Genomic DNA, 140,673 nt, shown 5'->3' with positions numbered 1-140,673 from the left:
GTACTTAATTCCTAATCCTTCCTATAGGTGGACATTAAATCAGTTTAGCTACTCTCATCTTTATATGTTATCACAGTTTGAACTGATTTTTTTATATATATATAAAAAAAAATTGGTAAGACCTGGGATTCTTACAAAATCTTAATTGTTGCCAAAAAAAATATTTCCATAAATGCACTGGAACTCAATTATATATGAGATATACAGTTACATATGCACCCAGTAGCTGGTCCAAAAAGGCAGCTGCAGAGCAGTTTGCTTCCTTTAAACTAAAAAAAGGACATAAAATTTTTCAGTGATTGAGTTGTTTACAGATAAAGAAGCATCACTGAAGAAAAAACACAGGGCTAGTACTTTAATAAATTATATTATATTATACTTTAAAAAAAATTGTATTTGTGAGGTAGGAAAACAAATGCCTTTGGCCTCTGATATCCTTTCCAGTGAACTTTTGTTGTTGTTGTTTAAGAAAGATAAAGTACCATGGGGAACAACACCTGGTATTTCTTTTCAGACAAAGTCATGAAGACGGACCATCGGTAATACAGATCACTGTTCATAATAAAATACATATTTTTCAATTATAGGCTTTTCCTACTTATTGCAGAGAATGACATACAAAAGAAAAAAAAAAGTCTTTCTTCAGAGACGACTCCTGACTTTGTCGGGGGAACCCAGCCTCTCAATCAAGTATGTTCTAGATGAAACGCATGCAGGCTGAGAGCTCAATTCCTAAAGACCATAACGAAACTGAAGCATTCATCTAAAAAGCAAACTGTGGACATGTGGTTAAGTCTTTCAGAACAAAGGGTGCAACAAGTCACACAAGTTTCAGTAAATTAAAAAAGAACAGATAAACCACCTGAACCCACATCTATCACCAGAAACCTGTTTTTTACGTGGGAAGAGAGAGTAAGGATTTAGATGAGTTATGTGAAATGAATCGTTACGGCATCATGGTGCCTGGACTAGGACTAAGCATAACAGACTGAATATGGCTTACCAGTTTGCTACTTGAGGTAGCAAGTAAGGATACTGGAAAGGCACCATACAGCTAAATCCTTGCTTTTGACAAATGTTACAGTACGATTAAAACTACAAATGGTCCGGTGCCACTTAAGTATATGTCATTGATGGATGAATGGACAGGAAAATCATTTTCAGCTTTGTTTACTTTAACTTCTAAACATACAGCAGGGTTTTCTAATACTTAAGTCCAAGAACAGCTATAGTTATTCTCAGGTACTGAGAAATTCAGGCACTAGAAGAAAAAAATAATTTGGAAATTATGTAGTGAACAAGTGTACTGACTAGACTAATACAGGAAATGGTAAAAGAATGTGAAGGCTGCCAGCAAACACAGTGCATGTTTAAACATGCTGCTTCTGCATACTTCAGAACAGCCAAGTACTCTGCAGCAGAAAATCTACATAAAGTACTGGGGACATGAGTTTGAACTTGCTGTTCATTTCTACTGTAAATAGACTGATACATCCTGTATGAACTTAACTAATTCAAAGCAGACAGTGGAAGCCTTTAAGGTTTATTTTTAAGGATTGGCACTTCCGTGCTGGTTATAAATGAAATGAAGTGGTCTTATCTGAAGAGTTCCAATTACTTTGTCAAAATAAATAGATGAGATAGACTACGTTAGGTCTTCACCATAATGTCACAAAATGGCAAGCGATGGAAGATGTATCTCTCAACATCAGTAACTCAAAACTCAAGTGCATTTTTTACATTAAAGGGAAAGGAGATGAACTGTACAGTACTCCTTTAAGTGGTTTTTTTGAACCTTCTGACATCACCCACCATATTCTAACTTTTTAAAGCCACTGGAGATCGTATTTTGCATTGGCAAGTACTTAATAACCATGGTTATTTGTTACCCAGTTATGCCCGTGCTGTTCCTTCATACTGCATTGTTCAAAGAGCATTAATGAGCAGGACTCCTCTACACCACCATGACCCCGGAGCCATTTGTTTCAGCTGCCAAGAGCACCAGGCTTCCCAAGACACAGGTGACGGAGCAAGGAGCAGGTGTGTGTCGGCCACGCCCAGGGCGCTGCTGCTGTATGGTGCGTGCACCGAGGGACTGGATTGCCTACATTCACATTGAAAAACGTGAACTCTTCAGCTTGTTTTTTTCTCCTCTTTCCTCTCAGAAACAACTAGCAAACCCTAGATGTCAAAAATCTTTGCGATGAAAATGTAGCTGAACCAATATAAAATCACATTAGCTGAAAACATTCCGTTCACAGCTAGTGAATAACACACATGCATAGTCTCACTGATGTCGTGTATTATGGACACATTACTACACAAAACCACAAAAGATCTAAGGAACTTATTATGCAGGAAATATATCTATCTTTTTATCTAGGGAGATGAAAAGTAGAAAAACTTTGGTGCTTTCAGAATAATATCCTAATTCTTTTCCTGAAGGCAAGTTCAGCATTTCTTAAATAATACCTGTTTGAGTGGATGAAGAATAGGTGGGAGCCTTCAAACTCTTAGCTGGCTGGCTTATGATTCTGTAACTGGGCAAAATGTGTAAATTGCATTAAATCTTTCTCATCTCATTTTCCAATTCCAAAGTTTAGATTTACCTCTCAGTTTACTGGTCACATAATTCAGACCACAAACTCTTTCAAACACAGGGTATCTATTTATTCTCTGTTTTCACACTGTTGAACACAATTGAATCTTTGTCCATGACCACAGCCCCTATAATACGAAACAACAGTAGTATTAAGACAGGACAATTTCTCTATTGTCAAGAGCCTTATTTTGATGGCACGGCATTCAGAAGACTCACCCCATGAAAGGATTAATCAAGAGTAACATAGCTATAATTTCTGAAGTAAGGGAAAATTATTTTCATATGCAAATAGTTTGGCTCCAGCACCCTCATAAGAAGGGGGACTCATGCTAAGAAAGGAACAGCATCAAGTTCAACAGTGGGAAGGCAGAACTTCAAGGACAGCCCTTTGGAGGCTAAAAACAGACAAGTTAAAATGTGAGCTGGAAAGATTCTGGAATTTTTTTTTCACTCTCATCCAATGGTCCAGGCTCCACACAGTTAAATTAGAGTTGAGAGTTTGTTAAACATTGAACGCCCCTCCCAGGAGGCAATGGGCTCTATAATTACACCACAGCAGGTCAAAAAGCTTTCTTGTTTCTCTGAGTTCAGTAATCACAAGCTGTAAAAGTTCTCTCACTCGGAGGTTGAAGCAATAAAATGACTAGTACAAGGGCTGTAAATTAAAGTGCAAAGAGAAACAGATGAACTTTGGTAACAGCTATTGCTAACTGGAAAAATAAGGGAAACTCATGAACTACACAAAAGCAATTTATTTCAGTGAGAAAAAACCAAAAAACATTCTGTGAGCTATGGAACATCTAGCTCTCTTAACCCCACTCTCTGCTGTCCATTGTGTTACACTAAATGGTGTTTGTGGGGTGCAATTTTTCTGCTCAGCTCATGGGTGTATTTATTCACCTTTGCTTGGGATATGACTACACACACAAGTTGGAGTGAGGTAAGAGTGGGTGGGGATTTCCAGCACATTAGCTGCTCCCTGGAAACTGCCTGTGTGCATGCTGTGACCCTGTTTACGTTGAGGAATAAATGTCTTCTGCTTACTGCCGGGTACAGCTGCGTCCATAGGTTGTTACTGTGGGTTACCTGACATACTGTAAATGCACACCCTAGCTTGCCTTGTAGCCACCTGTATATATATAGACGAGTCTGACACAATTTAACAGCAGACACTTCCAGGTTGTGAGAAAAGTACTTAATGTGCTTTCTGCTAACACCATACTGAGAGACGGGACAACTATCTGTCTGTATAACCATCTGCTTTGGTTCTGCCTACAGCGCAGAGATGTTGTCATGCGATAAAACATGTTAAAAACTATTTAGGACTCTCTCAAACAGTTTTTAGCAAGTGTTTTGACAAAGTTCCATCTGTATGTTCTTTCACAGAGAATGGCTAAAAGGGCAAAAAAAAGTATCTCAGGTGTCAGAATTGAAACAATTCTAGTGTAAATGGAGCTTCCCTTACTACAACTTGCAATCTCGTGTTTTCTTTTGAGCCCTTTCCAAACCGTACTAAACCAGTGAGTGTTCTGAGGGATTGGGCACAGCATGAAATTAATATGCTTGCCTCTCTGCTCCAAAGTAGTCTGGATGAAGAGTTATTAAGTTTTTTACATCTAATGCTGTGCATTTTAAGCAGCTTTGAATGCTGACAATAGATGTTCTAAAAAATGCTGTAGGTATAAGAGCCATGGAGATGCATTTTCAGGTAAGTACAGACAAGGATGACAAGCCTGTTACTGACCCCACCCACTGGAGTTAAGACTAAGCCCTGTCAGAGAGGTGAGGGTGCCACAACATATCAAACAGGTTGGTTTCTATGATCTGCAAAGACGCAAATAGAACATACATTAATTGCATGAGCATTTCTCTCCTGTGGCTACACCCTGTCTAGTTTTATGAACCTCTGAACCAACAGCCCTTTACTTCTTAGTAGATACTCTTACTTTCAGTCAAAGGTCTCCAGGCTGGTAGAGAACCAACCTGTGGGCTTCTGAAGCTGAGGATAGCTTTATGAGTGTTACCACTGCCTCTGAACTACTTTCCATTTCCAGCATGCATGACAATTTTGGCAAAATCCACAAATATAGTTATGTTTATAAACTGTGTTATTAGTCAAGGAAAAAAATGTCGTGACCTAGAAACAGGCCAAAAATAAAAACATGTAAACTAGCTTTTTTACAATGTTCAGAAGTAGTTAGACAGTCTAGCAGAAAGACACAATTGCTCACTTGACCAGCTCCATATGGCCGAAACATTGAAGCTCTCCATGACTCCAAATGTTCTCATTATTCAAATCAAGATAATAATACTTACCTTTTACGTAGTGTTTTTCAAACCTGCAGGAAAAATAAAATATGCAGAAGCACCAGCATACATCGGTCTGTGAAGGCACAGAATCCTCAGAAACGCATCATGGGCAAGATACTATATATAATTTTTCAATATTGTCCTCTTCCTACAGTCCTTTTAAGGCTTCATTCTATGCAGATGGTATAGTCTGCAAAAAAAGTTGAACACAAACATTCTAAAACTGTGCTAATAAAAAGCTCCTGAGCAAGTCTAAAATACAGATAATGTATATAGCAAAGTCTACCCTCCAAAAAAACTTGGCACTTTTGAGCATAAGACTGTTTCTGGTTGTTTCTAACTTTGTCAGCCTTAACCAGTTAAAAGTCACAATGAATTTTCAAAAGTCATTGATTTTGTTGGGAAAACACTAGTAAGACCATGTTTTGCAATTTGGTATAATACATGGCCTATTTTCTAGGGACGAGCCTTTGGTTATCTTCAGAAGGGTGCACCCAAAACTGATCAGGGTCTCAGCCTCTGAAGAATCTCAGTGCTAGATTGCCAGATACTCCAATGGCACTGATCATGCTCTCTCCACTCATCTCTCTGATCTGCTGACCACAATGCATGTCACAGCCCCACCTTGCATGCTTCCTGATACTTCAGGAGTGACTCATACATCCTTGCAACTTCCCCTAAAAGCAGATTTTGTCCTTTTTCTGTGCCTGGGGAGTATCACAAACTCACTTGCCCAGTTTCTAGGGAAGACCTGGAAATGACATCATAAAGACCTAGGCCAGACCCCAGTATCGCACTAATTCTTACTGACTTCAGAAAGAGATGGATTTATCTCCTCAGATCTGATCCACAGCTCACTGAAGTCAACAGAAAACCTCCCACTGGTGGCAGCGGCTCTTGAATACTTTAGTGAACTGTATTCTCCAAACAGATCTGGAGCAGATGTAAATTACAGAGCAAAAGTTGAAAAATACATGAGTTTTCCAAATGTAGGTTTACATATTCTCTAGGGCCTGCTGTTCAAACCATTTTTTTTTTTTTTTTTGGTTTTGCTGTATGATAGAGCCAGTAATGTGCTTGTAGCATATAAATTGTCTGAGCTGTAATTATGCTTTAGTAAGTGTAAACCACAACCAGCCTACACTGCACTGCCTAATCAGCATTCAGCTATTTGATAAGAGGAGGCATCTCCAACAGTTGATAAAATTATCCCGTTTATAACCAATAAGGCAGGCCTTATCTTTAGAGCTGCATGCTGAGGAAAGTTAATATAGAATAGCCATTGAATAAGGTCATGTATTGCAGCACAAAGAGTTATGTATTGCCACAAAAGGTACAAAAAGGACACTGCCTTCCAACCCCCTAGACACCAAGGTACCTGTGTAAAGAAGCTACTTTGGGCCCTTTTATCTTTTTAACCATATGCCTGCTCCAATGGCTTTGATTCTATGGAGAAGCTTCCCTCAAAATGACCTGTGAAGGGGGTAAGATTAACACTTTTGTGAATGGTCCCTTGTTTCCATTGCTTTGCTGGAGAATGACATTGTGTAGAGCAACTCACTCTGCTTCTAAAATACTGAACAACGTTTAAACAAGAATTTATTCAGATTTGAAGACCCGGGGAAATTATAGGTAACGACCTCTTTATTAGCTCCTGCAAACTGGAGCAAAATTAAATGCTATACTACAAAAAGCAACCTGTCTTTGCACCACAGTTATGGTATGGCTTTCTACAGGTGATAACAGTTCAGTGAAAACATAATGTGTCATAGTAAAAACCCAAACCACACTGTAACAGGTTGCTTTAGTCCACACAAATACCCTAAGACCATTCAACCCTTAGACACTAAAGGTTATGGCTATTTTTTGTATACTGACAGCAAAGACCCATCTGGTATTTGGAGGTCATTGAAGAGACAGTGCTACTTTCAGTAGTAGCCACTGTGAGTTTTCAGGATTGCAGACTTGGATTTTTAAAACTAGGCACACAGGTTTACCTACACAGAACAAGGGCCAGGAGAATAGAACAAGGAGGATTAACATGTACTCAGCCTGTTCTGTTCTTCTACATTTACATATTTAAAAAAAGGCAAAAGCCTATCATAAAATTTACTGTTCCTTATTATCAAGGCTTATGTAGTTCAGCTTGGCAATTTGATAATGACAGGGTAACTGTGCTCATCTTGAACAAACCGGTACATTTACACAGAAAATGAGCTTTACAATAAGGCAGGCATTTCTGAGCCTACTGATCCTGCTCATCTTTCTGAAGAATGCCATCATCTGACAGCAGCAACGTGCTAAGTCCATATCTGAGACTTCAAAGCCTTCCCAAGTTTTCATATTGCTAGGATCACGCTTGAGTCTTTGGCCAAGAGTATCAGAAGAGTATTAAGAAGCCACACAAAACCACAAGAAGAATCAAGATAAATGCTGCAAAACTCTTAATTTGGGCTGTACCAGGAGCAGACCCAAAAACCAGTCATTTAACTGGGACCCATCTGAGACAGCACCTACCTGATGCTAGCGGGGCACTGTAGACAACAGGAAATACTAAAACCAAAGGTACAACACAAACACAGCTGCGCACAGAGACAAAATGACAAAGACAGCTAACCCGTGCTTACATTTCAGCCCACGAGAAGGGTTCAAACAGCTTCATTAACTGAACTCTGCATATACAAAAGTGGCAACAAGTTTTTATTGTATAGCAAACATGAACACTGGTAAAAGGAAGTTGCAAGTCTTTGGAAACGCTGTTGATTTCTCATAAATGCAGGAACAGACTTAGAGGGATGTCATCCTGGTTTTCTCATCTACTAAAATGACTTGGTTTTCTAGGACACTAATATATCTTTCAGACAGATCTATGCATATTTTTGGGAACCGAATTAATAAACTCAAAAAAAAGCTTCAGAAAATATTTTCAGTCTACCATACCTATCTTTTGCCTTCTACTTTGGCAAGCCATTTTAAAACCTGCAGCAGGCTTTCCTGTGTTTCCTCCTCGGCAACCTCGCAGGGCTCCGGCACTACCTACTATTTTGTAGGTTCCCACAAAGCTCTGGTGCTCAGAAGAGCACCAGAAGACTACATGTTTTATGAACAAGGAAGCGTGGATGCGGCAGCACCAGAAGCGACTCTTTTCAGAGCAGCACTAAGGTAGAGTGATATAGTGTGTATTTTAGAAAAGGAAAAAAAAAAACAAACAAACAAGATACCAACAAACCAGCAGAAAGATCCTTAATAAATAGCTTATTCTACACAGATAGGTGCTCTGTCTTTTCTTAAGTTAACCGAGAGATTATCAGGATTTATTTTAAACGCCAAGTCCCCACAGGGTAGTTCAAAGGGCACCACCGAATGTGAACAAAACTAACTATAAAGTGTGAATATTTATTACTGGGTCTCAGCTGGCCGAGAGCGGACTGCGGCAGTGATCCGTGGCCGCTTGCCCGCAGAGAAAACACCCCCCCGCCTCTCTCCTGAGGGAAAGGAGACGCCGGGCCCGGCGGCCGCAAGGCCAGGGCAGAGACCTCGGGGCCGGCCACCCCCGGGGCTGCCGGCGGGGGAGGCCTTCCCGCGGTCCCGGCCCTCGGGAGGTCACCGGCGGGGGCGGGAAGCCCCGAGCCCGAGAGAAGGCGGCTTTGCTCCCCCGGCCCGTGCGTCACCGTGCGGGGCGGCCTCCCCGCCCCGCAAAGCAAACACGCCCGGGAGCTCCCCCCGATGACTAACACGGTTTCTCCTCAGCGACGGGGCCGCTCGTTCCCTCGGCTCCCCGACGACGCTCCCTTCCTCACCGCCACGACCCCATCCCGCCACCCCTCCAGCGCGGGCGGGGCGGCTTCACAGCCCCTTCACCGGCACCGACCGCACCTCGGGGCGCCCCCCGCCCCGGGCTAGGCCACTGTGCCCCGCCCGCAGCCCTGCGGAAGAGGCTCGATTTGGGCCAGGAGGGGAGCGGGGACCCGCCCTGCCCCATCCAGTTTCGCCCAGGTGCGGGGGGAGGGGGCGGTGGTTTAACTGCACGCCCGGCTGGCCCGGGAGGAGGAGCCGCCGCCGCCGCCCCCTGCGCGTCCCAGGTGTAACCGGAGCCGGGAGGGCGCGGCGCAGCCACCACCACCTGCAGAACCTGTCCAGCGGCTCACACCGGGCCGCCGCCGCGCACGCACCGCTCCGGCTCCGCTGCCCGCGCCTCAGAGGACTTTTCTTCTTCTCCCCGGTCTCTCCGCGCCCCGCCGCTGGCCCGAGCTATGAAGCCGCTCTGTGGGGCAGCGCTCCTGCTGCTCCTCTGCGCCGCCACCTGCGCCCAGCAGACCCGTGAGTGCCCGCACCCCTCCGTCCGCCCCGCGCCCCCCCCCCCCCCCCCCCCACAACCGCGCTCCCCCGCCCGGTGGCCCCGTCCTGCCGCCCCTCTCGCCCCTGGCCGAGCCGCCCCGCTGGGCGCTCCGCTCCGCGCGGCGCCACAAAATGGCGCCCCCTCTCTGCCGGGGCCGCGGGCGGGGAGGGGCGGCCCCGCGGGCGGGAAGGTGAGGAGCGGGCAGGGGCGCCCGGCCTCCGCGCCTCTTTGTCCCCGGCCGGAGGGGCCCGGCGGGAAGGGCGGCCGGGGAGCCCGAGCGTCGCGAAGGCGGTTCTCGTCCCTCTCTAGGGAAGGGCGGGTGGCGAGGTGGGAAGCGGCGCTACCCCATGCCTGCCCCCCGCCCGGCGAGGGGCGGCTTTTGTTTCTCCTCCCCGCCCGCGGTGGCCGGCTGCCTGCCCCCGGGGCGTCCGCGCTCACAGCCGCGCTTCCCTTCCAGCGTGCAACTGCGAGAAGAACAACCGCGTCAGGAACTGCCGGCTGCTGAACGGCGCCTGCTGGTGCGACTCGCTCGGCTTCGGCGCGTCCGTGAACTGCAGCACCCGTGAGTAAAGCACGCGTGTCGGCTGCGGCTCGGCCTGGGCGCTCTCTGGTACGGGGCGGCAAGGGAAAGGGCCAGCCAAGCTCCAGGGAATACGTGAAAGCGAGCATTGAGATCCCGGCAAATAATGGTAGTGAGGAAGGAGGGCGTCTTCCCGCTCTTCCAGGTCAACTGGCAATGGAGGATAAGCGTTCGGGATTCCTCCTGTGTAACTTGTGTGGATGTGCGTATGCTTATACTGATGCAGGCTCCCCCATCCTCCTCAATATTTGGTCTCTAATGGCAAGGGTTTCTCGAAGATTTAATTTTTAGCTTTCTTCTAAGCATGTATCATGACTTTTCCTACAAATCTAGAGGACCTTACTCTTGGTTCGCGCTCAGCTAAGCCGTAAATGATCCCCTGGCTGAACGAAACTGAAGGTGGCTGGACTTCTTACGCGTTTGGCTTCAGAAGCTGACGTATCCCACTTGTGTTGACTTCCTGCACCACCTATGTGTTAGGCACCCGCTTTTCCTTATTAATGACTTCAAATCTAGTTGCTTCTGATGTAACGTTGTGTTTTTACAGACCAAGAGCTCTGCTTTGAACGTGCTGCATAATACGACTTTCTGGTTATTTTTAGTGACTTCAAAATGCCTGTTGATGAAAGCAGAAGTGATGGGCTCAAAATCAGGTCGTCGTGATAAACCAAAAGATGCAATTGAAGACACTGATGGCCTTTATGATCCCGAGTGTGAAAATACTGGTGTTTTCAAGGCGAAGCAGTGCAATGGAACCACCTGCTGGTGTGTAAATACAGCTGGTGTTAGAAGAACTGACAAACATGATGCAGACTTGAAGTGCGATCGATTAGTCAGAACGACGTAAGTCTTTCAACAGGGTGTGCTGTGACATGAAAACACTCCTGTATTAGGTTTTCCGTTGTAGAGGACTTACCTGTACGAATGATGTGCTGGGGATGAATGAAGATGGAGCAATAAACACTTGATTACGGCTTCCCCCCCCCCCTTTAGAAACAAGGAGACATTGAAAGGTTTTGGAGCGGGCTTGCTTTGTTTTTCTCTCACTGCTCTGTTTTTTTGCCTGGGGTTAGATTTTTAGTATGCTTTGTTATATGCATGTGCTTTAAGAATATTCATTGTATTTACCTATTACTTCAGGTGGATCATCATTGAAATGAAACATGCTGAGAGGAATGCTCCTCTGAACACTGAATCTTTAAAGAAGTAAGTGATGATAGTAAGATGTCATGGCAATGTCTGCATGCACTACTAGATATCTAGTGTATTTTTAAACAGTTGTTTAAAAGCATTGTCAAACCTGTGAACTAATTTCTGAGGCATCTTAGAAGTGACCTACTGATCCTTCATAGAACTGCTTTAATTTTTACTGGAAATAAATTAACTGCTAATGAGATTCACTTCTGTTTAAAATTGATTGCTACTGTTTTTTTAATCAAGTCAATATACTGAAGGAAATCGAAGGTGATAAGGTGAAATTGCCCAAAAAGTAAACTGACAAAGATGGCGGAGGGACTGCATAGAAGCAGCAGGAGAAAAACAACAGTTTAGCTATTTTTTGGCTAAAATAAAATCCTGTTTCTCTCTGTCAGAGGGCATATAGCAAGAAAAATGTGCTTGTAGCTATTAGATTTCCCCTCCCCACCACCACTAGAACAAAAGCTGCTGCTCTCTAGGTCCTCTTCTGAACTCTCAAAACTGTTCAGACTCTTCTCTCTAACACTGCAGTAACGTATGTGTTTATTTTTCAGTAAGTGCCTCTTCACTGTTAGGAATTAACAGAGCTCTAGCATAATTTAATAATGAGTGTGTACTGGGTTTGGTTGGGATGGAGTTAATGTTCTTGGTAGCAGTCAGTATGGTGCTGTGCTTTAGACTGGTGACCAAAACAGTGTTGATAAGTCACCAATGTTTTAGCTTTTGCTGAACAGTGCTTACATAGTGTTGAGGCCTTCTCAGACTCTCACTCTGCTGCCCCAGTGAGCAGGTTGGGGGCGGGGGCCAAGAGGTTGGGAAGGGACACAGCTGAGGTGGCTGACCCAAACTGACTAAACAGATATCCCATATTGTATGATGTCATGCTCAGCAATAAATCTGGGGGAAGCTTTTCCCAAGTAGCCATTGCTCAGAGATTGGCTGGGCATCAATCCGCTAGTGGTGAGTGATTGCTTTTGCATCACTTGGGGTTTTCTATTTTCCCCACCCAACCTTTCCACTTACTAGATCTTGACCCATGAGGGTTTTTTTTCTTGGTTTTGCCCTTCTGGTTCTCTTCCCAATCCTGCTAGGGGGAGGTGAGTGAGAGACTAGGGTGAGGGTTTAGCTGCCAGCTGGGGTCAACCCACCACAGAGAGACTGCAGGAAAAAAAAAAACAATTATACTAATCTTCCCTGCTTCTGAAAATAGATGTGTAAAATAGTACTGTTTTTAACAGCTGTGGCTTTAATATCCTTACAGGTTCTTCAAGGAAACAATTACCAATCGTTACATGCTGGATGGACGCTATATAACTAGTGTTCTGGTAAGAGGCACATAATTTTTAATAAAGTATCAAAACTTATTTTGTTGTGAATAACTTTGAAAACTCTTGTTTGACTAATGCAGTACAGCATGTGTCTTACTAGAAGCCCTCAAAATACTGACACTTACTGAGCAGCTAGCAAATAGCTGTATCTGAACTGAAATACTGAGAAATTACATATTGTTCTCCTTAGTCTGCAGATGAATTCTTAGTTTGCCTCTCTAAAAAAGTGGAATTTGAATCGTACTGTAAACAGTTGGCTTGAGAACAAGTACCATAAACTTGATTCAGGATGCAAGTTCACAAGTTGGATCATAATACTTTGCTGTGCATTTGATAGTTGGATTTAAACTAGCCCCTTCTTAATACCATACTATATTTTTTTGCAGTATGAAAAACCTTACATTACTATTGATTTGAAGCAAAATTCCTCAGACAAATCTTCTGGAGATGTGGATATAGCTGATGTGGCCTACTACTTTGAAAAAGATGTAAGTGTGTCATAGGTAAAGTCTGCCAAAGACTAGATGTTTATATTGCATTGCATTCAGTAGTCTTACGGTGTACTGGCTAAAGCAAGATGAATTACTACACTGCTTAGACGAATGCCTATTACAATGTGAACTAGCAAGTGTCTTTTTTCCTTTCTGTTCTTAGGTAAAAGGTGACTCCATCTTTCATAATAACCAACTAAATGTCAGCATTGATAATGAAATGCTGCGTTTTGAGAAGACAGTGGTCTACTATGTTGATGAAATAGCACCGGAGTTTTCCATGAAGTCTCTGACTCCTGGCCTCATTGCTGTCATTGTAGTAGTAATAATAGCAATAGTTGCTGGAGTTGTTGTTCTGGTAAGTTCTAACAAAGCTGCCAAGCAGAATGGGTAACAGTGCAGTTTGGGAAATAACAACATACCGGGGTAATTGGACTCTGATAGAAACAGTCTTCCTCTGTAAACTGGCTTCTTTTTTGAGACTTGGGAGGTGGGAAAGAGGTGACATACTGTCACTGCTTCAGGTTACGATTGAAGGGTGTTGCACAGAAAATGGAAGTATTAGGAAAAACTCACTGAGGCAAAGAAAGTACCTGTCTTGCCTCCTGGTTTAAAGTAGTTGAGATTGACAGACAGCCTCTCGTGTACCTTGCTTTGGAAGGATGGGGAAGGGACAGCTTCAAGTTTGGAATTTTAAAGTCACAACCAGATAAAGTTATTCATCTAAGTCAAGACTTCAAGAAAATCTTCACAATTATTCTGCCTTTCTCTTACAGGTCTTCACAAGGAGGAGGAAAGGGAAGTACGTGAAAGCAGAGGTAATTAATTTCTGTTTATGGTGTATGTGCGGGGAGGGGGTTGGCCAGAATCTAGAAACTCCTAAGTTTGCTGTAGGTTAAAAGCTTGCTTCAGGTGCTTCAGATGTGTTCAAGGAGACTGAAAGTATTCAAAATTCTGTAACTAGTTTTCATCTCTCTATAGTTCTCCATGTTCTTCTGCACTAGTTTCAAAGGCAACTGGTGATCTGCTGCATTTCCCAGGGGTGGGGGGCAGTGCTGACAGGAAGTACTAATTTTATGTATCTATAGCAAGGACTATACAACCCACAGGAAATACTGATAGTCTTGTTCTGTCATGAAGACCTTTACTTGAGATATTTGCATGGAGCTTGCAGTTGCTATTGAAGAGCTACTTCCTAATGGAATAGTAACAAATGGTGATAGCGCATGGTGTTTCACCCCAAGTGTGTACAGCCTTTTGTAAAGGAATCCAGAGGGTGGTGTAGCTAAATAGTGGAAGTCTGCTCCCTGCGCACACCCCAAAGAGATCTGTGAGGGGTTTTTTTTAATAATAAAGCTGAAGTGTTATAGTGGTCTTGGCATGTTTGATTCTGTTAGTGCTATATCACATCCCTTCGCTAATGAAAATCTGGGTTGTTAAGTCCTATTGACTTCTTGAGTCTGGTGTTGAGAAGTAGCACAAATGTTGATCTCTCTCTACCTCTTCCTCTCCAGGTAAAGGAAATGAATGAAATGCATAGAGGGCTGAATGCGTAGTTAAATCAGCTGAAGACAGAGTAAGATTCAAAGAAGACGACAACAGAAACATTGGAGGCATGGATCTTAACTCTTAAAAGATTCCTCCTTGAAAGGGAGGCGGTTATGCTCACTTAATAATTGTTAAAACTCTTAACAGCCAAGACTGGTTAGCATGCTACGACTTTTACTATTTGTTGAGAGTTAAATCTTAAATGCCCCATCTTACTCAAGTCAAACTTAACTATTGCTCTGTGATTTTATGGGGTTTTTTATGATGATGCAATGAGTTGACAACTGCTGTTACTAGCATTTTGGAGCATACATGCTTAAATGGTTATTTTACCCTTGTGGGCGGTTTTTTGAAAATAATGATTTTTGTAGCCATGTTGTAATGAGACTGTCTCCTGTGTAACAGAACGTAATGTTTTTATGGCTGTTTGTACATATAGAAGTTGCTGTAACTTTTTTATGACTTGAATTAATAAAACTTTTGAAACAGGTTTCGAATTACTCCATGTTGAAATTATGATGATCTGCTAAGTTACCGTGCTTACAAATTCAGCAGTGTAATATTTCCTTAAAGGAAGCAACCTCAGCATAGGTGAAAATATTCTAGAACTCCAATTAACAAAGCTTGTATTAGCCACCTAATATCTCAATAGCTTTTTTTTCTTAAAGCTGTAAAAAGTATGCTTTATCCTATTTTCCACTCTTAATGTGCAACGGGAGTAACATGATAAAATATGGATTGTTTGTATAAAAAAAAACCCATGCTGTGAAAGTAGCAATTTCAGGAATGCATAGGCTGCTCTTTCAAATGCTAGGTAAGTATTCATAATAAAACAAGCCTCTAATCTAAAATATCTCTGGTGTGGGGTTGGGGGTGGGTAGCCTTGGCATCTGACTGGAGCTGGGGAAGAGCTGTTACACCATTGCTGTGACTTGCATAGCAAAGTTGTTGCACAGCTAGAATCTGTTTCTGCTGTTATTACTGTTCACTGTCGTGGAGGCTGACCAAACTTACACAGGCTGTCTACTACCTCCCAGAGCTTTGGATAAAGGAGTTTGTTTTGGCAGTCAGTAATCTGTAATGTATATTGGCTAGCAAGTAAACATGTATAGTCTGTCCAGCATATCTGATTTATAAAGGAAATGCTGTAACTCCTGTTGCCAGAGAAACTATGAGATGCAAGATAAGGAACGGAATGACATTTTATTACTAATGTGGTGGTTGTTTTGACACCCCACCCCCCCGAAACAGGAAAAGTAGGATAAACTATTGAGAGGATATTCTACATGCTGTGTTCATAACATTGTGAAACATACCCCATTAGAGAGCTTCTGCGCATCTGCTAAATACAACAGGGATGTTACTGGCCTGCGTTGAATGTTGGAGGTCACCTGTATACCTTCTGCCTTTGAACAAGGTGGTAGCTGACGTGTTTAACTGGTGGATGTTGAAATGCAGACAGTGCCCGCTCCTGTGGGTCTTCCAATGTCCGGTGCAATGAACTTTGGTGTGTGTGCTGAGCTGCTGCAGCCCCCAGGTTTTACTACACTTCAGTCTACAGTATGTTTCGGGAAGTGGAGGCATGCACATCAATTTATCTCTGTCAAGTTGCTCCTCCAGCTAAGCACAGAAATCCTCAAGTAGGGCATTTACTGGAGTGCTCTGTAGCCTTTCCAGGTGCTTTTCCAGTGACGACTTCTGTACAGCAGTCTCTCCCTCTGCCAGTATATGCCACTCCCTTTCTCCCCAGGTATGCGGGTGGTCTGTTGAGGTATGATGAATTTCATACATTTCTGTAAGCTGTTAAACAAAGTCTAGTTTTTAGTAAGCTTGCCTTTTGGCGAGTCGTGCATTACTGGCTTCCCCAGTTCTTTGCTATCTCCGTATCCTCTACTTTCTTAAATGTCTACAATATGGTATCCTTCTTCTCCCCAAGATAATAATGCTATTGTTTCCTCTCCTCCTCCGCCTCCTCTTCCTACTCTCCCTATCCCCAGTTCATACCTTATTTTTGGCCTGTAGGACGGAAAGAGATGTCATGTGCCGTGGCTGGGCTGGAGCTACACATGTGCTGACTTGACTGGCTGGTATGTACCTGCTGTGTGGCCCGGACCTTGTCCCACTCAGTTTGTTTGAAAATCATTTTCTCTCTACTTTTCCCACAGTAGAGGAAGACAGAGCCTTTTCAATTTTTTCATATTGGATACTTGCACAAGATTTTTGCGTCTAATATGGTCTGCTCCCTTGCCGAATTTGACTGAAACTAGCCAAGGGGTCAGAAAACCACAAAGTTTACAGAAATTAATTAAAAAATAGAAGACAGTTGAACTAAATCCACAATTGAAGAGATTATACTGTATCTGTTTCTAAACTCAGTTACTACAGTACAAGCATGATGCTGCTCATCTCTCAAAATGGTTGGTCAATAATATGTTTTTCCCTAGTTTCCTTTTCTAAATAGTTTTATTGACCTTTATATTGGGTTTTGGTTTGTTCCATTTTGTTTACTAAACACTGCACTTATGCAAAAGTCCAGCTGCATAAAAGTGTGTATTTATGGGGAAATGGAAAGGAATAAGGGGGACAAGAGTTGAGAAACTAGTGTATCAGCATCCTGCAGCTTTATTGTGTTTTATAGTTTTTTATAGCTAGAGGAGACTAATGTGCTGAAATTAAAAAAAAAAAGCCACTATCGGTGCATATGCATGTGATGTTTCTTCTTATATAGAGAGCAGTTTTGAACTGCTGGCAAAAATGATCAGTATTGAAAAATAATATGGTATTAAAAACCAAAATACTGTGTTCTCTATTTTAATACTTTGAAAGCATTCAGTAAAGTTGAAAAGCAAGTTCCCGTAAAACAAACCAACCAATAGAACTTAGTAAGCTTATTAGTCGCTGCATCAATTTTTTACAAGGTAAATATTTTGATGCTTCCATTTGCCTAATTCATTAACTTCCCTCTGTGAAGGAGCATGTTTTTTAAATCTAAAGTTCTACACAAAGTTGTGATATCATGTTCCCCCTCTTTTAATGTAATGTCAATTGTGATGAAGGATATGAAGGGCTGAATAAATGAGATCTTCTGTTTTAGAGAGGGGATGGACACAAACTGTACAAGAAACCCTAGTAATAACATTTATCTTAGTGCCTGTGTACAGCATGGGAAAATAGTGTTTGTATAGGCAAATGCAACTCTATTACTTCCTTATGAATTATTACCCTAGCACATATATTAGTTATTATTACTGCTGAGCAAAATTAAATAAATGTTTATGCAAAGACAATGAGACTTTTTAGAAGAGGATATGCAAATAACATATTTGAGAAAGCATGACCAACGAAGTCTATACAACTTTCTTCCAAAGACCTAAGTAATCCCTAAGCGTAGTTTCCACAACTACAAAATGAAAAGTCAGTGTTGCATATATAGGGTCTGTTGGCAGTAGCATGCTCATTACCCTCCTGAACACTCATAGTAAGTTTGGTAAGAGAAATAACATTGTTTGTGAACCATGTTTGTTTATATCCTCACCTGCTGGACTTTGATTGCTATAATATACAGTGACTTTGGATTACAGGCTGCTTGAAAAAGCCCGGAATATATTCTATGAAATTAAAAATGCCAGCAGCTCCCCTGCCCCAACTTTACAACTGCTAGTTACTGAATTCTAGCAACTCCCAGGAGAGGCTGCAGTCTGGTATTACAAAGGTCCATTGCTGCACTTACGGGCAGTCAGGCATGCTATAGGCATGCCTCATATGTTGGGGACCGTTGGGCCCATCCCCGCAGAGTTTTATGAACTTTGCTAAAATCTTTGTCCTCCTTGTCTTAGCAGTGACATGCAATGGCAGACGTATGCAAGGGAGAGGGTGGTAAATAAAAAGGAGGTGGTGTGTAATGTTAGAGGCAACACTGAGCAGCTTACAGCTTGTAAGAACTTCATACATGTAAAAAGTAGTTTTTTTCTCTACCAACACCTAAATGCACTGCAGAATTCTTACGCGTTCAGGTGCCTGCAAAGTAGAGCATGGCTGTGCCAAGTTTGAGTGAAAAAAGTGCATACAAGAAAGTTAAAAGGTTCTTTACAAGGCAACAGCCACATTTTCTGTTTTCAAACTTACATTAACTAAATATTTTTATCTTGTTAATATTATGTTACATCTCTGCTGCATTATACGTGTGCACACTTATATACACATCAGTCTAATACAAAATTTTCTGGTGACATCCACACCAACTCGAAAGCATTAGAGCTGCCACTGATCACACTTGTATACTAATTAATCTTTGGTGAAAAAGGCTTTATTTTTTCTTTTTTTTTTCTGTAGAATGCTTAAAAGACATCCATTTTCCTAACTGAAAAGCCATTGCAACTTTTCTGTGTATCCTAGTTACGCATAAGGCAGCAACAAAATTAATTAAGGTCTAGATTAGCATCCATTTTCTGCCTGCCACGTGCGTAACAATTGCAGCCATCTTCTCATTCCGGTTGCTCCTGGTAGGCAAGGGAGACAGCAGGAAGCGCTCTGTTAGCAACAGCACGGTGAAGCAACCAAGCCTGGCAACAGGGAGATGGTCCCCATTCAGAGTTAGACCTGTGCGGATCAGCCGGCGCACCAAGCTGCCCTGGAAGAACAGATGGGGCAAAGAAACTGGTAGAAGCTCAGAGGAAAGGTGATCGATCCGGTGATGTTTGTGCAAGAGACGTCACAACATAAACGCTTTTCACGGATTGTGAACACTAAGCGTTAGCGGCTGGTGTGGGTGGTGGCTTTCTGTAAATGGGAGCCTGCAGCAGAGCTGCCTTGAGCAAACTGCTGAATGAAGAGGTGTAACCAGCCCAGAGGAGAGGGAAGGAAGCACTGCAACATGCAGAAATTACAGCTTAGCGGCATTATTTTACCTCTTTTGAAGGTGGTAATGAGGTCCCTGGAGCCCACCTCCTCTCCAGCTGTTTGTACAGGACACTTTTTTCTTTCTTGTCCTATCTTCTGCTTTATCTGTAGTCATGGTATGTACAAAGACAAGCACTCCCAGCTATTCATAATGTATATTTTGGGCTGACCTGGTATTATCACCTCTTGCCTGACATGATGAGTGGCTTCAGAAGATTATGTGTTTGCTAAATGACAATTCTTTAGGCTGAATTTTCCTGTGTGAGTACTGCTGCAAGCAAACACTTTTGGTGGAGGGAAGTATCAGATCAGATAGTTTAGCCATTTCTGAAAATAAGGTTTGGAAAAGTACACTTACTTATACTGAAAATAAATCCAGCTGCCCTGCCAGAGCCATGCCATTCTTACAACTGTTATGGAGATGAGAGGAAGATTTTGGGCAACTACAAAGCTGTCAAAGCTCTAGTGACTTTATGCTTTGCTTCTTCCTTCCTAAGTCAAATGAAGGCAAATTGGACTTTATCTTCTCCACAAGAACCACCTGTGGTCCTTCAGTGAGTGTGTTTGCAAAAGGGCTTTGAAAACTTTTCTGGAAAAGCTGTGTTACCTCAGGGGTACAGGACTGGGGTTTGGGCGGGGAAGGCTGAGGCGGGGACGGGCAGCCCAGCGTGACACTGGGCAGGAATGGGGCAGAGGTGGGGACATCAAAGTGTTCCCTGGGGAGGGACAGCCAGCACATGGCAACACCTTCAGACTGAGGTATCAGGGTGGTCCCAGTGGTAAAAGGATAGTTTAGTGTGAAAACCTGAAGTACTCCTTATGCAGGCCTCTGAGGGCCTTTTGGAAGGCACCTATTGACACCAAAAAAACATTAAAGATGAGCATGTTGATTCACCAAGTGGAAAGATGAGAGAAATCAGGTGACAGATCTAGGGAAAAAGGTCCCAAAAGCATTCCATAGCTGGGACCAGGGGCAGGCCAGGAGGAAGAAAGGAAGAGTGAGAGATGAGTTTGGAGAAGTAAGGTAACATATGGTAAAAAGGAGAGAGAAAGCAATGGGATGCAGACAAGGAGATGTTCTGAAGCAGCACGGTACACAAAACAGAAGAAGGGATAAGCATTTATGCAAGAAATGCTAAGGCATGCAAAACCTAAGACGTATTTTGTCTGTAGGTAGTAGGGTGCAGGCAGCTGAACTGGGGTATAAGAATCATGATTTAGAACTCACTGGATAAAAGGAGTGGTGCGAGACAAAAGAAGCTTCCCAGAAGACTCGATTTAGCTGATGCGACCTGGGATATCCCACTATTCTTAAACAATATTCACTAAATGAAAGGTTGTCAGCTATACCGTTTCTGTTCCTTTGTGTCTTTACAGGAGAAGGAAAAACAAAAAATTAAAAATGCTGAGGACAGCACAAGGAAAAAACAAAAACCTGAAGCGCTCTGGGCATGGGGACCGCCCTGTAGCCAGAGCTCAGGATCCCTCCGAGCACTGCAGGTCAGTCAGTGCCCTTTCTGTCCCTGAGCTGGGTGACCCCAGTGTGTAAATGGGGGCCAGGTCTTTGGGCCATTTGGGGTTGTGGGCCATTTACCATGTTGTTTGTTGTGCTGCCTGGGAGGAGTGATCCCCCCTGTAAGGGTGAGAGTTGCCTTGTCTTTGCTCAAGGGGGCACATGGGCATCTCTGGACACCATTCCCCCCGTAAGCAAAGGAAGGCCCACTACCCCCCAGTCTCCTGCCTCCTGGCAGTCTGAGCAAGATGGCAGCCCTGTACTGCGGCGGTGTTACAGCATTTGCCTTCTGGCAGCCTACAAAGCTCCTCGGCACGCTGAGCCCTGCGGGCCTCTATACTCCTGGTCCACAGGGCACTCTCCTCCTCATGGAGTAAGTGGAGCGACCACCTCAGCATGGCTGCCTGGGGCTCCCTTCCTCTTCTGGGATGACCTTTTGGCGACTGCGTGCCTGCGCGCATGAGGCCTGCGTACTTCGGCTTTGACGTGAGGTTGGACGGAAACACCCAACTCCTACCATCGTGTGGGGCTTCGGCGCTGAGGTTAAGGCAGCACCGGGCGCTGGCACTGTGCCCCCGCCCTTGACCGCCTCACCGGCGCCCACCGGGAGGGCGCAGCCCGCCCCGCGGGGGCCCGGCGGCAGGCAGCCTGTGGGAGGCGGCCATCACCGCGCCAGGCGTTGCCATGGCAGCGTACGGCGCGCGGGAAGGCCCAGCCACCCGCCATGAAGGCGTAGAGGGGCGGGGCGGGCGTGACGCGCCGCGCAGACTCCGCAGCGATTGGGTGCCGCCGCTGGCGCGCCTGCGCCCGCGGGCCGATTCGGCGCGCGCGCGCGCGCGGCGGCCGTTGGCGGGAGGCAGCGGCAGCATCATGGCGGTGGAGCCGCCGCGGGAGGCCCTGTGGCCGGAGGGCGCGGGGGCCGAGGCGGGCTTCGTGCGCGCCGTGCTCTCGCTGCCCGAGAAGCCCGACACCACCGTGCGCTTCTTCGAGCGCGGCGACTACTACACGGCGCACGGGGCGGACGCGCGGCTGGCCGCCCGCGAGCTCTTCCGCACCCGCGCCGTCATCCGCCAGCTGGCGGGGGCACCGGGTGGGTGCGGCGGGGGAGGCCGGGCCCGGGCAGCGGGGGGGCGGCGGGGGGCCAGCGCGGCGGGCGGGCGGCGGGCTGGACTCGCTCCCTCCCCACCCCCGCCCCCCCCCCCGGGCCTCGCTGCGGAGGGGCGGGCGGTGTCGGGCGCCTGGCCCCGGGTGGCCGGGAAGGAGGGGGCGGGCGGGCCGAGGCGGCGGTGGGTGCCGGTGCCGGCAGCCGTCCCTGGTAGCCGTCCTTGTAGCCGGCGCAGCAGTGGCGTGTTCTCAAGGGCAAGGCCTCCCGGCTGTCACTCGGGTCGGGACGCTGTGTGTTTTCGCCTTCCGTCGTGGTATTTCGTGGCTACCCTGGGCCTGAGTTTTCCGTGGCGTCATTTTTCGAGGATAGTGACCTCGTCAGGGCGAGAGAGCGTGAGGTGCTGCTCTTCTCTTCCCGCTCTAGGGCACTGGACCACTACTGGCAGGCACTGGGCTGCTGAAGCCTGCGGCACCCCGGGTGTTGGTGAGAGTGGAGGCAGTGATACGTGCTGCTGTCCTCTCCGCTGATGAATGCGGGAAGGGAGATACTAAGAGGTCTCTGGATTTTAATGTCCGCTCCGATTCATTGCAGCTTGGAAGCAGGCATAACTGAATGCAAATCTTTCTTCTTCAGCCTCTTGCAGCTTTGAAATGATAATTAGCAGCCACTCTGAGTAGGATGCGTGTGACAGATGTAGGTGTACAAACGTAGGAAGGTATCAACAGCAGAAAGCACGGTTCTGAGTATATACTTCTCATCACATAAGCTCATACTATAGGGCTGTCAGATGTGGATAGTTAGTTGAACACAATGTGTTGCGTAGGCTAAGGGCGGTTAATAACGCTTTTCCAGTGCATTGGTAGATTTCCGTTTGTGAAAATGATTGCATGGTATTTTTTGTGATAACTGAGGATGGGGCTCATACAGTTCTATAGTGCAGGTGATAGGTAAACAGTGGTAATGTCACACTTGACTAATGATGGCCTGCAGGAGTAAATAACACTTAATTATGTATTGCATAAGATTTTTCTCCTCCATCCACCCCCTGTTGCTTTTTATTTATCTCTTGGTATAAGACGATGGAGCTTGCAGATGTCGGATGTAAGAGCATTGAGATAAATTATCTTGTCAGAAGAGGCAAACCTTAGCATTATCCTTAATCTTGAGGAACATAATGTTGCAAAGTTATTGGCTCATGCTTCGCAAAATAAACCTGGTTTTTATGTGTGCAATGGCATTAAAAAGAGAATGACATTCTCATATGCTTTTCACTTTCTATTGCAAGTGATGAGCTAATATGTAAAAAAACAAAACAAAAAAACAAAATGAAAAAACCCCAAACCCCCAACCCCTCCCCAAAACCACAAAAAACCCCTCACAAAAAAAACAACTTGTGGAGAAGTCGTAGAGCTTAATAGTTTCAAGTGTAGAACTTGGTATGTCTTCCAGACTAGAAGCACATGTATCAGTATTATTTGTGTATTCCATTCAAAAGTGATCACAAGTGTAAGCCTCTGACTATCAGCTCTGGTTTTAAAACCTTATCTAGCATATCCAACTAAAAGTCAGCATAAAACTACATTTTTTGCTTTCAGGATGATTTCAAAGCACGCTTCAGCTGCCCCCTGCTAGTGTATTATGTAGTCTCAGCTGAAAAAAAAGAAAAATTCTGTTTTGTTGGACAGTTCTGCGCTGGGAAAGATAACTTAATTATGTGGAATTAGTTTTTTTACCTGCTTCCAAAAAAAAGTCTTACTAGAGATTTGAGGAAAAAGGAAAGAAAATGAAAAAATCCTGTTTAAAATAAACCCATAAGTTCTTATGGGTGTGGAAATTTGCTATTTTAACATCTTTCACGTAAAGGGAGGAAGAGCCTCAAAAGTGATGAAGGCATGCTGCTGAAGAGGGATGTGATAATCCCTATCTATTGCTTGTGCTTACTTTATATGTCATCTAGCTCTCATTTATCTGATACCAGTCTGAGTTAATTCCACTTGCTGATCTGGCAGAAAACTTCATGTACCCACCCAAACCCGCGATGTGTTTATTAGTGGAATTATTCTGTGAGTAGGCTGGTGCCAGAGGTAGCATGGGAGGTGGGGAGGTAGAAATGGTATTACTCCTTTTGGCAGCTGTACAGAATTAAATTTGTTCAACTGTATCATCTGCCTGCACCCTTATAGGAACAGAAGCAGGAAGTTTGTCAGTTAGGCACTTTCTAAGTTAGGTTTTAATGTAAACTTACAAACTTCTTTGAGAATATGTTGTTTTTACAGTATATATTGTGATAAAAGGGAAATGTCTTGGCATGTGTGTCTTACCATCTTCTGAATGTGACTAGGGTGACAATCTGTTCTGTCAACAGAAGTGGTTTATCCAGGAAAGAAAAGATGTTATCCAGAAGTCTCCTACCTGTGGGAGTCTCCCACCACTCATTAGATTAAAATGTGTGAACATAAATTAGAAAAAACAAATCAAGAATATTGTAAGGAGAGGGGAAGGGTGAGAGGAATAGATGTCTTTCTGTATATGTACATATATGTTTAGTGAAACTTGTAAATTAACATTTTTATTTGGATATGGAGTATGTTTTCTATGAACAAATTCAGGTGTATCATAAGTTTCTTTTTTCCTTTTCTGTAGGAACTCAGAAGCTTGAGAGTGTTGTGCTTAGTAAAATGAACTTTGAATCTTTTGTGAGAGATCTGCTGCTTGTTCGTCATTACAGAGTTGAAGTTTACAAGAACAAAGCAGGGAGTAAATCTATCAAAGAAAATGACTGGTATTTAGCATACAAGGTACAATTTTCAACCTTTCTTTATAATTGTGAGGTGAAATTAAAAAAAACCAAAAAATAACTCTTTCCTGAGCCCCTCAGCTTGGAGTTTTGGGATTTTCAGGGACTGACATTAGTGGTATGATGGTAAATCGTGCAGTCTGTTATATATCCCTGTGTTTTCTACTGTTTTAAGGCTGGAAAAGCTTGTTCTGTAGCTTTGCCATAGGCTGGGAAATAAAGGAAACATGAAGTAGTTCACTTTTTGTAGATGATATGTAAAATTTTAATGGTTAAAAAAAATAGAACAGCTGCATGTTTTATATTAATGGACTGTTCAGTACTTAGTTTTATCCGTTGTCTTTTTTAAAGAAAAAAAGTATGTGTGTATATACACACTTTTTAAAAGTCTATTTCTTTTCTAAATAGGGTTCTCCAGGAAATCTTGCCCAGTTTGAGGAAGTTCTCTTTGCCAACAATGATATGTCAACGGCCATTGGGGTTGTGGGGATTAAGCTGTCTACTGCTGATGGACAAAGAGTAATAGGAGTGGGGTATGTCGACACTACACTGAGAAAATTGAGTGTCTGTGAGTTTCCAGATAATGATCAGTTCTCAAACCTTGAAGCTCTACTGGTTCAACTAGGACCAAAGGAGTGTGTGCTACCAGGAGGAGAGACTGCAGGAGAGATGGGAAAACTACGACAAGTAAGGGAACTATTGTGGCTTACACTTAGACAAAACTTTATCTAAAAGCTGTATTCTAGTTTATTAGCTAGGCTCCATGGTTTGTGGAAAACTGAAAGAGCAATATGTTGACTTGAAGTTTTGATTTATGCATCCAAAATATATTATTTGTCTGTTGACTCAGTTGCATTTTAATCATCAAAAGTTGTTCTAAAGGTAAGATCTTGTCTGTCATTCTTCTCTCTGCAACCTAGCAGTAAATCAATATCTCTTCAGGACTGCTTCTATGTGATGAACATCTGTCCCCTAAATATTGAAAGTAATTGATATCTGTGTGTGTTTGTGGACAACAGGTCGTTCAGAGGGGAGGAATCCTGATTACAGAGAGGAAGAAGGCGGATTTCACAACAAAAGATATTGTTCAGGATCTCAATCGCTTGTTAAAATCAAAAAAAGAAGAACAAGTGAATAGCGCAGCATTGCCAGAGATGGAAAAACAGGTGAGCACAGAGCAATGTTTAATGTGCTCCTGTTTTTTAGAAGCAGAGTGGTGTGTGCATGTGCTGTGAGCTGATCTCCTCTGTCCTTACTGGTCCTGTTTTATGCTGGATTCCCATACTTCTGGGAAAGTATATTGTACAACCTATGGTATATTAAGCTACATTCTTGCTGAAGTGTTTAGCAGTTCTGCTCAGCTTGAGTCTGTATCAAAGTTGGATTCCAGCGGTCCTGGAAAAAAATGAGAAAACCCTTCGCTTACCTCCTTAACGTAATAAACTCTGGTAAGCAAACAGACTGTGCACAAAAGATGCTTCTTATTCATAATCTGTGTAGCCTAAGGACTGAAATACAGTACTTTGATTATTTTGCATGATGGGAAAATTGGTATTTGAAAACAAAGTAATGTTTATGATAATATTTTTGTATTTTATATCATCTTATGGCTCAAGCATATGATTCAGTGCTTGCATGTGAACTAAACGTGTTTGTTCTTAGCTGCAAACAAGAGGTAATTTGCTCGAGATAAACATGTTTTAAAATGCCCTTCACAGCTGATGCTCATTGCAGGTGTAAGGTACAGAGTTATTCTCCCTTAATGTGTGATTTCATAACAGGTTAAAATTGTTTGAAGTGTGTTGCAGCTGAACAAGTCGGTCCTGCTGCTGCCTCTCTTTTGTGCTGGCACTAGCGTTTGTAATGCTGTGCAGTGAGTCGGATTAGATCCTTGTTCTGGCTGAAAACTAACCCTCAAACCATGTCCTGAGATGATCCATGATCTCTCATTTATCTGCAGTAACTTGTTTGTGTTCCTGAGCCAGAAACATCCTGATAACAGCTTTGGAAAGCTGGCGAGGTGTGCACTCCACATTTTGTTTATCAGATTATGCAAACGTCTGGTTCGCTGTTCTTGCACCTACCTAGAAAGACGCTGCAGTGCCATAGAATGTTCCTATTAAAATGATGTCAAACAGGATGAGTCTGTCATAACCCTGCTGGAATTGACATGGCTCAAAGTCTTCCCTGATTGTAATTTTCTAGGGGCATTTATCAAATACTCCCTGATTCAGGAATGTTTCTAACTAGAATGTGGTGTGTTTTTTTGGTTGGTTTTTTTTGTTTGGGTTTTTTTTTTTTTTTAACTTCAGGTTGCTGTTTCGTCTTTGTCGGCCATTATCAAGTTTTTAGAGTTGCTGTCAGATGAATCTAATTTTGGACAATTTGAACTGACTACTTTTGATCTTAGTCAATATATGGTTCTAGATAATGCAGCTGTTCAAGCCCTCAACCTTTTTCAGGTAAGAAATGCACACTTGAATTGGTAAGTGCTTTGCAATATACTTATTTAGCTGCTTGAGTAGCCTGACTGCCCAACCACAACTCCCTGGATCCTGATTAATGGCAGCTTCTACATTTTAGCTTTGTTTTCAGCTACGCCTGTACAGTGTGTGTTTTAAACACTATTAGCCACTGTTACTGCCTTTTTTGGTTTTGTTTTTTGTTAGCTTGCTTTGAATGTAGAAGAGAAGATCATCACAGAGGTAGGAAGTGGCCACAAACAAGGGTCTATGTAGTACCTCTATGGGAAGAGCTGTAGAAGTACCTCATGCTTGTAGCTGTTGAGGAGTCTGGCTAAGCAGTGGGGGGACTGCTTTGTCTTTCCTTGGTTTTAGTCAGAGAAGTTCACATCTCCAGTGGCAGGAGCAGACTTAGGGTGTGGGAGGGGAGGAGAGTTCTGTAGTTTTGTGGTATGGTAGGGAACCCCAAAGCACAGTTGCTTTATACAGTAGTGCTGGTTTTGGGAAAGAGAATAGAAGCTTGAATTAGATAGCATTAGGGGAACAGGAAGCATATGGCAGGAGCACTGCTGTTGGTGAGGGGCAAGGGAGGGCTGGCTGCAGCAGGCAGGGCAATGAACAGGACAGTACTTAGCATGCCATGGTGCTTTCAGAATGTTAACTGGCCAGTGTCAATTTTACTTTTTACATGTATTTTCTACAAATCCAGGTAGGTTACCAGTCTCCTCCATACCTCCTACCACGTCTGGTTTTCTGGTTTGCTCCTTTTTATAGTTGTAGGAAAATGTGGACTCAAAGTGGTGTGTTGTATCAGCTTTTCTCTTTTGTTTTCATGTTGGTAAACCCTGCTTAGTGATCTTTGCTTGGAGCTAATCCACTTGAGTTTCAGATTTATAGGAAGAAATCACAGATATGGTCCCCTGTTTACCTTAGAGGGGTTTCTGGAGGAAAAAAGAGCATATATTCAGCATTTGAGCTGGTTAACCCTGCAGAGAGATGTTCTGATTTTTTTTTCTTTTTTGCTTTATTTCCTGATTCTGTGCCACTATCTAGGGAATGAAGCAAAAAGTATATCTCTTCTCAAGCTTTATGAAGGTGTTTTAGGAAGTTCAACACTGTCTTAGCTACATCCCTTTATAAGTCCTTGCAGGTGTTACATGTTTTGTGATAGGAAATACACTGCCATATCTGTCTTCAGGGGCTGTTTGGACCTTTGGAACAAGGGGTTTGCCATGTAGCAAGAAGCTGTGTTGTTGCCTGTGTGGCAGGCTGGCTGTGGGGAGGTTTTTGGGCAGGCACTAAAGGAAAGGGAAAATACTTTGTAATTTGAGTTGCTCTGTGAGGTATGTCGGTAAAGTTCTTACGGTACAGCAGATGCAGTTGATATATGAAACTGTAGCCTTCCAACTTGGATGTGCTGAAGTAGGTTATTTGTGTATGATGTGTGTACTCTGTGACACTTTCTTGGATTCAGAAGTTTTACATATGTAATACTGTCCAGAACAGTGAAAATAGGGACATCCACTTTAGAGATCAGATTTTCCAGGGGTAAAATGTGTCAGTGTACCTTCTCACTGTTGTGGTGATGCTAGTTCTACATTCCAGTTGTTTACAGGCATCCAGACATGCTTCTGGTTGAATGCTTGCCCGCTGTTTTAATTGCAGGTGTTTTTGGGTAGAGAGGGTTGAGATTTTAATTTCAAAGTTAAGAGTTTGGAACAACTTTGTTTGCTGTTTTTCAATGTTAAACAAAATTTTTGCTTCCTAGCTGTTTGTGCAAAAACCAAACAAAACCCCAAGAAAAAAGTGCGAAAGGCTGTCTTGAGTCCAGTTAATATTAAACCTAAATCCCTGAAGGTGTTTAAAAGCCGTGTAGATGTGGTGCTTAGGGACATAGTTTAGTGGTGGACTTGACAGTGTTAGGTTAACGGTTGGATTCTATGATCTTAAAGGTCTTTTTCAACCTAAATGATTCTATAATTCTAAATTATAGACAGTAAACTATAATCTGAACAGAGTAAGTTTAGAGATGCTTACAGTACTCCAAAAATGATCTAGGGAAGCTTGAGAGAGTTTGGATAACTGTATTCTCTCCCATTGCCTCATTCTAGTGTGTCCCTGCCCCCCACCCCAGCACCCCTCAAAGATCTCCAACCAAAACCCTTGAACCCAAGTCTTATTTCTTGCAGATTTTTTTTTTTTATGGACAGGACCTCTATTTTTTGACCTTATGAAGGTCAAACTAGCAAATATCCAGGTATATTTCCACTTTCTCTATTCAAAGGGCAAACTGCCCAGTGACTAACTTTCCCATTCAGTCAGCTAGTTTCAAAATGGACAAGCCTATTCCTTGTTTGCCATGTTCCAGGGACCAGAATGTAAGTGCTTTAATGCCATGCTGTTTCATTTGCCTTTTTTGATGGGTGCCAAGTTGAATACAGAAAAAAACACTGATCTGTTCCTAGGGAGCACAGTTGAGTGCCATTCAGTGGGTGTCAATAAACTTCACTAACTTTTTTTTAATTTTTTTTTTTCTCCTTTCCAGAGTTCCGTGGAAAATGCTAACACTGCACAGTCTCTAGCTGGTTTACTAAATAAATGCAGAACTCCTCAAGGACAAAGACTAGTTAATCAGTGGATCAAACAACCACTTATGGACAAGAATAGAATTGAAGAAAGGTAACAGTATTATGTGTTTGATAGACTTACAGAAGTTAGTAACTATTTTACAGAAGGCTCTTTTAGGCACAAAAATACTACAACCAAGAAGTAATGGTGGTTGGAGGTTTTTGTGTGCTATCCTGTAACACATTGTAGTTAAACAGAGCAGAAAACGTTTTTCCCTGAGATGCAAATTGACGGGTTACGGTTAGATTAAATGCTTTTTATAGTTATGACATTTTAAAGAGGAGGTATGATATGTTTAGGTGGTCAAATGATTCATGCTACAGGCTAAGGCAATGTCGCAGCCACTTCCTCACTATTATTCATACTGCAAATGCTCAATCTGTGTACTAAAATTTTGGTATCACTTCCAGTTTACCAATTAAAAAAAAAATCAACAAAACGCCCAAACAATTAAGCAGTAGTGTCCTCTTCCTATTTCCAGAAAAAAACTTACATTTGGTTGCAGTGGGGCACTCTTACCATATCTTGCCTAGATATTATGGCCCAAATATGAGTGGTCTTTTTCTTCCTTGGTCTTTCATACTGCTGCCTGTCACCATGTTGTCTGCCCTACCAGTAGATAGCAGTATCAGTTGATAAAAGCCTCAAGAGAATCTGGCAAATCTCCGCTGAGAATGTACAGATAATTCTCAGTCCTTCAGAAAGGAAAACCGCAATGGCCATATTCCTACTGTGTGTGTGTTTATCTCTTGACTATGTTCACCATGCAAACAAAAGTCACACTTTTCCAAACTTGTGCTAAATATAGTTATACTCTTATCTAAACCCAAACTTCATGCAACTCAAGTGAACAGCAGGTTAATGCATCGCAAAATGTATGATAATGTGTATCTTGACGAAGCAGAATAGGCTAGAAAACTGAATTTAACTTTGATACTTTCTCTAAGGCTTGTGCTTCACATAAGGTATTGCAGGTATGTCTGTATACGCTGTTGGGCTTTAGCATAGACCACTACTACCAAAAAAGAAATTTTGGCTTGGGCATATTGACCTTTAAAGAAGTTATGCAAAGAGTAGTTTTCTCTAGATGTGTGGACACTTGAGTTATTCTGCTTGTCTTCAAATTTTTCTTTCTCAAATCATTTGCAGAATGGTACCTAGTAACTTGATCGGAGCATACCTAGAAATGTTATTACTATGACACTGAAATATTTGTTCACAGGTTTATTGAATGCTCTATCTTATTCTTAGGTGTATTACAAGAGCTTTCATCATTAGTTCTTGATTACGTGCCCAGGATCATCTGTTTCTGTCAGTTTGGGATTCTAAGATCTAAGCCAACTTTAATTTTATGGTTACATTGGTTTTAATATTTTGAAAGCTATTACTCCCATTTGTAGTTTTCTTATGTCAAAGTAAACACTGGAAATTTTAACTTTTGTATCAGACTTGTTTGCGCATTACTGTGCATCAGATGTCCTGCAAGTTTGGAAGAGAGACACTGTTTTCTTTATAAAGTTGGGGCTAAATTATAGGCAGAAAATTTAACTTGACATGTTTTGTAGAGGTTATGATCATCTCCACATTTTGTGTTGCAATTCTATATGGCTAATGTTGACTGCATTTAGGAAAAGCTATATTTAAAGGAGGGGAATAATTCAATGGGGTTGTGAAGCTTGTAAAGGTTTGTGTATCCAAGTGTTACAAGGTTGAAAGAGATCCATTAATAACCTCCTGTATCTTGCCCAGCCACAGAATCATTGGGGTTGCAATTTGTTAAAAGTAGTTTGTTTTAATCTGTACTTACGGACACTGAAATACTGTAGTATGACTACAGTCATGTTTTTCAGTTTATTCTGCAGCATAGCTAAGCCTCTCAATGCATCTTGCTTTCAGGTACTGCTTTTGTGAAGGTAATTCTTTGGCTTTGGGATAAAAGCAATGTATTTTGCTCGTAAACTGCTGGTGTGCCTTCTTCCCAGTCTTAATGCTGTTCAAAGTGTGTAGGACTGTTCTTTTTTTTAATCCAAAGGAACAAGCATAATAAGAGAAGCTGTTAGGACTGATGAGATATACCGACAGATTCAAATATTTTTGGAAAGATTGGTGGTTGCCAAGTTGTTTTCTATGTACTCTGCTGTATATTGTGGCTGTTTTAAGAATTACAAACTATAATTTAGAGCATATAGTTTGAGAAAGAAATATCTGGACTTTTGTTCCTTTACTGTTCACAGAAAAGCAGTACTTCCTTTGTCATCAAGGTGTGTTACTGATTATTTCTTCGCTTGAAGTGTGCCACCTTAAAGCACCCCATTTAACACTAACCAGTGCAAACCTCTTATCAAACTAGCCTAAACTATCCTGGTTGGACTGATGTTAGGTGACAGTGTTTTGGAGTAAGCCTGTTGTTTTGCTTATTCAGGAGGTATGTTGACTTAACTTTTATTCCAGTAGTGTAGAATGGATGTCTGTTTAAAAAACTTGTTAAACTCTTGCAACACTCTGCTAAGACCTGTAGGTGGTGCAAGTCATCTTCTGGAGCTAAATGGAACATCTTTCAGTAGTTTGTAACCTGTAATGTGCTTTTAACATTTACGGATAAATGGAACACGATGTTATGTCACTAGTCCATATTAACCACAGATACAGTAACAACATGAATTAATGTACAAAGTGCATATGCTTCAGATAAAATAATGTTTATCTACTGGAACAGCTCCTAATGAGAACTAAGGAAACAGAGGTTCCTCATACTTGTCTGTCTTGAAAGGCATGGGGTTCTGCCCATGTCTGGCTTGTTTTCCGTGATTAAAAAAATAATTATCAGTCATAAGCATACAAGATGCAGCCCTGCTGCATCCCATGTGGTGTGTTCAGGATGCAAGTACATGAGGTTCTTGCTCCTTGCATTATAGTCTGCATATTTCTGAAATTAAAATGTAATTGCAGAGACAGGAAGTGCAAATAGATCTATTAATTGCATAACATGATTGACTGTAATACAGCAAGCCACTTCAGTATGTAATGTTTGTTTTTCAGATGCTGGAAAGTCTGAGAAATGTGGCAGAATGTAAAATAGTGCTTGTTATGCCCTCAGAAGGGAACTCATGCTGAATATATATATTTTTTTTCTTTCTATTTTTCGGGGGAAACACTATCTGATACTTTTGCAGAGCACAAATATGAAATTCCAGCTGACATTTTTTTAGTCTTCTATGCATACTGTGGCTGAACCTCTTATATGTCTATGTCCTGTAGTAGAAAAGGTGCAGGGGTCTTGGTTCCAGAGGAGTAACAGACTGTACTCTAACATTACTTCTTCTGGTTTGAGCTTGTTTTGAGCTTTTCTTTTGTGTTCATAAATACTATACTGCATGGGGGACAAATTGTGTAAACCAGTCCTATCTCTACCAGAGGCGGAGAGTAATACATTTAGGAAGCTTGAGGTGAATCAATGGCTAGCAGGGTAGAATTTCCAAGTTTGTATAACAATCTCATGAATCAGTCTTGAATGACAATTAAAGTAGCAGCTTGTTTAAAAACGAGGGGGGGGGGGGGGGGAAGCAACTTGTAGCTAGCTAGTGTAGGCAGGCTTGAATGCCTTCACAGGGCTGTATTTAGTAATAAGTTAACCTAACATATGCTTTCCGTAGCATATAAATGGAGGGACAGAGTGGGGTAATGCATATGGGATAGCTCAGAAGCTGTGTGACTGGGGGCTCATCTTGGATGCACACAAATACACAGCATGGATGGGAAACGGCCAGGTGAAATGAGAAGTCCGCGTGTGTTGCAGCCTGTGATCTCCCTTGGATTGCAGAAGCGCGATCAAGCAACTGGAGTGCTGTAGTGCATGCTCTTCACAAAGGCTGGTCAGGGAAGATGGCGGGGTGGTGTTTCCGCAGAGGTATGGCCTGAATGTGCAGAGCTCTGCTGCAGAGGAGGCAGTGGGCCTATCAAGAGCTTATGGGTCAGGATTATGGGACAGCAAGGTGGGGCGGCATTACAGTGAGCATCAGCAGCACGCCTGCCCCATCAAGATGAAGTGGACAAAGCTGCCTTGAGACAACAGGAAGAAACATGATTATGTTATGAAACATGATGAAGAGTCCTGGTTCTCTTGGAGGACTTGAGCCACTCCAGCGCCTGCTGGAGTGAAGCACAATACTTGCATCTTTGCACGTGCCGGCAGACCAGGTCAGCAGTGTGCCCTTGCAGCAGTGAAGGGTGACTGCATGCTGGGCTCCGCTGGTAAGAAGAGGTTGAGGAATGTGATTGTTCACATCTGCTTGGTAGCTGTGAGTCTGCGTCTAGAGTACTGTATCAGTATGGGTAGATGGACAAACAGGAGCCGGTCCAGTGGAAAGCCACTGAGCAGGAGTGTGGGCTGCAGCATGTGGTATTTGAGGAGAAGCTGAGGGAGCCGGGTTTGTAGCCTGGAGAAGAGAATACTAAGGGGCAGACCTGACTGCTGGTTTCAGCTGCCTAGTGGGTGGGAGTCATACAGAAGGTGAAGCCAGGTGCTTCTTGCAAGGGCACAGCAAAAGCATGAGACAAAACAGACACCAGCTTCACCAAAGGACCCTCCTGCTGGATATAAAGAAAACAATCTTCACCATGAGGATGGTCAGGCTCTGGAATGTGCACTCAGAGAGATGGAGGGATCTCTGTTCTTGTTTGGTGTTCAACTGAAATTAGCCTTGTTTTGAGCAAGGGCTGGAACTTGAGGCCTTGAGTTCCCTTCCAATGTAAATTTTTCTGCAATAGGTTTTCGCTACTTCTGTGTTCTTTTCTAATCTGCAGCTGTCTCTGCAAAACATTGCAGATAGGCTTTGTTGCTTCTGTCATTGTGGTTAGCAGCTCTGGAAAGACCTTCAGTACTTTTCTGAGTACAGGTCAGTACTTCTTCACAGCAACAGACTGATTTCAGGCAGTTAAATTAGTAGGTGGTGGCCAGTGTCCTCAGTAAGGGAGGGGAGAATGTGACTAACCTGAAGGTTTGTCTAAATGGCTTAATTAAAATGCACTTTAAATGCTGGGAGTGCCCCTAATGCCTGTAAAGAAGCTTCTGAAATACAGGTTGAATCTGAGCTAGTTGAAAGACAGAAATGTGATTTGTTATTGTCATGTAGATCATGATGCAATAAGTACTTCGCTTGAGAGAAGTTGTCATTCCAGTGACATGAAGATGGTGTTGGCTTCCCAGTAAGCCTCTAGAAATGTTATAAAAATTTCACCTTTGTCATTCCAAAAGTTATCATCTCTAAGACTCCTAGAGAAATGTTTGGAGCTTGAAGCTCTTAATGCTTCTTCTTTAACCCTCTCCCCTCCCTTCACCTATGTTTACTATTTTCAAAACTACTAGATAACCTGTATTTTCATTTGGGTTTGCTTGTGACAGTGAGTGCTGTCTAGAAACATTAAACAAAAGCTCTACTAGTCAAGCATATGTCAGACAGGTCACGTCTTTAGGAAGGAATTTCCATCAAAATCCCAGGTGCTTGAAAGTTATTAAAAAGCTTAGATTCTTGTGTTGCAGGAGACTTGTTTTTAGTTTTCTTGTTTGAGGAGGGGACGGGGTATGTAAATAAGAGCTGAAAAAAGACTCCTTTCATGACACCTGCAGGTGTGGGAGAGACAAAGTTGCCGTTTGAGCTGGAGAGGTGCCTAAAAGCCATTTGTGTTCTGCATGTTATCCAAATCATTTGTCTTCTATGTCAAGGATCAGCGATCAGCATTGCAAATCTGTAAATTATAGGTAGCATTCAATGGTGCAGCACTGGAGCAGGTAGTCATAGTATCTCCTCATTGATACTTCTGGCTCACCCAATTCATCCTGATGAGTCCTCACTTAGTGCAAAATAAATAGGAGAAGTAAGCTTTTAGTCAATTTCTTTTGCATCTGAATTTTGAGGCTCAAAGGAAATGCAAATTAAACTAAAACTTGGTTGAAAAGTCAAATTGGATTTCAGATTTTTAAAAAATAATCAAATTGCTATTTATTTAGGGAGATGTGAATCTGTAGCTGTCATACTGTTTGCTCTCAGCCTGCCAAAAGGAGGTGGATGGTAATTATTGCAGTAGTTAAGTTTTACTTAGAATCTGTGTTTAATTATTCAGGATTTTTATTTTTATCACAGCCATAAGTTAATGAAGTTTCCAGTGGAAGTGTGACCTTATGAAAACTTTTACTATGTACATGTGCAAAGCTCTCTGGTTTGTCACAGCATCATTGGTGGTCACTAATTTGAACATTGTATACAGGAATATAGTATATTCTCCATAGTGTTTCTGCTTTGTTTAATTTATACCCACAAACATTAGAAAGCTGGCATGTTAGGAAACTGCAGTGGAATTTAATTTTGCCTTGACTTGTAATTTAATTTAATTTATCATGTATAAGGGTTGTAAAAGTCTTTAATATTTTGTTTACATACAGGTTTGAGTTTCTTCTCTGTACAGAATGAATGCAAATGAAGAAATATTTGTTTTTTACGGCAAAGAAATAGAACTTGTTCAGTATGCTTAGTCTACACTAGTTTAAGGAAATGCACAGGTTAGCAATGTAAAAGAGTATTAGTGTTGATGGAGTGCAATAAACTTAACCTCTTAATTTTAATAATGTATGGAAACTTGCAAGGAATAAAACACGTAGGAAAAAAAATAATAGTGGAAATACCTTTCCTCAGCTCTTTCTAGTCTTTGAAGACCATGCAGTAATATTGCTTTATCACTGGATCCCAAAATGCTGTACTTAATTAAAAAGGAAGACTGGCACAAAACCTCTGCAGTGTGAGGCATTATGCTGAGAAGCAGCCTTAGCTGCTTTCTATTTTTGGTTTCTCTGGAAGGTTTTGGGTGGAGCAGTTTCACTATATAGAGTTTACAAACTTGCCCATGACTGTACAGTACTTGATGAGTTCTTGCTCTGCAGCTTCCATTGTTCTTTGTTATCATGTAAGAAATGGAGGTTTATTAGTAATTCTTAAGATGGGCATTTGTTTTCCAGAAGCATGATATGTTGATGGAATGGCAATGTTAAAAAAGTATTGTGAAACTGGTTGTTCTTGTCTTTATATAAATTAGGATATTTTTGCCTTCACATCCTTGACACTTGCTCACACTAGCTGTTCAATATGTAGGATTTCCTTGGTCTTCAGTAGTCAGGATTCAGTGTGAAGGTTTTTTGTTTGTTTTTTACTCTTATGTATCATGCAGCAACCTGTGACACAGAGTTGTTTCATAGTTGGCTGACACTCTTTGTTACTATTTAAATCAAAAGGTGTAGTCATGCTTCCCAGACTGTGGATTGTCACCAATTCCCTTGCTATTGGGACTGGCACTAGTGTTCATGTAGCTGCTTGGTTCATCTTTTGATGGGGAATTTAGCATGCTAAAATAATCAAGGGTGTAATGTTATATGGTATCTAATCCAGTAAAACTAAGCAGTTACCAAAAGGGGCAATCCCAGTTCCCCTTTCTGTCCTTAGCTTCTGCTGCTCCCTTTTTTTGGTCTTGTAGCTACAGAGTAATACGGTTTGGCTTGTTCATCTGATGAAAGCTAATCCATGAGAAAGTTACGGAAGTTTCCATCTAAAATTAATCCTTTTGCTCCTGTGCAGCTGGTCCATGACCTGCTATCATCATAAACATGGGAAGATTAACATCTTAAATATAGATCAAGCAATACCAAAAGCCTGTTCTTCAGATTTAATGATCTGACTTGTGTTTGCTTTCTCTTGGTATCTTGACTTTTTTAGAGCTTACGCTAATTAATTTATATTGTGAGTTGGATTACCAAACTTGCTACAGGAGGATAAATGGGATATCTGCCTATCCTCAAATTGGAAAAGTGTCTGAATCTGTGGAGTGGAGCTGTTGACTACCATTGCTCAATAAACCCGCTGCCTTTCTGACAAATTCACTCTGAAGATGCTACTTGAGTATTTTTTAGCTCTTACGGAAGACAGACTATGGAAATTTTCTGAAAAATAATGTATGCATGGAAATAATAAAACAGGTTTCCTGTAACATTGGGAAGACAGAAGACATGTCTCTGCCGAAGTGTTTAGGAGATACTTAGAGAATCTTGTTTTATGAAATATCCTTGTATCACTTTGTCTGTAAAGTTCCTTGAGGGAAAGAGACTGTTTAGTCCAGCAAGGTTGTGCTGGGTTTTTGAGGTGGGAGAGGATTTGCTGTGTAAAACATCTTATATTCAAAATTCAACCTTGCCGATGGATTTTTCTATATGTTTTTTTCTTCAATAAGCATGTATCTTTAGTAGTTGAGAACAGTGTTTATCATGCCGTGATGTAGCAGGTTGCTATAAGGTGAGAATTTTCCCTTTTTACCCCAGCTCCTTTTCTGTGGAGCTGTTTAATTCTTTAAGGGTAATAATTTTATTTCTAAACTGAGAGTGAGGAAGAGTGGTGAATTGAATCTAAATAGTGCTGTTACTCTAGTCTGAATGGCAGTTCTCAGTAATAATTAAATAAACTTTACTCTTATTTGGGAAACATAACTTTTGAGAAACATAAGTGAAGGCTTAGTTTCCTTTCTGTAACTTGGATAGCTGACTGTTACTGTAAGTAATATACCCAGGCTGTGGAATGGGAAATAAAAGACACTTGGTTTTGGTTTTAACTGTGACTGGGGTGATCGTGTAGGGTGAATGCACAGGTGTATGAAAGTTTCTTTAGAATATAGACAGGAATAAGACTTTTTGCTTTAAATTTTTTAATATTTTCAAGACCCAAGTCTTGTAGAGCAGGGCTGGTCTGCCATGGGAGCGTGGAGTAGTCCCAGTGGCAAAGTGAACCATCAGTGGGAGTTGGTGAGAGGGACATGATGGCCTCTTTGGGACCCTGCTGCAGGGCGTAGGTGGCCTTCTGTCCTGTCTGGAGAGAAACAGTGGGACCCTTGACAAGCTGTGGTCATCGCTCCTGAAGATCCCTCTCCTCATTGCTCTGAAACGCAGCTTGCAGCCTGCGGCTCTTGGCCATGTGAAGAGATAGGTGGGTAATAGTACCATCAGGAGCGCTGCCAGCCTTGCCTTATAAATGAGGAAAAAATGTTTCCTTTCTGCTTCTCTTACTTTCCGTCGTAGGGAATTCATGTGCATGCCTTAGAGCCCTGCAGTTCTTTGCTTTGACATGCTTTCTGGCTAGAGGAGGCAAAGCAAGCTCTGCTTGTGTGCTGCTGCTTTATTTGCATATGTTTCAGGATGATACCAGGCACTCCCTTCCCTCAGGGTCTAAAAATATTGCTGTTGCAGCAGTCTGCTTCAGGAGCAAGATCTTAATTGCATCAAGTGGTACCTTGCTGGCGAGGATAAGACCCAAGATTTTATTTTTCTGCTGAAGAATTGTTTTCTTCTTTACCTTGCCGAATCTGCTGAGGTTGGAAAATGTTTAAACACTTTTGCAAAAACAGCGAATTATTGGTAATCTATTTCAGAATAAATAAGACTGCAGTAAGTATCTTTGGGGAAGAAAATATTATATTGGAGTTAATGATGCTTTTTCTGAGAATCCTGGTTTTGGAGGTGGGGTTTTTTGGGTTGGTGGTTTTTTGTTTTGTTTTTTTTTTTTTTATTCTGAGCTCATTAGCTTGCAACCTCACAGTCAATACGTAACAGCTTCCAAAGCTTTATTTGGTTGTTAAAAAAGTAGTTATTTTGTGCCTGGTACCCCTGATGTAATCTTGGGGCTTTAATTTACTATCTCTATGCTTTGACATAATACTCAAATGGTATATGCAGGAATTCACGTAGGGTGGGAAAGCGTCTGTTGCTTTCCTGATACATACTAGTTTTATGTTATATAAATCTAACTGATGTAGAGGAGTGAACTCTGATTATTTGGAAGAATGAGTGCATTTATTGAATTTAAAAATTTATCTGTAAGTGGACTGTTCTGAGGTTGCAAAGATCCAGTATTGTTTTCATGGTAGGATGGTTTGGGGACTAATTAGGAAAATTAGAAAAGGCAGGAGACTGTTTGGATGTGGCTTTCTCTTATGTTGCTTAATCAGGTTAAGCCTGCTGTGGAGCACTTAGTAGCTGCTTAGTAGCACACTTTGGGTACCCAGTGCTCTGGAAGCATGTGCAATGTGATTTCTGTGGCTCCTCTAGGGTCTAAAGCTGCCCTTGAAACCTTGGACTCTGCATTACACGGGACTACTTCAATAGAGCTGCAAGAAATAGTCAGCATGTTCATGATTGCTTCAAGTTATACATTTGAGATTAAAAGACAGTAGTAGTGAGTTCAATCCAAAGACCTGCCCTGTAATAGTGGAATGAAGGCCAATTTCTAGTACTAAATACATCCTGAGGGCATCAGATACTTGCCTGGAGATTCCTCGATTGAGTTCACTTCTGACTTGAGGGAGAAAGTATGGCAGGGTGGAGAAGAGCAGCAGGTAGCAATACTATCTCACACTTCATGTGGTGGCAGTGCTGGTTTCTGCCAGCTTAGAAGCATTGGTGGGACTGTGGCTTGAGGCCGTAATTTCCTAGCCAGCTTAAGCCAACATCAAGATGCAGCTGGGCTTGTCCACAGCTGGCAGAGCCACCCCAGAGCAAGCTAGTTCAGGGGAGCCTCACTGGTGGAAAGCAACCACAGCCACAGCAAATGAAGATGTGTGTTTAAGGAGGGGGCTGCTACTGGGAACATTACCTTCAGCGTCAACGTGGGGTGTCTGCAGCTGCCTTTACCAGACTACCAGTTTTCCTTCTTCCATGCTATGCGGCTTGCCTTTCAAGCTGTACCACTGAACCAGGTCATGCTTGGTCTCTATGACTTTTTTCTTTCTGCAGAGGAAAAGTTTTGAAACTCTCTTTTTGGGTCTAGAACTGGGAATCATTGCAAATCTTTTAAGAAGCTAGGAAGGTCATCAGAGTACAAGGATCACTATAATTTTACTGGGATACTGGCATTGTCTTTAAGAACACAAATGTTACAGGTAAATTGTAGGGTGCATCACTGTGGGGTTGTTTGTTCCTGGTGCTGTTTCTGTTAATCTACCCTATTATACGGTATCTCTTCATGGCTAGAAGCCTGTAATTTCACATCCTGCACATAAAACAGTAATGTACTTAAATTCTGAATTGAGGGTGTCTATACACTGTTGTACTCCTTCACTGTCGTCTTAAAAGTTTTGCCATTTAGGCAAGCTGTATCTTTCAGTTTAGCTTTTTCTTTTTTTAGGTTGTAATGGTGGTTTTTGGGGGGGGAAGCTGTGAAGTCATTTGGTATTACAGAAGCATTTGTAGCATGTTCTTAACTGAGGAAACAAAACCAACTTTGTGCTAGCATGCTAAGAAAAAACGGTAACAGGTTGCATGGTTTGGGCAAGAGCAGGTGGGAAACAGAAGAAGAGCTTGAGCCATTCAGCGTGGCAGGGGATACATGTGAAGGTGCAGGCTGCTTTTTTGGGAGACAGAGTAGGAGGAAGCCTTGCTTACCTGGGTGCAAGCCTCTCGCATGGCCTGTTGGAATTGGCGTGGGTTGTCTGTTTGTGACCTGCAGGCCCTTGTGCATGCACGCATATTTGGGAGAGCTGAAAGAGAGCTTACTCAGATGAACAGCTTGTGACACTCAAACGTAAGATTTTTGGACCCTAATGATATTGTAGGGCCAAATTGTACCAATTTCATTAAAATAACAGAAAGATTTTTGACCCCTTGCTTGGGATATTCTCTCTCATGTAAGATGTGCTAGAGAGGTGTATGCAACTCATCGAGAGACCAGTGTTCGGAGTTGTTGATGAAATAAAAACCTGGATTCAAATCCTGTGTCTTCAAAGTACTGGGAGAACTGGTGCTTATGGCGAGTCCCCTGCAAGGCTGCTCCTGCTGCTTGGGTAAATATTGCCACCAGCTGGAGGCTCACTGCCAGAAATCAGAGCAACTTCTGTCTGTGCACAGGCTCCAGAAGCCACTTGGTGTGAGCTGAGTGGGGGATTGAGAAGATCAGTGATACTGAGCCTGTGGTGTATGAGTAAAATAAAATGGCTTTTTAAGCTGCTGGTTGCTTATTCCTCAGGTTTTGTGTTATTTTTATTTCAGATTGTTTACAAAGATTGCTCCAGTTTCATAACAAAGTCTTTTGTGCATAACTAAGCACTTCCAAAAGCATGTTTAGGTTGTCTAGATCTTTTACATTGTTATTTCTTTGCGCTTGTCTGAGAAATTTTGAATGATATTTTTATAAATGCATGTAACAACTCAGATTGTATTGGGCAAAAAGACCTGGGATGGTCAGTGTGATTTTCATGCTGCTAAGATGTGTGCCGGAGTAAAGTCATTCTCAATATCAGGCTTCAGATATCTGATTTAGGCTACTGTGTGTCCATCTTAGGTGTCTGTCTTAATATGTAAAAGGCTGTAAAGTATACTGGGGTTCTTTGTCATAAAAAGAGCTTTGCAGATTTAAGGTGATATTTACCACTTACCTGAGGCAGTGACAACCGGACTTTAGCTGATTTTTGTGAGAGAGAAGATGTTTGTCTAGAGAACAGTTTGGTCACCAGGGAGGAGCTTAGGACAGTGCCTTGCTTATTTCTGGCTGGAAAACACAAATGCTGGTATTAATCAACTACAGCAACTTGCTCTAGTGTGGACTTCCTCCAGGGTGTTAAAATCCCAAGTCCTTTGTGTGGAAAGAAAACCCAATTAGAACAGGTGAGATGGTGGCTTGGCTTTGCTCTGCCCTCCTGTTGAAAGGGCAGTACCTGAGGCTGTAGTTTATTACGTTTATTCTGGTAATTTCAATAGGATTAGAAAATAAGAATTTATCAGTTTCATATATCTGGGTTAAGCGTGTCCAGGGAGGGTTTACCTCAGCTACATTGGATTAAGAAGAGATCTGAGTTTGAAAGAAACCCGAAGGAAACCAAAATAATGGTACATGAACTGTTTTCCACTTCCCTTTGTATAAAGGAAATAAGAAATTAAACTGGCATAACTGTGCAAATTCTGAAACTTTTGTAGTGAGATGAAAGTCTTAGCGTATTTTAAAGCAGTCCTTAATATGCTGCTTTTGTAAGTGTGTTTCTCTGACAAAATTCTCTATAATCAAGTTGAACAGTTGGACAGAAAAGTTGATCTTATTCTGCAGTCATAGAAAACCTTTAGCAGGCAGCGAATACAAATGTATGCTCTTCAGAAGTCTCGGCTGTTGTATAGCTGGGGAGTTACAACCTTTAAGACCTTAAAAGTAAGTCAGCTTCTGTAAAGGACTGCGTTCTTAATTTTATTTCAGTGTTAACACTTTTTTTTCCTTGTGTCTTGTGGAATTTTTAGTTAGTACAATTTTTCCCCATGAAAATGTCTACCAGAATTTGGGATTTTAAGTTACTATTCTGTAGTAGGAATTAAATATATATATTAGTCATTATTACATATATATTACTCATTATTAAATATATATATTACTGATTATATATGGATCCAAGTTTCATAATATGATAAAAACCCTCAGAGTCCTTTCTCTGAGCAGAGGTGCTTGGAGGAAGTGTTCTCATTCCTGCATGCACGGAGGGGTGCAGAACTGCCCAGGGTTTCGCAGGATGTCGGTGGAGGAGAGATTAAAACCTGAGTGATTTATAACTCGGCTTGTTGTACAGCTCACTGGTTAGGGTTTTGTCTGTGCCGGCTGATCCTGCTCAGGCATTAAAAATACTCATTCTAACTCTGGTCTTTTCTTTTAATCTGTTAGTTTAGTTGTTATTTCTACAGACAGAATTCTTTTCATCCTTCTATGAAATCTGTATACAAATCAGGCTTGATTAATGTTTTCCCATTAACTTAAACTTCTATATCTAGCTCTATAAAAGCCTAGAAATGCAATTAAACCCTCTTAAGAACCTTTGTGTTGTGGCAGTATTGAGTGCAATAACCTTAAAACTGTGATGAAAAATGCTGCATAGATGTAGCAAAGGAAGAAGCAATCTTTTCTGATGTCAAATGAGATGTAAACCTCAGTGGAATGGAAGCATTGTGATGAGACTTGGGAAAGTGTGTGCCATTTACTAGATTGAAAACAGATTTTTGTTGTCTTTTTTTGGTGTGGAGTGTTAGTCTTTGTCTGCTGATAGCAGGTCCAAGAGATGCCTCTTGTCAACAGTAAAACACAGGAAAAGATGAAATGCTTTCGGTTGGATTCCAGAATATCCAACAGGAACTTGGAGATAGGTGATGGGGTTTTTCTCTCTCTCTCTCTCTGAGAGCATACTGAGCCTAATGTAACTTGTTATTGCAATTCAAAGTTGATAAATAGCCATGGTTTTGAATAGCAGGAAAAAAAGGGGTGTTATCTTTTCCAAGTTCAAGAAAAGTACTTGTGTTAGTTTTCAGTTTTATTAGCTGAAATTGTGCTGTTTTTGTGGTTTAATTTGCAAATTTAAATAAATAACCATCTTGAAACAAAGATTTCATTTATGTTCTAGTATGGTTTCACTAGTTATTGCTTCTGTTATCTTGACGACTGCCTTAGATCTGTGGTGGAAAGATTTGCCTTATTTTCCTTTCCCTTTCTGCTGTGTGGCAGAAATAAGCTATCCAATGTTGTCAGCTGTTGTTTGATTATGCTTTCTTGGATTTTATTATTTGTTTCTTTTTGTATTTCCCTTTTTTGTTTCCTCAGTCAAGCTTTATATTAAAAAACCTGCCATTTGATTTCATTATTACTTGTGAGCATTAGGCATGGCTTATAGTGGTATTATTTTAACATAGCCCTTTCTATTCAGCAACCTTGTATGTATTCTTACCATACAGGAAGCTGTTACGCAAAATGGGGCATGACACAAACCTGTCAGCCTTATATTTGTGGTTGGCAAATAAGGGGGGGGAGACAGAACAGTACTAGGAAGGTCATGAGATGTTAGTCTAATTAATGTGGCAGAAGAAAATTGTATCATGCTGATCTGAGAATTCTTGGAACTTGTTGTTGTGGACAAAGGAGGGGAAAAAAAAAAGAATAAATTAGGGCTTTCAAAATGCCTTTGACAAGTTCTTATCTAAAAAGCTGTTGAACAAGCTGAGGGAGTTGTGGGATGAAAGTGAAGGGTTTGTTTGTGTAAAAGGCACAAGCAAAAAAAGTAAAGGTTTTAATCTTGGCGAAGGTAAGCTCAAGAGTCTAGAAGCTGCACTTGAGATACTCCCTAATGATCAGGATAGCAGCTGGCTAGTAAGGTACTGACACTTCTATAGGTGACACAAGTAAGGACCAAACTTTTAATGAAAACTGAAATAGCCCGACTGATTGGGCAGAACAAGGATGGTTTGGATTTTAATGAGAGTAAGTATAAAGCAATATGTATAGAAAGAATGAATGTAATCTGCCTGTGTCTTACAGAGCTTTGCATGGATTCAGAGAGGGTGCTGGGCATCATCTGTGTGTCAGGTTGAAGGCAAGTCTCTGTGTGGTTGGGTTTTAAAGATAAGGTACCGTGGCAAGTTTCAAGAAGTGATTCTATGTGTATATGACTGCCATGATTACTGATTGTGTAAGGACCTCTTGGAAGAGAAACTAAATGCTCTAAAATGGCCTGAAACATAAGGTATTGGAGGGCAAGACGGGATCTAATATAGAGGACAAGCTTGAATTTTGCACATTTCTTGCATGTCTGCGATTGGTCATCAAAATCAGAGAAAACAGGTTTTTTTTACTGGAAATTTTAATGTGGAAATCATGGAGTAGTCTGGAGCTTAAGCAGCTTGGATACAAACACCAAACCCTGGTTTCCTACCCCAGCCCAGAGTAGTATTTTTCTAGATTAAAATTCACTTTTATAATTGGGTAAACCCTCCAAATGTGTGTATTGCTTTCTTCCTAGTACTTTTATTAGGTGAAGACAGGGTGTTTTAAACTAGAACTTCATGCAGCTTTGCATGTAAGAAAATATGAAGGTATTTGTGAGTACTGCCTCTTTATGGACAGATGTGTGGTGATATTTTGATAATTGAGAAGTAATAAACAGGTTTACAAATCCTGCAAATCACTTGGGAAGTGAGAGTTCATAACATCAGGATAGTGCAACCTCTTGTGCCTGTTTGCCATGACCCATAACTGCTAAAGACCAAGCAGGGTAACAGTAAGAACATACGGGTATGCTTTAGTGTAAGTTTTCAGTGCATCCTTTCTTGTTTTTGCCAAAGGAATTGTTCCCAGATTACAGGACTGAAAATGACCAAGCTACTTGGTTCCTGTGAAGAGGAACAAGTTGGCAGATACTGCCCCTAGTTTCAGTAAGCTCTGGCAGGGCTGAAGATACTTTGAGGGGAAGATCTGCAGATTGGATTTATTCCTTCTGTAATCCCCTTGGGAAAGTAGGCAGAGATTTGGTTATCAGGCTTATATTTAGGCTGTTAAGCAGCTGTATCAGGTGTCTTTGGCTTAGTTTGGGGTTTTGGTTTTTTTTGTTGGGTTTTTTTAATACTAAAAAAATCTGGTCTTTACAAAGTGTGTTTGGTCACCAGTTGCTGCTGGTACTTCTGAGAAAAGTTTGTGATGTGAGTCTTAAGTCAGGTCTGCTAGGTAAATTGTGGAGATTTTTAATAAAGACAGCAATGTATTTACTGTGACGGAATTGGGTAATTCTTGTTATTCCTCTAAAGCATTTGACAGAACCCTGAAAGCTAGAAATTGTGCTCAGAAACACCAACAGGGATCAGAACTAGAAATTATTTGGCTATTATTTATACGAATCTTGTTCTTCATTCTTGCAATAGGTGTCTTAAGTATATTCCTGTCTACTTCTCACAAGCTCTGTATACATGCTGAAACTTTAATGTATCTTTTGGAGATTCCCCAAGTTTCTTATCCTTTTTGGAAATGAAGCACCATTTATGGGTCAACAATGTCAATCTTTAAACTTACTTATTAAGGCAATAGTTGAATGGATGAATGTAGAGGTAGGATTCTTCTCTTGTCTTTTTCATTGATTTTGTTCGGTATAATACAGAAGGTTCACTGGAGTGGTGTGGGTAGAACACTTTCTGCGACAGAAGGATGTCCCTTTTGAATTTTTTATATACAGAAATGTACTTCTACCTGTCCAGGGGTGTCTATCTCTTCTGTTCCCTTAGACAAAGCCTTTATTTCTTGAGTGACTGTCTTTACTAATTAGCTGAGGCAGTGTACTATGTTAACCTCTGTGTACTGTTTCAAGTGTCTAGCGCTCTCTGCAGAACACTGCATGGTGTAATGCAGACATTACTGCTTTCAAAATGACAAAAAAAAATTGTCATTCCCAGTGCAGTTTACTAATGCAAATGTTCCTGTTATTGATACTGATGCATTTTTCTGCCAGTAAGCAAAACAGAAGCAATGTGGTGAAAGCTGTTCTTTCTTTGCTTGCATGTCTCTAAATGAAATTAACTTCCCTGCTGAAGCCAAGTTATTGATAGATAGCATGTTAATGTGATTAACCAGAAATCAACACAGTATATTATGTGTGGAGGTCTCTGAAGGGGGCAGAGTTCTTCCTTCGTAATCGTAAAGCGTGACCAAAGAACACTGAACTCTGGCATTCCAAACGGAAGAATATCTGGCTTACTTTGTTTAACAGCAAACACAAAGTAATGCAAAATATGTAAAGATGACAATGTTAACTGGTGCAAAGAAGAAAGCAAGGAATGTATGAAAGTTCTTTTACATTCTCATGGGGAAAATATAATTTAATGCTGTGTCACTTCTCATTGAGATTTATGCTTGCTTTCAGTACTTAAAGAATGTTTATTCCACTATTAAAAAAAAAAAAACAAAAAAAAAACAACCACCAAAATGTCAGGGAGTAGCAGCAGTGAGAGCAGGCTGAAGGGAAGGCAAGCTGGGAGTCAGTGGTGACAACAAGGCAGGTAGAGATGGTACCCTCATTGATAAGGACTTAGTCCTCCAATACATGCATAAGGCAAACAGGGTATAGCTGGTGACAATAGCCAGGTTTGGCCAACAGTCTGGGTCTCCAGGCAAGTCTATAGTGATGATCGGAGGTGAAGCAAGGAAGTTAAGTCAACAGGTGATGGTCTGGATCAGGCATGGCTGCAGCATAGCTCAGGTGAGAACCAAGGATAAGTGCCTTAGTTTGAATGCAGCTCTTGAGTGAAGGTGAGCAGGCCCCAGACAAGGCTTCTCACACCTCCTTGTTACACAACTCTTCACAATGGTCTTTACTGGTAAGATTTGCCTTCAGGAATCCCAAGCACCTGAAACCAGTGGCAAAGTCTGGAGCAAAGAAGACACAACCTCATTAGAGGATGATCAGGTTAGCAAACACTTAAACAAATTGGACACATGCAAGTCCATGGGACCCAAGAAATAGATCCACAAGTGCTGAGGTAGCTGGCCAAAGTCATTATAGGACCAATCTTGATTTTTCTCAGAAAGATCATGATGTTTGGAGGAGGATTCTGAAGATAGGAGTGACACTTGCTTTCTTACAATCCTCAAGAAGGGCAAAAAGGACTATCCAGGGAATTACAGGTTTGTCAGCCTCATCTTCATCCTCATTGAGCAAATAATCCTGTAAAGCATTTGTCCTGGTTTCGGCTGGGATAGAGTTAATTTTCTTCCTAACAGCAGGCATAGTGCTGTGTTTTGGATTTAGTAGGAGAAGAATGTTGATAACACACTGATGTTTTTAGTTGTTGCTGAGTACTGCTTATGCTAGTCAAGGACTTTTTCAGCTTCCCATGCTCTGCCAGGCGCACAAGAAACTGGGAGGGGGCACAGCCAGAATAGTTGATCCAAACTGACCAAAGGGCTATTCCATACCATATGACGTCATGCTCAGTATATAAACTGGGGGGGGTTGGCCGGGGAGCAGCGATCGCTGCTCGGGAACTGTCTGGGTATCGGTCGGCGGGTGGTGAGCAATTGCATTGTGCATCACTTGCTTCGTGTATCATTATTATTATTATCATTATTATACTGTTACTATTAGCATTACTATTTTACTTTATTTCAATTATTAAACTGTTCTTATCTCAGCCCAGGAGTGTTTCTCACTCTTACTCCTCCAATTCTCTCCCCCATCCCATCGGGGTAGGGGGAGTGAGCGAGCGGCTGCGTGGTGCTTAGTTGCTGGCTGGGGCTAAACCACGACAGTCCTTTTTGGCGCCCAACGTGGGGCTTGAGATAACAACAGATTAATCAGAGTGTATTAAGGAGTCTGTTAACAGTTGCCGGTCACGATATTAGTTCTTCTGATCTGCACCATGTTCTTTTTTTTGCAGCACGCGTTAAAGCTTGCTGTCAGTTTGTGTAGTGTGCTATGCTCTGCAGTGATTCATGATCTTTTGCTTGGGAGGCTCCTTATCAAAACCCTGACCTTGAGCATTCTTTGGTATTTGGGTTTCATACAGAAGTCACTACTGTACTTCGGGTACTACCTCATAGAGAGAGTTAGCAATTATACTTCTTACTCTGAGAGGCTTGTTGTGGAGGAAATACAGAATGGCACCTTTGCTGCTTTCTTCTATGATGTTTCCTCCTTCATTACAACAACTTTCCTGTATCTTGAACACCCCTGGGCAGTTAAGATACTTCTATTGATACTTCTTGGGAATGTTGTTTCCGTTTTGATAAAGGTCAGTAAGCAGTTTAAAAATACCATCCAGAGATCTACCCCAAGGCTGGATAGTTATGAGTGGCAGGGTGTGTGGGATCGTATGCGCAAGTACCTAGGGCAGTGGGGACCTCCAGTGTTTTGGAACTTCACCCCTGAACAAGTGCAGAATCCTGAAGAATTAGTAAAATATTTGGAAGAAGTATGTTGTCACCCTGGTAGCTCCAGAGAGACACAAATCATTGCAACATGCTGGGGACTGGCCCATGCCTATCGAGCCGTGGTCAACGCTAATCAGTACCCTCAAAAGAAAGAGAAGGTCTCTGGATCTGATGACAAAACAACAAGCACTGTGGCTACTCAAACCCCCACTACAGGCCCTGCGGCTACTCCAACCCCCACTACAGGCCTTGCAGCTACTCAAACCCCAGCCCCAGGCACTGTGGCTACTCCAGCCACAGCCATGAGCACTGCGGCTACTCAAACCCCAGTGACAGACACTGTGGCTAAACCAGAGAACCAACCTGCGCCGGTATCAGTTGCCCCTATACAGAAGAAAAAATACACGAGGAAATCAGTTCGTTTAGTAAGGGATGAAGATGAACCAGGGCCATCACAAGAACCAGAGGAGGAAGAACCCATAAATGAGATGGTGACCACCCGATCCCTATCCCTGAGTGAGCTGCGAGATATGCGAAAAGATTTTGGTCGTCATCCAGGCGAGCACATCATCACCTGGCTGCTCCGATGCTGGGATAACGGGGCCAGTAGCCTGGATTTAGAGGGTAGGGAAGCCAAGCAGCTGGGATCCCTTTCCAGGGAAGGGGGCATTGACAAAGCAATTGGAAAAGGGGCAAAACCGCTCAGCCTCTGGAGGCGACTTCTGTCAAGCGTGAAGGAAAGGTATCCCTTCAAGGAGGATGTTTTATACCGCCCAAGCAAATGGACCACCGTAGAGAAAGGTATCCAGTACCTGAGGGAATTAGGCGTGCTGGAGGTGATTTACAGTGACCTGAATGATGAGCGGTTAACCAAAGACCCAGATGAAGTCAGGTGCACACAATCCATGTGGCGGAAGGTGGTACGGAGCGCACCAGCATCGTATTCCAACTCGTTGGCAATACTAGCCTGGAAAGACGACGAGGCACCAACGGTGGATGAAGTGGCTAGACAACTCCGGGACTACGAAGAAAAGCTCTCTTCCTCCCTACGGGCCTGTGTCTCGGCTGTGGAAAAACTGTCTGAAAAAATATGCCAAGAGTTCCAACAACTCAGAGAGGATCTGTCCTACTCCCCACCTGCACGGACCAGTGTCTCAGCCATTAGGAGTCAACGTCCCTATGCTCAAGAGAGAGGATATAGAGGATACACACCACGGGGCACCCTGTGGTTTTACCTGCGTGATTATGGAGAGGACATGAGGAAGTGGGATGGAAAACCCACCTCAACCTTAGAGGCACGGGTGCGTGAATTGCAAGGAAAAACTATTAGAAAAGGCGGTTCTCCCAGGAAAATTGCAGCTCCAGTTTCCAGTGAGCAGTTCCCGAGACAGAGTAAGAGGGCTAATTTTACTTCCGACCTTGATCAGGGGACTTTTGATTCACATTTACAGGAAGTGAACAACGAATACTGTGACCAGTGTTAGAGGGGCCCTGCCTCCAGCCAGGTGGAGGAAAGGGACAACCGAGTTTACTGGACTGTGTGGATTCGATGGCCTGGAACGTCAGACCCACAGGAGTATAAGGCTCTAGTGGACACTGGTGCACAGTGCACGCTAATGCCATCAAACTATAGAGGGGCAGAACCCATTTGTATTTCTGGAGTGACAGGGGGATCCCAACAGCTAACTGTACTGGAAGCTGAAGTGAGCCTAACTGGGAATGAGTGGCAAAAGCACCCCATTGTGACTGGCCCAGACGCTCCGTGCATCCTTGGCATAGACTACCTCAGGAGAGGGTATTTCAAGGACCCAAAAGGGTACCGGTGGGCTTTTGGTATAGCTGCTTTGGAGACAGAGGAAATTAAACAGTTGTCCACCTTGCCCGGTCTCTCAGAGGACCCTTCGATTGTAGGGTTGCTGAAGGTTGAGGAACAACAGGTGCCGATTGCTACCACAACTGTGCACAGGCGGCAATATCGCACCAACCGAGACTCCCTGATTCCCATCCATAACCTGATTCGTCGACTGGAGAGCCAGGGAGTGATCAGCAAGACTCGCTCACCCTTTAACAGTCCCATATGGCCAGTGCGAAAGTCTAATGGGGAGTGGAGACTAACAGTGGACTATCGTGGCCTGAACGAAGTTACACCGCCGCTGAGTGCTGCCGTGCCAGACATGCTAGAACTTCAATATGAACTGGAGTCAAAGGCAGCTAAGTGGTATGCCACAATTGATATTGCTAATGCATTTTTCTCCATCCCTTTGGCAGCAGAGTGCAGACCCCAGTTTGCTTTTACCTGGAGGGGTGTTCAGTACACCTGGAACCGACTGCCCCAGGGGTGGAAGCACAGCCCCACCATTTGCCATGGACTGATCCAGACAGCACTGGAACAGGGTGAAGCTCCAGAACATCTGCAGTACATTGATGACATCATTGTGTGGGGCAATACAGCAGAAGAAGTTTTTGAGAAGGGAAAGAAAATAGTCCAAATCCTTCTGAAGGCTGGTTTTGCCATAAAACAGAGTAAGGTCAAGGGGCCTGCACAGGAGATCCAGTTTTTAGGAATAAAATGGCAAGATGGACGTCGTCAGATCCCAATGGATGTGATCAACAAAATAACAGCTATGTCCCCACCAACTAGCAAAAAGGAAACACAAGCTTTCTTAGGCGTTGTGGGGTTTTGGAGAATGCATATTCCAAATTACAGCCAGATCGTAAGCCCTCTCTATCAAGTGACCCGGAAGAAGAACGAATTCAAATGGGGCCCTGAGCAACAACAAGCCTTTGAACAAATTAAACGTGAGATAGTTCATGCAGTAGCCCTTGGGCCAGTCCGGGCAGGGCAGGATATTAAAAATGTGCTCTACACCGCAGCCGGGGAGAATGGCCCTACCTGGAGCCTCTGGCAGAAAGCACCAGGGGAGACTCGAGGTCGACCCCTAGGGTTTTGGAGTCGGGGATACAGAGGATCCGAAGCCCGCTACACTCCAACTGAGAAAGAGATACTGGCAGCATATGAAGGGGTTCGAGCTGCTTCAGAAGTGGTTGGTACTGAAGCACAGCTCCTGCTGGCACCCCGACTGCCGGTGTTGGGCTGGATGTTCAAAGGGAGGGTCCCCTCTACACATCATGCAACTGATGCTACATGGAGTAAGTGGGTTGCATTGATCACACAACGGGCTCGAATAGGAAACCCCAGTCGCCCAGGAATCCTGGAAGTGATCATGGACTGGCCAGAAGGAAAAAACATTAGAATATCACCAGAGGAGGAGGTGACACGTGCTGAAGAGGCCCCACTGTATAATAAATTGCCAGAAAATGAAAAGCAATATGCCCTGTTCACTGATGGGTCCTGTCGTCTCGTGGGAAAGCATCGGAGGTGGAAAGCTGCTGTATGGAGTCCTATACGACAAGTCGCAGAAACTGCTGAAGGAGAAGGGGAGTCGAGTCAGTTTGCAGAGGTGAAAGCCATCCAGCTGGCTTTAGATATTGCTGAAAGAGAAAAGTGGCCAGTCCTTTATCTCTATACTGACTCATGGATGGTGGCAAATGCCCTGTGGGGGTGGCTGCAGCAATGGAAGCAGAGCAACTGGCAGCGCAGAGGCAAACCAATCTGGGCTGCCGCATTGTGGCAAGATATTGCTGCCCGGGTAGAGAACCTGGTTGTAAAAGTTCGTCATGTAGATGCTCATGTACCTAAGAGTCGGGCCACTGAAGAACATCAAAACAACCAGCAAGTAGATCAGGCTGCTAAGATTGAAGTGGCTCAGGTGGATTTGGACTGGCAACATAAGGGTGAATTATTTATAGCTCGGTGGGCCCATGATGCCTCAGGCCATCAAGGAAGGGATGCAACGTATAAATGGGCTCGTGATCGAGGGGTGGACTTAACTATGGACAGTATTGCACAGGTTATTCATGAGTGTGAAACATGCGCTGCAATCAAGCAAGCCAAGCAGTTCAAGCCCCTTGGGTATAGTGAACGATGGCTAAAATATAAATATGGGGAGGCCTGGCAGATTGATTACATCACGCTCCCACAGACCCGCCAGGGCAAGCGCTATGTGCTCACCATGGTGGAAGCAACCACTGGATGGCTGGAAACATATCCCGTGCCCCATGCCACCGCCCGGAACACCATCCTGGGCCTTGAAAAGCAAGTCCTGTGGCGACATGGCACCCCAGAAAGAATTGAGTCAGACAACGGGACTCATTTCCGAAACAACCTCATAGACACCTGGGCCAAAGAGCACGGCATTGAGTGGGTATATCACATCCCTTACCATGCACCAGCCTCCGGGAAAATTGAGCGATACAATGGATTGTTAAAGACTACCCTGAGAGCAATGGGTGGTGGGACGTTTAAACATTGGGATACGCATTTAGCAAAAGCCACCTGGTTAGTCAACAGCAGGGGATCTGCCAATCGAGCTGGCCCTGCCCAATCAAAACTTTTACGTACTGTAGAAGGAGATAAAGTTCCTGTAGTGCACATGAAAAATATGCTGGGGAAGACAGTCTGGGTTACTTCCCCCTCTGGCAAAGGCAAACCCATGCGTGGGATTGCTTTTGCTCAAGGACCTGGGTGCACTTGGTGGGTGATGCGAAAGGATGGGGAAGCCCAATGTGTACCTCAAGGCAATTTGATTTTGGGTGAAAATAGCCAATGAACTGAATTGTATAATATTAATTGCTTTATAATACTGTATGTTATCTCTTAACTATATGTTATCTCTTAACTGCATGTTAATATAATAATATAGTAGGTTAATATTAAGTATATAATACTATATATTATGATTGCTATATGCCGCATCAATGGTATTGCAGTAAGAATTGCCCAGCCTAAGGAAAATGAACTTTGATGAAACCATGTTGGAATGAGAACTGACTTCAGCATGCAACAGTCCAACACTGCACACCACCTCTCCTGCTCTGAAAGACTGTGATGACAGATGGAACCCAAAGTCATGGGCTAAATGAACTCAATGGACATTTTAGAGGGATGGGCCATAGACGAAGGGAATGATATCTGTGTGTATATCAAGATAGGGAAAGGGGTGGTGATTAATTGGAACACATTGGAAAGGGGAGGGCCTGTGCATGACGTAGATGGTATAGAATAAGGGGTGGATACTGTCCTGGTTTCGGCTGGGATAGAGTTAATTTTCTTCCTAACAGCAGGCATAGTGCTGTGTTTTGGATTTAGTAGGAGAAGAATGTTGATAACACACTGATGTTTTTAGTTGTTGCTGAGTACTGCTTATGCTAGTCAAGGACTTTTTCAGCTTCCCATGCTCTGCCAGGCGCACAAGAAACTGGGAGGGGGCACAGCCAGAATAGTTGATCCAAACTGACCAAAGGGCTATTCCATACCATATGACGTCATGCTCAGTATATAAACTGGGGGGGGTTGGCCGGGGAGCAGCGATCGCTGCTCGGGAACTGTCTGGGTATCGGTCGGCGGGTGGTGAGCAATTGCATTGTGCATCACTTGCTTCGTGTATCATTATTATTATTATCATTATTATACTGTTACTATTAGCATTACTATTTTACTTTATTTCAATTATTAAACTGTTCTTATCTCAGCCCAGGAGTGTTTCTCACTCTTACTCCTCCAATTCTCTCCCCCATCCCATCGGGGTAGGGGGAGTGAGCGAGCGGCTGCGTGGTGCTTAGTTGCTGGCTGGGGCTAAACCACGACAGCATTGCTAAATGTACTAAGGGCAGGATGCCAACTGGAAGTAGTTGACATGGATTTATGAAAGGAAAATCATGCCTGACCAACTTGATAGCCTTCTACAATAAATTGACTAGGTTGTTGGATAAGGGGAGAGCAGTAAATATTAATCTTGACTTCAGCAGGCTTTTGTCTCTGTCTCCCATTACATCTGATGAAGTATGGACTAGATAAATAGACAGTGTGGTGGACTCAAAACTTGCTGAACTGCTAGGCTCAAAGGATTGTGATCAGGGGCATGAAGTCCAGCTGGAGACCAGACACTAGGGTGTATCCCAGGGGTTGATCCTGCGGCCATCCTTGGAGATACCCAAAACGTGACTGGACATGGTCCTGGGCAGCTGGTTTTAGCTGACCCTACTTGGAGCAAAGGGTTTGGAGTAGTCAGTGTCCAGAAGTGCCTTCTAACCTCAAGGATTCTGATTCTGAGATCCAGGGTTGCACAGCTGCACACTGTCAATGTTGGCCTTGACCACAGGCAGCTAAACTCTGCCAAGAGTGGGTTTTTTCCTACATTGTGGGTTTTTCCTACTTAATACCTTTTTTTTCATAGACTACTGGATGACCTTTTTTATGGTGCAGGAAAGGATTAATCTCAAAGTAGATTGTGAGCTTCAGCATACCTACAGAACAGATGTTGGCATTTGTGTGTGAAACAGTTTCACTCCAATGCTGTTCATTAGGTACCCCAACTGTTAAAAACTACAGAAGCATGGCATAGGCTAAATATCCTTGCTTTCTCAGCTCATGTGTTGTCCTAGTTTCATTTGTTCTTTTATCAGAAAAGTTGGCCAGTGGATAACAGCCATAGAGAAAGGATAGATAGAAAATGCCAGATAAATGTTTTCATTCTAATTAGTGACATAAAAGAATTATAGACCATGCTAATCATTGTTACGAACTTCTTGTTTAGGTTGAATTTGGTTGAAGCTTTTGTGGTGGATCCAGAACTACGTCAGTGCCTTCAAGAAGATCTCTTGCGTCGCTTCCCAGATCTTAACCGGCTGGCAAAGAAATTTCAGAGACAAGCAGCAAACTTACAGGACTGTTACCGAATGTATCAGGCTATTAATCAACTGCCTAATGTTGTACAAGCACTAGAAAAGCACGAAGGTAATGTCTGTTTTCAGTGTTTTGTAATACACTGATGTTGCAAAGAAAAAGTGTGTAGATTTCCAAAGATTACTTTTTTCCTGTGTATTTTTGTTGCAGAAATAAAGCTTAAAGACATTTGAATTTGAAATGAGCTGAAATTCTGAAATACCAATCAGATACTTAAAAATAAACTGCCAAATCTTTATGTGCAAAAGCGTTCCAGTTAGCATGTAGCTGAAACACTTGAACTGTTGGGTGATGGTCTGGTAATCTTTGACGTCAACTTGTCTCTAAGAATTCTTGACCAATTGTGTGTGTATTATGGTCTTACGAACAAGATACCATTCATACAATATTGTTGTGTCCCTTCTGGAGACACTTTGCACTTTGAATTGTAATTAAACACAAAAAAAACAGTTTAAGCATTATTGGTATAATTTGAATGGCCTTTTTTCTTTTAATTGTAATGCTCCTGTATTTAATAAGAGTAACATGGCAGGGTTTCTTCTGATCTTCATTAGCAGGAAGCTCAATGCTATGACAAACAAGTCTAGAAAATACAAAGGTTGCTATTTTTTTTCCTTTTCTATGTGTTACCAAGAAAATGCAGAATAAAATAGTGTCAGCATAACAGGGGGATGATTCAGTACAGCAATAGCAGTCCTAGCCTGTCAGAAAGCATATTTTTGTAGAAGCCCGTTAATTTGCTTGAAAATCTCTTTGCATAAAGCAAGCATCAAAGCCTTAAAGAAAAATAATTTTTGAAATGGTACAGTTACAAAAATTTCTTTCCTGTATTTGAGTAGACAGTAATATTACCCAGTATCTTATAATTTTTATCTTAAAATAAATTAATCTTTGGTTGCTGGCTGTGTTATTTCCAAAAGCAGTTAAGATCTAAAACTGAGAAGAAACTGTCAGGTACATTTTTTTTTTTTTTTTTTTTTTGGTGGTGGTGGGGGTTGGGTCTTTTTTTTTGTTTGGTTTGGTGGTGGTGTTTTTTTTCTGTTAAGAGCTGTGCCATGCTTTAGCTCCCTCAGTCATGTCCCTTTGGCTTTTCCAAACAGACTCTGCTTGTTTTTGCCTTGGCATGGAGCTCATCTTAAACTAAGGTATTAGTTCAGAATGCTTGCTTCCTGTCTTTACTTCTTTTTCTATTAGTTGTCATTTGGATCAACAGAGCTTCTCTGTCATAACATTGGGGTAGGAAAACAATGCCATTTTTAGAAGTTCTGAGGAACAAGCTGTGTAAGGCAAACTGCTAAGCTCACCATATGGAAAAATTAGTAGACAGCAAAAGGTTCTTGCTGTTTTACATGGGAATCAGTCAGCTTTAGTAGGGCATTCATCAGCAGTATATCTAAGATAATTTAAAATAGGTGAAATATGTTATTTTTATTTGTACTTGTACGCCCTTGTTTAAAGTACAAGAATGGTCTGGTAATTCTGAATGTACCTGACTGATTCAGACTGGACCTGATCATTTTCCTGTTTAAGGGTATAAAAAAATCTTTTAACTCATCAAAAAATTGAAAGTCACAAAGATTTTTTGACAATTCTGAGCATCTGCCAGTTTCAGAACTTTCTTTTCTTGTGAATGGCTATGGGGAGATAGACCAACTACACCGTGAAATGATCAGCAGTGATTGCCCTTCCCTCAGTATGAAGCATTGCTTTGTTGAGATGCTTGTTTTTATGGATGATGAAAGCTGAGGAGGGGGCTAGTGAGTGAAGATGACTTTTTTGGTTTTGTGACATAAGAAACCTGCATAAGATGGGAAAGGACTCCGAGTCATGAAATCATTTTGCTATTGCTGGCGAAAGGGAGCAGTTGTTCATTACTCAAATTGCTGGGGCATAAAATCTAGGTACTTACAAGATGTCTGTCTTCAAGAAGCTGCTGAAGCATCTTCCTTCCCATCTCAGACTGACAGTATTTTAAGCCTGTAAATATGCAGGATACAGGAATTGTATGCTGGATTCCAGGTATATTTTCACCATATGGTATACAGTGGCTTGAATACCCCCTTACTGCTTTTGGAAATACCTCTTACTGCATGTTCCAGTGCTGTTCTTTCCATGACTTTTGCACTGGTGTGTTACAACCGTGTTGTGATTGAACTTTGCTGTTTCCAATCCTTTGTCATTTCCAGATGATTATTCCCCTACTCATAGTGGAAATTGGTTTATCTATCAATGTGTCATCTTACTCACTGTTAAATTTTACTTCATTACTATTAGCCCAGTTTTTCAAGGTCAGTTAGTTATGTTCCTGATTTATTTTGTTCCAATTTCATCTACAAATGTCTTCCACATGGTATATATTAGTGAATTTTATAAGCAGCCTTCTGTTGTGCATTAATATCATTATTTCACACATCTTAAATGCTTGTATGAACTGTAGAGGAACTGTATTGCTGATGTTCTTCCAGCTCGTTCATCTTTTGCAAGTCAGCGATGTCCTCTTTATCTGCCTTCTGATCATTGTATTAATCATGTATCTTGCGTTTTAGCATCCCGTGTGACACTGTGTTGAATGGTTTGGAAGAGCCCAGATTAGGTCTACAGATTTCCCTTTGTCTTAAGCAGTCAGTTATCTCAGACAGACATTGCGCTATACAGGTGTGATCTGCCTGTAGTAAACCCATACTATATTTTATCCCAATTTCTGTTTTGCTCTTTGTTCTTTCCTCACCATTTTTTCTAAGACCTTTTGTACCCTCAAAATGGCTGGTTTAAGTGCATTTAGTCATCAAGATTTATCTGTTTTCCCTTGATGGAACAGCATCAGTTTTCATACTTCTGTTTGCTGCCAAACTAACTATATAAATGTTTCAAGTTTGCAGATAAGTGCTTGATTTCAATTTCTATACAACATTTTAAACCATATTAATAGTAAAGTTCAATGCATGTAATAAACACGTATCTATGCTTCAGTAAGTAAATTATGGTTTAAATTAAAAACTGTACCTGGGAGCAGATAGGCTTTGTGATCAATATGCATCTCTGCTTTTGATGGTACCTAGGTCTATTATTCTTTCTCTCAATGGTTAGCTTACATGCTAATAATGTTGAGTAGGTACAAAAGTGGGTTTTTTTACCATATATCTTTTATATGAGTTTATGAATGCAGGTGAAAGACAGGTTGGAGTTTAATTTAGAATTTTTCAGTGGTGTTTCTTGCTCATATTCTCTTAATGCCAAGCGTTATGCTTCTAGGAAAAGCATACACATACAACTTTTATAAATCTTCAGTATTCACTGACTCCACTATTTTACTTCCTTCAAGTGTTGGATACTGAATATGAAGTTGGACTGAAAGTGCAAACCAATTTTGTAATGTATCAGTTTGAACTATATCATAAATATATGTAAATACATTAGTATTGTATTTACTTAATAAATTAGTATTTTCTAATCTTTGAATGTGACATCTTCCTATGGTGTCTGAAGATGTATTCTTCAAACTTAAATAATGAAATGGTATTATGAAACTTTCCTATTTACTCCTTTCAAGAAAAGAAATTGTAATCACTATAAGTTCAAGCCCAATCATTTTTCATTAATTCAAGAATAGTGAAGATCATTTCATTGTGTGTGCCATGCACTCTGTCAGCTGGTGCACTGGGAACTGCTGAAGTCCACTCTGAAGAATGGATGTGAAACTTCTTTTCTGCTCTTCAGTCCCTTCCTTCTTTACTGCCTCTTTTTATTTTCTGGGTTGGTTTAGATATGTCTTCCTACAGGAGGGGAAAAAAAAAGTGACAGAAAGCAAGCAAGAGACTGGAATAAAAAGCAAGCTGTACTTTATTTCAGATCTCTCTTAATTTTGAAGATTTTTAGTCAGCAGAAGACTCTGCTTTTACAAGTTCAATAATCTGTCAACAACAAGTAATTTTTTTCTCTATTAATAGATACTAATCGGTTAAGAGCTTTAACTTTAAAAGCTTGGGGGAGTGGGGAAGCTAAAAGGCACAGGAGGAAAAGGAAACAAACCAAACTTTTTCTTTCTACTTGAGTTACAGTGCTGAGCGAGAAGATTCCCTTGGGTAATCATGTCCTCACTGTGTGACTCCTACAAGTTTGTACAGAAATTTTTCTTAGGAAAGATTAGGAAACTTTCCCTAGTCTGGTAAGAAATTGGAAGGCTCTGGAATAGCTAGAGCTTAATTCTGTGTTTCACTGTTAATGTCCAAAGCCTTGCACATCGGAGGCAAATACCGTCATTCTGTACGTAATCCAACAACTAATAAGATCATAGTTATTGGATTCTTTTTGAGGCATTTTGTGTGAATCATATAGTCAATAATGCTAATCTTTCTGTGATTAAATCATAACTTGAAGTGGCTGCAAAGATGTAAACATTCATTTACTGACAGAGCGTTTTCACAGCTGGCTGCTGGATAGGTGCTTATTTGTAGGCCTGAAGAAAATACTTCTTTCACAAAATTGGCAATATCTGTGTATGCTAAGTTAACTGTTGTCGTGGTTTAGCCCCAGCCAGCAGCTAAGCACCACGCAGCCGCTCGCTCACTCCCCCTGCCCCGATGGGATGGGGGAGAGAATCGGAGGAGTAAGAGTGAGAAACACTCCTGGGTTGAGATAAGAACACTTTAATAATTGAGATAAAGTAAAATAGTAATGAAGATTATGATGATGATAATAATAATATAAATATACAAAGCAAGTGATGCACAATGCAATTGCTCACCACCTGCCAACTGATACCCAGACAGTTTCCTGAGCAGCGATCGCTGCTCCCCGGCCAACCCCCCCCAGTTTCTATACTGAGCATGACATCATATGGTATGGAATAGCCCTTTGGTCAGTTTGGATCAACTATTCTGGCTGTGCCCCCTCCCAGTTTCTTGTGCACCTGGCAGAGCATGGGAAGCTGAAAAGTCCTTGACTAGCATAAGCAGTACTTAGCAACGACTAAAACATCAGTGTAATATTGACATTCTTCTACTAAATCCAAACCACAGCACTATGCCTGCTACTAGGAAGAAAATTAACTCTATCCCAGCCAAAACCAGGACAACTCTGAACTGCATTTTGTGTTCAATTCTTACAGTGTTCTATGGACTTCCAAGCAATATGTGTGCTAAGTTATACTTAGTGCTACAGAGTATCTGTGCTGACAAAATACATTGGAAAAGACTAATTCAATTTTGATGACTTCCAGTGTAGTGGAAAGATCAGTGACTACAAAGATCTTGTTAGAGTAGATGGTTGTTTTTTAAGAAAAACAAAACCAAAAAATACACACCTCCATTTCTATTTATGTCCATATTGTAACCTACCAAATATTACCAATTTTTGGTAATCTTGAATTAAGAAAAATTAAAAACTTTGAGTGTGGATGATGAGACTTTCACTTTGTATCTTTAAAATTGATTGCTATAGAATACACTTTTTACTAAAGCCATTTCAACTTTTTATGTGCAAGAATAAGTAATGTTCAGACAGCAAATATGTTTTCAAACTGTCTGTAGTTTTACTCATAGTAGAAAGGAATTAATACCACCAGATATGAACAAAGATGACAGAATAGGTGCAAGCTTAATCAGATTATAAATTGGATAATGCCAATTTTAGGAAAAGATATGTGTGTCGATGAAATTATCATAACCAATCTTAATAAAAATTAATCGGCTAGATAGTTGTGCTGTTTATTTTGGATAAGGGAATTCTGGTAAAATTGTGTCATTTTGTGAATGATGATTTTTTTTTGTTGTTGTTTTTAACAGGAGCTCACCAGATGTTGTTGTTGGCAGTGTTTATAACACCTCTTAATGATATCTACTCTGACTTCTCAAAGTTTCTGGAGATGATAGAAACAACATTGGACATGGATAAGGTATGGGCTGGTGTGTGGGAGGGGGTTCACTTAGCAATTAAAGTTTCTTATTGAACTTTGCAATCTGCTCTACACTCGCTAAATTTAATTGATCATCTATATTAAGTAGTTAGTGATAGTTTAACTGTGGAATATATGAAGACTGTTACTAGTATAGCAGTTGAATATCAAGAGGATATTCACCCACTGTCTGAAATTATCTAGCCAATGAAAAAATGCTTTGGGTACATGGATGCCTTGGACCTGAAACTATTCTTTAAAAACCTCATCAGTATTAAAAATGGGGAAGTTATTTCATTGCTTTTCTGCTTCTTCGTATTTTCAAAGTTACTGTGATATGTCTCAAATCTAGAATGTAGCCAGAATATGTTTATTATATATTTCTCTACATCTGTAAAGTTCACTAGACTTGGTTCTATTTGGTGGGATTAAGTCTTCATAACTAATGGTTTGCCTCTCTGAAAAATGATTGACCTAGATATAAAGACTGACTTTACTTTCCAGTGTAGAGACATTTCTCACTAGAGAGAAAGCTACAATTATCTTAGCCTTGCATCTACACTTGCTTATACAATATTACTGATAGAACTATGTTTGCAAGGGACAACTGGCACTTTTTTCAGAGGAAAGATTGGCCAAAGAAAGCTGGAAGGAACACTTCTATTCCTTAAATCTGTAGCAGAAAGGAGAAGGGATGAGTATAAATGTGACTGATTTGTCATTGTTTAATATTGAACACTTAGGGGACAGGGGAAAACATGAACTGTTGCTTAACTGTGTGAAATGATGCCAAGGTTTTTAGTGAGTTTTGTACATCATTTTTTCCCATCATATTTGTTAGTGAATTGGTGAGACACATTTTGAAATGTACATGCTTGGTTAGAAACATTTAATGTTCCTTTCTCAATAAGACATTTCAGTCATTTTGGAAAACTTGGGAGGCTTTTAGGATTGTCAGAAGTGTCAATCTCAGCTGACTGTAGAAATATGGGATCTACTTGGCCATGTGCCAGGTGCAGTAGTAAGGGCAAGGTCTTGAACTTTTGAAAACTGCAGTGGCTTTAAAATTTTGAACATGCACATTTTTCTCCAAAGGCAGAAGCACTGCTTTTTATCTTTTTGTATTGTGTATGCATTCCTCAACTGTGTTTTACTGTTTAAGGAAAGACTGTTTGATTGACATGTTGCTGTAATTTGTGATATATGCTAATGAAGAAATTTATAGCTTTATACTAGTTACAGACCATCTGTTGATGCAGTTTGTATGCCCTGGGACTCTGGTTTCTTTAAAACTAACAGCTGTTCTAAGCCTTCACCTTTCATAGTCCAGCTCTTCAAATTTCTTTTCAGCTTCTACTTTAAAAATGTTTTGTTGTCCTTCTAAACAGAAAAACAAGTCAGTTATTTTTAATCAACTCCCAGAGAATCCAGTGTGTCAGACTTGGTTGTTTTCCCCTTCAAGATACTGGAAAATGGCTATAGATAAGCCAACACTGGTCGTACCAGAAGAATAAACCTTGTCCATATGAATGTTAAAACTTGAAATTTGACTTTAAATTCCTCCTAGATTTTTGGGGAGTTCAAACAAAATGCCCAGCTCTATTCTGAGTGTGATTAAAGGACAGGTTGTCATAGCAACTAAATTATGTCAATAATCCATTCTAATATAAAAAGAAACATCTAAGTTCAGAAAGTGTGGGATGTGGTTATTCATTTACCTAGCTGTAATAAAAGTTGAGAAACTGTCACTTCCATTCCTGTCTTTGACAGAATCATAAGGGGCCTTTGAAAAACCATCTACTCCAACCTCCTCCTCAAGTCAGGGCAACTTCAAAGTTTGGCGCTTTTGCTATATAGTACTTTGGTTTGAGTATTAAGAGCACAACCCTTTACAGAAGGACTTGTTTTTCAGATTAGCTAGCTAGCTAGCTCAACATAGTCCCAGAGTCTGCAAATTATTTGCTGTCACCTCATTCATTTGAGCACCCCTTGGAATTGTGACTCACTTGGGTCTTATTTCATGTAAGTAAACATATGCAGGTATGAAAGTGTTGTCACTGCTGTGACATTAGTCTACTATTTACCACATTAAATATTTTATAATTTGAACATTCATTTCAGAGTAGCTCTGAGCAAAAACTTACACTAAAAAAATGCAGTGTGTTTAGTAGAACAAAAGGGAATGTCTAGCTGCTTCTTATCCACATTGAGTTAAGGGATTTGCTTTAATTATAACCCTTTGCATGACTCTTGCCAGTAAAAGGTTATATATAGAGTGAAGGTGGTAGCAAGAGTGTTCAGACCAATCTGTTGCATGTCTGTTGCATTCCTTAATCTCTGAAGCGCATTTAACATTTGTATTTAATGCAGTACTGACTTGTAATTTAGACTTAAGTGCATTTCAGTGATCAATATGTCAGTGAAATGTCACAATGATGTTGAGTATTTTTAGTCTTCTTTTGGGGAGATGAGAGGGGAGTGAGTTGGGTTCACTGGTATTTCCTTCCATTTTTCTGGTGAGGTGTAGCCTTACCGGACCATAACTGATGGTTTTCATTAGGTACAAAGCACCAAGAACTCAAATATCACATTGCTGTTAATGCTTGTCCTGCCAGATTGTTGGCCATGTTCACACTGAGGGCTGTGGAAGAGAAAAGCAAAAGTTTGCTTTAAGTGACTTACCTAATTATATCTGAGATAGTGCTGTAGAAGGAGCACAGCCTGAAAAGAATGTTAGAGGCTAATATAGTTGTGGGTGCCTAATGTTTTTATGTAAGTAGCACAAGTTTTTAATACTTTTAATAAGCCATAATAATTTTACTTCCTTAGCAGTTTGGCTGCTCTTTTAATTTAATTTTAAAATGTTTTCTGTTCACTTGATCACACTTGGCTTTCACTTGGAGAGTGTGGTCAGATGGAGCAGTTCTGTTTGTCACCTGCTAAGGGTTATTTCATGAGGCCTGGATGAGGAAGAAGCTGCCCTATAATAGTTGGGGTGGGTAATGCAATATATTAGAAGCTGTCTTCAAACCTGGATCTTACACATTTTTAAATTAAGATTTTCAAGCTGAGATGATGGGATATAGGCTGCTAGATGTCCTAAAGACTTGGTATCTATAGCTGGAAAAGCCACTGGGCACTTAACGGTGGGGCTGGAGTGCCTGGTCTGCTGCGAAACAGTTCTGGAACTGCTACAGTCCCTAACCCAGACTATTAATGTAAATGAAAGCTAAAGTAATTTTACTGTAACACTCCTGTCCCAAAACTTCACAGCAGTTTAGGATTTGTTTCTTACACAGTAGTAGCCTCTGGGTTCATTTGTCATCACAGGTCTGTTGGAGCTATAATGGAGTTGGCAACAATCACATGAAAACTGACTCCATCCCCATGACTGCTGGACTGAGTGGTAGGTGAGGCAGTAACATAGCTTTCTTGCACATTATAAGCTCTAGCCCCATATGGATCTTTGCTTGCAGTGAAATGAAAGCTTGCCTGCAGCAAGGAGGCCCTCAAGGGTGGAAGTGCAGGGCACAGCTTTGGTTCTGGTCAGCCTCTCTGACATGGCAGCCTGGGTGAAGGCTGGAACCAACAGCCAGGCTGGGTGCCCTGCTGGGGCTGCTGGAGTGTTATGGGTCATTGGGCATGTTACCTTCCTTCTCCTGAGGCTGTGGGATTTCTGCAATTTATTCCAGGCTTCAAATGATTCTTTGAATCTGCGAAACAAAATTACTTTTCACTTGACTGTCAACCTTGGTTGTCTTATGAAGCCAGTTGTGACAAGGGCTGACATGTGTGGCATTTGTGTTCCAGCCCTTCCAGTTTCTGTTTCAGATCCAGGATCTGCTCTACAAAACCAGGAATGGTCTTTTCTGCTGTATGCTCTGTCATAAATGTTCATTGCTGTTCTTTTAGCAGCATTATTAAGGTAATGAGAGGAGCAGGCCTATCAACAGGGACATAACAGGCAATGAATTTGTTCATACCCTTTAACACCTCCAAGTTTCAAGATGGTCCTATAAAGTCTTGTAATCCATTATTCTGTGGAGTCCACATTTCTGGTTAAGCAGCTGGAGAACTTTGTTGCTGCAGTGTGTTTGCACACAACACAACTGGAATCAAAACAGCAGGCTGAGTGTAATGTCTTGCAGTGCTGGTAATTGCACAGAGAAAATAAGCACCAATGGTTCCATTTTCCATGGTGCAATTTCTATGGAAGATCGGATTATCTGTTGGAAGAAGATAATTCTCAGAATAAAGCAGCAGTCCTTTGAATATACAGTATGCTATGCAGTTTCTTCCTATGATAATTTACTTGTCCCCCCCCCATTCCACATCCAAAATGTATAAGCCCTATAGCTTTCATTTCAGATTGCATTCCCAGGTCTTTGTTCTGAGTTGCTGCAAAACCTTGGAGCCTTCAGTCTAGTGCTTCTACAATTGATTTGATGCACTGCAGATTTGAAGTGCTTCTTGTGCTTAGTAGACCAAGATGTATGTGGTGGTTCTTGCAGTTATAGTTCCTGTTGTTGCTCAGTGCTTTCTGGAGTGATACTTCTATTGTCTGGGAAGGAGTAAAGGAATTGTGAACTTCCCTTTCTTCCTCTTCTTCCTCTTGCTAACATATACTTTGTGGGTAAAAGTCAAATTGGATGTAAACTACCATCTTGTTTCAGTGTGTTTTGCAAAGTATTTGTAGCTGCTTTATCTACAACTTTGCAGGTAATTCCCAGCTAGGGGAAGCCTCATGAAAGTGTTGTTTTGGTTTATTGTTTTTTTGTGGGTTTGTTTGGGTTTTTTTAAGTTAATTAGATTAAATATATTACTAATATGAAAGCCAGTGCTTAGTTTCCATGTTGGACAACAGTGCTAATATTTTGTTGATTGTAAAAGTCTGTATATCAAAAATTGAGTTTCTTTTATTTAGCAGTTACAAGTTGTGCTTCCGAATTAAACTTGAGGCTTGTAAGGTCATCAGAAAGACATACCTGGCACTGGAAGCATGGGGAAGAGAGGAAGAAGATGAAATACAACTTAACTTCATCTGTGCCTCTGAAAGTGTCTAGCTTGGAAGGAAATGTGTATGCTTTTTCAACTCAAAATAACTGGGTTGAAATTGAGTAGGATTTTTGGTTGTATTATGTAGGCTCCTTCCATAACCTCTTGAGCGTGTTTTGGGCAGGAATTACTGTTTCAGAAACTTCTTATTTCCAAAGACTTCTTGTTTTGAAATGCCCCATGCTTTTACACTCTGTCTTGATTAGCTGCATAAGTCCAGGTTAGCATACAGATTACGTACATCACAATTTCATTTCCTCTGACTTCCATTTTTTTTTCCTGCTTACTGCTCAGTTATTTGTATGCAAATAAATCTGCAGACGACTACATTTCAAAGTAAAGGAGTCTGTTAAATTGGTATATTTTGCTTGTATAAAGTTTATTATTTGAGAAAACAAGTGTTTGAGATGTATTTGTTTTATAGTTGAATTGGACACCAATTATCACAAACAGTATTGCATTACAAAATTATATATATAAAAAATGAATAAATGATTAAGTAAATTAATTTCACTGTGTATGATCAGGGAGGTGATTCTTCTTTTTTTTACTGCCTATGTTCATATGAATTTTTTTCTTTTTTTTTTTTTTTCTTCCCCTTAGGTGGAGAATCATGAATTTCTTGTCAAGGCTTCTTTTGATCCTAATTTGACAGAATTAAGAGAGAAGATGAATGAACTGGAAGAAAAAATGCAGTCCTTTTTAAAGAGTGCAGCCAAAGAACTAGGTAGGGTATGAAACTGCCTTTGATTCTTATCTCCTTTGTAAAATGTTTTGAGATCGAGTGATGAAAACTGGTATAGAGGAGTTAAGGGATATTTGCATTATTTTGTTACTAGTTTGGGGTGACTTTAGTTGCCACAGTACAATCTGTTGAAAACTGAGTGATTTTTGGTTTATAACTTGGCCATTTTTTTTAAGGATGGCATTCCAGAATATTTCAGAAGTTACCATGTATGTTGCAAGATACTGCAGAATTCATTCTGTAGAACTGTAGCTCATCTAACTCTTGGCTAAGCCTAGTTCTATTTTACATCCTTTGAGGATATGCGTTGAAACTTTTTTTTCCTCTGTGCATTCTCCTGAGTGTCCATTCAGGACATGCTAGTTTTCTTTTGAAGTTCTGTGCAAAATGTAACATGTAAGCAAATAAGACATTTAAAGAATTGATTATCCTATGCAAAAAAATCCCATGTGCAGCTGATGAATTGGGCATTTGTCACGAATGCAGGTTTGTGAATCCTGCTGATTATGTCAATTCACTATGAATGAGTGACTTTACACAGTTTGACTTAGTAACAGTTAGAATTTACTTGTAGCAAATCACAGAATTTGATTATAATATTTTTAATAGCACTCAATCATCAATGATTAATAAAGTGATTAGACAAAATTGATCAAAACAGTGACTTAGTTACAGATTCGAAGATGGCAAGGTTCACTCTATTACTACATGGAAGCGCATAAAAGAGACTTAAATCACACTGAGTTAGAATGATTCATAAAGGGGTTGCATATGTATGGAATAAGGGGGACCCTCCCGTTGAGTCACGAGGTTTAGACTAGACCCCCTTGCTTTCTGAACTCCTTCTCAGAGAGGAGCCTAGGTGCGGCTAGGTCTAGTCTTAGTCTCAGACTTGGTCAACGGTTTATATGGATAAGGATAATGTATGTATATGTATATATGTATATCTAGTACATAGGAAAAGTGTATAAAGGAAATTGGGTTATATGAGAGAAGGAGAGAGAGAAATCGTATGTAGGGGATATGGAAACCCTCCCGTTGAGTCACGAGGTTCAGAATGGACCCCTTTGCTTTCTAAACTCCTTCTCAGAGAGGAGCCTAGGTGCGGCTGGGCCCATTCTTAGTCTCAGACTTGGTCAACGGTTTAGGAGAGTAATGCTACAAGGATAATACAGCAGTATGAAACTCCCTTTACAATTAAATCATACATCTACAGACTACTTAAATTGATTCACACATGCAAACTCACAAATATGAATGCATATATGAAAATAGTATACTTGTTAAAAATTCCCCTCGAGTTTAGTGAAATACTCACGTCTAATGCCTTGGCATTTCTCAATGGGCGAGAGTAGAGCCTCGAGGAGTGAAGAATATCAGCAGCCCAGGCTCCGTTGTCGATCTCTGGCAATGGAGTTGTGGTAGCAGCAGACTTTCGGAATCTGCTAGTTTTCGCTGACTTGGAGAGACATTTTGATCAGAGGGAGATGCTGGTGCAGCCTGCGGCAGTCCAGGAGAGCTCAGAAGGCCTCACTTAGGACTGCCATTTATAGGATTGTGAGATGATTGACTTTAATCACCGGTAAATTTCCATCCGAGCCACAATTCGGGTCGGCTTGTTGTTGGAATTCCAGCAGTGATGATACCACCCTGTTTCAAGGCTGTCAGGGGTAGCTGTTTGTTCTCGTTCCCCTTGTTAGCCATAATATGAATCTTGATAAGAACAGAGCCGCTCTCTGCTCCAGCCATGTAGGAGTTTCTGGTACAATTAAGGGGCCCTTAACTGACCAACTCGCTACACAAAAGCTGCGGCCTGGGAATTCCTGAGATTGTAAAGCGGCCGAAGTGAAGGGGAAAAACAGAACAGAAAAACAGAGCCGGGGGGGGGGGAATGTACCACCACAGCATTCAAAGAGCAACTTAAAAATAAAAATCAATGTTTAATGCAAATATGGCAAGGAAAACTGACACCACCATAGTTATTTTAGGTTACACCTTTAAGGACTTGCTTTTTTTTTTTTGGTCTTGATATTTTTTTTTTTAGTGTCATAAGACTACAGCTGCTGTGCTTACAGCAGTGATATAGAATGTCCTTGCAGTGTGCTATGAACATTTCTCTTGTTTCTGAAGAATATGTAGTAATACAATAATCATGAAGCTGATTTGAATATGCAGTTTGAGAGCATATCAAAGTAAGAGTGGAGAATGAATCAGTAAAATTCTGTTAGGTCTGGGTGTTTCTCATACTTGTAGAGAACCAGAACAAGTATACTGAGTAGCATATTTAAGAGAGGCTATGGCACACAAACTGGGAATTAGTGAGTAGAAATAGCACAGGCTGGAGGATTTTTGATAATACAGTTGTTTTCTTTTTTCTTTCTTTTCATCTAAAAGGTTTGGAAGCTGGCAAAAGTATCAAACTGGAGACAAATTCACAGTTTGGACATCACTTTCGAATAACTTGCAAGGAGGAAAAAGTTCTCCGTAACAATTCAAAATATGGAATAGTTGATACACAGAAGAACGGTGTGAAATTTACTAACAGGTATGAGATCATCTTGGTAGTTTTTCAAGACTGTTGTGAAAGAAACAAAATTGTTCCTTTCTTTATAAGTATGCTGATAAACTGGTTTCCCTATGTCTTGAATGGCTGAATTTTCACCTTTTTAATTGGCTCACAGAGTGAGATACTGAGCAAGACTGGCATGAGGGAGGAGTAGTCATACAGTGTCTGTTTAAAAGCTGATTTCCCCATTTACTTTGCCAACTGTTAGCTATTTGGGGTCATTTGACTTGGGCTAATTTCTCTGGTTTAGCTGCAGCTAGTAGCATAATTGCATTCACTGTGAGTATTTATACAGACACTTTTACAAGCTGCAATAGGAAAAGAGCTATTTGCACTTATCACCAAATATGACATGCAGCAGTTTTGTTGGTGATTACCTTTTTTTTTTTTTTTTTTTAATTCCATATATAGATTAAGCTATTGAAAAATTTCAGTCTTCAGGCTAATTGCATTGATGCTGTTTCAGTGTTTCCTTGTCTGGACAGCAGTTCTGTCACAGGTCAGCCAAGCATACTTCTGTTGAATTTTTAGCTCTCCTAGAGCATTTTAGAAGGAGCAAGGGCTACCTCAGTCATCAGATGTCTCTCTGTACTTCATTATTTTTACAGAGAGCAAACAAAGTAGAAAGTTGCATGTGCAGAATCAGGTAATAACTTCAGCTGAAGGCAATCTCTTGAGGTTAACTGGTCTAACCCCTCACTCACAGCAGAGTTACCTTGGAAATTAGATCCTATCTCAAAGTTAGATGAGGTGGCTCAAGGCCTTGGCCATGTGCCCATCCTCCAAGCATCCTTCACAACCTCTGGTGGTGCACAAGTTCCAGTGCTGAACCACTCTTTGTGAAAACTTTCCTGATCGGATTTAATGAGAATTTTCCTTGCAGAAGCTTAGATTTTTAGTATCTCATTCTTTTGCTGTGCACCTCCAAGAAGAGTCTGGTGCCTCTCCTCTCCAGGTGGACTTCAGATTCTCAGTCTGGGCAGGTATCTCTCTCAACCTGTCCTTGTATGTTATGTGCTCCACCTTGAAATCTTTGTGGTGGCCATCTGTTCCAGGTTCGATGTCTCTCTTACACTGGGAAGACAAAACTGGAAACAGCACTGCAGATGTGGTCTCATGGGTGCTGAATAGAGAAGAATCACTTCCTTTGACATGCTGGCTATGCTCTTGCTAGTGCAGCCAGTATGGGCTTGGCCTCCTCTGCATCAGGGGCACACTGCTGGCTCGTGTTCAGCTTCTTGTCGGCTGGGTCCTCCAACTCTTTTATGAATAGCTGGTTTATAGCCATTTGGACCCCAGTCTGTACTATTGCATGGAGTTATTTCATCCCAGGTGCAGGACTTTGCATTTGCCTCTGTTGAAATTTTTGTCCACCTATTTCTCTAGTCTGTAGATATCCTAATGAATGGCAGCCCTGTCCTCCAGCGTGCTGACAGCTCCCCTTAATGTGGTATTGCTCACAACCTTGCTGAGAGTCCATTCAGTCCCATCATTCAGGTTGTTAATCAAGGCATAAATAGTATCAGCCCCAGTATCAACCCTAAGAAATGCTGCTAATAATCAGCCACTAATTGGACTTCAACCTCATGATGAGTTCCTCCTTGTCTGTCAGTGGCAGGTCCAGGAGAAAACTAGTCTTTAAATCTCCTGCATGTGTTGTATACGGAAGGGTAAAAATAGCAGAGATTAATACATCATACAGTCTGTTTCAGACAAACCATGATGCTATTGCTTTATGTATAACAGTTCCTGTTGGAGTTAGCATCAGGGAAGTGAGTTTATTGAGAGACATATTGATTGACAGACATGTATGAGGAGCACTGCCTACAGGGCAAGGTTGGTTTCAAGCCAGTGCTATCACTAATAATGACTGTTTCTGTTAATCACTCACTTTCATAGTAATAAATCGTTTGCTTTGAAAAACAGGGCAAACATATTGGTTCACGCCAACCAACATGTTGGTGTATTTCGCACCAATTTACTTAAATGAACAAAGTGTAAACCTTAATTGCATTTTGTTTTTTTGGTTCTAAATATGTTAGGAATCTAAATGTAATGATGAAATTAGGCTTTTCTGTAACTGAGATGGTACTTAGAACCTCTACTGTGTCATCTGTTACTTTCCCTTGGGGAAGAAGCTCATGGATCACTGATAAAACAGACTTCTCTGTGCTTAGTTAAGTTATAGTTGCTTCTGTAGATGGTACTGGAAGCACAAGGCTGACTTCTGCTCACAGTGTGGGTGCAGTACTGGGGTGTGTTTCATATTCAGTCCTCCAGACTCTGCTCCATGTTCGGAGACGAGCTTGAGAAGAATAAACACTTGTTTAAACTCTCTCTTGACTTCAAGTTACCTTATTTTGAAGACTAGAACCTGTTCTTGGTGACAGTAGTTCACTGAGGTTTTTACTAAATGAAAGAAGTCAGTGCCTTCAGTTCTGATAAGCCTGTTGTAGGACTCTGGGCTAATTACACAGTTGCTTAGCAGCAATCCTCCTCTGCCAGTTCTATAACATGCCACATCTTGTTGCAAAATGGCCAGAAATTCAGCTTTAAGAGCAAGTCCTTAACACATAGCATGTCTGTAACAAACAACTACTGTAAGATTTTTAAGAATTATGTGTTCAGAGGTGCTAGAATTGCTGGTTTGGCCTTTGTGATCTTCAACTTGGAATTAATCTTACTGATTTTGTGGTGTGTATGAATCGTAGATTAGTTGCTTTGTGGTCCTTGTGCTGAACCTTGCTGTTAAAACAGGTGGGGACAATTGGTATTGACTCATAGATGAGGAGGCCGGAAGTTTGGCATTGTAGCAGTGAAGACAGAACATCACAGCTTCTAAATACTGTGGTTTTGTTCACAGCAAACTGAGCTCCGTCAATGATGAATATATAAAGAACAGAGAAGAGTATGAAGAGGCTCAGGATGCAATTGTTAAGGAAATCATTAACATTGCTTCAGGTGAATATGTCAATGTTGATGTGTATCACAGTCTGGAATGCTGGGAGGACTTGCAATTACTTTGTAGGTCCTTCTACAACTGTAACATTCCCCAAAGAATTAGTGTGGAAAAAATGAGGTTTGACTTTTAGACAGTTGTTGAAAGTTTGAAATATATTGTCTACCTGCCATTGGTACAAATGTGCAGTGATGGGGTGTGTGCAAATGCTAATCCCATAAAAGGAACAAAAATAGGCCTATAAAGGCCACATCTATCTGCCACCTACCTCCCTGACTCTGGGCATCTCCACCCAAACAGTAGACTAAGTAGAAGGCAGAAGAGGTGTAAAGGACAACAAAGAACTGAGGGACTGGGACCTGAGGACTGTGAAGGATGGTGAGGAAGGAACACTGCTATGCAATATAAGATCAAGTTAGTCATTGCTTATATGGTACAATAAAAAATTATTGGTTTACTAATTAATTTCCATATATTTTGCTCTAAGATTGCCTACTTGCAGGGCATTCTTTACTGTCCTTCACCAAAAGGAGAAGAGGCATTGGGGAGTTTGGGCGGAGGATTCTGTAAATATTGCCTCTCCCAAAGGCACTAGTTCCAGCAGAACAAATCTTAGTTCTTTGAAAGAGAGAAGCGGAAAGTGAAAGCACCTTTACCCTTAGCTTAATATTCATTAGTATTAAAGATAAAAAAAACCCCACTTCTTAGGCTGATGTATTAATATATTTGAGTGTGCATTAAGTTATGGTGGAAATCTTGATAAGCTCTGACCTGTTGTCATGATAAGGAATTTTCATGGTTTAGCCCCAGCCAGCAACTAAGCACCACACAGCCGCTCGCTCACTCCCCCTACCCTGATGGGATGGGGGAGAGAATCAGAGGAGTAAGAGTGAGAAACACTCCTGGGTTGAGATAAGAACACTTTAATAATTGAGATAAAGTAAAATAGTAATGATAATAATAACAATATAATAATGATAATAATATACAAAGCAAGTGATGCACAATGCAATTGCTCGCCACCTGCTGACCGATACCCAGACAGTTTCCTGAGCAGCAATCGCTGCTCCCCGGCCAACCCCCCCAGTTTCTATACTGAGCATGACGTCATATGGTATGGAATAGCCCTTTGGTCAGTTTGCATCCACTATTCTGGCTGTGCCCCCTCCCAGTTTCTTGTGCACCTGGCAGAGCATGGGAAGCTGAAAAGTCCTTGACTAGCATAAGCAGTACTTAGCAACAACTAGAACACCAGTGTGTTATCGACATTCTTCTCCTACTAAATCCAAACCACAGCACTATGCCTGCTACTAGGAAGAAAATTAACTCTATTCCAGCCGAAACCAGGACAGGAATTTGCCAGTATATTGCAAAATCAGTAGCTTGTCAGATTTATTTATTTATTTTTTTTATCTTGGTAATTTTCAAGTGTTGTGTTTTTGTGTGTAGCATACTGTGGTTTGTATATTTATGTGGAAAGTTAATTGGGTATTATGTAGTGGGATTAGCTTCAGTACGTCATCTATAAATACCTAGTATATTTAATAAAGCCTTTTGCTGCTGCTTAAAGCTTCTGTGGTGTGCAGTCATAGACTTACAAATGTCTATATGTATTTAAAAAGCATTTTTCTTCCCCAAGTGGAGGCAATTTGATGAAAAAGTCTGGATTATGTGTATAATTCTTGAATGACAGTGATTTAAAGTCCTCTTAATGATCTATACCTAGCCAGTTCAGGAGATGATGTTAGAACAGTAAATGTAATTTGTACAGGTAGGGCTCTTTCTGCAGGTCACTGCTCACCTCTTCTGATACATGCATCTCATTTACAGGTGTTAGATCGTTTACCCTGTAGACTCCTGTCCCTCATCCCTTTCAGTGAAAAAAAAACGAACACCAAAACTTAAAAACTGGTATTGGGGATGCCGGGCCATCTAGTCTAGTTGTCTGGTATCACAGGCATTGTATCTTACAGACCTCTCCATGCCATCATTCACATAAACATAAATGGTTGTTGCATCTGAATTGTCAGTGCTGTGCCTTTGTTATCTTTGCTTGTGTGACCATCAAAATGCAGTGTATTATTGAGGAAGGAAACTTAACTGGATTTCCAGCCATCTTGCCATTGTGAGCATTTGCGTTCCTGTACTAAAATAAGCTGTTTCTCATTGTCTAGTGTTAAGACAAAACAATCAACATGGCCTCACCTCTTCCTTTTCTTAGTCTGATGAAGTCCGCTTTGTAGTCAAAGCATGGAAACTTAAGGATTACATCTTAGACTCTCACAGAAGGTGACTGCTGTCTTGAACAAAATTGACTTTTAATGCAGATGAATTAATTTATGGGCTCAATGTAGGCTTTAAGATATCTTTTCAGCAAGAACAAAAAATTTCTAACTGTTGAATTTGTGTATCTCTAATCAAAAACAGGTTATGCAGAACCAATACAGACGATGAATGATGTGATAGCTCAATTAGATGCAATTGTCAGTTTTGCTCATGTGTCGAATGGAGCACCAGTGCCATATGTCCGTCCTGTCATTCTGGAAAAGGGGCAAGGAAGGATTGTGCTGAAGGGTGCCAGGCATCCTTGCATCGAAGTGCAAGATGAGGTGGCCTTCATCCCCAATGACATTACATTTGAGAAGGGCAAGCAGATGTTCCACATTATTACTGGTAAATGTTTCTGTTCTCTTTTTCATGTTTACATTTTAAATGTCTTGAGTATTTCCAATAATGATGTCTTTTAAAAAAACAAACAAACAACAAGCAAACAAACCAACAACCCAACAAAACTCTGTCAAAATAATTTCTCTAATCAACAAAGGGTAAACAGCTAGCAAGTTATTCATCTTTCTGTATGGGGGATAAGATTTAGCTCTGGAAAAGAAGGAAGGGTATTTGTAAGCTATTGTTGTTTATTATATTAGAAAAAGAAAGCATCCACAATGTTCTAGTGAAATGTTTCCTTTGATAGTGGATATTTTACATGTTTATGCACATACAGACATATTTCTCATCTTCCAAACTAATAGTCATGGAATTAGTTGTTATGATTGTAGTTATAGTGCACTGTTTGGAGAAGGTGGTCACTAATTCAGAAATAGTCATTTGGGAAGAACAGAGGGGCTGCTAGGACAGTAGGAAATAAGAAATTAATCCTTCCTTAATTTATGTATTCCTTGCCTTAGTGAACGTAACTCCAGCTCCTGACGTTGCCTGACTTGGGGAGAACCTGAACCTGCTTAAGTGATTTGGAAAATTCCACTAGGCATCAATTGTACTGTAGCCACGTAGGCACCTTCTGTATGCAAGATTTTAAGCGGCCTCTTTGTTGATGTTTTCCTTGTTTAGTATTAAAGTTGATTTTAAATGCAAAAGATGTTTCAATGACTGTACCCTTTTCCCCCCCTATTCTCTGGTGTAATTAAGATAATTTTACTACACAGGAAAACATTTTTTAGTGTTTATACATTTAATTGAATTTTAATTTCCATCCAGATGTCCTTGACATACATTTTGAGTAGCAAAGATCTGAAATTAGAGAATGGTTAGTGAACACTTCTAACATAATCAAAAATAAAACCTAAAAATCTGAATAAATCATGGTAACACGCTTGTTTTTCTGGTTAGCAAAAGTGTAAAATTGGTTTTAGTGATTAGTTTTCTGGAAAATATTTATTTCATTTGTACTTCAGTTAAAATTAACTAATATCTGGTTTTGCTGATTCAGAATCCCTTTAGATTGTAATTTAAATCGCCCATTAGTTTGTACCTGGTCTGTAACTAAGCTATTTCATTTTTACAGACAAAGTGTAATTGTTGTTTGAGGTGAAAGCAAATTATTTTCATTCTTAAGCAGCAATACTGATGATTTCTGAATTAAAACTTATTAGTTTTAGGTATGGACATGTGTTCTAGATGACTGCTTAGACTTCTGAAAAGTCCCAAAACTTACAAAGGCCCCTAATGCTCTCCAATCACCTTTCTTTTGAAAAAGCAGCATTCAGTAAGGCATACAAGCAAGCCTTATTAGTAGTGGAGCTACTTGTTGCACCTGTTAGACAAGTCTGCTGCTCTTTTCTGGCAAGAAGAGTAATAAGTTTAAACACTCTTTGTTTTAATTTAGAGCCTGTTCTCTTTTAAAAGAACTGCTGAATTTTAAAAGATTTATGTTTTTTAATGCATTTGTAAAATTTCTTCTTTAGGCCCTAACATGGGAGGAAAGTCAACCTACATCCGACAGACAGGGCTGATTGTTCTTATGGCCCAAATTGGGTGTTTTGTACCATGCGACTCTGCAGAAATAACCATTGTGGATTGTATCCTGGCTCGGGTGGGAGCTGGAGACAGTCAGCTGAAAGGTGTGTCTACTTTCATGGCTGAGATGTTAGAAACTGCTTCAATCCTTAGGTAAGTCCTGTGCTTATCTGATTTTGTTGCCTGGGGGTGATGGGAAAGGTGGTGCTCTAAGAAAGATGCATTTAAGATTTCCTTTTATGTAGGATCTCAGTGGAGGATCTCAAGTACTTTTTAGCAGGCTCATAAGTTCTTGAAGTAGCCTTCTGTTTATTTCAGTGGTCATATAGAGCTGCCACCAGGAGGCCAAAGCCTAAATGGGACAAAGAAACTAATTTGGAATGATCTGTGTGACACTCTATGTGTACTTCGTTTGTATGTTGTTATGTAATAGGAAAGGTCTTTTGCCTCCTTTATGCTATGCCTCTAGCACATAACTTGTGGTACTCCAATATCCAGAGTTCATGCTGTTCTCAAACGTTCTAAAATGTTCTTGTGTTTTCAGGACAGCATCGGAAAACTCCCTGATAATCATCGATGAGCTGGGAAGAGGAACTTCCACCTATGATGGCTTTGGCTTAGCATGGGCTATTTCAGAATACATTGCTAGCAAAATCTGTGCTTTCTGTATGTTTGCTACACATTTTCATGAACTGACAGCTCTTGCTGACCAAGTGCCAACAGTAAATAACCTACATGTTACTGCTCTGACCAGTGATGAGACACTGACAATGCTTTATCGTGTCAAGGAAGGTAAGACTGTGTAAATGGTGAACAGGGTAAACTTCATTTTGCCCTGAGAAGAAGAAATCTTACTGGGAAAAACATAAAAACCATGTCATGTTGTACTCCAGGCTTAGGGTTTATAATTGACATGTTCTTCTCTGACCATAGAGAGTGTGTATGGCAGGAGCTCTGTCCATGTGTGAACACAGTTGGTGGTGGTGTTGATGATTATTTGTTAAGACTTCTGGGTTATTTCTCCTGCTCAAGTAAATGCTTTTATGGTTGGTCCCTTTTTGTTTTTTAAAGAGCAGAGAGGAGGGTTCCAAAAGGTTATTTTCTGTTTTCCTAAATCAGCCATTTTAACCTGCTGATAGAGAAGACTTACGTTCCTTAAATTGTTCTTTTAAAAGAAATAAGTGCAACTTTTATGTGCTGACAGTTTTTAATAATGTCTACTTGTAATAAGGCTTAGTCATTGAAGAAAGATGTTGCCCAATTTATGCAGTAGTTTGATATAGGAAAAATGTGTTTAGTTTTTAGCAAATGGCATCATAGTAAAACAAGTAGCCTGTTTTGTTAGTGTAAGGTAAGTCAGATATATCTAATTAAAATCCTTTAGTGGATCCAGTTATTCCTTTTGGTATTAAATTAGCCAATTTTTAATTGGGCATAAATTTAATCTGTTAACCACATAAGTGGTTCCTCCTGCTTCTTTATATTGCCAATCATTCTTGCTCCCTTCAGCAGGAGCCTGTATTTATGCTAAATAAAGCAGGGATGTGTAACTGTGGCTTGCAGGGTGTGGTCATTCATGGCATAATAATTTAGTTGTATACTCTACAGGGATTTTGTTGTTCCCGTAGGGGCATTTCAGCCAGGTTGCCAACATCTGGACTGAGATTTTGATTTAAAATGTGGGCAGAGTACTGTTACACTGTGTTTTCACTTAAAAATACCTCTTAATTGTCCTTTTCTGAGTTCCACAATGAAGGAATGAGTTAGATGACTCTCAGATGGATAGAACATGGTTACTGTAGAATACTGTGGTTATACTGGACCCAGTCAATGACTTACCTTGTAGAGTGGTTTTGTCTCAAATAAGGAATAACCATTGAGGAGTTATTATCTTTACTAAAACAGTTACTAAGTATCATCCAGCCTTATTAAGGCTAAGGAGTTAGTCCTTACCTCATATCTCAAGCCCTGGAGACTGATGTTTACTTATATCTTTTTAGTTTAGTATTTAATCTTACAGGTACAATTGCTGAACTTCATTCCTCATTTTAAAAGCTGTTTTGTCATATTGACACAATACCAAATACTTGCTTTTGCTTGCCTAGTTCATCCTAATAATTCTGCTTTTCATGATCAGTGCATATTCAGTATGTGTTATCCTAGAACTCTCTCCAATATTTCCTGATTTCTTTAGCCAGTTTAGGACTTTCATTTCATTCCTTCTGGCATATATTATTCTGAAATTAATCTAATATGCTGGCCAATTACTAAATTTTACTGTTAGGCTTTTAAAGATTATTTTTATGAGCTTCACAGGCTATCACCGTACTACTAAGTGTCTTTAGATAATTGGTAAATGTGTTTTTATTATATCCTGATCTGAGCCTCACCCAAGTGGTACCATGCAAGTTTTACACCTATGATGTTGCTTATTGACTATTTCGTACTCATTTCTTCTGGTTTTAAATCCATGCAATTACTTCCATTTCTTCCCCTTTTGATTACTTGTATAACCATTTCTAATTTTGTATTCCCCTATGGCTATAGTCTTGCAACTAGGTTTCAGGTACTTTTCTATAAAGCTAGGAGACTGCTCTGAACAAGAGGAATCAAAGCATGACCAGAAGTACTGCTCTCCTCTTGCTTTACTGAGAGTCTGCTTAAGCTGGTTAGAATATCTCTGGCTGCCACAATCTTGTTTCTTTTAACTCTGTGTCCTTGTCTTTTGAGATCTTTATTCCTTAGGAATTCCCTCTGTTCTCCTCTCTGTTCATGCACTTTTCCTAGGCAATGCTCAGGCTATTCTTCTGAATATTAGTCCAAAGTGCTGTGGTCCTGGTACCTAGCCTGTTCCAGTGGAGAGGCAGTGTCTACGGTTCTTTCATAGTTTGCTGTTTCCCATCTTCTCCAGCACATGTTGAGTTCCTTCCACCAAGTGAAGGTTCAGAGCCCTCTGAATGCCTTGCTCAAATCAATGCTTAAGATATGACTTAGTGTGGCATGAGAACTGAAGACAAGTATAATCATAAATTGCTGCAAGCATACAATGAAACTATGAGTGTTTTCAGTGCAGCGAGAGCTGGTGATGTACAGTATCTTCAAACAAGCCTTCTTTATTTAGGTGCCTTATTTTGAGTACTTAGGTTGGGGAGGGAAGTAATGCACACTAAACCAAAACATTCTACCTTTTAAATCCTTTGGAATAGCAACTCTTACGATAAAACCCCCTAATACTCACCAGATAGTTGGGTGAATTCTCTTTTTTCACATATGCCACCCCCTTTTTTTTTTTTTTTTTTCCCAAACCTCTGTTAACTCACCCATTCTGGTCCCAGTGAAAATTCTAGAAGCCTGGTTTCATATTTTTCTTCAATCGGTTTTGCCATTTTTAGTCATACATGTCTTTTCTTTGTACATGCAGTGTCTTTTTGATCCATTTTCTTGGAAGTGCTATTGAGCACAGAGGCACAATAGGTTGTATCTATCTGCTTAAACCTCTGTCAGATGAGATACAACATTATGAAATCTTCATCTTGAAACACCTGGTCTCAAATTGGATGTGCTTCATGTAAGTTTTTGCATTTAGTGTAGAGCTCTTTCCCTTTTGGAAGAGTTATGTTGTGCAGGCAAGGATGTGAGTATAGGCAGCTCGGATACAGCTGTGTTTTGAAACAAATCAGGTTTCATGTCATTTGAAATGTATAACTAAATCTGAAATGCATGACAAAGGACTTCTATACAGTATTTTCATCCCTGTCTTCATGCCTCAAGAGTGTGACAGAATTGCTGGAAGAGGAGACACAAAGTATTGTTCTCCAGGCCTCTGCTCAGGATTCTCTGAGCAGAGACCTGAGTTAGCTTTGTGTCTGGGGAGGTGTGTGTTTTTAATATAAAATCAAGAAGACTAATTTGTGCTTAAAAATGTTGATTTCCTCTTGAGAAACCTGAGAGATTACAAGGTTAATAAAACAGAAAAAATCTAAATGCTAAGTTTTCCTTTACCTGTTCTTCTGTTACCCAGTATTTAATAGATGATTAGTTAAGTTTCGTTTTGCATGTGTAATTCATTTATTCATAACTCCTTGCTGGAGACCAGAATTAAATGGATGTAGTAATATTTGTGGGTGGCCAATCGGACTGATAGTAATTTAAACGAATGGAGTTGACAGATTGTATCAGAGGGCTTTTAATATTGAAGTGAAAATTATTTTATGTAACTGTGTATAATTGACATATTTTGACCAATTATGAGAACTTTTCTTTCTCAACCAAATGTTATAAACAGTGTATTAAATGAAGTAACTGTAAAGTTAAAATTGAAAGGTTTTGATATAATTGAAGATGACTCCTGGAGACTGAGGAGTTAGGTGGTACTGATGCAAAGGAGGAGGAGGATGATTGAGAATGCAACATTTTGTGTGTGTGTTTTTTTTTTTTTTTAAAAAAATATACATATTTATATAAATATAGAAAAAATGAGATGGATATTAAATATAAATTATGCAAATTCCTATATTCTACAGACTGTGCTGAAGTACAGTAAAATAAAAACCATTATTCAATTTCATTCAAGTACTAGAGGGAAATTCTTTCTGTCTGAAAAGTTTTCCCTTTCTTCCTGAAGCACTTTTGGAGCTCTGCAATTACTGTTCTGAGAGCTTAATTAAACAAGAGTATATTCTTTATTCTGTGTTATCATGTATAGTCCAGAAGGTAAATCAGAAAATGTTGGGACAACCAAACAATGTCGCACACTTAATTCTTCACAACAGAGAACTATTACCAGTTTGTTCATATAATTTCTGTGTAGCCATATTATCTCTGGGTTTTTTTTTTTTTTTTTCCCTGCATCCAGGTGTTTGTGACCAGAGTTTTGGAATACACGTAGCAGAGTTGGCGGCTTTCCCAAAACATGTGATAGAAAGTGCAAGACAAAAAGCGTTGGAGCTGGAGGAATTTCAAAACATTGGCAAGTCCCAGGAATCTGAAGGAGAACCACCAGCCAAGAAACGCTACAGAGAAAGAGAGGTGGGCTATCAGGAATGCTTTTGTAAATTTGTTTAGCTGGAATAGCCCAAGAAAAAGAGTTTAAGGATTCAGATTCCCTCAAAGCTTGAGGGTAATTAGCTGTAATCTCAGTTTTCCATAACAAAATGTTTTAGCTATGAAGTTCATTAGGAGTTGAAGAGTTGTTCAAGGATAGTGGGATTTGGTTTAGATTAATTTCAAGTTAACATAGGCAAAAATTCTACCTAAAAACATAGTCATGGGAATGAAACTAATTTTTTCTTAAAGAATAATCATCAGCAGTTAGTATGATTGGCATACAACTGGAGTCATACAAGGGCCCATGTCTCTAGCTGTCTTGTGGGGTTTTCTTCATGCCGTGAAGCAAGGCAAAATTTTGTGTTCATCACTTCTGTTGGCTACTTAGTTTATATGCAGTGTTTCTTGGGACTTGTTACAGCTTTTGTTTTAATTGCTGTTTAGATTATTCTTGGCTCTGCAGGTGGGTTGCACCTGGTTTTGGTCCCCCTTATTTGAGGGCTCATTAGTGCTGATTTCTTGAAGCTCAACATGAACATGTTCAGATCTGTTCTCATCAGAGAAAAGCTGAGTACACAGCTTTCTCCTTTGCCCTTCCATGTCCAATCAGTACTAACATGTCTCACAAGCTGATCGTGTTGAAGGACATGGCAATTTGGACCTGGAATGTCTGATTTACAGATGTCATAAAGTTCTTGCCATTTCACACATGAAAATTTTAGCTTGGTTCTCTCTAGTCAACTGAAAAGGAAGATGCTTTTGGCTTTGCACAGGCTTCAAGCACAAGTTGGGGAAACACACATCTCAGCATAGGTCTGATCATGTCTACGTTGCACATAATACAGTTGTGTAAAGCCATTTGAGTGAACTGTTGTTTCTCTTCTCCCTGCACTTTCTCTTAAAAGAAGCTTCATGAGCAGGTAGTGTAAAGGAAAACAAAAACTTGCAGGAAGCTTTTTCAGAATAGCCTGTGTCATCTTGTTGCTGGATTAAGAGTCCTTACAGTGACATCTGTTGCAGCCTCCTAGGAAATCCACGTGCTGCCTTGTGACTTGCATTGTTTTTTGCCAATAATTGGGTCCTCCTTGCTGTATGCATATAAATCTGCTTACAGATCTTAGTTCTGTGTCCCAGCAGCTGGCTTGAAACTTTGCAGCCTTGTAACTCATTTATTTCTTCCTGTATGTCAGTGGCAATCTTAGTAATACGCTGGTATATGGAAGCCTTGAAGTGTTAGTCCATATCCAAAGCACTTTCTACATTTAAAAAGCCTTTGCTCTAGACAGAGGCTGTTACCTGTTACTTTATTTTCAGTTTCAGAGCTCTACTGCATTTGTTCCTGGCTCAGTAAGTGGATCTGATGTTGTGGATGAACGATCTCTGGTTTGTCCTACCTTTTAGTGCCAGGAGGTTCCCCCTCTACCTACCTCAGTTACTCCACTATTACCTTTCCTTCGCCAGCTTGCTAGGTGTCATGTTGAAGTATTTTTTTTAGATTAGTTGGATCTGGCTGTGTGGTCTTAAGTTGGTGTAAATTAAATTGACGTGGCAAACACTTCTGACAAATACAGCATCATGTTTTTTTCTTGGATATTTCAGTAATACATAATATTTCATAAAATCTCTAGGCAATAGAATGGCATAGCTTTAGATGTCTCGCCCAGGCAATTTGTCTGCTTTTGTTAACATCATGTTTAGAGGGAAAAGTGTGCTATTACATTTCCAAGTCCTTTGGAGACTTCTGCGCTGAAAGCACACTGCATTAGTCCTAAATGATAAAACAAAACTAAGAAAACTTTGCAGTAGAGTTCTAAAATGCAAAATGCAGAGGACTAGACAAAATTGTGTATTCTGGGCAAATTGTTTCTAATACAGGGATCCTGAATGCTGTTCATTGAAATGTTTGTTCTTGCTGTTCAGTTCGGATTGTTTAGAAGTTCCACTTTGCCTGTTTGTGTAAAAGCATATGCATAAAGCTTAATTATCATCTGTTCTCCTTGGTGACGGCCACTCTCCAGTTGCTTGGTTACAATTTGTGCTTTTCTTTTGCATATTGAAACACAGGGTTTAATTTACAATTCCTCCAAAAAGTAACTAGTTTGGGTAATATGGCCACTCTGATGCTGTTATCGCTAGCAATCCTCACCTAATGTGGTTGCACGCTGGAATTAATGTGGAACACATACGGGAGCTCTCAATGTTACATACGGTATTTCTGCTGATCAACTGATGCTTTTGGCTCATGGATTGAAAGGGGAAAGAACTCCTGATACCAGTATAGCTGGATTGTTCTGCTGTTGAGAACATGATAGCAAGTGCAAAAACAAAGGTGGTTTTCATCTGCAAAAAGTTTCTAGTGCTGAATAATACTTTGTATCTCTGGCAGAATTTGGAAGGATCCTGCTTGCAATCTAAACATCCTTTCTGTTTTCTTTTCCCTCTCCATTTCAGGAAGGTGAAAAGATAATTCAGGATTTTCTTTGTCAAGTGAAAGCACTGCCCCTGACAGATATGTCAGAAGACGACATCAAAATCAAGCTGAAACAGCTGAGAAATGATGTGTTGGCAAAGAACAACAGTTTTGTGAATGAAATCATTTCCCGAACGACAGTTACATCATGAAAGGTGTGAAAACAGGATACAGCTCTTGAAGTGCGTTCCACATTGAAAGAACTATCATTTTCTTGTCTTGTAGCTTTTATACTTTGTGATACTTGTGTTGATTTATGTCGGCTTTTTTTTTTTTTCTTGGATTGTAATTATTTTGTAAAAGATTCTGAGCACGTTTTGTGCCAGACTTCCACTTCAGTTGTGATCATTGTGTCCTTTTAGAAGTTTTCAATAAAATGCTTTTGATTGTACAAACAAATTATTGACTGTACAAACAAAATGTGTAGTATTTTACCAGAAAAGTGGGCTAGAAAGTATAACAACTCAGATGGCATACAACTACCACAACCTTGAAAAGCAACAGTGCGCACACAAAATCTTTGTCCTATACCATGATTCTTTTTTTATATGATGCAATGACATTAATTCAGCTAAGTTTTAGTAAAGCTATATTAGTGCTCCATTAGAAAAAAGCATCTAGTCTGTCTGGTTTGTACTAACATTTTTGCATGTGTACCTGCATGGAGCTTGGGGGAGGTGGGGGTTGGGATTTTTTTTGTTTGCTGTGTGGATGGTAATGCTCAAGTCAAATATACTACAGGCCAGCTCTTCATGCCTGAGTGGTGGTAGCTCTTGCATTTTTTGGTGGTTTTGTAATGTAAGCAGAGGCTGGAATGAAGTTACAGTTTAACTGGAACTTCTGAGTTGGTCATGATTTGTGAGGTCTGTCTATGGAGAAAGAAATGCATTGATTTTTATCTAATGTACCTCTCGCACTGAGACATTTTGAAAGCATGCAGATACAAGCTTATATTCTCCTTGAAACTTAGCATTTTAAATTGTAGCTCTAGAACACTTTACCTGTGTTTAAAACTGTCAGTGTTGAAAGATTAATGGGAAAAGGTGTTTATCACATGAGAGAATAGGAATAAAATCATGCTGAAGATGCCATGCAAACTCTGGCTGTGTTCAGAGATTGCATCAGTGGGTGTGTGCTGGGGACAGCAGTGCTGCTGTTAAGGCTGTGCTATAGCTCTGCGTCAGGGATTGATGTGTTGCAGTGGTCTGCATTTAAACACTCCAACAGTAGTAGTCAGAGGTGTGGTGGTCAACTTGCTGTTGGATAACGTTTGTAGTTAGACTGGAACTTGGACATACTAGTTATGCTTCTCAATAGAGGAGAATAAAGGCTTGTTTGAGAGGTTTGGGTTCTGCATAACACCTTTTTGGTCTTTAAATTAGAATGTATTCTACTTAGACAAAAATAGACTTGGATTTACAAACAGCACAGTCAATATATGTATTCAGTAGCTGTGTCTGGAAAAGTGTGTGAATAGAGAAATCTGTTACGTAAAGTAATGAAAAATATAGCTGTTTTTGCAAATTCAAGTGGTTCAAGCACAACCTATCCAAAAATACAGAATTATACATAAAATAGACAATGAGAGTCAATTTAGAGGATCAAATACTGCAATGACACACAATTTGTATTGGATCAAACTGCTTTAACTGTTGCTAGAAACAGGCAGTTTTTGTTTCCAGACTGGAATGGCTGGTACACAGCCTCTTCCTACATATGTTGATATCTGTGGTGTGATCAAAGATGCCCCTCACTTGGTCTCCTGTCCCTAACCGTCGGGATAGGCATAAGACCATTGGTGGTTTTCTCTTCCAGGAATGTCTCTGTTCTCCCCTTGACCCTGTGTGAACTTTCAGGGTTTACAGCACTCTTAGCCAAGGAGTTCCTGACTGAGCTACCACCTGCAAGTAGGACTGCTGCTTTGCTTTGAACCTGATTCCTAGTTTCATCCAGTGCCTCTTGTTTTTATTATTTGTCTATTCTTTCCAGTCTGGATGTGGTGCATCAGTACAGCATGTCTGCAGTATGCTGAGGAGAGGCTGCTTTTGTTTTTGTATTGCAGTTGGAGGCTGATAGAGCTGCTCCTGTGTAACCAGATTTGCCTCTCCCCGCGGGTGAAAGCAGTACTCCTGTGTATTACTTGGGAGTGATGGAGTACCCTGACTGGACCAGCTCTGGGCAGCACCTACTCCTCTGTGCCTCAAAAAGGGAGTTCTGCATCTGCAACAAGAAGGATTCAGCTTTTCTTATGCCTTCCAACACTCACGAGGAAGAAGGGTGCGAGTTAATGGGATTTTAAGGCTCATCTTTTCAACTCTTTTCTCTTCTACACTGCACTTGCCACCCCCCCCGCTTCGCTTCCCCCCGCCTCCCCCCAAGTGTACTGCTGCTGCCAGATATAAACAAGAGAGGATGAGGCAGAGTTTAGTCTCCATATGTCAGTGCTGCTTGCAAACTGGGTTACAGGTAGTGTGATTTCATGTGAGCAGGAGGGTGGCTATTTTTGCTGGTTCCAATTTAGCTTTTCGTTCAGAAATGTACCTATGAGACAGGAGCAATGCCGGAACTTGTCTGGTTATTACAGAGCTGTGCCAAGGAAGCAAAGATTGTCAAAGCTTCAGGACAAAATAATGCAGCTGTTGTGGAGCGGTGAGGCCACTTACTGTCACCTTGAATAAAGTTGCAAAGTTTTTCTTTGCTCCTTCACTTGAGAATGCTTGGCACTGAATGCTTACTGTAGGTGTGGTCTTTTTAGTCTCTGTGCTGTTATTTTTCATCTAGAAGGCTCTTTATGAAGAAAATGGCATTAGGTGGGGTAAAAGAAAAGAGCGGACATGATCAAACACTGAAGGAATTATTTTCCTTTGATCACTTTACTGCCCACCTCTTAGTGATCAGGAGTTCAAGCAACCTATTTGTGTGCAGGAGCACCTGGCAGCCAGGCAGATGAGAAAATGCTGGGTTTACTACTTGGCTTGTGGTCAAAAGCAGGTGAGGTGCTTGGAGGTCAGCAGGCTCCAGTTAAGGTTCAAGGACTTGGGGATTAAGCTCACAGATCCAGGGCAAGCAGCCTGCCAGTGCTGGGACTCGGCTCTGCCTATTCCTACTTGCAGCTCTGCAACTTCATCTCCAATAATAATGTAGTTGATAAGTGGCTCTGTATCTCTTTACTCCACTGGAACTGAGGTGATTTTGGAATCAGAAATGGCAGGAACATGACTGAGATGCACTGAAGCTGGCCTGCGAGAGTTTCAAGCCTCTGAGAGACCTTCAGATACCTGCTTGTGAGAAGCAGGCCTGTTACTGGCCTGGGCTTTGTTGAACATAATGACTTTGCACTAGCTCTTAGTGGATGTAGCAGTTCTGGGTTGATAACCTCTCTGTAAGTGACTGGGAGTGCTCGTGGTCTAGTTTTTCCAGATTTAGGGAAGCGTGTGTGAGAGCTCATTGCTCTGCTGGAGGAGATGCTGCCTTTGCAGCTCAGCTGAGGTCTAGGATTGTGTGAGCAATTCGATCTGATTTGGTGCAAGATTGGGATGACAGTTTAAGCTGGTTTTCATGGCATTTAATAAGTTTCCAATATATGACCAGTACATAGGCTGGGAGATTTCTATGGCTATAAAACCATGTGACAATTGGCCTTACTATCCTCTGCAGTGTGACAGATTTATTTGAAAAATCAAGGGAGAGCAGCTGCTGCTTTGCATCCAAAGTAGTGTGAGGTCATGCATCGAATGCTTTGCATCTTGCTGACCTGGGAACGAGGGAAACAAGCGGCCATAGGAGCCTGAAGCCTTAAAAGGTAGTGGGAGAGGTGCTGCCATCTCTGTGAGATGGCTGTGACCCTTGCAGGTAGAATTTGGCTCTTGATGCTGCCTGTTTGCTTAAAAGGCCTTGTTTGCAGTTGTATCTCAGATGTTCTTGTTCCTCTCCCAGCCTTGCAGCCACCTTCCCCAGCCTGTTACCTTTCCTTCCCTTACTCCTGCCAGGTGTCTGCACTGTTCCTATACACAGGGAAGCACCTTGAATTGCTACGTTTTATGTATGTGTGTCTCTTTTAGCTATCAGCAATGCTTTTTATCCTTTGCATGGGGTGGGACAGGGGTAGATATATTCCTGCATGTGTATTCTCTCCTAAACCCAGTTCTGGTTATGACGAAGGCTTGAAGGAAAAAGGAGTCGCCTCCTTAAAAGCCAGTGTAGCTCACTTTGACAGACCTGGTAGAGACATTAATGGCATGTGCTGCTTTGCCAGTCAAGTTGAGAGGGAGCAACCTCTGGTGTTGAAGAGGGAAGTGACAATTTCTAATCATTCTCAGTGCAGCTGGGGTTTACCCTCCTGACATGGTGTCCCCTGCTGCCTGGACCAGCAGTGGTGGCTGTAGCTAAAGGAAACGATACTGTAAAGAAGATGGCAGATTGTTTGCTCCAGCAGCTGGAGCGAGTAGCACTTTTCTAGAGGTGAGAAAATGTATTGGCTATTTTGCTATCTTGGAAAAAGGTGCCTTGGCACCTGGGTTGAGCTGCTGGATACTCATGGCAGTTTTCATAAGGATGTAATTGTTCTGTCCTTCTAGGGATGGTTGGAAACCTGAAAACAGCTGTGCCTAAACAACATGAGCTGAGGGAAAAGCTGAGAGTAAATAGCCTCTGCTTATGAGAACAGTTCCCCTGCTGATCCACCTGGTCCTGCTGCACACTGCAAAGTCATTGCTTGTCAGGGCAGTGCACTCACAGGGGGGGCTTCTGCAATTTGCTCTCTCCCCCACCCCCCTGCCAAAAAAAAAAAGGGACTCGAAAAGGAGACAACTGTTCCTATGTGTGTTGATGTGGGCTCTGGCAGCAAGCCCCACTGTGCCATGGCAAAGGGCAGCCCTTCAGCCTGAGCAGGGAGGGCTGTAGCAGATCACACTGGCGGTCTGGTCCCATCTCCAACCTGCCGCCGGACTGTGCAGTGCGGGAGGCAGGAACCTTGGCAGCGGTGGCGAGCTAGGCAGTCTGCTCCTAAAGAGCATCTACACCTGCTTGAAGTGACTGGTTTATGGCCTGAGGGGATGTGGATTTTCACCTAGAGATTTTGAAATAGTATCTTGTCTTCTCCTGTCCTGCATCTTTATTTGTGCATAAAAATGGTATAAAACTTCAGGAGAATATACACCACCGTGGGCTTTAGACTGGAGATTGTTGGTCTTTTCAGCATGCCCACTGGTTCCCCTTGCATGGTTGTTCCCACACCACTGTGATGCCTCTGACAGCAGAAAGTCCAAGCCAGTAAACCTCTCTACACCCACCTGCCCTCATCCAGAGCTGCCTGGGGGCCTGCTGTTCCAATGCAGGTGCGCTCAGGCTGGGGCTGCCAGGAGCTAGAGCGAGTCCAGCAAATGTGGCCGTGTGCTGTACCTCCTCCCCAGGGCCTGTGGTTTCAACAACAAACTCTCTCCAAGGGATCAGAAATGTAGCTGTGGTCCCAAGCCTTCCAAGGAATGACAAGGTGTGTTACTGTAGCGCAAGCCTTGCAAATTTTAGGTGATCTTTTTAGAAACACCCTTTAAAAGCAATTCTCTTCTCCCTGGATATTTTCAGTAACTCTTCCTCATGTCTTTCTGCTGTAGGTTGTTGCTGACTTGAATGTCCCTTCTTTGGTTTTCAGGGTCCCAGTGTAATGGCGAGTAGTTTCCTTATGCTTTGATGTGCTAATGAAGAAGGTAAAAATAAAAATCAAGCTTCATATCAATGTTCAACCCCAAAACTACCAGCAAGATGATTCTGATACTGATTTTAGTGCAGATGCTCTGGCTGTACCGAGTCTTTTTTTGCCATGACCTGGGAAGGCAGCATAGGAGTTTCAGCTTCTATAACCACTGATTGCCCCTCGTTTCACCTTGGACAGTAACAGATTTTTTCAAGCTCATGCTCTTTCTGTTTGCAGTAGGTCATCTCTTGTATCTTCATTCTTCTGTGGCGTTTATCATTCAATTCAGGGACACTGGCCTGCAGTGTAACAATTCCCTTGTACATTAATAGCGATCAATGACATTACAAGAAAAAAAAAAACCTGCCTACTTTGTGCTTGTGTGCTGTATAAAAGGTTGTGTATTAAAGTGCAAAAGGCTAGTCATCTAGATCTGGGAACACAAGGAGGTGCACATGAGCTGCGTGAGATGCTCCCGCATGCTGTGGATGTATGTTCACACTGAAACTCAAGCAGCCCCCTGGGTTTAAACAAAAACCCGAATCAACTTCCTTATCCCCCAGATGTGCATGAACCTGCTGATGGTACCATTTTTACACAAGTCCCAACCTTGGTGGCTTTGCCATGAGGGATGCTGGTCTCCCTGGATGCTGGACATTGCATATGCCAGTGAGGGTAAGAGGGGGTTTGGGAGGGGGGGTTGCAGTGGGTATCCTGTTACTCTACCTCCAGCCAGGAACCAAAGCACCTAGTTCCACCTCTCCCCAGCACAGTTACTTAACTTTACGTTGGTTGCTGTGACGGTACCCTGAGCCCTGCAAAACCAAACAACTGGAACAAATCGCATAGCAGGGCTTGGCTGTCAGGCAGCTCTGTGCTGCTCCAGTCTGGCATGAAAGCCCGAGCATGCAAGAGTGGCTGCAGCAGCTGGGAGCAGCTACCCAGGGGTAACTCTGGTAGGGCTGACTCCATGGTGTTGCCTCTTTTGGTCCAATGTGGGGGCACCCCAGGCACCATAGGGGCCCTGGTCCCCAGCACATGTTCTTCTTTCTCTGCAAGGGCTTCTGAAGATGCTGTTTCGGTGGTCATTTGGCCACTGCCATTTTGTTCTAGTTCATGTCTTTAATTTAACTAAAGTCATCTGAGACCAAAAACACCTGTTTGAGGTTTCCCCAGAAAATGAGTAACACTTGTTAAGCAGGCTGTGGACCACCAGCATTATAAAACACTTGCATGGCTGGGTAGCTTGCTTAAGATATTTGGTCTTCCAAGGGGGAAGTGTGGCCTCCCCAAAACGCTGCTGATGCTGCAGGTGCTGGGTGGATGGCACTCTGCAGCTCCCGCGGGCCCCCCGCTTGGACCTGCCTGCCCCAGTACAGCAAAGCCCAGCCACAGTTCAGGAAAGCAGCAGCTAAACTGGCTCTAACAGACCTGAGTTTCATTCCTAGTCATCTGATGTACATTTTCACCTATAGTATGGCTTTGCTTTTTCCCCCGCCCTGGGAAGGAAATCGATTTGCAAAAGGGAAATCTTGCAAAGCCCCTCTTTCTGTGCTGCAGGGCACCATATTATGGTGTAACACTGAGTATGAGAAAACAGCAGTACTGTTTATCTTTCTGCTGTAAAGAGACGCAGGATTAGCCCTCTGTAATCTCTCTTGTAAGACGTGCTCATCTGGTGTGAATCGGAGGAGCTGCATGAAGTAAATTTTTTTTTTTTTTTTCCTGAGATTAGGCTGGCTGTTGATTTGGCCCATGGACCCATGCTAATGCTATTGTGCTCTTAGTAGTTCCTAATGGTTTAATCTCTCTCTCTTTAGTGTAGTTTGTCTGTAGATAAAAGCGTAATTTTCTTACAGGAAAACTTCGGAAGCTGATGAACATCTTACCCATTAGCATTGCAAAGTTTAGTTTTACCAATTTTTTTTTTTTAAGGGATTCCAGCCATGCAGTGAGAACTGGTCTCCCTTAGTGACTAGATGCTCATTTATTCTGTGCACATGAGAGAAAAGAAAACCATCCAAGACTTGGCTGCACGTCCCGTGCATCTTGAGGAAAGCACGTCTTAGGATCTTTCTTTTCCTGTTTTCCCTGTCAAAGGAAACCAGGTAAGGTGTCAGGCTGCTTGAAGTTGTTTTATGTGAACAAGAGGGTTTTCTGAGGAGTACAGTAACCAGGGCAGTAATCTGACATTTGCAGATAATGCCTAAAAACTTGCTCTTTGGCCCTTCCAGAAGGACAAGGTGGCATACGAGGCGTCCCTGACACTAACCCCAGAGCAGCTGAGCCCGCACTGGGAGCTGCAGGCACGGCACCCGGTCAGTCTCCCTCCAGGGAGGATTTTGGCCACCAATATATGGTGTAGTGGCCGCTGGGCTACCTGCAGCTGGCCTCCTGGCAGGGAGGGTGAGCTGCGGTAGCGACTGTGGGCACTCAGTGCATCACAGGGATGGAGCAAACCCACCCACCCAGAAAACTGAAGGGAACCAGGAGTAACTGATGCAGCTGCTGCTTTAGGGAACAGTAGGGTCTCTTGCTTTTACTCTTTTAAATTCAGAGCTCAAAGGTAGTGTGTAGTACTGCCCTTGGAGTCAGCCTGCTATCAACTTGGCACACAGCTGATCTTCAACCCAACAGAGATTTGGGCATGTCTTTTGGTTCAGAGGTGTGATGGGGGGTGCTGTAGGTATGGGAGTACATAAAGTCTGCATCAGGGCGGCTCTGAAGCTTCAGCCTGTACTACGTGTGCAAACAAAGTGGGGTGCACTGGGGGGTGTGTAGAAGTAGCTTAATTTCAGCCTTCAAAGTCATCATCCCACAACATTGAATTGCTGTGAACACGCAGGAGTTACTCCTAGCTCCTGGCTGCCGTTTGGAGGACTCTTAATGGGAACTGCTATTTGCTCTTGCCTTGTTCTTGCTCAGTCCATTAGACAAGACCTTCGTGGTTAATTGAGAAGAAGAAAGAAGGAAAGCAGTAATTAAATGAACATATGAAGCATGCACAGCCATGGGTCTCTTGACTTCCTGAAAAAATCCTCATTGTAATATATTGTAAATGTGGCAATGAACACATTGGGTGGAGAGCAAGAGGGAGCTCCTGGTGCAGCATTTGCAAACAGATGTGCATGGAGAACAGGTCGGCAATGTCGGCACAGAGAACCTGAAGTCGTCTATCTTAATTAAATTATATATTGATCTCCTATTGGAATATAACAAATTCCACTACTTCAGAGCCGTAACCCAGAAGTGAACACAACAGCAGTGGCTCTGACAAATGTACGGATGATCCGTTGCCCGTCCCTTGCTGCTCTTCCCAGAGTCAGAGGAGGTAGCATGTTGTAGCATTCACGTAACTGAATGCCTGGTTACGTGGAAATGAAAAACCCCTTGTGTCCTAGGGCTGTGGTGCTTCATCTAGACGTGTCACGCAAGTGGAACAGACCAGCTACACACGATGCAAAGAAACCCCCTCCTTTTGCATATGTTTCCCCAGCCTTGTAGGAGCTGGTTTGCACCCATCTGCTACCTGTGGTGGGCCGCGTTGCTGGCAGGGGATGATGGGCATGGTTTTCTTCTGCCCAGGCTCTGCTCCTCGCTCCACGCCCAGGAGACCCTGCTGCAGCAGAGCTCACCGGCCAAGGGGTTTGCCAATGCTGGCCATGTTTTCTGCTGACCAGTTTCACTGCTTTCCAGCTTGGCTTTGTCTGCTGGCACAGGGTTGCTGTGCTGGAGCTGAGCTTCCCTGAGGAAAGTGAGGTTTTAGCTGCCAGTGTAGCTTGGGTCCCTAGGCTCTGTGCAGCCAGGGCCCAAGCCTGGGAAGGTGCCTCTTCACAGTTCTTCAAAACATCCCTGGACACTCTCAGAAAGGCGTATTTTCTTACCTCTGAACATCCATCTCCCTACCACCAAAACAAGGATAACAGTGATCCCTGTTTCCAGTCACTCAGCTGCTGATCAGGGCCTAGAGCACTGCAAAAATAGAGAAATAGGGCTAAAAATAGCTTTTTGTCCTCTGCAAAGGGGAGCTCAGCTCTGGTACAGCTGTTCACTTGCATGACTTCAGGATGGCTGACAGCAAACAGCTGGGGCTCACTCTGCTGAGATGGCTTAAACTGAAATCAGCTGCTTGTGGCTTTGACTGTGGAGTGAAACACACTTGTTAGTGCAGGAGATCGCTGTTAATCTTTTTTAAAAGAGTTGTGAAAATTATTTACTGGTCTTCAGGGCTTGTGTGTTTCTGCTTGATGTTCAGTTTGTCAGTTGGGTTGGCTCTACCCATGGTTCATTATCCCCCACCTCTCCTAAAAGACAGCCATCTCCTGTTATGAGGTCTGCCTAAGTATGATCTTTATCCAAATGGGGAAATTTAGCCTGGAAAATGGATTGCAACATATTTGGTCTATAGGTGACCATAAATGTATTTGACAGGCAGCTAAAAGAAACTTGAACAATCATCAGTCAGGGCAGTTTTGGGAAACCTTTCTGTGGCTGTAGGGGTCAAGTGCCTTGACTGCCTTTGAGATGGTACTTGACACCTTTCGATGCTGAAGCAAAGGATGCTCTTCTCTGCTTCTCTTGCAGTTAAGTGTACCCCCAAATGCAGTGTGCTGCTTTGTACTGTATCAAGTATGTGTGCAAATGGACAGCCTAAATTCCTCTGGTTTTAGCACTGTGGAACTGGATAGAGAAACAGGGAGGAGAGGATGAGCTCATCTGAGAGGAGCATGTACTTAAACTGCGACGGTACAAATGGAGAATCACGGGGTTTTCACTTCATATACCGCAGTCTGCTTGACTTTGCTATTATGGGAGTTAGTGACAAAACTTGAATTGATTTGAATAGAGCAGGACGAGGTCACCGCATGTCTGTGTGATGTTTTAATTCTCACTTCCTTGTGTACTGACAACACAAGCACTGAAGCCTTTAAGGCTGAGTGGGGTCCTAAACCCAAAGGCTGATGTGTGGGGGATGCAGCACCCCTGCCCAGGCTTTTGCTGTGGGGGACCGGTGGGTGGTCAGTGCAGAGACCACGATTGAAAGCATCTCAATTAGTCATCAGTCTTTAATTAGGTACAAGGAGACCTGCTGTATACCGGACCCCTTTATAGCCACTGTGCTCTCATCTCCCTGTTTCTCCCTGACTTTGTGGCTATTGCCTGTCTTCTCCATCTCATCGTTACCTGTCTCTTGTTATCTTCCCTTCCCCTGTGTGGCGATAGCGTAGATGTTGGTCAGGAATGGAGGCCAGTGATGAGAGAAGCATATGCCGTGGCTGAGCAGGGGGCAAATCTTCTGTGGGGAGGTGGGAGAGGGACAGGCTGCAATTTTTGGATGCCCTTCACATGCTGCTCTAAAAAGGCAAAACAAACCAACAAAAAAGGCTGTTTGCACTCGGAAATAGTCCAATTTCTGCTTATAAAAAATGTCTACGCTAGGAAAGTCTTTCAATTCCAGCTAACGAGGAAAGTGGCTGCAAAGATTTATTGTCCTGAATGTGTGCAGGCAGAAGACCTTTGGGACTTGGATGGCACAAAGCTTGATACAATCAAGTTGTGTTGTGCCTGCTGAAAAATTCACCTTTCTAGAAACGCAGTCAGGGGAAAATTTAGGCTTGATTCAATGTTCGGAATAGGTGACCTGAAAGCTCTGTTGATACACAGAGGCTAGCCCATTCCTCAGATGCCTTTGCGTTCCCTCAGTGGGCGGGTTAGAAAGGAAAGCTGGCAGGAAACCTTTGGTATTTTAGGAGACTTGCATGGCCTATTGAAATCACTTATAATCACTTGTTAAGACATAATAGTAATATAACCACAGCAGTATGTTGCGTGCTAATGTAAGCTTAGCATAAATTCCTCCTCATATTTAGCTTATGTTGACACTCTTGACTAAGAGTTAGGAAACACTTGGAAAAATTAATATATATTAAAAATACTTAAAAATTAATATGGAGATTAAAGTGTATTAAATTCATGTTTCTAGGGACAGCTTTCTGAAGATAATCTTTTTTTTTCACTGTTTTGCGCCCTCTTGTCAGGCCATGTTAAAAACACATAGGAACAGGCAAGCTGTGATGAATAAGGATGGCAGAGCATGAGCTCGGCTGGGGTAAACCCAGCTCTGCTTGTAGCAGTTTCAGAGAGACCAGCCAGAAACCAGCCTAAGAGAAGTAACAAGTCTTAGCTTCAGTGTACCCCAAAAGTCAGCAGTTCCCATTTTAAAATAGACTGAGTGGCCAAAAATGGTTGCTGGAAAAACTATGTTGGTCTTTATCCAACATAATAGAAAAGTATACAAATTCGAACAGGTATCTTTGATTTTGAAATGCTGTGGATGGCCCTGAAAGGAGATGGGCTCTTCACTTCCCCCCAAGGCAGGACCGGTCCCTGCTGTGGGTGACAGCACCTTAAATAAAACCATGTGGGTGTCACCCTCGCCCCCTCACTCAGCCCCTCTCTGGGGAGAGTAGCAGTTATTCTGAACTGTATTTTTAGTAGCTTGCAACTCTATGCACTCTCCATATAGAAGTGCCCATCAATAACATATTAGGATTTGAATTACTACATTTGCTGAGCAGCAGGGGAAGAAAATCCATGTGGGGACCTGTCACTTCACTCTCCCTGGGGCAGCTCCGTGGACCATGCTGTTTAACTGCAGTGGAGAAAACCTTTGTGGTTTGAATTACACACTGCACCATGCAAAAGGTGCAATATTGCGCACTGAGTCTCTCCTCATGGTCGTGGCATCCCCCTTGCAGGCTCTTTAATAACATTCACAACAAATTTCCTGCCCACACAAGAAATCATAGAATCATAAAATCATTTAGGTTGGAAAAGACCTTTAAGATCATCCAGTCCAACAATTAACCTAACACTACCAAGCCCACCACTAAACCAGTTAAGGGTAGGGTAGCAATTTCATGTTTCCTGTCTTGGTGGCTGGATTATTTATGATGAAAGTAAAAACTAGGAATCATTAAGGTTGGAAAGGACCTCTAAGATCATCAATCCAACCATGAACCCAACACCACCATGCCCACTAAGCCATGTCCCAGAGTGCCACGTCTACCCGTTTTTTGAACACTTCCAGGGATGGGGAATCCACCACCTCTCTGGGCAGCCAGTTCCAATGTTTGACTACCCTTTCTGTGAAGAAATTTTTCCTAATATCCAATCTAAACCTCCCCTGGCGCAGCTTGAGCCCATTTCCTCTCGTCCTATCACTTGTCACCTGGGAGAAGAGACTGACACCCACCTCACTACAACCTCCTTTCAGGTAGTTGCAGAGAGCGATAAGGTCTCCCCTCAGCCTCCTCTTCTCTAGGTTAAACAACCCCAGTTCCAGCTGCTCCTCATAAGACTTATGCTCCAGACCCTTCACCAGCTTCATTGCCCTTCTCTGGACATGCTCCAGCACCTCAATGTCCTAAAGCACTGAACCAGGCAGCGACAAGCTCTCCGAAGGATGATGCTGACTGGTATCTCCCAGAGCTGCGGACATAGCGTATTAAACATTAATGGGGTACTAGAAAGATACTGGAGGTTATAGGGCTGGTGCTAATAATGTCCAGCTGCAGTTTCTGGAATTTTAAAAGATTTTAGAGCAAAGATTATTGACAATGCTGAATGATGCAGTGGATGCATCCTCTCCTGACTACGTGAGGTGCTACCAGTGCTGCCTTGGGTGTATCAAAATCAGCTCCAGCCCTGGGCCAACCTTCCCCTCGGCCCTGGGCATCCATGGGTACCAGCAGTGGCTTGGAATGACTTGCTTTGTGGAGGCTGTTTCCCTCCTGGCAGGTCCTGGAGACACTCCATGTCACGGCACCAGATTTTCATCAACAGTGGGAGATGTGGGGGACAGTGCCTGCTGCTGAGCTGAAGGGCTGACGGGCAAAGAGCTGCTGTGAGCAGCAGTGTCACCCTGAACACCAGGGTCCTGCCAACGCACCAGCCTTCTTCGCCTCTTGTTGGGCAAAGACAATTTCTTTAAAACCCTTTAATCAAATTATGTTCTTAAAAAAATGGCTCCCGAGTCTCTCCTGCTGGAGTTGTTACGTATTTATTTGCTTGAAGGGCATCCAGGAGCACTTCTTTGGGCACCACTGCCCAACCATCTTCTGCTTGCAAATGGGATGGATGCCGGCAGTGCTCTGGATGCTGCCCCAGCGCTGGCGATGGTGCTGAGCAGCACTGCGGCTGGCCTGCAAAGCGCTTGGACTTCTCAGCCCCGAGAGCCGTGCTCAGGGCCCTGCGGTGCTGCAGGTGATGCAGGTGCTCAGGAACCAGCTTGCAAGGGAGACCTGGGCATCGTGGTGGCCCCTGCTCCTCTGCTCAGGGTTGGGGTCTCAAGGTGGCCTGCAAGTCTGATCAAAGTGAGGGGCAGGAAGGGGAGAGAAGGCTAAAACACCCCTGCGGCGCTTCTGTCCCTCTTTGTTGAGCCTGCGTGAGACCAGCCCTGGGAGAAGGGGCTGCTGAGGGGGACCCCGGAGACCACCCAGATCCAGCCCAAATCTTCCCAGAGGCACCCAGGTCTCCCCAGATTTTTCTTAAGGGGGTCTAAATAGCAGGAGCTGCACTGGCATGTGTGCGTGTGATGCCCGTGGGTGCTTTAGGCATCTGACCCCTGTGCACAGCAATGCATGGTGAGCGTGTGTTATCAGCTCCCACAGCTGCATTAGCTGTTACCTCTGCCTGTGTTAAGCCCTGTTGTCTGCTGTGGAGGTGCACAGAGTGCGTACGAGCCCTCTCTGACAGTATTTGCTGGCTGCACCGGTCTTCAGCGTCTCTGCAGAAAAGCAAGCAAAAAGCACCCATGACATCAGGCAGAATCTTGCACTGGTGATTTTTCCACTTGCTTTGGAAAATAAGCTGACGTGCTTTAGCAGGAAAGTGGTTATGATATTTCTGGGGACTTCCAGCAGTGGCTGTCTGTGGCCCCAGATTTCTCTCTCGTCTGTGCTCTTTTGTAGGTGAAACCAGCCAAAAAAAGAGCGAACAATCCTTCACAGTTGTTGTCTCATGCGCTTTTGAAGTAATATTTTTACAGCAAAGCAGGGCAGATCAAAACGCATTCAAGCTGGGAGATGATACCATAAAAAAACTTCTAAAAAGTTAGCTCATCGACTTTTCAGTGCTTAGGTACAAAGCAAAAATAAAGTAATTCTTAGGATAGCTTTTAAAATTGCTGAGAGATGCAGCTGTCTTTTCACTGGCAGTTTCAAAGCCTAGGGCTATGCTTTTTTAAAACTACTTTGATAAACGGATGTTTTGTTAAAATCCTGCTGAGCTGAGCTGCTTTCTGACTCCTGCTTCCTAATTCTGATACCTGCGTGATGATAGGATTCGTCCCCATCGGCTTTATACATGGCAACATCTGCTTTCAGCTCTTTCGTTTGCCTTTAATAACACTCTCAAGCTTTCAGTGCTGTGGCCTGATGTCTGCTTTTACCAGCTTTGTGCGCATGAGGCAGCTGGTTTGGTGAAAAATTTGGAAAATGCTGAATACTCCCCGTTTCTGTTGGAGCCAAGGTGTTCAAGATTTGTAGGGTTGGGACTCTCATCGTCTTCATCTTAAGGAGAAACCACGTAGAAAAATGGGCTCCCTAAGATACTGGTCTGGGGCTCAAGGATCCACTATTAACTCCTAATTCTTGCACAGATCTCCCGTGTTATGATGGACAAGTCCTTGAATCTCCATTGTCTGAGTTTCTGCATATAACATATATGACATGAGGAACCAAAAGCTTCTCATTCAGAGGCTTGAGGATGAGTTTACAGCTAGTCATGAGACGCTTGGAAATCCCAGGCAGCAAAAGTACGACTGGCAGAAGGGAGCAAAGATGGAGTATGTAATTCATCCATGGGCTCCTCATTATTGATAATGCTCTGAGGAGTTAGAAAGAAGGTGATTGCACTTCAGATGGAAACAGACACTAAAAAATTATTCTTGATGGTTCGTTGTTTTCTCTAAAGGGCTGTGGATACAGCCTGTAGCTGCCTATAACCCATTTTTAATATGAGGCAATTTTTGCTTAAATGATCTCGCAGATCTCAAGGATATGCTAACATTTACCATGATATATTAGATCTACATAGGAATATTTAATTTCTTCTGTAATAGCACAGCTGATGCTCATGAGAGGTTGCTTAATTATACCTACATTTTGGAAGATGAAAGATAAATATTGGTACAAATCAAGATTTTACTTGCAGTCATGAAAAGCCAAGAGGAAAGATTCAGCATCATTGTATGGGTATGAACGATCTCGTCCAATATTGGCTTGTTTCTTTCTAATTGCTGATGGGTTTTACCTGACTTGCAGAGATTTCAGGAGTGAGTGTTTCTCTCCCTCTATAATTCAGATGAATTGGTTTGATTTTGCATTGCCAATCCAGTTGATGTAATGAGACACGAACTGTTGCAGCTCCCGGCACAGACATGTCTCTGGCCAGAGGTGCAGGAGAAGACTTCAGAGCCTGCCTGACCAGGGTGGGAGTGAGCTGGGGAGAGCCCAAAGCACAGGGACAGAGCAAAGTGACCCCTTCACATTACCCCAGGAGGAGTCCACCTGGGTTTGCTCGCTCCACTAATTTCATCACTTATTTTGTCATATCATTAGCTGCTGTAGCGTGTTAGGCTAAACAGTTTTCCTTTCCTGGACACCACAGGTTGGTGAAAATCCCTCATTTGAAAGACACTATCAAATTCCCATGTATTTCCTACTGAAAGAGCAGAGACTTGGAGTCACTTGTCTCCCACAGTTTCCAAAGGAAGAGGTGGGGGTGGCCACCGGTCTGCAGCTCAGAAAGGATGGAGGGATTATCTCTGGTAACAGAGAGAAGATCTGAGGAACAGCACAAAACTTGTGTGCCGGAGGGACTGGCACGCTTTTTTACCGGTCTATTAGTATCCAACTGCCTCTAGCACAGATGCCTGCCCTCAGTGTAATATGTGGTAGGAGATCAAACCATACTGAAAGCAAAGAGATGCAATTAGATGGCTACTCTTACCAAACCAAACCCAAGCACATCAGTTACAGATGCATTACATCCACTCCACCAGGTATTTTGTTATTCCTTTCTCTAGTTTACCAGGAGCATAAGAATGTTAGAATAATTTCCTTGGCCAAGAGAGTTGTACATGTGGTATTTCGCCAGCTGATTGACTTTTAGGTGGTGATGGACACATGGACGTAAAACTCCACACAACACACGTCCACCTGCAGTACCTGCAGCTATCAGGGTGAGGGAAGGGGGCTGCCTCTCCTATTTCTGCAAATATGTCCACAGAGAAAGTATCCCCAGTCACCTGCCATTGCTCCAGGGCTGAATCGCTCAGGAAGCCATCTCGTGGTGTCAACATGATGCGTTGTGTTAGAAGCAATCAGAAGTTTTCACATGGAAGATTGCATAGGAAGTAAGATTTCCCTGCAAGCACATCTCTTCTGGGGCACACAAATGTGTTGCTTCAGGTTCTGCTCGCTTAGTTTACAATTAAAACAGAATAACACTATGAAGGAAAGCAGTTTGTAACTCTGGGGAGGTGAGACTTGTGGCCAACTCTTCTCAATTTTGATGGCACCTAACATCCTTTTTATAGGGTCTCTCTCACACACTCACTGGCCATCTGGGGACACAGCAGACGATGGCTCTCCTGGTAAGGGACCTTATGTCTGTGCAAGATCTCATGGGTTGCAGGAGGACCAGCAGCCTCCAAGTCAATGCAGTGTATAGCTGTGATTACAGACACTCAAACGTTCAATAAATTCCAAAATAAAAGGTTTCATCACAGCCTTAAAAACTTCCCACATGAACTGTTTTGAATGACTGCAGGGTGACAATCTAAATATAAATCTAACTTTTTTTTTTTTAAACTGATTTCAGGCACATATGTACAGCTTCAGCTGACTTTCAAGAGGAGTCTGTGGGAACATCTGACAGCAAAATTAAGTTATATGTTTCTTGTGGGAGTTCGTTTCCTACGAAAACTGTAAATGCCTTGTTTCCCTGGCACTCAGATTTTTAAACCTGTAATCCTAACAGGATACAAACTGTTTTTAATTACCCCCAGTGACAGCATTTCATCCTTTGAAGGAATTGCTTGGGGAGCGGAAGGGGAACAGACAGGTTTAGTGCCAATGCGAGGGCATGATTTATTTTTAGAGCTGGTGTGGTGATCAGATCAGCCATAGAGGTTTTGTCACTGATTTCAGCAGGTCACAAGTTCACACACTGCTTTTGAATTAGTTTGGGAGAATAAAGCAATGGGAAGGAAATGGGAGACCTGGAAGCAGGCAGAGGAATAAATGGGGTAAGAGACCAATTAAACTGGATAAAAACAGAGAGACACACAGGGAGCGTGGTGAGGGCTTTAATGACATATACAGCACATTTCAAGGGTATTTCAGGTGAAACCTTTTTTGGTTCACTCATTTAAATAGCCTCATTTCTACCAAAATAACTAGTTACATGACTAGGGTGAGCCGGATTTTAACCTTTATGTAATCTTCCTATATAAATGTAATAGGTGCACAAAATGCGCTTTCCGGATAGGGTATAGACTTGCGAGAGAGGTGACGGCGTGTTTCTTGGTGTGTGATCTGATGCCCACTGGAGATGGATGGAGAAGGAAATTCAGACCCTGGAAAATGCAACAGCATTCTTAATCCAATGAAGTTTGCAGCTCGGTGCCTGGAACCACTGAAAAACGTAATACGTCATTAAACCCCAAATCACACTGCACAAGGTCTAATGAATCATCTGCAATTGCCTCATTACGTATGTTATCAGCCCTCATGCAGTGTTTTATCCAGCATTCTCGCTTCTCTCAAAATTAAGGCCATGTCTTCTGCTGTGTCTCAGTGAGCTTGGAGCAGGATGGGGTGTCCAAAATGCATGTGTACCCATTTGTGGGGGATGCTGGAAAGGAGGGAAGCCAGCGCGATACAGCGGTGACACGCTGGTGGAAAACCTGAACACCGAGCTGGTACCTGTACAAGTGTATGATAGGATTCTGGTGAGACATTTGGGATCTTGAGGCAGCCCCATCATCCCTGTAATGTAAACAACTTGTAGTCTAACACAATGTAACTGTAAATAATATAAATATAAATGTAAACATAAATACAAATATAAATGCAGCCCTTATGCGAGGGCTGGATCCTGCTGCAATAAGTTGGATTAAGTGCTGTTTTTACACTCCTGCCTCTGGAAGGGGTTTTGGGGGGCTGGAGGCAGATGCATGCCCTGGCTAGGTACCAGCAGCTCCGTGTCCGCTCCTAGAGGGGTCTCTGAGGGTCTGAGCAAGCCCGCCCAGGCTTACCAGATGGGCAGCGTGGATTTCCAGCAGCAGAAACAAGGGAAGTCGGCTCCCAGCAAGCCGGTTGTCTTCTCCTGCCTCGTGATATGCACCAAGGACGGATGCACCAAGGACGGATGCTTTCACAGTGGCCTTTTGCCTATGCCAGGATGAGCCACTGGAAAGACCTCGGGAGCAGTTATGGGAGCTGCCAGTGCTGCCCATCCGGGTGAGTTTTTTCTTCTTCTCATTTGTTTTGCTGCCTTCTTGGAGAGCAGAGCTCAGTACCTTTTTTTTCCTGTTAGGAAATGAGCTGAGGTAGTTGGTGGTTCCCCAGGAAGGGCATATTTGCAAATCAGGCAGGTATCAGAATAGTAACATCAAAATGGAGTGGTGTAGAAAGTGTAATTGTTATTTTTAAAAAAAGGTATTTTCTGTAAATATGAATATCTATCAGATTAGTAGCATTTCCCCCCTGTACTCTGTGATGGAGAAATTTATGGTTGGAATTCTGGAGAAACTGAAATATTCTGAAAACCTTAGCTTCTTTGAAGCATGGGACACCCTGAATAAATCCCAGGGGAGTTGGTACTCCCAACATTACTCCATCTTTGAGGACACCTGGCATCAGTGGAATCAGTGCTGAACAGCCAACAGCTTCCCTCTCCCCTTCGCTGCCTAGCCCAACGTAACTTTTGGTGGCTGCAACTCTTCAGCCTTTACCCTATCTGTCCGGAAAATAATTTGTGTGCATTTTGGCAAGCAGGGGCTGTCAAACCAGCCCTCGCAGGTTGTGTGTCTGCAGCAGCAGGTGCCATCCAGAGCGTGCACCCAGCACCAGCTCTCGCTGGGGCTTATTTAATTAGCTAAGGAGATGGGGACAGCAATATGGGGTTTGGTTTAGAAACCAGAAAGGTTTGCACTTTGGGTCCATGTTATCTAGCAAGATTAGCAAGCCTCCACATTTGGTGCAGTGACATTTCTCTGTTTGCGCTGTGATTGATTTTTTAAGCGCCTTTCTAGTCAATACCAAAATTTCCAGGATTTATCTTAATACCTTGGACAGATGGATCCTATTGATTTGAACGGAAGCTGGGGGGAGGGGATATATAGGGAGTTCCTTATAACTGTTTACAGAGCAAACAGTTTACATCTGTTCTCTATTTTACTGTAAAGCAAAGGATTGGTCAGCTGCAATCTTTAATAGACAACCATCACATACATTAGAAGTATGTCATGCTAGTTACTATCCTCCCCAGCTCTGCCCAACCATACAGGGTTTAGTCAGCACCTGGGGGGCTGTGGGGTCTCCCCTTATGGCTCTGTGGTCCCCAAGCCACACATTTCAGAGAGGATCTCTTGGCTGGGAGGAACTTCTGCCTCACCTCCTGCTCCCCACGCTCAGAAAAGAAGAGTACTTACATACACATCCCAGGCAACATTTTTTTCTCCTGTTTATTTCAAAAGTCTTTGTAATAGCTTAATTGCAACAATCCAAACGTCACCTGGAATTTGACATCCTCCCAGATGTACAGAATTCATACTCGGTTGTGTATCACAGCATTAAAAACACACAGGAACATTCCCCGAACACTGTCAGTGGGTTCTTCCATGGTCTTATTAACTACCAGCTCTACACATCGTCCTCCAACGCCTCTGCACTGCTTTGCAATGCAGCTGCACATCAGCCATCTCTGCCTCCTAAGTCCATAACCATGCCTCGGTGAAAGAAGGGGTGCCAAGCCCAAAATACCCATTTTTGTTTGCAAACTGTATATAACGTACCAGTAGAAATGTGATCTGTATTTAATTGGCTTAGTATATGGCTTTTAGTCCTCTTCATTCAAAGATCTTACAGTGGAAAAATCCTGAGCTGACATCAAAAATGGGACCGTTTCATTAAAAGCATTCACGATTATGGTATGTGTTGGAGGCATAGTTCCTGTCAACCCAGAATTAAAGCATTCTAAAAAAATGACACTTGTTTAAATAGATTCAATCTTGAAAATTGTTTCAGTTTAATGTTTTTCTAGGAAGCAACATCTGAAAGGAAAAATCTATGCTTTCTAATCAATGATTTACAGGAATGTATGCTGCTTCGTTTCACCTCTTGACTCAGTAAACACAACTCAAATTGTGCTGGGAAAATACATGCAGCTCCTTTTGACTTCTAGCAGGCATTTAAAAGTCATCATGTCTACCTAATTAGGCTATTTACTACCTGCAATTCAGCTAAGTTACTCCAGATTCAGGCAAGAGCAGCATTTGCTTCCTAGAACCTACTGGCTCTTTCAGCTTATTTAGGTAATTTCTGTACCATTCAACTCTTTGGGAGCATGTTGAGTGATGCCAGGCACCAGGACCCACCACGACTGTTTCTGGCCAGAGAAATGTCATTTTTTCTGACCAAAGCTCAGCTGAAATTCTTCTCGGGTGTTACAATAGTCCCTGGCTAATACCCATATTCACTGGTGGCAGAAAAAATCTTGTGTAAGACTTGCTGCCATCCTCTGATTTCAGTACCGATGATGAGAAATTTCCCTTACAGTGCAGAAACAGCTGCAGAAACTTGTTCAGAAAGTGCCATTTTTTGTGCTGCAGCTGTTCACAGTGCAATGTCCAGCACCCCAAACATCCAGCTGATGCTCTCCTGAACCCAAACTTCTCCTGCTGCCGGGGAAGCAGCTGGCTGCTACGGACAGAGGCAGCTCTGCTCACAGCTTTTGCATGCGAGCTCATTACTGTCTCATTTAGGATTATTTTGCTTTTCTGATATGCTGATATTGGGCGGGTTTGTTTTTTGGGTTTTTTTTTTCTCTTTTTGTTTGAAAAACTGTGACCACTTGAAGGTCAGTTGTCAAATGGATTGAATGATCAGTGCAGGAAAATTGAAAATCATGACATCTTGTGTGTAGGCTGTGAATAATGGGCAACACCATTTTGATCATTAAAATAGAAAATGCTCTCTATATTTTCTGATGTTTTTAGCCCATTAAGAAGGCAGGGATATGACCGCATTGCTGATGATTCGCACCGCTTTCCTGGCACTACATTCGCTGGCTGCAGACCAGGGGCTGGCGGTGGGATGGATCCCACGCCAGGGGAGGCTTGGCCAGAGGAGGCAGCTGCAGGTTGCCATGACATTCAGCTCCTCTCCAAAAACCACAGACACCCTGAGGCAGGTCCATTTGCTGCTGGGGACTGGACCAATATTCATGGTCTCTGGACCACAGGCATGCTTAAATTTGGGGATGGAGGCAACTCCATCCCCGAGTGCTATTCAGACCAAGGCATGTCCTCAAATACATTTTGCTTTCATACAGATGAAGAAAATATAAGCTTTGACTACCCCAGTGCTGTCAGAAACCGAGGCTTTCCCTTGAGATGCAGGTGCATTGAGCATTAGAAATGAACGCTATGGTAATTTTTTGCCGCATGCCTGAGCTTTGGGATCCAATTGTATATTTTAGCACCTTACTTTCTGTTCAGAACATCACTTTTGTTGCCTCAATGTACTTGTAGGATGGTAAGACAATTTTCCCCTTTTTTGCTGCTAAAGATCTCTTAGCAAATATAACCAGACTTGGTAATTGATTCATCTTGTAATATTTATATATGCTGTCATCATACAGAAAGCCTAAACAAATCTATCTGTTTTATGAGGAAACTAGGATCACAGCATCGCTGCTTTGCCAGTGCAGAGGCTGAACGTAAAATGAATTGATAACTGCGCCTGGGTCCCAAACGCTCCAGTTTCAGGAACAAACTGGGGTTCAAAGGTGGCCAGAAATAGTCTAGCACGGGCTACAGTGCTTCACGGTGCTTCTCAAGAGTGGCTCAATATAATGTCACTCTCTTTTTTTTTTTTTCTTTTTTCTTTTGCCTTTCTCTGTATTTTTGTATCTTGAGAATTCAAATAGCGCAGTTGCCAGCCCCGATTCAAGGGCAGGGACAGGTGTGTACGACGCCTAAAGACAAGGACCGTCCTTAGGAGCTGCAGCAGGCTGAAGTGATGGCAAACTGTGTCCTGAGGCACAGTGAAGGGGATTGCCTGTCGTCACCCAGCCAAGCTGCTTGAACAACCCCGGCGTAAACTCCCAGCAACGGAACCAACCTACGAAATAACATCTCTGTGCATCAAGAGCCAGTAAATTATCCTTGATGCTGTAGCTGTGTGCTGGTGGTCTTTTTGATAAAAGTGGTCAGTAGCGAGTGGAACTCTATTATTTCTGTTTCTTTGCCTGAATTACAATCACATTACCATGCTCTTAGTTTGCAATTGCCAAACAGGTAAAAATATTCATGTTTTAAATATTTGTACATATAACTGTGTTTACGGCAATTTAGTAGTCTCAGTTTTAATTCCTTTAGAAGCTCTATTCATAGGAGTGAATGTACAGGGTAGGGCATTTTCCAAATGAGATTTACATCCTTCTGACTTTCTTTTAAAATGTTTAAACAAATGAGATAAAATGGGCAAATAAAATAGGAAGGACTTGTTACATAAAACTGTATCTTTACCATCTTTCACTAAGTTCATGTTGACGATTTCTGTTGGCAGGAAAAATATTCAGTCTGCTAATTCCAACCATGACAAGTAATTTATACTCATAATTTAGATTTTACAAAACAATTAAAAAAAATATTCAGAAAAGTGCCTAATTTTGTTATGTCTGGGAACATTTGCTGGTTAATTTGCTGGTGTTAATATTTCAACTGTTTGCAATCAATGCAAATGGGAAAGCGATACCAACTAGAAGCCAGCACAGAACTGGTCATTCCTTTTGTAATTCACACTTGGTGAAATACAGAAGTAAGCAAATACCAAATTCAGTGGAATCAACTGCAGAAGTAAAATTCTTGATGCTTGTAATAGGAGATAATAATGCCAACTCCATTAAAGGTATCTACCAAGCTGTACCCCTTTAATAAGAAATAAAAATTGAACAGGAATACCTTTGAGCAGTTATATTACCATTGAGGTCTTTTTAAGTTGGCTTGAAATTTGGAACTAATATTTTTGCTAATATTAACTAATATATATATGTAGAACTAATATACAAGGTAGTATTCTAGTGAGCTAAAAATGTGTGTGTCTGTGTATGTGAAGGGATAGCATTTTTCAGTTTTGTAAATAAACAATGTCTCCACACACACACACAAAAAAAGCCCCCAACCCAAAACATTTTTCAGATGTTGTGCATTCAGATACTGAGTGTTTACAACGAAACTGGGGGGACTGGAGGCATGGGAATCTGCACCTACAATATACCCATCACCATAAGGGATCAGCATGGTGCTTTTCCAGCAGTAGGCTGGGTGATCTGTCTTCCCAAAATCAGCCCTTGACAGTGTTCGCTTCCTGAATGAAGTGCAGATGGTGTGTGTAAGCGTGTGGTCCCTCTCTCCTCCCTCCGTACCTCACAAAACACTTCTCTCCGTGTTCCAGACCGGGTAGCGGAGCCTGTGATGCAACGAGAGCTACTTGGGGCTGTGACAGCGTGTCACCATTTTGTGACAGGGCATAACGCATGTGCGTATGGAGAGCAAAGCAAGTCTTTGGTTTTCTGCTGGATTTGTTGGAAAATATTTCTGAGCCTCTCACTTTCCCCACAATTTTCCTTCCTTGGTAACAGTACGTTTGCTGTACCTTGAGGAAAGCTTATATTTTTTTCTCGTGCTAAATTGCCAGACTACCAGGTACTCTGCTATAAACTGTATCCATATTTACTGTCTCTTTCCTTTCCCCAGGAAGGACTAAACACAACAGATAGGAAGGCTGTGGTTTTGCAGCCCCACTTCAAAGCAAAACTACACCATTTCAGCTCTTGAGAGTTGAAAGTTTAGATTTGATCCTAGACCTCTTTTTGGCTATGCAGTATTTTGGGCAATTGCATCGTTCTTTTTTTTCCTGGTTTAAAGGTATATTCTAATTAAAGGGTGGATGTCATCCATTTAATAAACAAAAAGAGTAAGAAAAAAGGCATGCATCTTTATTGGTAGCTGCATTCGGACTGTGGCCATGTAAATTGAAGTAGTCCTTCCTCTGTGCCATTGCTACACAACATATTTATAATGCATAATGAAACGCTTACTGTGCATACGTTAATATGCATATCTACAAGCCAAGTATCAGTGGAACTGGCCATACCTTCATGCATTTTCTACAGACAGTGTAATTAGATGACCTTTAAAGGTCCTTTCCAACTCAAACTATTCTATGATTCTATGATAATGCTTCTGTTTTCCTAGCATGAGTATTCATAAAAGCAGAATACGAGCTCAAACATGGAAGTCTTCACAAAAAAGAAATTGCACCCTGGTTGTACAATGTGCAATGCACACTTCATTAGTTATTTTGTGTGAGTCAAGTATTAATATGTCCTAATTGAGTTTATTATGTTACATAACATTTATTGTATTATTTAAATATAACGTTGAAAATATGTGTTGGTTTGGAAAGGCACATTAGTAATCCAATTAGAGCAGAAGCCATATCCATAGATGTACTAGCAATCAGCAAAATATGTTTTTGTTTAGATTAGCTCTGAACATGCATTGTAATAATTAGTCACTGAATATTTTTCAAGTTAAAGGTTAGAAAAACACAAAAAAGTGAGAATGGTCTCATTGATACAGCTAATTTCCATATAATTGTAAATTCATCCCACACAGGCGATCACGTTTATACCAAGCCCACACACCTGGCTATATGGCCTCCACTGCTGCCCAAGTCCTCCTTTTAGCAGCAAGTCAAGATGTGACTGAAATACAGGTAAATGGTTGTAGTGTACCCAAATTTTCACCCACAGAAAGCTGGGGAGGAGAAGAGATCAAGGGCCAGGGCTGAAGCCATGCTGGGACACCAGTGCTACACCGGCAGGTAGCATTGCAGTGCATCTCCGGGTAATCCAAGCATGGCATGGGGTGGTCACTGAGAGCTTTAATGTGATCCTCACACCTCTCTTGTCTTCCACCGGGTATTTTTGCTGCAATTAGAGCTGGCAATTGGGTTATCAAATAGCAAGTACATGTCAAAGAGGCACAAATATCCTTTATAACAGACCTTCTTTCCATTTTTAGTTGTGCCTACTGCTGCAAAACCCCAACCACTGCTTAAAGCACCTTTGTACATCTTGCTAGCAGTAATGGGAGTTACTTGTGCAATGCTTCTTCCACAGGGAGACAGCCAAACTACAGCCTTGTCCTTCAGAAACTTCCATCTGTGACTGAGGTAATTGAGATATAAACTTCTCTGAACGTTTATATCATCTGAATGACATCCTTTGTATTGCAAAGAAATAAAAGGTGATCTGAATTTTTTGCACAAAATGAGAAGTGTGTTTGCAGATGGGAAGAAACCAAAGAGAATTGGATGACATGTCAGTGTGACTCCAAACTTTGTCTGAGACACACAGAGGAAAGACAAACCCCAAGAAGTAAATGTAGTGACTTGTCAAACACTACAGGTTTCACAAGAAACTGTTCCTTGTAACTGTTCTGGGGGAAAGCTCCACAGGAAAGAGAAGGCATCGCTTCAGTTTGGTCATTGTCCATTATTAATTTTCACTTAAATTTTAATTCTCATCTACAAGGTATTAGCATGCGGGCCAGGTGAACACAGGATCTCCTGGCTTCGTGCTGGAGGTCTGAGCAGCTCACGCCTGTGCAACCATTGCTCTCACTAGGGGCTGGCTCACAGAGAAGTTCTAAAAGTCCTGTAGCTTTCTGCTGCTCCTGAATACTCTTCTCAGGCTCAGACAGCAAAAGACCAATCTGGGGCACGGGGCCTGAGCTCCTGTCTCTGCTTCCTGTACAGCTGCTCAGCAGACAGCTGGGATGTCTGGGTCTGTGCCAGCTAGGAGTCCCTGCTGCTGTTTTGCAGGGTGGTGCAGAGGTGGTTGTATCACAGAAGATGAACTTTTAAATCCTAAGCTAATTGCATTCTTTCAAGCCTGTCCAAAAATAAAACCTGGAAAAAAATTATTTCAGGAATGTAGTACAACTCCCAAGTTACCTGGAAAGAAAGCGCAATCTAGTGCAGTGTGCTTTCACTGTTCCACTCTGATCCTTCAGCTTCCTTCTGATTTCTTGTGCTTCAGCCTATGTCTGGGTATTGCAGGTACCTGCTTTGTCCGTGAAAATCAAATACCAGGAGGAACTGCACTTGGTGCAACTGGTTCATGTTACAAGTTTAATTCACAAAAGCAGCAAGCTGTCTTGGGGAATCCTGAGTTGGACCATGGACAATAAAAGAAAGGAGTTAGGTGCCCAAGTCTGGCAAGTTTAAAAAGAAGTTGTCATAAAAAAAGCTAAAGAGAGAGCAGGAAGTACTAGGAAAGACTGATCTCAAAGCTCCTATGTCCTGTTGGCTCATTGTACTCATGCACATGGGTGACGAGTGCCCAGGTAGTGCTAGCAGGCAGAACAGAGAGTTGGAGCTTGGTTTTCATGTGTTCTTGACAAATACTTTGGCTACTAAGTATGAGGGAACTGTAAGACCAATCCTTGTGAGACCCAGTTCAGTAATCGTGCTCTGAGCCCTCTCATAAACTGGCCTTGCTGAGCCAGATGGGGTTCAGGATTTTTACGGGGCTTAGATGCGAGCTGGGGGACCCTGTGGTTGAGTTGTGTCAGCTTCTGGGGATATGTGTGCTGCAAGAAATAGGGGCATTGGTGGAAAACTGGGCTTGCACTTTATATATGCCTCTGAGGCTAAGGAGAAACAGAATGGAGTCTATCAAGGATCTTGGGAGTAAAGAAACATTAGACCTAAGTGCATAGAATAGCAATCAGATGCCTAAATCCCTTGGGGAACCCAGCTCTGGGAGCCAATCCAACTCCCCCTGAAATCAGTAGGAAGTGCAAAGGGTCCTGCAATGGCACCACTGTGACCAACGGTACCAAAAAGACTCAGAAACATTTAAATCATATTAGAACAGACTGTGTGTCTGCCTTTGACTGGACTCAGAAAAAGTACAGAAATAGCAGAGGAGGCATGTACAATTTCATATTACTTCACTGTATTTCCCAGGCAGGAATAGGTAGTTTGAAAACAATTTACAAACATTTAAACAGATCCCTAATCATACTTACAATGTTTATCCTTTAAAAACAATTTACTGAAAAAATAAAACCCCTTAATTTGCAAATTTGTTATCATAAAAATATAATTCTTGAGATCACAGAATGTTAATGCATTTGAACATGTTTTTATGAGTAAAATGATAAACCTAAGTAATTCTGCTGTGGCTTGGGATCCTGTCTAGTCAAACTCTTAAGACCTTTGGGACAGAGCCCATCTGCCTCGATTTATGCAGCACTTCACACAGCAGGGTCCATTCTAATGAGTAATAGTCCCCGTGATGGCAAATGTGCCAAGGTACAACCCTAAGAGAGGTCTAGCTGCAAAAGAGGACAGCGCCCCATATACACTCTTAATAAACAAACACATATATCACAATAGTTAAAGAGATTTACCCCTGGGGGTAATCCCAAGGGAAAAGAACACATTTTTATTCTTTTGGTTCCCTGCCTCTGCTGTTTCCAAAAATGGTCCCTGCAGCTCTGGAAGTCGCCTTCCTGAACTGGGTCTTTGCAGTTGGTCTTTGAGTCTTTCCCCAACCACGACCTGCCCCTACACATCCTGCTTAAATTTACCCTTCAGTGGGCTTCATATTAGGATCACCAAACACTTTGACCTCTGCCTGGTTCTTCAAAGGCCACTCAAACGTAGCCTCTGAGATGGAGTGCACAGACAGATCGGCACATGGACCTTAGGGGGTCTCTCTGCCACCAGGGAAGCTCCTGCCAGGTGAATGCCTCTTGAATGTGGTTTCTGCCATACCACATACTCTTGAGTCCATATCAGGTAGATACAGAACACAAAGGTCATTGAGTGTTTCTGGCCAAACGCATCTTGATAAAAGCTGTGGCTACGTTTATAGTATGATACAGATGCACATGTGATGGCTTATCTGGTTCCTTCTCCTTCAGGCAAAAGATATAATCACTGCCATACTTCAGCTGGCAGCCTCAAGTGTGCAAAACCTCAAATTAAAAGTTAGATTTCTGAGGTTAAATTCCAAAACATTTCACACTACTACATATTTAAAGGAAAGCAAACCGATGGATACCCCAAACCCATGCAAAGCAAAGCAAAGTAAATAAACAACAGAGTAAAATATCTATATGAAACTTCATGGAAATATTTTCAAACATTTCTAATATTCCTAGTTTGTTTTCATCAGCTTTTTCAATTTATTCAGCAATCAACCTAGTACTCATGATCTTGCCTATAACTGCCCAAGTTGTTTTCAAGAGCCAACTATTGTGGCTTCTCAGACTTCAAGCTTCAGTTGTATTTCTTGGTGGAATCAGCAGAAGCCTCTTCATTACCTTCACAGCATTAAAGGAGTGGCATAGCATAGAGAATTTAAAGAAATGATCCAGAGCTTTGCACATATTTCCAAAAGAGATTTGCAGTAATTCCTATGCACCCATTTGTCATGCTAAACTACAGACTTAGACCTGGTTTGCTTGAAGATGCTTCTGGTTCTTCAGTGGTTTGGGCTAGCACAGGTTAAATATGACTTAAGACAGTAGCAACAGCTTTAGGCCAATTTATGACTTAGTACCAGCATTTTGGGGGAAGCCAGCTTCTGAGGGAGCTCCAAAGCAACACTCTTCTGTATAACCTTCAAAATTAATTTGTGGGAACCAAGTACAGGATTGGGGCCCCCAAAGAACTGCAAAGAAATCATTTGCATGAATTTCTGCAGCAATATTGCAAAAGTAAAAGATGCAAATTTAGGACAACAGAGAGCCTACATTCATTTTAGCTACTTATTTTCATGTGAAAGTAATGAAATAAGCATTTCAGTGGTGATGCAAATGTTTGACACCAGAGGTGCATACTGGCTTCTCTTGCATTAAATGAAGTCGGTACCAAAATTGACAATTGCCTGTTTTCAGTAATAGAGCAGGTAGAACGAGTTTTGCACATCTTAACACGGTTCTTGATAATACCCTGACTTTTAAAGAGTTAGGTAGCAGGTAGTGTTTCAGACAAGACTGGCTAAACCCCAACTTCTACAGTCAGGGGAATTCAGCCCATTTGATCCTCTACCACTGAAGTCAGTAGGATTATTCAAGTGAAGCACAGTCACCCTAAAGATGGTGTAACTGCAGTCACTTACGTGTATGTTATATACAGGCCAGCTATGAGGAATTGCTGAAGAGCATGGAGCACAAAGTTCAGGGCCAGATCCAGACTTCAACAAATGGTGAGATACTGGTTTAGCCAAACCCTATCAACCCCAAGTTTGAATCTGGAGCTGAACTTGCACATTTTATGCATTTTACCCAGAGTTTGGGTTCAGGCTATGTTCTGAAGAACATGTTGGTTTTGACACCATTGTAACCATGCACACCATTCTTCTATAATTGCATCAAATTCTGCATCGAAGACGTCCAAGTCTCTTCCAAAAAACCCCTTTGGGGAAAACTATAACATTACGGTAAAGATCTCACTGCATATTAAGAGAATACTTATAAAACCCCAGAAACTAAAATGCTGAACGCCCAATGAATACCAACGTTGTCTGTGAATTTAAAACTTTCCAGTAGTTTACAGTGATAATGCCACCCTAATCACCATTTCATTTTTATTAAAGAAAGAAAAGGAATTTCAAAAACTCTACCTAGAATCACTTGTTTCTGCCAAGCGGTTGTTCATGATGGCTAGAGCACCCACCCCTGCAGAGAAACCATTTTGTCTCGTATTGATACAAACGTTCCTTGGGTAGCCATTGGCTGTCTCAGACAACTGCTTTTGCAAAATGGCCAGGGAGACTTTATTCGATGCCGTGAGGTCCCTCATGGAGATCATCTCTCCAGAGAGCCTCCTCCCCTCAGTGTCGCTGTCGTACTGTCCATCAGCGTCCATTGAGATGTTATGTCGACGTAGGCGGGCTCCTGGGGTGATGGCGTTGCGACGTCCGAGGCGAGTACTTGATTTATGGCACTTTGGGCAACATCTGCATTCGAATTTTTTCAACACCCAGTTCAAAATTTGCTTGATTACAATTGAGATGACATTAAAAAGAGAGTATATGCAACATACCCCCATTAATATAAATATGAAGTTTCCAAATCTGTATAATCCCTGATTTTGGTACGCAGCATTTTGGCTGCTTACCAAATCTCCAAAGCCGATGGTGCTGAAGGTGACAAAGCAATAGTACAAGGAGTCAACGTAGTTCCATCCTTCCACTGCTGTGTACATTGCGGAGGCGCAGCAGGAAAGGGTAATAGCAAAAATTCCCAGAATCAGCATCACATGGTAAACGGATGGCTTCCACCCAACGAGGCCGCCCACCCCTGTCATAGCTGGCCCCCTTCGGAAGTTGGGAGGTAGGAGACCACTTCTTCGCAGCTGTCTCTCATGGCACGCCTTCATAATAAAAGCCAGGAGAGAGATAATGCGCTCCAAGAAGAGGTTGAAGAAAAGGATAGTCCCGGCACACCCAAAAAGGCCATAGATTATGAGGAATACTTTTCCAGCCACGGTTGCTGGTGTGGTCATCCCAAAACCTAAGGTGTGGAGACAAATGAGTAACATTAATGACATGTTTTTTTCATGCGTAAGCTCAGGATGTAAATAATTTACAAAGGTCCCATCTCACTGGACAAAAGAAGGAATGCTACCTCTAAGTCAGCTTAGGCGAGCAGGAAACCGAGTTTTGTAAAGAATGAAGAAGGCACCAAAAAGTTCAGCAAGATGACCAAAACTCAAAAGAGAGCAAAACACCCTCGCAGAGATGAAAGATGATATTAACAGAGAAACACTACTCTATAAATGCAGGTAGAAGCATTCCTGAGCCTAAACCATCTCGAGGTGAGACGAGGTGAAGAGGCCATTTCCCTGCTCCCACGCCCGTGAGACAGTGCGGCCTGATGGAAAGTTTAAGCTCTCTATTGACAAGTTGTAACCCAGCATAACACTATTGTTATTGAGGGTTGATAATACCACTCCCACTGAGAAGCTGGAAGGTTTCAGATTGTATAACAGAAAAAAAAAACCCACCTCCCAAAGGTGGAATATTTTAAAAATAACAGCACTTTAAAGTCTTAACCAAATCCCAACTGCGACTAGTCTACCTGATATAATCACAGAAGGAAGGAAAAGCCACAGTCCCATTTTACGTCATCGGTGAGATACTCCCACTGCAGAGCCGCCTGGCAGACTTCGAGCACTAGGATCTTGTGGACTGATAATTACAGCAGGGGAAAACACTGCTGCACAGTTAAATAGAAAAACTGGAGTATACAAACTCTGGAAAGATCCAGCAGCAATATTAATTCACCTTTTCTTTACAAGAATTGTCTTTTGACATTACACATACACATAATTTTACATATAAGCAGTAATGCCTTGTAGCTGTAGATGCTTAAATAACAGGAAAAGTGATCTTAAATTTGCATGCAAATAAATACAGTAAGTTTGCTCCATGTTGTTTGCTGATACCAGTTATTTTATGAAAAAGTATTACATATATTTCACATACTGTATCAGGAAGATTCTTCTGAAACTCAATTCTGTAGGCATTGCCCTTGTTCTGCCATCCTTCCCTGTAAAAATGCTCGGTGGTTCAATCAAAAAGCATACTGATGGGATTGAGGTGACTGCTTGTGTCCCATGAATAAATAACCAGATCTAATCTAAATTAATGGTTTGTGAAAAATCCATATGCAGAAATTTCTTTACCTTGTTGTTCTACGAAAATGCTGAGCAAGTAACATATGCAGGGAGGTAAATATCAACATCAGACCACATCAATGAAAGTTTGCAAAGAAAAAGGAGCTACTTTTAGCATAGAGCATAATGAAATCATTAAATCCAGTTTATTATCATGACTGACCTTTAAACAGCAACAGGAAAATATTCCCTATGTATAATGAGTTGAGATTGCTGCTTGAAATCTATCGATTTATTTTTGTAATGGCTATATTTTTCTGGGTAATTTATTTGTGCAACCTTTGTACTTCATTGATACAGAATTTTGCAGTTGTTGATAAAAGAATGTAAATGCTCGTGACAAGTAAACTTGGAAATATCTTTTAATTACATTAAGGTGCACAAAGAAAGAGGTGGTCCTAATTTCACAACAGATTTGGCATGCTTGGAAACAGCTGCGTGACAGCAATTTGGACTGTACTGTACCATCAGCACCTTCACAGTAGAAACCGTCTTTTCTGTAGAAGACAGTGAAAAACTTGCACAGTACTACCATAAAATAAAAAATTACCAAAGGGGTTATCAGATTCTGTTTTCTGGACCCACAGTCTCTCCATTTTGTCTGCTAAAAGACCACCTTTGAGCAATCTTACAAAGCCTGCCTTGGGGTCCCAGGCTTAACACGGGGGAATGGGGAGCTCCTCTCAGTTCCTCCTCCTCTGCGGGGTGAAGCTGTTACCTGGGTGGGGCTGGCTGCTCGCGGGAGCCTTCTCATTTGATGATGAATATCCGCTAGTGTCTGGTCCCCAGAAGAAGCTGGGGATCCTGTGGCAGTTGCCAGCTAGGGATACCCAGCCAGCTTGTTACGGAGAAGGCATCTGTTTGCCCATGCCTTGTCAGCAAAGTATTTAAACATGTGCTTCACAGCAAGCATGTGAACATCACCATCAAAATAAATGGGTTTATTGTCACACATATGGTTAGACACTTTATTAATTAAAAAAAAAAAAAAAAAGATAGATAGTGACAGTTTGGATCAAGTTGTAAATGTGCTGAAGCTTTTTAGTATTTTCTGGTGATCATTCATGAGAGGCGGTGAATTTTATATTTTTGATGCAATTTGTTTAATCAAGATTTTCTGAAGCATGTTGTTACCACAATTCAGTATATAGCTATGCAAGGTGAGAGGACCCATCACGGCAATGAGTGCTAAGACTTACATAAATCAGGCAAAAAAGTAAGACCAGGCAGACATAGTAACTTCAGGTCAACAGCTAGCAGACAGAAGCGCACTCATATACTCTTCATACAGGGTCTTCCTTCACTAGCTGTGTTTGTCCCTTTGGCACCACCTGGACCATGAGGGGTTAGTCCTGGTGTGTTCTGTACAACACGTCTGAGCTCAGCCCCTGCTCAAGGCTAAGTACATCACGACGCCTGGGTGAAATGAATTCATCCAGAACCGCCTGTGCTTCTGAGACAGTACAAGGAAAGCAGCACAACAGTGCATTTTTCATGGCCCTGACATATATTGCACAGGTACCTTGGGGTTGATTTTTTGTGGCTCAGACACAGTATTTCAACCTCTCTCATGGTAATTCTGCTCCACTCTGACCCCCCACTTCAGATACCAGCTCTATGGCAGCATTAATTTCAGCTGCTTGATACTTCTCCCCAAACAGAATTAGTAGAGCTGAGTTGATAAAAACACTCAGATAACAGCTATCCTTCAGCAGCCTTTCATGGGTAAGTGCTGGCAATTAATGAGTCCCTCATCCTGACTTGCATAATAGGTCTTGTGGTTACTATTTTGCTCATCTGAACTTTTAATTGACTGAAGCTGGTGATGGATTCAAGAGCTAGTACAACTGGACAAACTTGTGAAGATTTACGTGTCTTGTGATACGCTTCCCATTGCTCCTCCTTTCTTTTCTTTTACCCATTTTCTTATGGGTAAAAGAGAAGGTGCCAGAAAACAAGAAGGAATAGTGGCTTTAGTACCTGTGAGCTCTTCCCTCAGGCCACTCGGTTTGGGGATTACCTTGTCTTATTATACTTTGAGATTAAAGGGGTTGACAGTTTTCCAGTAAAGATATATTTAACCAGAGATGGAGGAAAGTTTTGGTCATCTTGAAAACTGAACACAAGAAAGTCTTCCAGCCTTTACCATGGCACCGTGTGTCCCTGCTGCTTTCAGCCAGGCCCTCAGCTTTTCTTATAGAGGCATTCTGCCATGGGACTTGGCTCATATGGCAAGTCAACACAACCGAGCAATCGTTTTAAATCCCAGAGTGTAGATCATGAGAGAAGCATCAGCTCTATCACCTTTTAATAATGCAGTTATATTTAAAGGAATCAAAACAAACTAAAAGTGTTGAATATTACTTTTTTAAACAATGATTTCTCAGAAATAAACAAAAAAACCCTAATAACCAGAATGCTGCTTCTAGAGGGAAAGAAGTTCTTGCAATATGAAGGCTAAGCTCTTACAGGGCTGGTCCCTAAGAGATGTGGGTTACAGAACACAGGCAGATAAACCAAGAGCAACCAATTTTGTTTCATGTCTGTTCCACACTTGCTTTAGTTCATGTCTTTCCATAGTCTTGGCTGGTCTTTATTGACTAACATGTATACTGCATCAAGGAAGACATTATCATATTCTGAATTTTGAGACTAAAATTCCGTATTTGGATTCTGGTGTTCCCTTCAACCCTTTTTCCACCCGTTAGCATTTCATCATTATTGCCCCTGACAGAGTCATACCTGTATATTTCACAACTACCTCTCATTTATTCTATAGCAACTTACCACCTAACATCCAGAAACTGTTGCCTTGGATACAGGGTCACAGCTCAGAGCCGACAAAACCACCGCAGATGGAAACCTTCTGCTGCATCCAGCGCTTTTACCCAAGGAATGAGAATACTACGAGGCAGTTCTTCCACCCAGCTTTGCATTTTCAGACTACAAATGAAAAACTTACTTTCCCTTTAAAATCTTTGTCAGCCTGCTTTAGTAAAATACCCCTCTCTGTGCTCGAACAGTAAATTTTTTAGAACTTTTCCATTGCCAGAGCCTTTAATATCAAAGGTGCTGTACAATCACATTTGATCTTATTTAGATTACTATCTGGAAACAGAGCTCCTGGACAGTAGTGGTCTGTCCAGCACTGTGTGCATTAAGACGCTTTAAGTTAGACCTATGCTTAGTCTGAAGACATGAGATACCACTGTAGTTTTTAGGGCTGGTCTAACTTTTATCGTACACAAGCTTGCAGTCCTTGGTGACCCATGTACTAGAGCAGATATCCCATGAAGAAAATACTGAGCAACTATGCAACTGAGGACTGACTCCCATAATCAATCAATCAGTCAATCTATCTATCTATCTATCTATCCATCCTTGGTAATATATATACACCACTTCAAGCTGAATAAGCAGGCTGTTTCTGGCATTTCCTAACTTTTTTGTAATTTTAATAACATTCTTTTAACATGGACTTGTTCTCCCCAAAGCCTACAGTAAATAGAGGGTCAGAGGTCCTGTAAATTTGCTTTGTGAACCAGGGTGGGCTAAACCAGGTCTTTTTTTTTTTGTTCCCTAACTCCTTTGACTGTTCGGTACATAGAAATGTGCATACATGCACCCAATCCACCAGAGACTGTGGGAAAAGATGCCCAGTCAATTCTGCGACCTGAAAGAGCACCATGATGAACTCGATAAATGTAGTTAAAAACCATCCAGGTCACTGCTGTTGCTCCTTGTTACATCTCCACCAGTGAAATATTAGTCAGGTGTTTGAGACAACTGCTACTCAAAAGGAGCCATGCTGGCAGAACAGAGGTAGGAGATGATTAATTGAACATTAAGGAGTTTCCAGGAGCTGCAGACGATTATTAAAGGCTTTCCACAGTACCAGTTTTATTCTGTTTATATGCAACTGTGATCAGGTTATCGGTTTTCCGAAATCCTGCTACGCAGAACATCAGTGAACAACAGAATCAATCACCCTCAGCATTTCTCTGCCAGCTGTGATTTAAACTGCAGCCTGAAAGGTCATGGCCACATTTTCATTCCTCTTTAAAGTACATTGTTTTTTAAAAGAGTTAATAGAATTGTCAGCCTAAAATAACCTAAGCTTCCTTGAAAAAAAAAAAAGATATTAAATTGGCAACCATGACAATAAATAACTAAAAGGTAAAGCTAATAGTTATCAGTGCACGTGAAGGGTATAAAAAGAGACCGAGAGGTATCAATATTTTTCTGTAGAGATGAATGACAAAGACAAACCTAAAATTATGCCAAAAAGTGATTCGGCTGAGCATGAGAGACAGGGCTGGGCAGCAGCACCTTGTGCCCAGGACTGTGAGGCAGCAGGCCAGGGATGCCAGGACTCCCCAGCTCCTCTGGCAACCTGTGATTTCTGCTCGTGGGCAAGGGGCTTGTGCTCCCATGGGCATCCCTGGAGAGCAGCAGGATGCTGTGAGGGGCTGCCCTGTGGGGACGGGGCAGGAGGCACCTGCAGTGGGGAGCGGTGTGATGGAGGGGGCTGTGGAGGTAACCAGAGGTGCTGGTGGCTGTGATCCTTGGGTTGAAGAGGGGACTTTGGTACTCTGGAGAGGAAATTTTGGAGGGGAGAAGGTGGTGAAGGATCTCTTCTGATAGAAGGGGACAGGACAGCCAGTTGGGGGCTAAGAAGCTGCAAAGGAAACCTCTGTTTCATGAAATCCCCTAAAGACGGGAATACGAAGCCTGATCCCGCATGCAGGATACTTGCACAGAGGTGCTGCTGTGTGCGGCTGATACCTGGCCACATCAGTAGGCAGGTGAGGAGGGGACCCCAGGTCCTACAGAGAAGGTGTCCTGTGTGACAGAGCTAGAACAACGTGTTTAGAGTGAAGATATGCCAGACCCTGAGAGGACTAAGGGTGAGGTTTCTTCTCAGAAACCTCAAGTGTTACCACCTTGACAGGGGTCTAAGGCATTAGGGGTACCTCCGTAAGATCCCCCAGGAAAGGAGAGAGGAATAACCTCCTCAAAACCTGGCTGCTCATGTATGTTTGCCTTCTCCTCCTCGCAGCAGGTTTCCCAAGTGTGTTTTTCTATGCTGACACCTTCTAGTAGAGTTTTGCAAGAAAGATCTTCCATTTCTAGTGAGGCAGGCACATTTATCAGCTTAAGTGGCCTAACTTTTGTAAATTTGAGTGATAAATGACCCTTAAAAAGAGACACACTGGGGCCTCAGCTTCACTAGCAGCAGCACTACTCTTGCTCTATTCATTTACCAGAAGTAGGCAAGCTTTTTTTCTGAGTTGTACTGCATGTTGCCCTTTCTGTGTACAGCATGAGAAGACAGTGCATACCAAAGACTAACCAAAAAAACCCACCCTTGCTCACTACTAAATGCCCTTATTGTAAACATGTAGCCCAATAAATACGGAAGGAGGCTGATCATCTGGTCTGGCCAAGCTGCTTTGGCGCAGAACCAAGACAAGGAAGAAGCAGAAGTGTCTCTAAATCAGTTTTACAGTTCCCTGGCTGGGGCTGGCTGCTCCTCTATGCATCTTGTACAAGCAAACGGGGACTGACTTGTGCCAAGCCACCAGCGTCGCCAGCTAAACAGTAGCTCTGGCCCGAGTCTTGCTGAGCAGCCCCCCTGAAGAGGGAACACATGGGGAAGGTCACGGGCTTGAGGCTGGAAATCTTTGGCAAGCTTATGTTTGGGTTTTCTGGTTAATCCTATTGTATCAGGACACAGTTTCTAATGAGGGACAGGGGCCCTCTCCTAAAAGGAAACGATGGAGAACGAAGTTCAGAGAAATATGAAAATCAGGAGTATGAATTCAAACTCCAGACAGAAAGTCAGGACCTACAAGCTGGCATTATTCTTGCTGACTCTCAACTGTAAGGGATGGAAGTGTCCTGCAGCATGACAGTCTTCCTTCCATTAACATATTTTTCATAAATAAACTTTCTTCCAGTGCTTCAGGTTTTATTGCTCTTACGAATAATACAGTCTTTTTCTCTGCTAAACTCTTGGGGCCAGACTCTTGTTTACAGTCATAAAAATCGAGACTGAAACTATTTTCTTCATTTTATGCTACCTTTCTTGGGCAAGTCTTAAGCAAGATGATACTAAACCCCCTCTTGTTTTGTCAGTTACTCTGCCCCTTGGCACAGCTGGGGTGCGCCAATAGCTTGTTAAAATGGAAACAATAAGAGTTAGTGTTAAACCACCTCGCAAAGGAAAACTTCCAGAAAAGGGGGATGAAAGCAGGATGCTCTTTCTTTTGGTTGCAGCCTATCTCCTTGTGAATTGACCTAAGCTAGTCCAGACCTGCTTCTCGTGGCTGTCTCCACACCTGATGATCAGAGTCCTACCCTTGGTTTGTCTTCTTGCCTTATCCTAACAGCTGGGTGAAAACCATTCTGCTATAATCTTTTCTGAAATGGTGATGGTGTTAATAATGGAAAAATACAGCCCACAAGCTCCTCAGTTGTTTAAGTTATATTACTGTGGAAAAACACTTCCTTGCACTGGAGGCTAATGGTCTTTAAAATCCTGCCTTAACAGCCGTTGGGACCATATCAAACCCTTGCTTGCATCCGAGGCTGCGTGGAGAAGCATCTGCCTTTGCTTACCGCAGTGCCGAACCTCAGCTAAAACACTGCGGTTTCTGGGACACTATCAGACAGAGGAAACTTCTCTGAATTTAGAGTAACTATTTTCAAAAGTCTGCAGAAAACAGAAGCATGATAACCATAAAATACAGAAAGTCTGTCGCAGTAACCAGGGACGTACATGAAGGCATAGCTCACAGACCCCACGAGTGGCCAATTCCTTCCCTCTCTTGGGATGTGCCCAGTACCTGAAGACATACACTGCCACCTTCTCTGACCTTCCTACAGGCTTCATGTAGCTGATGATACGATTCCAGGTGAACGTTATTTCAAAAGTTGATTTCTCTTGCCATCTTAATTTTTCATCCTTTAAAGCTGCTTCCACTCTTATTTTCCCATGTTTTTGAGAATGGTTTTTGTGTGGATAATTGTGTATCTAAGCAACACCCTAACAAGAAAAAGCTTATGCCCTGTCATTTCAAATTGAGTGTTTCGAACATTAGCATTCACACCTGCTTTTGCTGTTTATTGAAACTTGCAGACGCATTTCAGATGCCTGAGTAGACCCAAGGTTGTGCAAAATTTTTTTTTTTTTAACTGCAAGGAGAAAAGAATAATGGCATCTAAATTTTGTTATATTCTTGAAACGCTATGGGCTTCGAAAGAATACTTGCACGTGTACTGCCACTCCAGTGCCAGTCCATGTCACGATACTTCTCCTTTCAGGCTAAGAAATACCATTATCTGAATTTCACAAGTGATCTTGGATGTATGTCACACTTCCCCACATGAGAAGTCTGACAAAATAAGATGTCGCTCCTGGGCTTTCTAAGCCTTACAGATGGGACAGGCTGTCAAATGGTTAAACTACTGGCTTATCTTTTGACTGGATAAAACAATAGACTTGCAGCATTTTTTTCTGCCATTGGTGTTTGTGCAGGTATCCAGAGAACATCTATTTCTTGATATCTGTTTCAGCTGACAAAGAGTCAGCCTATAAAGATGGACCTGAAGGACAAAAAGGACCTAAACATATAGGGCAAAATCTTTTACACCATTTGGCCATTTTTTCCTGAATTTCTGTGCAAACTTCTACAGTTATGATTTAACAAAAAAAACCTGACCAATCTACCTCAGTTTTTTAATGGTTTAAATATGCCTTCCTGAGTCCCTTATTTCAAAAAGTTCCAGCTGAAAGAAAAGCAGCAAATTCTTAAGTATCTTTTAGCTCAGGCAGCTCTTCTAATTCATTCACAAAGGCACAAACACCTAATTTTAAGTAACTGTAATAGAAATATAGGGTGACAGGACTGCTGACTAACCAGTTTTCTCATTTTCTATTTCTGCATTTAAGTCTTCCTTCCTTAGTATGCATTTCCCTTGACTACTTTTAAATTTAATGATACTGAACAACTTTGCCACTTTATCAAGATTATTTTGAGCTTTTGATTTTATCTGAGATCTTCCTGGTCCTCACAGCTCTGCCAGTAGCAGTTTTTTGTAAATGGAAAAACGATTTTATTACACAAGTTTTCCCCCACTCCTCATTAAAATCACCTTTTGGATTGAAGATCTTTATGCTGCAGTCATTTCCATCATCAAAGGCTTAAAGCAGACTCGACTCCACACGTGTTGAGCATGAGTGACACTGTATTTTTTATTTATCCTCATGAGATAAATATATTGCTTGCACAATACTCAGTCTGAGCAAAGAGATAACAGAATATTCAATAATGGATAACCAAAAGGATTCTATCCAGTTTTCATTTAACTGACATTCACTAAATTAGCTTCTCATCCATTTCTCATGTGGGCAAATTTCTCCTAATTGCCGTTTCTGTTTTGATTAAATTTGCCTGCCTAAGACTTGAGAATGAATGTGAACATTTGACCCATCATTTTTAAAGGGGAAGAAGCTGCAGTGGTACAAGCTCAGAAAGTTTAAAGTTCATTGAGGAATCACTGTGGGGCTATATTTGTTATCAAGGTATTATCACTTTTTTCATCAATGAGTAAGGAGCACTTAACTATGGATTTTTAAGCACGAGCAATAGCAGTGCCTCACCCATATAAGTAATCCCATATGTCAACATCAAGCCGTTCAATTTCTCATCTTATTGCACTTGAAAGCTTTAAATACCTGAAAAGGCTGCTAATGCTTTGCTTCATCTCATGCAATTAGATTTAATTTTCATTCTGCTTCTCTTGGTTTGATTCAAGGCAGATTGCATTGAAACCTTCCGATGTCTATAGCTAGGCGTGCCACCCATTGCCCTGAACAGATGCACTGAGCTCGGAGATGTGTTTCTTACAGTAATGTCATGCACCAGTAAGTGCTGGCAACATCAGACCTACATTTGCTTTCTAAACCTAGCATGCCAATACAACGAGTAAGGTGGGATTTCCTAAAGCTCTGTAGACTGGTCTACTATTGACTTCAGCTGAAGCAGGCTATTGAGGAGATACAAAATTAAACATATTTGATTTGTCTGGATTGCTATGCAATTGCCCCTTAGGTTATGATTCTGTTTGTTACTTAAGTGTTTTTATTCACAAAAGGTTTTATTATCACTTCTAAGGTTTATTGTGCTCAGGAGGACTTTCACGTTTCAAATGTCCACCAGCATGAACCCTAATCTTTATCCTTACCTACCTTCTCCCAAAATGCACTCAGATATGCACTTGGTGCTGACACACTATGAAAACTCTTTTGATAAAGGTAAGTAAGGCTCATATGGATCCTGAGTACAGGCTATGTTTCCGGTAATATCAGGCTGTCTTTGTACTAAAAATTGCAGATGAAATATTCCATGTTGGTTTTCTGTTGCTCTAAGCCTGATGCTACTACACCAAGAAGTAAAATTCTCATTGACTTCAATAGCTGCAAAGATAAGGTAATACTGCATTCACTAAAATAAAGAAATGACATTGTATTTTCCAGCACAACACCAGGAGTGGATATTGTTACATGAAGTTAATTGCCAACAAATCTATCCTATAATTGTTTTCCTCTTCTCTCCATGATAAAGAGCAATTAAAGGTCGCAGAACAGCAAGACGGTATGCTTGCAATGATGACCCATCAGTAAAAGTGAGAAAAAATTATGAAGTGTATATGATCTGTGTCAAATTGATGACAATCAGAGAAGGGAGAAATATTTAGACTGAAAAAAGAAATGAGGGTCAATACTAGGATTAACACTAGAGAAGATGGACAGGTGTGATTAGGAGCAGAAACTGTAAAGCTTTACTTTTGACTTCTTTGGTAGTTATTAACTTGAAAGACTGCAAAGGCGTGAAACAAATATTCAAAATTTAATCAAGCAAACAAATAATCCGTAGAAGAGGGCATGCTAATCGGGAGGGAGGCAACAGAAATTAAGAGTGCCTGGGAAAGGCAGGTGACTGGGGAGCATTAGATAAGCTGCAAGAGAAGGAAAGGGGGAATATCCCCAGGAGAGCAAAGGGGGACGACAATGGCTAGGGACTGGCTGGGCTCCATGGGAACACAGCCCGTAGGGTTTCAGGCAGGATTTGGAATTACAAGCCCACAGCAAACAGGGAAGCTGATAAACCCAGTAATTATGATCTCTCAGTGCTATTATAGGCACAATAACTGGTTTATGGGGAGGTTGCTTAGCAATACAGACCGACTAGCTGGAGCCAAGCGTGTCACCTCTGTGGATGGAGGTTCTGTCAAAGTGGTATTTTGGCCCACCAACATTTGGTTTGCAATCACATCTCTGGGCTCTTGTAAATGCATAGGGAACCGAAATACAGGTATTTGTTGCCCAGCAGGAATATTGCTGAAGACCAAACTGAACGTCGTGCTAAGCAGGAGCTATGTACCCACTAAGCAGACATTGTTCCTTCAATTACCTGTGCTAGAGGGACCCTGAAGGCTGCAAAAATGGAGAACCCTTGATTACAAACGCCAGCTTGTCTTTGTTTCCAATCTGAACCAGCACACAGTAAATCAATACAAAACTTCCCCTGACTTCCGAGATGCAGGACCGTATCTCATGTGATACCAGGCGAATTCTTTATTCCGTGATGTTACAGATGGGCTTTGTTTTTTGGGTGACTGCTCTGAGATGCTGTGGTGCTCAACATTCAGTTTGGAGACCCCAGGTTTCAGTGCTCCAGATGAGCACCCCAAAGTCCAGACCCACAGTGAAAGGAAGTGCAATTTGTTCATCCCCTGGCTTAATGTCTCCAGCTGTAAAACAACAAATAGATCTCCACTGTACTGATGTTAGTGTTTTGAAACATGGGGTTTCATAGATGGGGTTTAATATTTAGGAAACCTCTAAAACTTGTAGATTAACTAATCTGAGCTGATGTGCTCTGCAGAAATCACTCAGTTTCGATGACCGAAGCACAGTAATAGCTTCAGTTTCTGGGTCTGGCATAACCCTACAGGGGCAGGTAAACCCTAAGCAGTACCGAGATTGATTAAAATAACATTTTCAGAAAACTTTTTTCTTTCGAAAAGGGCTTTATGTAAAGTATTGGGGTTCCCCCCTCACACCTTCTATAATAAAAATCCAACAAATTTATTTCATAGTGGCCCTTCAGCAGGAACACCTCAAGTCACCTGCGTAATTACATGGATGTACTCCAAGCAAAGCTCCCTGTTGTTGCTCTCAACTACAAGAAAGCAAGCTGGCATTTAGATTACTTTCCTGCTCAGAGCACCCAACCTACGCCCACACATTTAGGAAATCCCCATCAGTGGGACCCAAAGAAGTTAATACTCCCATGAAACTACAGCAGGTAGAAAACATTGCTATGGTGCCAGGTCTTCATCTGAGGAAAATCACTGTAGGATGACTTCTCTCCACAGAAATATGCTGACCATTGACTTGCTGACCTCTGAGCCTCTTGCTCTCTGTTCTTTATCAAGACTACCAGGGTGAAAAAATAACTTTCAGATATCCACCAGCACATCGATCAAAACATCACACGCACCTAAGGAATCAAGTCTGCCCGCAGCAGACCAAGCTGAAACACACTCTCATGCTGGCTGCAGGCTGCGTATACGCTGGCAAAGACAAATAACCTGACACTGCAGCACTGCTTGCTCTCCCAACTGCTTTCTAGTTTGTTTTTTGTTTGGGGTTTTTTTTGACTTCAAGAAGGTCAACTCTGGAGGCAACTGCCCCCTAATTTGAACCCTCTGCAAAAGCTGCCTGTACAAGGCTCAGACAATTGCAGAGCCCTGAGAACACGTAACACTGATGCTGATCAGGTGCACACTCCGGTTTGGCCGTCACCTTTTGGTTTCCGTTGGCTGTATAGACAGTGAAATTGCATTCACAGAGAGCAGAGAGCCAGAACCTTCCCCAGCTGCAGCTCAAATTCATACCCTGGAATATATCAATGAAGACGACAGGTCAAACATATTTTCCCCTTCAGACCAACTCGGTTATTTGTGGAATTTCTTGCCAAATTACCACGTGAAGTGCCTGCTCTTGGGCAGGCTCACTCCCTGGCTCCTAGCAGTGCAGTCCAACATCTGACCATGCACTTGCTGAGCTGTCTGACTGCCTTTTGCACATCACTTCCATTGAATTATTGCCTTCAGCACACCTGGACCTCCAGATTTTCTCAAAAGACTACAACGCAGAGCCAGGGGAGATTTTAGAAGTGAGAGGTTATGGTGCCTAGGCTGTGGAGCACAACCAGAAATGATGTGCTGGGTATGCTGGGTCCCTACAGAGGACCCAGCAAGAAGGGGGTCTAACCCAGCTGACGTCCTACACAAGGAGAGCGCAGCTGCCAGGAGCTAGTTAGCTGGTAGAAAATACCAAACACTACATCTCTCATTATATGGCCTCTCTTCATGTGGGTTCAAAGCCCATCACAGGGCAGGGCTGTGCCTCCTCTCTTTGAGATAACAGCAGAGAGCATGCCCCATCCTTTTGGGTGGAGCTGTCAGTCCACACGAATTCTGAGTCATTTAACAGGATACCTCAGGGATAAGGAACGGATGAATAGTCCACTCCCACCTATACACCGTGCCCTAAACACCTGTAACCCTTGCACAGCTGTACAGAGGGAAGATCTTTGCATGATTTCTTCCCTTCTCAAAGCACCTATAACCCACACATGCTCCATCCCAAAACAATCCATCCACAGTAAGGGCACTTTTTAAAAATATGACATTGAAAAATCACTTTTATGTATTGAACTACTTCTTTTGACCTCATTTTTTAGTGCCTGGTATGGATTTCTATGAAGCAATTGTATCACTTGATTTTCCAAAGGATTTTGAAATGTGTACTTAAACATAAGAAGCTTAAAATCCAAATTTAGTAATAAGTCAATCTCTCAATATGTTTTAATATGTAGGTACCTAAAGTTTATTCTAACATTTAAGAGAGGAAAAACATCTGCATACAGAGTCTAGACTCATGGACTGAGTCAGAAATCCAGAGCTTCAGGCATCCCAGAGTTGCCTTATGCGCTACGCAGAATGAATCTGTGCTACTAGAATATGGGGAAAGCTATGATTGATGATGCTGTACTCGGCAACATTTCACCAGGAAGAAATCTGGTCTGAGTTATGCTTTGCTTTCAGTCTTTAACAAAGTGCTGGGAACTATTTGTGATTTGTATTTGGGGAAGGAAGGAAAAAAACCTCAACTGAAAAACAAAGTCTACTGCCAGTTAGACCAATGAATCCAGAATGAATTTCACCTAGCTGCTCCTTAAAGAAATCAGTACAAAAATGATAAATGCCTAGGAGAAAATACCTTTTGGAGTGCAAAATAATGACTGAATAAATGGTGTAGACTGACAGCAAGCAATCAGAAATTAGACCAAAGAATTTTCTTACATAGCTCTGAAAATTGGGATATGTCTAATGAAAAATAGACTCAACATTTCATTATTCAACCACAGACAATGCAATAATAAAAAAATGAATGCCCAGAGTGCTATCAAGAGGGTGCTTTATGGTAAGCCACTCACTTTGTGGGCTCTTCAGGAAAATGCTTTAAGATTAGACTTAACATTTCATTTTAACTCTCTCTCCTGTTTCTTAAAGACCCCGCTAACGTGTTTCTCACCCAGAGGGTCTGATTGCATCCCTGTGTAATTAGAGAAGATGCAGTACTGCAGCCAGGGAAGTACAGGAGACAAGCACCTAATGAAGGGGAGCCGCTCGGCTCTGCAAGGGCCCTGCTCAGGGAGGATGGACGGAGCCGTTTTCTCCAAGCCCGACTGTGCCTAACCCTTGTGCTCACAGAAGGATGAAGAATTGGAGTCTCCCTCCCTCTGTTCAGCTTACACAAACCCCAGGAAAACTTGCACCCCTGTCCCCGGCTGACTGTATTTTGATGCCTACATATGAAGATTTAGTAGTTTTATTAAAACCAGTGAGAGCAGTGAGGACTTGAAAAGACCCAGCAAGCTTCCTCTAAGTTGGAATCCTCTACAGATAAGAGGCTGAGTAACCTGTGGGTAATGTAGCCTTGACAGGCACGGTGTCTACTTGCTGTTTATTAAGCAGTGAGTAAGAAAGCTTTCCGATGTGTCGCTAGGATAGGAGTGTGTTTAGCTGGAGTAATAAAGTTGCTTTGACACATGTAACTGATGAACTGTTGAGGAAGGCAAACTGTTTTGACTCTAGATGTCTGGTAGCTCTTCGCAAGGTCGAGTAAAGACAGCATTCTCCTTGACAATGAACTGTGACACGAAGGCAAATGAAATTGCTCTGAACCAGGATAATACGGTGTTTGAGCCGACAGTGGAATCAAAGGTACTCCAGGTAGGGAGGTAAAAAAATGAGCTGGCTGGGAGGGAACAAAGGGACCGTGAAAGAATGGCTCTGGAACTGCTCCCCCAGGTGACATTTTAATGTCTACCATTTGGTTTCTCCCATGCTGTGACTGTGAGCGAGAAAGCCTTGTGCACGTTTCATTATGAGTACAGCTTCTAGGTTTTAGCAGGACAACTAGTTAATTTGCTGGGTTTTTTTTTTTGCTTTTGCTAGGCAAACCAATTGCCAATTGGCTAGCCGCCAATAATAACTGAGTACAACTGTGCGGTGCAAGAAACCTTGCCCATGGAGAAGCTGCTGAGCTCACCAAGTTCAGCCTCTCTACAAGCTGCAGCAGCTTGAAAGGCGAGCAAGGAGAAGCGCCGAGGTGGGGGCAGCAGTTCCTCTGCACACGTAGCTGGGAAAAGCTCTGCCAGGATGGGCTGCAACAGCGTCGGGATGCCGATACTCCAGGAGAGACTACTCCTGCCGGGGCCGTGCAGCTCAGCACACCCAGCACAGCGGCTCTGCCGTGGCCTTCGCTGTGCCCAAAGGCACAACTCGGCTTCACTTCGAGCCACCTTCTGCTGCACCTCCTCAGTCAGAGCGAAACCTTGCTCTACAGCAGGCTCGCTGAACTCACCCCAAGTACTGTAAGTAATCCAGAAACACTAGCGGGTAGTAGGCCAAGAGAATGTACTACTCAGGGGAACGCTTGGCAGGATCTGGCTTCTGTTGTAGCTCAGGAAAAACAATACTCAGCCTCCATCTCACATGTGAGAGATGTAGACATTCTTTGCTATAAAGAGAGAGCGGTGCCCTAGGTTGCGCTACAGGAATGTGAGAAACACATTTCTTGGTTCAGCCATTTACACCTGCCAAGACTGCCAACAAACCCTGCTGAGTTTCTCATTCCCTCTGCCCAGGTAGAAATGACTGCAGACAGAGCGATGAAGTGGGCATGCAAACAAATGCTTGCGAAGGAAGAGGAAACATTTTACATTTCAATAACCACAGAGAGGAGAAGCCAGGGTTGGCGGAGAAGTGAATGGATCTGCGTTTACACATCTCCTGAGGATTTCTCTCTTTGCTACAGCAGGTGTAAGGAAAGAGTGGGCTTGTTAATATATTGACTTTTTTCCCCACCCATTCAGGTCAGTCATAATGATCTCTTAAAAATACACGTTCTTGTGATGAAGGCGGCCTAACGTTTAATTAAAGTGGTGTTTTAATGACTGGACTATTGAATGTACTTGAAAAGGAAAAGTTAACTGAATTATTCCATGCAAAAAGTAACAATACTTGACAACATTGCTGTAGTCACCATCACGACTCTATTATACAGATTAGTCACTATTGATAAAACATCTTCCGAACCTAATGAATGCAAGCGCAATAATGAGCTGTGCGTTTCTTCCTCTCTAATAAAGGGAAAGCACAGCATTTATGCTCAGAAGCCCCAAGACAATTGGCTTGCTACTAAACTTAAAAACTGGCAGAGAGAGAAAATCGGTAAGATCTCGTGCCTGCAGGGAGAGGATTTCTCAAGCAACACTCCCGAGAGCAGCAGACAGCCACAGCTTTGCTTCAAGTAAATCCCCCACACGCCAGTTCTTAATGGTGCTTTTAGAGTAAAAAAAATTAGAGGAAAAAAAATGGTCATTTTAGCCTAAAACAAATTCCTCCCCGCCCCAAACTCACCATTTGCTCATCAAGCGCTGCTCTTCCTAAACACCTATGGCATATGAATAGCCGCAGTCAGCGATGTACCGAGAACGTGTATGACGGTACAGCTAGAAGATGCGCGGCTTCGTGTGGCTTACGTCCTTCTCCACGTACGCACCTGAACTTCGCCAGCAGTTAAAACCAGTGTCAAGTTCAGCGGTCCGGCACCGCCGAAGCCTGGCTACCGCTCAGCACCTTCAGTAGCCCGCTGCCTCCCAGCCCCCGCGCCGCCTCTGCCGGCACGGAGCCATCCGGCCCTCCGACGCATCCCGCCGCGGGCAGGGGGGCGAGCAGGGCTGCTCGGAGGGCGACCGGCCCCCGCTCGCTCCTTCGGGCCGCTGGAAGCCCAACCGCGCACCCGCACCGCCGGCTGCAAAAGTTTGCCGGGGAGGGACGGGGTGCCCGGCTCCGTGCCCCGGGGCGGGCGGTGGGACCGCGACCCCGCCGGGGGGGGGGGGGGGAAGGGGTGGGCGAGGCGGGGGGACAGGGACCCGGACCCCCCGCCCCCCCTTCCCCGGCGGCAAGGCCCCCGGTTGCCATAGCAACGCGGCGGCGCCTCTCCCCAAACTTTGGTCGCTATAACGACCGCCCCGGGGCCGCGGCACCCCCCGGGCGGGCGCCTCCGCCGCGGGGCCGTCGGGGCGGCGCTCACCTATGGTGGAGACGACGGTGCCCACGAAGTAGAAGGCGCCGGGGAAGTCCCAGCGGGGCCGCAGGGCGTCGACGCGGATGCCCGCGGCCATGGCCGCCTCGTAGCTCCGCAGGAAGGCGCGCAGCTCCGGCAGGCTGATGTTGAAGATGCGGCTGAAGTTGTGGAGGGTCCGGTTCCAGCGGAGCTGCGCCGCCGCCTCCGACGGGCTCTCGAGGGCCGAGAAGACGGTGGCGCCGGCGCTCAGGTACGCGGCGATGAGGGCGGCCAGCAGCAGGAACCGCCCGTTGTCCTCGTTGAGGGGCGCCAGGCGCCGCCGGCGGCAGGAGCCCGCCGCCCCCCGCGGGGGCATCATCCGGTGCGCGGCGCGGCGGGCGCGGCGGCGGGCGGCGGGCGGCCCCGGGCGGGCGGCGCGGCGCGGCGGCGGCGGCGGCGGCTTCGCTGCAGGGGCCGCGGCTCTGAGTCATCCCCCGGCGGGGCTGCCCGCCCGGCTGGCGGCGGCGCCCCGGGGCCGCCGGCCTCGCCCGCCCGCCCTCAGCCCGACGCCCCGCGCCCCCGGGGCCCTGGGCTGCTGCGGCGCGGCCTCGCCGGCGCGCCCCGGCCGGCTGGCTCTGGCCATGCGGGGCGGCGGCGGCGGCGGCCCCGCCGCGGGGGAGACCGCTGCGGGGAGGCGGAGGCGGAGGCTCCGCGCGGCGCCCGGTCGACGGCGGGCGGAGGGCGGGAGACGTGCGGCGCGGCCCCCGGGGAGCCGCATCCCCGGCGGGAAGGCTCCCCCGGCCCCGCCGCCGCCCGCCCGGGCCGGGCCGGGGCGCCGCCGGTCCGCGCCCCCGGGGTGCCGCCGCGCCCGGCCCGGGGGAGGGACGGGGCGGGGCGGGGCGGGGCGGCCCTGCCCTGCCTTCCGCTGCCTTCCCTTGCCCTGCCCAACCCTGCCCGCCCCCCCCGGCTCTCCGCTCCCCACCGCCGCACCGGGCGACTGCCGCCCCCGCCGGGCACGCCCGGGGAGCGGGGTCGCGGCAATCGCGGCTGCCCCCTCCTCGTGTGTGCGATGCGCCTTTGCCCTTGCGGAGGCTTTTTTAGCTTTAAAACCTTTGCTCTATGCCCGCTGCCAAGAGAGGTGGTTCTGAGGGAGCTGGTGGTGGTCGGTGGGGCGCTAGGCAATTAATTCCAGCCGTTTCTAGCTGCACGAATTCTTGTTGCTGATCTGACTCCAGTTTCTGGGCTGCCCAAAGTTAGACCCAAGAAAATGGTAAATTTTGCTTTCGGTGCCAAATGCCCATTCAATCTTAGCTAGTGTCTGAAAGGTGATTTTTTTTGGTTTTTTTTTCCCCTAAGCCAGTGGCTTCTTTCTTCGCTGTTTGGCGTGGAACAAACAGTGGAGCCTTTCTTATCCATTAGGCTGCGGTAAGAACTGCAGTCCTTTCCTGAGAGACTTGTAGTAAATAATAACATTCGTATTTTTTTTTAAAAAAAAGAGAATTCACACCGATAAAGTATCGCAGAGGGGATGGGAGCGATGCCAGTCCTGCAAACCTGTGTGCAGGGGATGATAACACGTGTAGGAAAGATCTGGGCTTGGAAGAGCAAATACTCTCCACAATTCGCAACTGCCAGTGTCAGTCTCACCCGGATGGGAGTTTGTTCCCTGGGTTATGGGGTTTTTTTACCCTAGGTTTTATATTTTTTATACAGGAAAATCCTTGCTGCCTCTGGGTAGCTACTTGATGCCTTTTAGCAAATGGGTATTTACCATCGCTAGGACTTCTCCATAGCTGTTCTTCACACATCTATTTCTTATTTTGGATCTGAGAGAATTTGCTGTGCCCTGAGATTTCATATTACTGGCAGTTATCTCCTGGTCATGTCCGTAACGGGAGAATTTCCTCCCTTCCTAACAGACTGTTCATACTCACCAGGTGAAGAAAATGGCTTGGGTTTGCACCTATGCTTCCTAGGAAAAGACCACAGATAAAATGCAACAACTTAATTTACAAAGTACTTGTATATCATGTTTTGATAGCCACTAACACGTTTAAACTTTGCTTTTTGCCATCATTGCTTTTGTGCTAAAGCATTTCGTTCAGTAGAGGTGGAAGAAAAGTGTCCAGAAGTATCAAAGAAGATTTCCAATCTTCTGTTGTGCTCAAGGCGACCAATACCACATGCAATCCTTAAGGGAAAAAGTGGCTCCTATTTCAAAGTGTCAGTTGCGTCCCATTATAAATACTAAAACCAAATAAAAATATAATAATTAAACCAATAAATCACAAACCCAATAGCTGTGGGAAGTAATAGCAGATCTCAAGGACAAAAGAAGCAGAAAAAAACAAATGGGAAAGTATATCAGACCTAATCAAAAGCCCATTGAAACGAGTGGGCATTCTCCCATGGATAGTCAAGGGCTTAATGTAATAGGTCACATATGGACCATTTAGTGCCAATAGCTATAGTTAGAAATAATTTCCACTCCGGTAATCCAGGAGTGGTTGCATGCAATCCACTGCGTCAGATGCTGTGTATCTAAGCTAATTTACGTGAATACGTGGGAATTGTGTTGCTGCAGCTGGATATTGGGGTTTGGATTCCTGGTATTTTTGTGTTTGCAGGGGAAATAAGACTGGTGGGTTTTTTTTTTTTTCCTTCTGTTGAAAACATTAAAAAGTAGGGTCCAGTTCTCTGGAGTGCTCAGCAATTTCACCTGCTGTGAAAGGCCAATGATGTTTTTAGTGGGAAGATGGTTAGACAAGTTTGTGTAACTCATATTCTCACCATGCCATGCATTGTCCCCTCTTGGCTGATGGCTGAGCCATAGATGGAGACTGAAAAATTGGCTATTGCCTTGGGTGACGTGACTGAATCTTTTCCACGCAGTAGAAGCTGACTGACTCTAGAGTCTGCGCTGACCTTTCTGGAGATGTCCTGCCTATGAAAGGATGACGCTGGTGGGATGCTGATTAGCTTGAAGAATCACATAATAGATATGAAAGCATACCGGTAACTTTCCACGAAGAAAAAAAGCTAAGCTGAAGCAGCAAGGAACGTGGTTTAGCTGCTTCAGCATGGACAAGACAATATTTCAAGCATCACCAAATCATGGTTTCTAAGAATTAGAGCTGTTGACAGATTTTCAAAATGTTTTGACAACTCGTTTCACTAAGATTTTTTTACTTAGAGTCTTGAAAATTTGTCACCGATTTGCAAAAATACTCAATTTTTTTGTTATAAAGCTAGGGGGGAGAAAATTTTTATTTTTTTCATTGAAGTCTTGCTGAAACTATATGGCCCTTTCCAAAGTGACTAACTCCTGGAAAAACTCCATTAGCTGGATACAAATCCTCCACAGCTACAGGACTTTGGCTTAAAGGAAGGTCACGGTTTTGGTTAATCTGGTCCAGATGCCAGAGTTTGTTTGAGGAAACGTCCTGAAGCTGCTGCTGTGTCTCTGCTTGGGGAAAACTCCTAAAGGCAGTCATTTGGTTAGATGGATGATGTTTTTTATAAATTTGCTTGATTATTTGAATCAAATCTCCAGGCATTTGGTGAAAATATCACTGTCTTTAAAACCATTTGCCTAGGATTTTTTTAGAAGCTGATGGTCAACTGTAAATCGTGTTTTATGCTACAATTGGACCCATGCACTGTGGGTGCATTGTATGCATGGCATCAGCCATTTTGTTTGCCAAGAGGCGGTGTTTGTGACAGCAATTATTTTAATAATCAAACAGTGATGTTTACATTACTATCTTGGTTGTTTAGAGTGAAGCTCGTGCAAAGAAATGAGATGCATTCATTAAATGTTTAATTAAACCATTGTCTGAAAATAGATCGTAACACTGAACATCACGTCTCATTATTAAAGAATAAAGTTTAATATAGTATTTTAAAACTTAAGCAGCCCAGTTACTGTTATTCCTTTCAAGGGAACAGTTCTTTTTTTTCTTTTGTGAGTAAAATCCTTAAATTCTCAGCCATGGTTTGACTGTGTGACTTACAAGCAAGTTAGCAAGACCACTCCTTTTGACTTAGAATCATAGAATGCTTTAGGTTGGAAGGGACCTTGAGAGATCATCGAGCCCAGCCCCCCTGCAGTAAGCAGGGATTGAACCTGTGAACTTGGCGTTATTAGCACCATGCTCTAACCAACTGAGCTAACCCAACTTCAGGGATACCAAGACCTCCACAGTTGGATTCTTGGTTTCAATACAAGCCTCACTCCTACATGTCCCCACTGACTTTGCGGTGAATATCTGCTGAGAAAAAAAATCAAGTAAGTAATTTAGCGGCTTTTTACCACTATATTGGCATGGAAATATCTCAAGTAATTACTTGGAAGTCTCTCACACAATTTGAATGTAAATGCACCATACAGTCCCTGACCTGAAATGTACAGCTGGTTCAGAGCAGCTGGATGTATTTTCTACCTTGACAGTGACTGAAGACAAATGGACTTGTAACTGTTACTGCAGCTGGCATTAGTGTGCAGATGTTTTTGTGCTGCTCTTTATACAGCCCAATATGGTTTAGTTTTTGATCTGTAATGTGTGCCAAGGAAATTACTTTTCAATGGGTGGCCTTATGGTTAGTCTGGATGCTCAACAAACTGCACAGGCGATGAGACAGTCCTCTTCTTCACCTGTACCTCCTACTGGATTTAAGGGGACAGTCTCTGCTTTGGTATTACTTTGTAATTAAAATAAATGGATGAGGAGATTGGTAGTCTATGCAATCAGAGCATTGGTAGCACTGTAAGCAAGGGCTTCAGTCATAATGCGTAATGTAAGTCAATATGCCAGTTTTCTAAGTTAGAAGTCTGGATGCTTGGGAGGGAGGGCGAGTTCTTCCTGGTACCCTACTTAGCGCGAGGACAGATTGAGACAATGAAAAGCATGCTAACTACAAAGTATTAGGAGAAAAGTATGTGTTTCCCTGGAGCCTTAGATGGTACTAATGTCTCCTCATCCGCTCAGACTACTTTTGTGGGTTTTGAAGCAAAAGACCAGCCCAGTGACCCAAATGGCCATTTATACTCTCTTGTCTCCTGTCTGTATCAGGGTGACCTTTTGGGGAGGGCAGAGAGAAAACAGGCAGGCTTGTAGCTGCTCTTGAAGCTATGAATTGCCTACTGCAGCCAGCTGGGTTGAAAACCAAGTCGTTTTATGGGTTGGCTAGCAGGTGATCCATCTTGAGTCTTGGGCTGAAACTGTTATCAGGTAGCTGGGCTGCATAAGTCCTGGTTACTCTGTCAGTAGCACCCTAGCTTTCATGCGAGCAGAGCCAAAGTAGCTGATGAGATAAACTTGGGAATCCTTTGGGAACCCTTTCTTGTACTCCCAAACTCAAAATCAAGTCAGGGTGAGAGGTAGGAGTCAGCCATGTGCAAGTTTTGACTTGCTAGGTCTACCTGCTAGGGGATGCCAAGCTGCATTGAAACAGGAGTACGGTTAACTAAAGAGGTGGTTTTACTAAGAGAATATTTCCACGGGTTTAAGAAAAACAGAAAACAATTGCTGTTTAAATCAAGAGATTCCTGTATTCTTCCTGATAATTTATGAATAGTTATGCAACAACATTTTTATTTTTCCTGAGGCCTAACTACGCTTTCGCACTTCCACTGTTCTCACTGAGAGAGAGAGAATAATCTAATTAGCTATTCAGCCCTGACAATTACATGATTCTATGATCCAATTTAAATGTGATGAATAGCCAATTTTAAAAGGCCTGATCTTGTATAGTGCTCTGAGCATCCTGAGCACATTTTTGTGTTCTCGCTTGCCGGTAACGTCAATGGAAGCTGAAGGCACCCAGCATCTTGTGCAGTTTGTTCTGTATTCAGATGACTTATTTTCATCTCAGTCTTTG

General features: G+C 42.4%; 3 protein-coding genes across 5 annotated transcripts; 2 read left to right on the top strand and 1 right to left on the bottom strand.

Annotated features, from left to right (window-relative positions):
• The first annotated feature begins 9,165 nt into the window (after positions 1-9,165).
• On the top strand, positions 9,166-14,499 carry EPCAM (epithelial cell adhesion molecule). Its single transcript, XM_075708108.1, has 9 exons — positions 9,166-9,232; positions 9,709-9,813; positions 10,434-10,674; positions 10,972-11,037; positions 12,290-12,353; positions 12,743-12,844; positions 13,011-13,205; positions 13,624-13,665; positions 14,362-14,499. The coding sequence occupies exons 1-9, from the start codon at positions 9,166-9,168 to the stop codon at positions 14,401-14,403; spliced, it is 924 nt and encodes a 307-aa protein (XP_075564223.1). The 3' UTR covers positions 14,404-14,499.
• Positions 14,500-21,659: 7,160 nt separating this feature from the next.
• Positions 21,660-85,480, top strand: MSH2 (mutS homolog 2). Of its 3 annotated transcripts, XM_075706860.1 has the most exons (16): positions 21,660-21,897; positions 24,556-24,710; positions 25,118-25,396; positions 25,729-25,875; positions 27,022-27,171; positions 29,717-29,850; positions 56,189-56,388; positions 62,121-62,230; positions 67,889-68,012; positions 70,425-70,575; positions 73,460-73,557; positions 75,983-76,228; positions 77,761-77,965; positions 78,357-78,604; positions 82,668-82,840; positions 85,310-85,480. In XM_075706860.1, the coding sequence occupies exons 1-16, from the start codon at positions 21,678-21,680 to the stop codon at positions 85,478-85,480; spliced, it is 2,811 nt and encodes a 936-aa protein (XP_075562975.1). In that variant the 5' UTR covers positions 21,660-21,677. The 3 variants fall into 3 exon arrangements, with proteins under 3 accessions (XP_075562975.1, XP_075562974.1, XP_075562976.1); XM_075706859.1 differs by lacking the exon at positions 27,022-27,171 and having other exon boundaries at positions 21,678-21,897; XM_075706861.1 differs by lacking the exons at positions 73,460-73,557; positions 77,761-77,965; positions 78,357-78,604; positions 82,668-82,840; positions 85,310-85,480 and having other exon boundaries at positions 21,678-21,897; positions 75,983-76,013.
• A 30,538-nt stretch (positions 85,481-116,018) lies between these two features.
• On the bottom strand, positions 116,019-135,172 carry KCNK12 (potassium two pore domain channel subfamily K member 12). Its single transcript, XM_075708219.1, has 2 exons — positions 134,821-135,172; positions 116,019-116,914 (listed from the first exon to the last, which is right to left on the bottom strand). The coding sequence occupies exons 1-2, from the start codon at positions 135,170-135,172 to the stop codon at positions 116,019-116,021; spliced, it is 1,248 nt and encodes a 415-aa protein (XP_075564334.1).
• Between the last annotated feature and the right edge of the window lie 5,501 nt (positions 135,173-140,673).

The sequence above is a fragment of the Pelecanus crispus genome, chromosome 3 (assembly GCF_030463565.1).
Source record: "Pelecanus crispus isolate bPelCri1 chromosome 3, bPelCri1.pri, whole genome shotgun sequence".
NCBI classification, from domain to species: domain Eukaryota; kingdom Metazoa; phylum Chordata; class Aves; order Pelecaniformes; family Pelecanidae; genus Pelecanus; species Pelecanus crispus.
This window is presented reverse-complemented; position numbering and strand designations above follow the sequence as displayed.

Bases quoted from the DNA above. Each gene is read 5' to 3' on its own strand.
- MSH2 (XM_075706860.1), top strand. From the start codon at position 21,678: ATGGCGGTGGAGCCGCCGCGGGAGGCCCTGTGGCCGGAGGGCGCGGGG. The intron at 56,389-62,120 runs GTAATGTCTGTT...TGTTTTTAACAG, and splicing joins AGCACTAGAAAAGCACGAAG to GAGCTCACCAGATGTTGTTG. The intron at 73,558-75,982 runs GTGAATATGTCA...AATCAAAAACAG, and splicing joins AATCATTAACATTGCTTCAG to GTTATGCAGAACCAATACAG.
- KCNK12 (XM_075708219.1), bottom strand. From the start codon at position 135,172: ATGATGCCCCCGCGGGGGGCGGCGGGCTCCTGCCGCCGGCGGCGCCTG. The intron at 116,915-134,820 runs GTGAGCGCCGCC...TCCACACCTTAG, and splicing joins CACCGTCGTCTCCACCATAG to GTTTTGGGATGACCACACCA.
- EPCAM (XM_075708108.1), top strand. From the start codon at position 9,166: ATGAAGCCGCTCTGTGGGGCAGCGCTCCTGCTGCTCCTCTGCGCCGCC. The intron at 10,675-10,971 runs GTAAGTCTTTCA...CTATTACTTCAG, and splicing joins GATCGATTAGTCAGAACGAC to GTGGATCATCATTGAAATGA. The intron at 11,038-12,289 runs GTAAGTGATGAT...ATATCCTTACAG, and splicing joins AACACTGAATCTTTAAAGAA to GTTCTTCAAGGAAACAATTA.